The sequence below is a fragment of the Bos taurus genome, chromosome 18 (genome assembly GCF_002263795.3).
Source record: "Bos taurus isolate L1 Dominette 01449 registration number 42190680 breed Hereford chromosome 18, ARS-UCD2.0, whole genome shotgun sequence".
Classification (NCBI taxonomy): Eukaryota; Metazoa; Chordata; class Mammalia; order Artiodactyla; family Bovidae; genus Bos; species Bos taurus.
The window spans coordinates 58,919,448-59,063,626 of NC_037345.1; the positions used below are offsets into that span (position 1 = coordinate 58,919,448).

Genomic DNA, 144,179 nt, shown 5'->3' on the forward strand with positions numbered 1-144,179 from the left:
TCCCTCAGCCATTTCTGCTGTTTTCCTTGTGCTGCCATACACGTCAGGGTGTGTGGAATAGGTTGGTGGATTGGATCTTCTGTGCCTATTGCTTAGGAAAACTGTAAGGACAGCAGTTGAACAAAGGGAAAATGTGGGAATCTTGCAGGCTCTTAGCTTGGCATCTCTGGATGGACCAAATAGTCCCATCTCAAGGTCTTAGGATATGAGACCCCCACATGTCATAGTTTTCTGCTTTTGTACTGGTCTGTCTAGACTGGGAGTGTAGACTCTTCCTGACTTTGCTTTCTCCTTAGTTTGTATAATGTTTCCTTTTAAGTTTGATTTTGAAGTATGTGGCTCTAGGGTCTGAAGTCATGTCCAGTTTCTTTGCTGTGGTAATCCGCCTGTGTTTAAGGGGCAGCTCCTCATGGACTCTCTGTGGTGTGGGTTTACTGGGTAAGAGAAAATTTTTAAAGGAGAATACTTTCCCTTATTGGTTGTAATATTTCCGTGCTGCATACAGAATTACCACTTGAAGCTACTTAATATAGTGGTCAGCATGTTCTGTGATATGAGAAAGTATCTGAAGACCTTGACCTGTACATCTTTTTATGGCTTTGATTGATGTCAGAAAAGCCTGCATGAAGGGCACTGTGATAGTGTTGTTCACGTGTACTATCACCATGCCCTCTGAGCCTCACCAAGAGGTGTAGGAACTTCTCCTGCCAAGGGTATTGTCCAGGTTCATACCCTCATATTTATGAGACTGTTGACTAAACTGTTGCTGATGCTGCATGCTTGTCACCTGGGTGCTATTGATCATTCTTCCTCCACACTTAATTTTGTAGCAACTTAATGACAGAGCTTATGTCGTGGAGTGATAACTTCAGTGATGAACCATCATTTGTTTTTTTTTTTTCAAGGCATAGCTACTTTCCTTTTTTAATATTTTTATGCATTATAAAAGATTGTCTTTTATTTTTGTCATTAAGTTTCTATTTTATGTTACTCCTTGTATTTTATTTGCAACATGTGGGATGGTTGGTTAAGAAAGCTCTCCCACCCCTATGGTGGAATTGGTGATCAGTACTTTTTAGAGCTTTTTATGTATTCTTGATGTTAAACTATTATTGAATATATGATTGGCAATTTTTTTGTATTATACTGTACATGGTTTTTTCACTGCTGAGGATGGTTTACTGTACAATATTTGATAATTAGGATGTGTGCAATTTACCTCTTTTTATTTTGTTGGCGTGAGCTTTTGGTGTTGTATCTGATAAATCATTGGTGAATCCACTGTCAAGAATCATTTTTAGGTTATCTATACGAAATTATGGATGCTAGGCAAACTTATTGTGATAATCGTTTCACAGTATACTATCCGTTAATTTTTCTCTGTAGCTTAAACTTACACAATGATATTTGTCATTGTAAGAGTTGCTTATACAACCCCCTGTATGTCACTGTTTAAAGAGTTGGGTTTAGAAAGGGAAATAATTAAAACACGTTGGATAAAAGAAACAATAACGCAGTTTATAATCATTTAAAGTGTCTTGCTCTTAAAAGGCTGTGGTTAGTGACCCAAATGATCACATCCCTCAAGTCCTCCATCTCAGACACCCAGGTACTGATCCTGAGTTTGTTGAACTCAGCACTATGCTGTTTGCTGTTTTGTAGGGTGTGAGTAGGGAATAGCCCATTTCTCCCCAGGCAGAGTTTTGTATTTGTAATAAAGAGACTAGTCCCATTCTTGTTTGTTAAAACTGCCCAAGTTCCCAGATTCCTGAATTGCTTCAGCCTCACTAGCAGGATCTGAGCACACCATCCTGTGAAAAACAGCTTTTTATTGAGAATAAACCCTTTTAGTCTTAAGAGGAAGTATCTTGGGTTCCGACATAGCTTGAAGTTGTTACCTGGGCAGTGTTACAGACCATAACTTAATGTTGTCAAGGTAACAGGCCCCACCCCCCTCCGCGGCCCGCCCCACCCACAAACTCTGCGCACAGCCGGTGCTCGCCCCGCCCCTGGTCGGAAGCCGCGGCTCTAATACCAAAAGCCCTTTCACACAGAGCCGGAAGTTGGAGAGCGCGGAGCCGAGGTCCCCGAGCGGCGCCTAAGCTTCCTTCTAGAGTAAGTTTGCAGAGCTCGCCACCCCTCCAATCCCCACCTCCGCCCCCCTCACTCGTCCTCATGGTGTGGGAATTGCCAGCGACCTGAAAACCCTGGTACCCAGTACGCGGCCCCGAATAAACGCTGCCGCTGCCGTTGCGGCCCAGTTATTTTTTCGTTTGGGTTTTAAGTGTTACTGAGGCGGTTTCTGCCCTCGGTCCGCGTAGGCACCGCCTCTGACGACATTTTCCTGCTTAAAACCCTTTTTTAACCTTTGGCCTTGCGAAGTAAAGCCCTCTCTCGCGAGTTGGAGTCGCGCCCGCCGCGTCGTCTTCTCGACCGCTAGAGGCAGAGCCCAGATAGGCCGCGCGCCCTCTCCCCGGTCCCGGGATTCCGGAGAGCCCGCCCCGCTCCTGAGGCCCCTCCCTCCCAGCCCGTCTGTCCTCGAGTCTCCTGAGGCCGGCCCTTCTGCCCCGCAGCAGGCCCCTTTCCTGTCAGCCCGTCTCCTCACCCCGCGTAGGGTAGGTGACCTGGGCCAGCCATGTGACAGCCAGTGCTGTTCCATGCCCAATTCAGCTCGGTCGGAAAAGGTGATCTTCCGGTCCGGGGGCGTCTCGTTCTGTCGCCCACTCAGTAAATTCAGGAGGCAGGAGGATCAGGAGAAGCAGAGTCAGAAGGACTGAGAGAAATAACTGAAACTGAGGAGAAAAGCATCAGGGAGAACCAATAGGAAAACTGAGAATGGCTGCTGCTGCTCCTGCTCCTGCTAAGTCGCTTCAGTCCTGTCCAACCCTGTGCGACCCCATAGTCGGCAGCCCACCAGGCTCCCCCATCCCTGGGATTCTCCAGGCAAGAACACTGGAGTGGGTTGCCATTTCCTTCTCCAATGCATGAAAAGGGAAAGTGAAGTCGCTCAGTCGTGTCCGACTCTTAGCGACCCCATGGACTGTAGCCTACCAGGCTCCTCCGTCCATGGGATTTTCCAGGCAAGAGTACTAGAGTGGGTTGCCATTGCCTTCTCCGTGAGAATGGCTGAGGGATTTGCAAAGGGATAGTCAAGTCAAAGAGGTTAAGCCTTGAAAATAGCCAAGTGAGTAAAATAGAGAAGTATTAATAAATTAGAAAGCCAGATCTCCAGGGACTGGAAAACAGCATAGGGAGAACTGCCCTGTATCAGTGATGGGAGCAGGGAGGCGAAGGGCGATGAGGGACATCAGACGTGGAGAGTCCCTAACTGGGTTTTGGCCGGGTTTGAGTCCAGGCCTCTTGGGTTACAGTCCCGAGTTATGTTTTCACCGGTTCGAGTCCCGCCACAAGAGTTCTCGTCTCAATCTGAGGTGGCCAGTTTCATGGTGCGGGCAGAGAAAGAGGTAAGGAGCAGAGGAAGAAAGGGGCTGGAAGGAAGCATAGCCACATGGCCTACCAGAGAGTGGGGAGGAAGGGAGAGTCACAGCGAGAGAAGGGGAGTAATCTGGAGCGCAGAGAGGGAGCGGAAATGGGGGAAGAAAGAGGCAGACATAGGTATGGATTTTTGAAAGACTAAGGAAGGTTGGAGAGAGAGAGCGTTTCGAGGGGGAACGAATTGCAGCAGCCTGGAACAGGACACGTGTGAGGGAGGAAATAGGACAGGAACAACAGGAGAGCAGAGGGGGAGAAAAAGAGACACGGAGACCCAGATGAAATAGGGAGATCGGTGAACAGAGGGGTAAGCTCGATCCAGGTGTGGCCAGTTGTTTGGATACAGATGATTTTTTTAGTTATACAGAGGAGGCTGAGAATTTAAAAACTCCTGTCTATAAGGCTTGTGTCTTTTTTTATTACTTGTGGCAGATGACTTTCATTTGCAAACCCTGTTGAGCCTGGGGCAGTGGCTTGATTCACTGAGTTGTGAGTGACTCCCTTCCCTTGTCCTATCATGAGATAGAGGTCAGGGAAGAAGAGACCTGGGGCAAGAAATGACTCACTCTAGAGTGTCACTCTGTGGTAGTTTTTTTTTTTTTAATTAATTTTTTGGCTGTGCTGTCTTCAGTTCTGTGCCGTGGGCTCAGGAGTTGAGGCTCCCAGGTTCTAAAGCACAGGCTCAGTAGTTGTGCACAGGCTTAGTTGCTTGTACTTGTGGGATCTTCCTGAACCAGGGATAGAACCCATGTCCCCTGCATTGTCAGGCAGATTCTTATCTACTGTATCATTGTTGGGTAGCGTTTTTAAAGGAACCCTTTTTTTTTTTTTTTTTAAACGGATTCACATTTTCTCCTTTCTTTATGGTGCTTTTTGTAGCTTGGAATAGGTCTTAATTCATTCAGTTTCTGTAATCATTTTTAACTTCAGAAATAAGCTTTTTTAGTTTCCAGTATTCTACTCGTATCATCCTTTTCTAAATATGATTATTCTCCACATTTTTTTAAACTTTGACACCAGATTTTTAGATTAAAAATAATTCACAGTTTTTTGTTTCAACTATTTTTCAGATTCATTCCTTGCCTGAGTGCTTTCTTCCCTTCATCTCATAAATTTGAAATTTTCTTTGGTAAGTAGTAAATCATCTTAGACTATTTTGTGCCATACATAGCAAAAATGTCACCTCATTTATCAGTTCTAATGAGGTAGATGAACCTAGAGCCTATTATACAGAGTGAAATAAGTCAGGAAGAGAAAGAGAAATACTGTATATTAATGCATATATATGGAATTTAGAAAGATGGTACCAGTGACCCTACATGCAGGGCAACAAAGGGAGACACAGATGTAAAGAACAGACTTTTGGACTCAGTGGGAGAAGGTGAGGGTGGGATGATTTGAGAGAATAGCATTGAAACATGTAAATTACCATATGTAAAATAGAATGATCAGTGCAAGCTTGATGCACGAAGCAGGGCACCCAAAGCCAGTGCTCTGGAACAACCCAGAGAGATCTGGTAAGGAGGGAGGTGGAAGAGGGTTCAGAATGGGGGGCTGCTGCTGCTGCTAAGTCATGTCAGTCGTGTCCGATTCTGTGCAACCCCATAGACGGCAGCCCAATAGGCTCCTCTGACCTTGGGATTCTCCAGGCAAGAATACTGGAGTGGGTTGCTGTTTCCTTCTCCAATGCATGAAGGTGAAAAGGGAAAGTGAAGTCGCTCAGTCGTGTCCGACTCTTAGACTCTTAGCGACGCCATGGACTGCAGCCTACCAGGCTCCACCATCCATGTGATTTCCAGGCAAGAGTACTGGAGTGGGGTGCCATTATAGTCAGTAGCAGTCTGTTAATGAAGGAAAGGAATGTTTTAAAACTCAAAATGGCACCAGGCCCCTCGTCCATAGAATGCATTTTGGGATAATCTTGGCACCAGATGATTCATCCCAGGCCATAAAATGATTAACTTGAATCTTGTAGAAGGGCAGATTACCATAAAAATAGTTTTGTGTACATAGATTAGGGGAATAGTATCTGAGTACAACATACTGGTTTGTGAAGTAGGTTCTGAGCCATTAGGCAGAACCAACTTGAAGACAGTCTGGGGTAAATGCATAGTCCATTAACATAGCTTAAGACAAACATTTCCATAAGAAAAATGCATTGGTTAACTCAAGGTTTGAGAATAGTTAACTTCAGGTGAAACCAGGTGTCATTATGGCAACACAGTATTTTAAGAGAAACCTCCTTTTAAGTTTGTATAGAGAAGGAAAAAAATACCGCTAGTTTGTTTCCTCCTGCCACTTAAGAGAGATAAAAATGTCTGACACTTGCAGCCTATTTCCTACATTTGGAGACCCCTGGCCTTCCTGCCTGTTATCGTCTCATTGCCCCCTTTTCTTTTAGAAGAATTATGTTGCCTAGGGAAAAGGGGCATCGTTCTCATTCCATAACTGCTTTCGAGCTGACAAGGGGCATTGTCCCTAAATTGGTGAGGCAACATATTCTCCTAACCCTCATACCAAAGATGTTTGATCCAGGGGCCCCAAATAGTAGTTGGAAGAAGCTGCAGCAGTAGCACGAGTTTGAGCAACTATTGCAGGAAGGGGGACCCCTGCCAGGGCCCGAAACTGGGCTCTTGTCTAACACTCGGAAATGAATTGTCCGAGGAGACACGTGTGCTGATAAAGCAAGAGATTTTATTGGGAAAGGGCACCCGTGTGGAGACCAGTAGGGTAAGGGAACCCAGGAGAACGTCTGTACCATGTGGCTTGCAGTCTGGGGTTTTATGGTGATGAGATTAGTTTCCGGGTGGTCTTTAGCCAATCATTCTAATTCAGAGTCTTTCCTGGTGGCGCACACATCCCTCAGCCAAGATGAATGCTAGCGAGAGGGATTCTGTGAAGTGGACAGACACTCCATGTCTCCTTTCGACCTTTCCCGAACTCTTCAGGTTGGTGGTGGCTCATTAGTTCCATATTCCTTATCAGGATCTCCTGTCATAAAACAACTCATGCAAATGGTTACTATGGTGCCTGGCCAGGGTGGGCGGTTTCAATCAGTGTGCTTCCCCTAACACAACCATTTGTCACTTAAAAGCTTTCATGCAACTAGAAACAAATCCAGTTACACAGTTACAGATGCAGGGAGCAAACAGCAAAAACAAAACAATCAGAATTATTGTAAGTAAGATAGTTTTCCACCATGGGGCACTAGTTAACATCTCCCAAAATGAGGCAATTGAGGCTTCAGGAATATCCATAGCCCCAGTCATCTTGTTCATGTGTTTAGTAAAATGAGTAACATTAGTGCTCATATCAGGTATATATGTACAGCATTGGGTATGAATAATGGCACAAGTTCCTCCTTGCGCAGCTGTCAGAATATCTAAAGCCAATCTGTTTTGTAAAACCACCTTTCCAATTAGTGCTTGTTCAGCATTAAGAGCTGAAATAGCTTTTTGAGAATCTTATAATGCTTGTTGAGTAAAGTTAGTCAAAGCATCCACTCGTAGCATAACATCTGTAGTTCCCAAAGAGGGAACAAAGACTTCAGCCAAATAATCATACCAGTGAAATACAGACCTTGACCACCGAGTTTTAAGGTGGTGTAAATTAGCAGGCTTTTCTGGAAGCTCTGAAAATACAAAGCCGTGAGTAAAGGCTAGACCCAGGATGCATCACCCTATCCAACCAGGGGGAAGCCATGCCCATAGGTAAGAGCCACATATCCAATAGGTCAAGCCAGCTGACTGAGATATCCAGTCCCAATTAGTGCCTGGCCAGACAAAGGAAGGACCTGAATTGGGGTTGGAAAACACAGGAATGATTACATTGCATATTTCCTGAGGCAAAAATCCCAGTTGTTTCCAATCATTGTAATTAAGTTGTTGGCTAACTTTTGGGGATGGCTCTGTTTGTTCCCAGCATATAGGGGCAGTAGATACTAGACGTCCTTTTTCAGGAGTTAGCCATATAACCTCATCCCATATTTGATAAAAGTCAGGTAAAAAACCATTAGATCCAGACCCATTTACCTTATGTGTAGTGCAATAGTCATTAAACCGAGACAATGTATAATCAAAATTAAAAGTCACGTTATGTCCATAGTTAAAGTACAAAGTGTTGCACCAGTCCATTTTAGGGTTAGTAGATGTCATCAGATGAAGAAGAGGCATCACATATGATTGTTGTCAAAGGTATTCACAGACTTTGAGAAAGTCTTTTTCTTGAAGTGGAGATGTCCACCACAGGAAGCCTTTCACTGATGAAGAGGGGCGTGCTCTGCAGACCCAGCAGTTAGACCAATTGTGGAATGCAGCGTAGGGGTGAGCCCAGGACAGGAAGGCATTGTCTTGAGGATCAAACGGCACACTCAGGATTTTTGGAGTCAGCAGAAGTAGGCTCATATAGATTACAGGCCTATCTGAAAAGTACAAAGTCAGAGCATAGAAAGTAAAGACATAAAATGAAGTCACTTAGTTCTGGTCAGGGTGCCATCTCTTAACTCAAGTGTGATGTACCCACGAATCAATTCCTGGCACTTTGACAGCTGTGGGAGAAGAAAGAATAACCTGGTAAGGGCCTTCCCAGAGGGGCTCGAGGGATGGGCCCCCAGATCCCAATGTTTTTATGAGGACCTGGGTTCCTGGCTCAAATAGAGGCTTGCTTGACTCAGAGCCTGGGTCAGGAGTCGTCTCCCAGAGTTCTGTTAATGTCTATTGAAAAGCTGAGAGCTGAGTTACATAACTAGTTAATTCCAAGGCTTCAGGGTCTATAACGATGTCTGTGCACAAGAAAGGCCTTCCATAAATAGATTCAAAGGGGGACAGTCCCTCCTTTTTGGCGGCAGTTCGAGCCCTCACTAAAGCTATGGGTAGGACTTCAATCCAATTGTCCTGCATCTCTTGAGTTAATTTGCACAGATGTGTTTTGATAATGTCATTAGCTTTTTCAACCTTTCCTGAAGATTGGGGTCTCCCAATCTTCATTTATCAGTGTAAGTGATATTCTATTTCTAGAGCTTTAGATACCCCCTGAGGTACAGCAGCTTTAAATGCAGAGCCATTGTCACTCTGAAGGCTCCGTGGCAGCCCAAACCTGGGGATAATTTCATGGATTAAAATCAGTATAACTTCCTTAGCCTGCTCACTACGACAGCGAAAAGCCTCAGTCCATCCAGTAAAAGTATCTACCCAAACTTGTAAGCAAGAATATCAATTAGCTTTAGGCATAAGAGTGAAATCAATTTCCCAGCCCTCTCCAGGATACTTTCCACTTCGTTGTAATCCAGATATTGCTAGGTTCTCAGTCTTTGGGTTATTTTTCTGACAAACCTCACACGTTTTGATATGTTCTTTAAAGTTTTCATTACGTTTTTACTTTCAAACAAACGCAAAGCCATTTGGTAAGTACTCTCTGCACCCAAATGAAAACTCTGGTGTAAACCCTCAAGAATTTTCCATTGAGCATTTTCAGGAATTATTAATCGTCCATCCTCGGACTGTAACCATCCGTTATCTGTAATCTTAGTTCCTCTTTTCTCATATCTTTCTAATTCTTCCTCAGTATATTGTGGTTTTTCCTGTTCCATAGACCTGTCCAGATCAAAGACCTCTGCAGTGAAGGGGTTTCCTAAAGTGCTGCTTTTCTGGCTTGGCAGTCAGCCAGCTGATTACCTTCAGCTGCTTTACTCCCATCCCTGCTGTGCCCTTTGCAATGCATAACAGCTTCTTCTTTAGGACAATATATAGCAGTTAAAAGTCTCTGGATCTCTCTGAAGTGCATAATAGATTCTCCTGTTGCTGTTTTAAACTTTCTTTCCATACTGCAGCATGAGCATGTAAAGTCAAAGAAGCATACTTAGAATCCATGTAGATATTTACTCGCTACCCTTTGCTTAACTCTACAGCTCAGGTCAGAGCCACAAGCTCTGCTAACTGAGCACTGGTTCCCTGGGAGAGAGATTTTGTTTCTGAAACCTATTCAGCAGTCACCAAGGCATAACCTACTTTATGCTTTCCATCCCAAACAAAAGAGCTGCCATCTGTAAATATTTCCATGTCAGGATTGTCTAATGAGGTGTCCATTAGATCCTCCCAAGCTGCATAGTTTAAAGTTAGAAATTGGGAACAATCATGATCAGGTGTTTCATTTTCCTTCTCAGGAAGGAAAGTGGCAGGATTTAAATTTCCACAAACTTTCAGCTTAGTTACTGGTCCTTCTAACAACAATGACTGATATTTAAGAAGTCTACTGTCTGTCATCCAAATAGTAACCTTAGACTTTAAGATTCCACTCACATCATGAGAAGTCAGTACAGTAAGATTTTGTCCATTAATTATTTTTAAAGCTTCAGGTGCTAATAAAGCTGCTGCCCCAATTACTCTTAGGCAGTGGGGCCACCCACATAAAATTACATCTGATTTTCTGCTTAGATAAGCAATAGGTTGCTGGTGTGGGCCTCGGGCTTGTGTCAAAATTCCCAAGGCCATACCTTTTCTTTCAGTGACAAACAAATTAAATCCTGACCCTGTGGGAAAGCTCAAACCGGGAACTTGCAGGAGGGCAGTCTGAAGAACCTTAAAAGCCTTTTGAGTATCTGGAGACCAAACCAGTTTGTCTGTTGGGGCCTGCTGAGTTTCAGCTCTAAGTTTATATAAAGGTCGGGCAAGTTCCCCATAACCTGGAATCCAAATATGACAGTAGTCTGTGATTCCCAGAAATCTTCTCAATTGTCTTAAAGTCATAGGTAGGGGATGATTTAGTATGGGTTTAATTTTCTCAGGGTCTATGGCCCTAGTCCCTTCTGATATGATTAGGCCCAGATATGTAAGCGATTGTTGACAAAGCTGAGCCTTTTCTCGTGATACCTTATAACTGCAGCCTGCCAGAAAGTTTAAGAAATCTTCTGAGGCTCCTGAACAAGCTTCCTCTGTCTCAGCACAGAGCAAAATATCATCTACATATTGTAACACCACCACTTCGAAGCTATTAAAGTTTTGTAGATCCTGTGACAAACGTTGTCCAAATAAGTGAGGACTGTCACGAAATCAATGGGGCAAAACTGTCCAGGTTAATGGAGAAGCTGGCTGCATAGGGTCTTCAAAGGCAAATAAAAATTGACTTTTCTCTGCCAAAGGCACAGAATAGAAAGCATCTTTCAAATCAATTACTGAGAAATATTTGGCTCATTCAGGAATTTCAGACAATAGAGTATAAGGATTAGGCACCACGGGGTGTAAAGGAACTACAGCCTCATTTATTATTCATAAATCTTGAACTAGTCTCCATTTACCATTTGATTTCTTTATACCCCAAATAGGAGTGTTGCATGGACTGTTACAGGGAACTAATAGTCCCTGCTCCTTTAAATTTTCGATGATGGGTTTTAACCCTTCCTTCATTTCAGGTTTCAGTGGATACTGCTTCTTATGTGGAAATAAGTGTGGGTTTTTGAGCTTGACAACTACAGGAATAGCATTTTGTGCTCGACCCACAGATTTTCCATCAGCCCATACTCTAGGATTTATATTTTGTTCAACTAAAGGGAGAGAAAGGGAGGGCTCCATATTTATGAAAACAGAGGCATGGACCTTGTTCAGTATCAGTTCAGTTCAGTCGCTCAGTCGTATCCGACTCTTTGTGACCCCATGAATCGCAGCACGCCAGGCCTTCCTGTCCATCACAAACTCCTGGAGTTCACTCAGACTCATATCCATCGAGTCAGTGATGACATCCAGCCATCTCATCCTCTGTCGTCCCCTTCTCCTCCTGCCCCCAATCCCTCCCAGCATCAGAGTCTTTTCCAATGAGTCAACTCTTCGCATGAGGTGGCCAAAGTACTGGACTTTCAGCTTTAGCATCATTCTTTCCAAAGAAATCCCAGGGCTGATCTCCTTCAGAATGGACTGGTTGGATCTCCTTGCAGTCCAAGGCACTCTCAAGAGTCTTCTCCAACACCATAGTTCAAAAGCATCAATTCTTTGGCCCTCAGCCTTCTTCATAGTCCAACTCTCACATCCATACATGACCACTGGAAAAACCATAGCCTTGACTAGACAGACCTTTCTTGGCAAAGTAATGTCTCTGCTTTTGAATATGCTGTCTACGTTGGACATAACTTTCCTTCCAAGGAGTAAACGTCTTAATTTCATGGCTGCAGTCACCATCTGCAGTGATTTTGGAGCCCAAAAAAATAAAGTCCGACACTGTTTCCACTGTTTCCCCATCTATTTCCCATGAAGTGATGGGACCAGATACCATGATCTTCGTTTTCTCAATGTTGAGCTTTAAGCCAACTTTTTCACTCTCCACTTTAACTTTCATCAAGAGGCTTTTGAGTTCCTCTTCACTTTCTGCCATAAGGGTGGTGTCATCTGCATATCTGAGGTTATTGATACTTCTCCCAGCAATCTTGATTCCAGCTTGTGCTTCTTCCAGCCTAGCGTTTCTCATGATGTACTCTGCATATAAGTTAAATAAGCAAGGTGACAATATACAGCCTTGACGTACTCCTTTTCCTATTTGGAAACAGTCTGTTGTTCCATGTCCACTTCTAACTGTTGCTTCCTGACCTGCATACAGATTTCTTAAGAGGCAGGTCAGGTGGTCTGGTATTCCCATCTCTTTCAGAATTTTCCACAGTTTCTTGTGATCCACACAGTCAAAGGCTTTGGCGTAGTCAATAAAGCAGAAATAGATATTTTTCTGAAACTCTTGCTTTTTCGATGATCCAGCATATGTTGGCAATTTGATCTCTAGTTCCTCTGCCTTTTTTAAAACCAGCTTGAACATCAGGAAGTTCGCAGTTCACATATTGCTGAAGCCTGGATTGGAGAATTTTGAGCATTACTTTATTAGCATGTGAGATGAGTGCAATTGTGTGGTAGTTTGAGCATTCTTTTGCATTGTCTTTCTTTGGGATTGGAATGAAAACTGATCAGTATATTCCTCCCCAAAAGGGGTGACGGGGACTCTGGCACAATCAGAAACTCGTGTGAAAATAGCACAGAATCTCAGTTACAGCGTAAAGAATAACTGAAATAATACCCTTTGGCTCGTTGAGACAGTCCCATTATGGAAGCGAATCGGGAGGGAAGTGGGCCATGGGCTTCAGTAAGCACGGAGTAACTTGCCCCAGTATCTAAAAGGAAATCGACGGATTGGCCCCCCACAGTTATTAATACTTGGGGTTCCTCAGGTGTAATTAGAACAGGAGCTTGTGTGGGGACCCCTGGGCACCTTCAGTCCTGATTGTCTTGAGAGTCTGACCCCAGGTGTCATTATGACAACACAGTATTTTAAGAGAAACCTCCTTTTAAGTTTGTATAGAGAAGGAAAAGAATATCGCTAGTTTGTTTCCTCCTGCCACTTAAGAGAGATAAAAATGTCTGACACTTGCAGCCTATTTCCTCCCTTTGGAGACCCAGTTTGTTTTCCTCCTGCCGCTTAAAAGAGATAAAAATGTGTCACACTTGCAGCCTTTTTCCTCCATTTGGAGACCCCCTGGCCTTCCTGCCTGTTACCCTCTCAACATCGTGTAATAAAACAGACATATTTTCAACTGTGGTTTTACCAAAGACATGAAATATGTGTAAGTTGTTATGTTTGCACACACAAATGGATATTTCTGGTCTCAGCTCTTTACCAGAGAATAATGGAGGTATGACATTAGATTTTATGAAATTAAAGGCATTTCTTTGAGAAATGGGAAAATAAAAGAACATTTAACATGATAAAACTAACAAAATAAAATGCTTCTACCGGAGTCCAGCTCCAGCAGCCAGGGATTCAACCTGAAGGGGTGAGCGGTGTCAGCGCGAACCGAGACAGCCTCTCACTTTTCTTGGACTGCCTATTTATTTCAAGCTTATGCTTCTCTTTTATACTTTTAAAAAAATATTAGGTCAGGGGGTTGACATATTCAGTTCCCCCTGACCCAGATTTGTTATCTCCATAAATCATTGTTGCCCCTCAAAAGGAGTTCTTGCCTCAGCAATTCTCTTATTTACTTCTCTGGTGTCCTTGTGAATACTTTGTAACTCATGCTAATGTCTGGGCTGCATACCACATTCCTCAGTTTATTTCTTATCTTTCTAAGTCCTGTTTGCCCCTAGTATCCTTGCTCACTATTTCTTAGAAAGGGCTTCTAGCTATTAATATCTCTAAAGTCCCTAATCTCTATAATTTATAGTAGAATATGCTAAGATTACAACATTCCTTAAATCTTTAGCTCTAACTATTTTAAATATTCGTAAGCCCTAAATTCAGCAAACTCCTTTGCCAAAAACACTTTCCTTACAAATAGGCTTCAGATAGCAATCCCTCCCATGACCTCAAGCTGCGGCTTGTGTGCTCACCCTGGAACACTCGTAAAAGTCCTTGAACAAATGTCAGTGATTAACTTTATGAATTATTCGCTGAGCACAGCTGCAGAAGGCTTTGTGCCTTCTCATGCAGTACTCTTGCCTGGAAAATCCATGGACAGAGGAGCCTGGTAGGCTGCAGTCCATGGGGTCGCTAAGAGTCGGACATGACTGAGCGACGTCACTTTCACTTTCATGCATTGGAGAAGAAAATGGCAACCCACTCCAGTATTCTTGCCTGGAGAATCCCAGGGATGGCGGAGCCTGGTGGGCTGCCATCTATGGGGTTGCACAGAGTCAGACACGACTGAAGCGACTTAGCATTAGCATGCTCCTCTCAAGACCAGTAAGCACCTTAATGTTCTTTTCAGTCTACTCAGCCGAGGAAAGGAAAAAGCAAGTCAGAATCACAAAACCTAACCTCTTCATCCTGGTTCCGTGCCTGCGGGACAAAGAAAAGGGGTTGGGGCCGTGCCTCCATTTTGTCAGTAATGCCTAACGCGGCTCCCAACATGCTTCATTCTTTCCTTTCAAAAAAAGAAAAAAAAACACCTAGTTTAACTGGTTAGTCTAGTGGTCTGTTTTCTGCATTTTCTATGATCAGTGAAAAAAAAAAAGTGAGCTGTGTGATGATATGAAGATGTTTCCCTCGGGTCCCTTTTATACTTTTCTGTGCAAATGAGGAAGGATGGGCTGGATTGACCTGGAACCTTCCAACAGAGCCTCTCTATTCATAATGAAAAAGATTGCTCAGATCCTATTTCTAAGCTGACCCCTTACACTGTTTTTTGTACCAGTGGATATATATTTGCAATTCTGTATTTTTAAAATATTTTACTGCAGTCTTATAATAAAGAATTACCTGCTTGGTATCACTTTGACCCAATCTTGAAAGAAAAGTTTGCTTTGCTCAGATACGTGACAGATGTTCCTGGTCTTAAATGGGATGGGCAGTAAGGACTAACTTGGCCCCCTTGCCCTTCAGCCTCCCATTTCATTATTCAGTTATACCCAGTTGTCTTCACTCAGCTCAGACCTTCTCATAAACGGCTTATCTCTGGGCCTGAGGGAGCCCACTTGTAACATGGAGATGAGAGACTAGACTGGAAACTCTGAGCGTGAGCAACACTGACCCCTGAAATGATTAGCCAAATTGGCTGTGTGTCTGTGTGTGGCAGTTCTGGGTTGGAGGGAGTTTCTGGTGGTAATTAGAATTTTAAATAGATCCCAGTCTTCCCTCAATGAAAAACGAAAAGGAAAACTGTAGGATGGAGGCAGGATCACAGGCTCAGAATTAGATGACTTCTATGAATAAGGCTAAGTCTGAAGGGAGATTTTTTTTTTTTTTTTTGTACGTCCTGACATTCAGACCTCCACTGGCTTTCATTTGTTCTTGGGACAAAAGCTTACTCCTTGCTGTGGCTCCACAACCCTCTGTCACGCTCAGGGCCCTGTCAGTGTCTCCAGCCTCATCCTGGGAGCTGACCCTTTGCTCATGCTTCAGCCTGTCTTGGTCTCATTTACCTTTTCTCTGTTTCCAAATATCAAAACAATTTCTGTCTGACATCGTAGTTCCTTTTCTCACCTTCAGGTCACCCTGGCTCAGGCCCTTTGTCACCCTTCAAGTCTAGGCTCATAGAGGTCTCCCCATCCCCTGCTAACAGTCTCTCTCATGTTACTCAGGTTTATTGCCTCTGTATCAGTTGCCATCAGGAGAAATTAATGCCCTTCTTCAAAGGTTATTTTGAGTCCTTCCTCGTTCCCCTCTTTTTAGGGCTCATAGTTTTCCTCTTCTTCCCAGCGTGGCTGCAGTACCTGATACTGGAAATGTCTTTAGATGACTGGACTATGGGTTGGGCTGAATAATCCTCAGGGAAGACCGAGAGAACAGGGCAGGTGATGAAGATGTTTCCCATGTTCTGGACATTTCAGTTGTAATTGATCTTTACCCCATGTGATTACTTAATTACTCAAAAGAAGGGTCAAGAAATATAGGAAATTCTGAAAAGCCTGACAGAACTCGTGTCCTCAAGCAGTGAGCTAAGATATCCCCATGTTTAGTCTGCTGGGTTTAGTCCTCTGCAGCCCCCAGATCTAAGCTCTGTCCATCCAGGGACCAGTCACCATCGTGGACGGCAGCTTTGCCATCTAGGAGTTCATGTGCTCAGTGTCAGCGATTGTGATTCAGTGTGCTAAGGATGAACAGAAATCCAAAACCTAATGGGGCAGGAAGGAGACACTGCCCCCCCCCCCCTCCGCACCCCACAAGAGGTAGAATAATTTCCAAGTAGGTGTGGGTGGAGAAAACAGGAGATAATGAGACCTGGAGACCCTTGCTTTGAGACTTCCTCATCACAAATGCCTTTGTACGTGGACTCCATAATGTCCCCAGGTGGTGGCAGACTTTCCTAGGGGGACCAGTGTCTTGATTTTCATACTGCACGTGCAGTGTCCTTTGTGTGGTAGCTCGTGGGCATTCCTCTTGTGATCCCCTTTGCCAAGAAACCCTGGTGTGCTTTAGTCTTGCTTAGTCCAGTCATGCAGGGAGGAGAGGTAGACAAATGGGGAAAGCGGAGGGAGCCTAGTGGGGTCTGCAGGAGGCTTGTGGCAGTACTTGGGGCATCAAGGTGAGCCCAGTGAATGGAGCGTGCGCCCATCCCAAGTGTAGTTGCAGGGACAAGGCGGGTGTGGATCTGTTGGAAAAGAATGTCTCAGTTCAGGCTGGAGAACCTGGGAGCGGGTTTGTTGGAGAGCCCACATGGAATGGTTTGAGGTTCCAATGCTTAGCTCGTGTTCCCAGGACAGCAGTGCTGAGGCTGACACTTGGCTGCAGAGGTTTGATTTGACAACTCGTGACCACACATGAGCACCAATGAAGGATGTGGAATTCAGCCAAGAGAAGTCTTTTCCACTGTTAGAACTGTGGCCTGGGCTGAGCCCGCAGGCACCTGTGGGCGCAGGAGGATGGGAGCCTTGGGCTTGAGGGGCTGGGTCTAGCAGGTGCCCCCAGCATCCACTCCACTCCCTGGCTTTTATTGGCTCTTTTAGCAGGCAGGCACCATAGAGTAACAGGGAAAATCTCAGGTCATTTTTTGCATCAACTTTGTTATCATTGTGTACTTGGGGTTGCCGGTGAAGAAAGGTTCATGTGCATTTGGGAAGATACCAAGAGAATCTGGAGTGTTTCCTTGGAAGATGCTGAGGTCTCAGTAGGCCATGTGCATCATTGGAATGATCCGTCTTTTTCATAGTCTGGAGATTTCGGTGTTTGACCTGGATCACTCACTGTAAATGAAAATATGGTGTCTTGTGTCTGTGGATCCTTGGGTGTCCTCTTTTGTATTTTGCCTTATGCATGAGTTATCAGGGCTTGGAATGCTTTGTGTTTGTATAAGAGGGTTTGAGGCTCATTGTGGGCTCTGTGGACACTCTGTTGGATACCATGAAAGTTTGTAAGTTTGTTTGAGTCCTGCTGGGAAAATAGGATTACTAAGGTTAAGATCACAGAATGCTTGATATAAGGTGGTCCTGCTCGGTAGGGATCTCTGGGCCCAACCTGAGAAGAGTCATAAAGTCCTGTGATGTAGGGGAGGATGGCTCCAAAAAATCAGAGGTCAGCGATGCCACAGTGATCTGCAGCCTGGAGGCTTGTCCTCTAGAAGATGCAGCTGCAACTGTCTTGCTGCCAGGCTGCATTCTCTGTTATCCACTCCTGTCCCTCCCCAAATAAGCACACATACAGGCACAGTACAGGAAACACGGAATCTTAACTGCACTGTTGGTGGTAATGTAAATGGTACTGCTATGTGCGAAAATAAAATGGAAGTTCCTTAACAAATTAATATAGAACAGACCTACAGTCTGTCAAACCCATTTCTGACAGATATCCAAAGGAAAAGCAATCAGTTTTTCAGGGATATGTCCACAGTCCCATGAGTGTGACTGGATTTGCAGTAGCCAAGGCATAGACACAACCCAGATGTCTCTTGACAAAAGAATAGGTAATAAAAGTGTGGTATGGAAGTATTTATTATATACTGTATATTCATGAACTATTTTTTCTCTGTATATGAATATAAAAATCAAGGATCCTGAATTTATGCCAGAATGAATGAACCTAGGGAACATTATACCAAGTTAAATAAGCCCCACAAAGGAGGACAGACACTATGTAGAAACTAGAATTGTCAAACTCATAGAGCCATCGAGTAATAAGGCTGTTACCAGGAGCTGAGTGGAAGGCGAAATGGGGCACTAGTAGTCAAAGAGTAGAGATTTTCAGTTGTAAAATAAGTAAGTTCTGGGGATCTGAGGTACTGCATGCTGCCTGTAGTGTTTCTATATCCTTGAAATTCACCCAGAGAGAAATAATACAGTTTACTCATAGGTGGACGTGTAACTTACTCAAGTATAATAATTATTCAGTGTATAAGTCTATGACAGGATCACTTTGTACACAGTACATTTATACCATTTTTGTTAGTTACACCTTAGTAAGGCTGGGAAAGAAAAAGAGAGTTGGGGGGTGCTTTTCTCCTCTGAATTGTGGTCAGTCCAGGCTTCACGTTTCATTGATGACGCATTTTGCATACACATGTGCCGGAATCCAGCTCCAGCCGCCAGGGAATAAGCCTGAAGAGATGAGCAGTGTCGGCGGAGAATGATGCAGCCTCTGACTCAAGGTAGGGGACTGCATGTTTATTTCAAGCTTCAGGTTCTCTTTTATACTTTGACAAAAGCATTAGGTCAGAGGTTTGGCATTTTCAGTTTCCCCTCACCCAGATTTATTGTCTCCATAAAACATTGTTGCCCTTCAAACAGAGTTTCTGCTTCAGTGATTCTCTCAGAATCCTGTTTACTTTAACTTGTGATTACATTGTAACTCATGCTTATGTCTGGGCTGCATACCACATTCCTCAGTTTATTTCTTATTTTTGTAAAATCCTGTTTGCCCCTAGCATCCTAAGCTCACTATCTCCTGAAATGGCTTCTAGCTATTAATATCTCTGAAATTCCTAATCTCTATAAACTATAGTAAAATATGCTAGCACTACAACATTCCTTAAATTTTTAGCTTCTAACTATTCTTAATTATTCCTAAACCCTACATTCAGCAAACTTCCTTTGCCATAAACATTTCCCTCACAAATAGGTCTCAGATGACAATCCTTCCCATGGCCTCAAGCTGTGGCCTACGTGCTCATCCTGGAACACTCTTTGTAAAGATACTTGAGCAAATGTCAATGGTTAACTTTATGGCTTCTTCTCTGGGCACAACTGCAGAAGGCTTTGTGCCTTCTCATCCTCCTCTCAAGGACAATAAGCACCTTAACATTCTTTTCAGTCAACTTAACCGAGGAAATGAAAAAACAAGTCAGAATCACAAGACCTAACTCCTTCATCCCAGGTCCATGCCTGCTGGACAAGGAGAGAGCGTTGGGGCCTTACCTCCATTTTGTCAGTAATGCCTAATGTGGCTCCCGACGCACATGTTTTGTACCCTCTGACCAGAGATTCCCCTTCAGGTAGTTTGTGTTGGTCCACAGCTTGAGAATGTTTAAGATGCCCCAGTTGATTCCAGTCTAGATCCCTCACTGAGCATCAGGACTCTGAGTCCTCCCAGTCCTGAGGGCTGAGATCTGGGCTGAGGAGGGGATGCTCTGTTCTGAGTGGGGATGGATCAGGGCCTGCTGTGTGACCTGAAGGAGATTGCCTGGTCAGCGGAGGTGCCTCCTGCTGCTGTGTACATGAGGCCTCACCAGGAGGGGAGTGTGATCTGAGGGAAAGTGTGGGAAAGTCCCATGGTGGTCTCTCTGCGGGAGCTGACTATCCTGAGTCCCTCCTGAGACAGTGGCCACAGGGGACTGTCTGTTCTTCATGGAGAGGGCTTCGCTGTGTGTGTGGTTGGGGCTCAGGAAGGGGATGTGTTGACTCTAAGCATTAAACAGCATGTTTTAAACTTTCACGATAGACCTCTGAGGACTCGTGTTGCCTGAGGAAGCCCTGAAGTTAAGGAAGAGGAAAGAAAAGGAGTGAGGCATGGCTCTTTCTCAGGTAAGATCATATTTAGTGTGTCCTTCCTGAAATGCCCTTTTCTGGACTCGCTAATTGTGTCTGACTCTGGAGTGTCCTGTGTGACTCCTGTACACGCACACTCACCCAGGGCCTTCCCTCAGGCCCTGTGGTCTCCACTTAGATCCCGTCTCCCCATGACCCGGTGACCTGGCCCTTGTGAGGAGGCTCCCCTGGGCAGCATCCTGGGCAGGGCTTCTCACCCACGGGTTGGAGACGGGGTCTCAGTGCTGTTGGGCAGCAGGGATTGCTTAGGGCCTATCTGGATGTGCTGTCTGCTGTCAACCATGGTAAGGAAACTGCATGTGGAAGTCAAGTGTTAGTATGCACAATAGCCGGTCATATCTGGGAATCAGATCAATTGAGCCTGTCCTTTCCCTTTTGTGTATCTTGACATCCTTGTGAATATACTTTACATATACACAAAAAATTATGTCTAAGTACTGTGTTCTGTTCAGTTGGTTTATTTGTCTGTTTTTATACCAGTACCACATCACGTTGATTACCTTGTAATAAGTGTTGAAATACAAAGACCTCCATCTTCCTTCTTCAAGAGTTTTGCTGTTTGCTCTTTGAATAGTTCTATGACTTTCAGCATGTTTTATTCTGCTTCTATAAAGATTGTCATGGCAGTTTTGATAATGAATTAATTGGTTGATTGATCCTTTGTGTGGTTGTTAAAGAATCTTTTTTCATATAGCATGTTTGTTTTGTAATCTTTATGATTTTTACTGAATAAACTTTGTCTTGTGGGAAAGAAGATAAATTTACTTCTTTTTCAATTTGGGGACCTTTGAATTCTTTTTCTCATCTAATTGCTGTAAGGGTTTCAGTGCTTTGTTGAATTGTAGTGCAGGGTGTGCGTCCTTGCCTTCTTCTTGACCTCAGAGGAAAAGCTTTCATTCTTTCCCCATTGTTGTGTTCTTTTCGTAATGGCGTTTATTATGTTGATGTTGGTATAATGTATGGTTTGTAGTTTGTTGAGTGTTCCATCTTGAAAGGTTGTCAAAGTTTTGTCGAATGGTTTTTCCTGCATCGAGATGATCCTGTTTTTTTCCCCCTTTGATCTGTTAATGTAGTGTGTCATATTAATTGATTTTTGTATGTTGACTTCTCCTTGCCTTATATGAATAAAATCCATTTGGTTATGGTGTCAGATCTTTTTTAATTGAATTTTAATTGAAGGATAATTGCTTTACAGAAGTTGTTGTTTTATGCCAAATACCAACATGAATCAGCCATAGGTATACCTATGTCCCCTCCCTCCCATCTTCCTCCCTATCCCACCCCTGTAGGTTGTTGAAGAGCCCCTGTTTGAGTTCCCTGAGTCAGTCAACAAATTCGCATTGGCTCTCTACTTTATATATGATAATGTAAGTTTCCATGTTACTCTCTCCATACATCTCACCCTCTCCTTCCTCCCCTCCCCCCTCCGTCTGATCTCTGTGTCTGTTTCTCCAGATCTTTTTAATATGTGTTGAAGTTGGTTTGCAAGTATTTTAATTTTGCATCAGTATTCGTCAGGGGTAGTGGTTTCTAGTTTTCCTTTCTTGTGTCTTTGGGAAATCAGCAAACTATTAGAATCATGCTTGCTCCATAGAATTACAGGATTAGTGGTAATTCTTTTGTAAATGTTTGGTAGAATTTGGTCCTGTATTTTTCTTAGAGGTTTCTGACTACTTTTTAAATATCTCTAGTTATAATGGGCTTCCCTGGTGACTCAAATCATAAAGAAACTGCCTGCAGTGAGGGAGACCCAGGTTCTATCCCTGGGTCGGAAGATTCCCTGGAGAAAGGAATGGCTGTCTAGTCCAGTATTCTTGTCTGGAGAAAGTCCATGGACAGAGGAGCCTTGTGGGCTACAGTCCATGAGGTCACAAAGAGTCAGACACGACTGAGTGGCTAACACTTTCACTTTCAACACTTCTCAATTTTTTAATTTCTTAATAAGTAAAATAGTTTGTACGTTTCTGAGACTTTGCCAGTATCTCCTATATTCTGTCATTATAGGCATTATTGGTCATAGTACTTCCTTATCTTTAGAAACTTTCTTTAACCTCATTTGTATTCACTCCTGTTTAATATCTGTTCCTAGTTACTTGAATCTTTTTTTCTCTTTTCCTTAGTCTAGGTGGGGGTTTTCCTATACAGTTTTTTCAAAACATCAACTCTTGGTTTGTTGATTTTTATATTTTTCTACTTTCTGTTGTATCTCTGGTTTAATCTTTCTTATTTACATGTTTCCTTCTGCTAAACGAGTTTAGTTTGTTTTCTGTTTTCTGCTTCCTAGAGATCTAAAAATGGATTTCAGATTTCAGATCTTTTCTCTTTTTTACTGTAAGCATTTAACAGTTCAGACTTTCCTTTTAGTACAGTGTTCTCTGTGTTTTATAAATTTGTGATGTTGTCTTTTTGTTTTCATCCATGTATTTAAAAATTTGTGATTTTTTTCTTAGACCCATTTGTGGTGTAAGAATGAGCTGTTTAATGTCCACATTTGAGGAATTTTCTTTTCTTCTTGTGTTTATTTCGTTGTTGTTAGGGAAGATACTTTTCTGGTATCAGTCTCTTAAGATGGTTAATTTTGGCCTAACATGTGGTCTCTCATAGAGAATGCTTCATGTGTCCTTGAGATACATGTGTCTTATGTTTTTGTTGGGCCATGTGGTCTGTACATGCCTGTTCAATGTCTGCTTCATTTTTCTGAGATATCTAATGTTAGATGTATATGTATATTTTACTTGTTACAGCTTTTTGGTAAATTGACCATTTTATCATTATACAATATTTATCTCGTTGCAGTTTTTTTTTTTTTTTTCCAGTTTATTTTGTCTGATATAACAGTCTCCCCTGCTCTCTTTAGGATGGACTGTCTTTTTCCATCCTTTCACTTTTCACCTTTCCATGTCCTCACAAACGTGAGTACTACCTGTTTCACCTCTCTGACAAACTCTGTGTCTCTTGCCCTGGGATTTTCCTCCTGTTACTTCCGGTGGCCCCAGCTCATGTGCATCGTATTGTGGTGAAAGACAGGCCCCCTGGACTGCTCCTTTCATGCCGCTGTAATTTCAGAAGGAATGTATTGAATGTTTCCTTTCATCCCAATTCCTATCATGATGTTTCTTGAGATAGTCTTGCTTAATAACTATATTTTTTTCCATATTCTTTTTTGCCATGATTTTTAATTCTCCAAGAAGTTTTTTTACTTTGCTATTGTGATAATTTTTTTTGTCATAATCTAATTTGAAATCAGTTTTATTAATGGAAAAAAAAGCAAAGAAAGTCTTTGGCTTCTGTTAATGCCTTGCTATGTAAATTAAAATGGATAAAATTGTATTTGTATCTTTGTATATGGTAATTTTATTATGAATTGAGTTCAAGTATTCTTTTTTTTTTAATGTTTTTACCAGTTTTCTTTTGGTAGCCTAGTATAGAATCCTGTTGACAAACTCAGCTGAGTACAAAGGATACATTTTTATCATCTGAAAGATGTTGAAATACGTGTAAATAAAAGGATGATATAAAATTGTCCAAAACATCTGGCAAAAGACGAATCCTCTGGTGTCAGTAAATTTTTTATAGATAAGCATGCATGCATGTGCAAGTCTGTGGTTTAGAAAGAAGACATCATGATTTAAAAACTACATATCACCTTTTTTTTTTTCAGTTGAAATTATGTTATCAGTATAATCTGTGGCCTTGGAATTTTCTAAACAATCCTGTTAGTGTTTTAAGTAGTAAATTATTAACAGTTGTGTTTCTGTATCCACGTCTATAATGACCTTTCATGCTATTCCACATTGTTCACTTTGGACTTTTTTTTTTTTTTCATATTAATACAATATTTATTTGTTTTCCTTCTGTCAAACCCTGAGCCCACCACTTTCCCCAGGCTGCCTGAGGAGTTACAGGAAAGGGAACATACAGGGCAGACAAAGGAGAAAGAACTATGGGAGGTGGAAACAGCTCCTTCGTATTGTGAAGAAGATGAGCTAGACCACCATCAGGCAAAAGAGCCCCATGGCCTTTGAGGGCCAAGCCCATGGCGTAGAAGAGCTCCTGTTTGAGAGAAGGGTTCCTGGCATAACAGTGATGAAGCTCCCGAACACAGTCCCACTTCCAGCCCTGGAGCCAGCCACCCCTGCTGTGGCAGGGAACTTGGCTGCTGTGTCAGAGTCCTTTGAAATGGCACTGGTTTGGAAGCTGTGGCTAGGAATAAGTGAGATGGTCCGGCGACCTGGGGCTGCCAAGCTGCTGTGGCTCTCATCAGTCAGTGTCTCCAGTCCTTCACCACCACTGCAGACAGTGATCACTCAACAAGGGGGAGGTTCTCCCCATCAGGGAGAGGGTAGAGACTAATTTGGCACAGGTGTCCATTTTCAAGGGATGAAGGCCCAAGGCCCGAGAGCTGCTCCCCTTGCAGAGAAGACAGAGGGGCAGGGAGGAGGCTCACCTTGGACTTCTTTCAAGTTTTCTTTAGGAGCCCTCTGTCAAAGGACTTTTAATGTTCTCTGTATTACTTAACTGTTAGATGCTTAAGCTTCAGTTGCTGAGCCCAAGCTTCTGAGTTAAGCTGCTTCATGTAACATTTCTTACCTTCTTGATCTGAGTCGAGTTTCTCAGAGTGTCTGTGACACAGGTTTTCTTCTGTAAGGTGGGAACAGATCATTCTTTAATGAGCTATTAAATTGATGACAGGTTCTTGCCTGTAAAGTACTTCTTTAATGTTTAGAGTAATATTATAGTAATTTAGAGCAACAGGAAGCCTTTAGACACTTTTGGTCCTTGCTGCTGTTATCAACATCAAAACTGAAAATTTTGACCTTTCTATTAAAAGTGCCGTGGATTTCGGCATCTCTGAAGACACCACTCATGCTGTACCTCATCTAGGTAATGAATTGCACTCACTGGGTAGAACATAATATCTGACACTTCTGTATAGCCAAAACAGTGTTGAGCTATATGTTTATATATTTCATGGATTTTGAACAATGATGAAAAACCCATATTAATTGGAGGATCTCATAAGGTCTTAGGAAAAAGCATCAGATCAGATCAGTCACTCAGTCGTGTCCAACTCTTTTGAGATCCCATGAATTGCAGCATGCCAGGCCTCCCTGTCCACCACCAACTCCCGGAGTCACTCAGACTCATGTCCATCGAGCCAGTGATGCCATCCAGCCATCTCATCCTCTGTCGTCCCCTTCTCCTCCTGCCCCCAATCCCTCTCAGCATCAGAGTCTTTTCCAATGAGTCAACTCTTTGCATCAGGTGGCCAAAGTACTGGAGTTTTAGCTTTAGCATCATTCCTTCCAAAAAAATCCCAGGGCTGATCTCCTTTAGAATGGACTGGTTGGATCTCCTTGTAGTCCAAGGGACTCTCTCAAGAGTCTTCTCCAACACCACAGTTCAAAAGCATCAATTCTTGGGCACTCAGCTTTCTTCACAGTCCAACTCTCACATCCATACATGACCACAGGAAAAACCATAGCCTTGACTAGGAAAAAGCATAAGAAATTAAAATTAGAGATCCATAAGTTCTCCAGATACCCCTACATGGATCTGTTAGAACACATACTTCAACCAAGTCAATCCTTAGCCCTTACTACCCTTTCTCTTTTGCATGAAAATGAGAACTTTTCATGGCCCTTTTGGTGACATGTGGTTTCATTTCAGGAACGACTGACCTGTGAGGATGTGGCCATCGAATTCACTCAAGAGGAGTGGGAATTCCTGGACCCTGCTCAGAGGGCCTTGTACAGGGACGTGATGCTGGAGACCTACAGGAACCTGCTATCTGTGGGTGAGGATGACTTCCTTCCAGAGCTGCCCTTGGGTATCTGCATTTTCCCTGTGTGCCCCCTTGGGAGGCCCTGATGTCTTTCATCTGAGAGTTCTGGTGACTGGGGCATGACACAGCTTCACAGGGTTAAACTGACCCTCTTCAGATGCTGTGTCTGTTTCATGTCATATCTGAGGTTGTCCCAGAGCTTGATCATGTACAAAGCTCACTGGCAAATAAAAAAAATACCAAAAAATGGGATTTCCTATTTTCCACCTTTTGACTTTTGGCTCAGTGTTTTAAAAAATCCACAGCACTTTAGATTTCTTTCTTCTGATAATGCTGAATATCTATTTGTTTGTTTTTGCTTGGTTGTTTACTTTTTTTTTCTGCTGCACCATTCTGCATATGGTATCTTAGTTCCCTGACGAAGGATCAAACCTGCACCCCCTGCATTGGAAATGCAGAGTCTTAACCACTGGATCACCAGGGGAGTCCCAGAATTTCTGTTTCTGATCTGAATAGTATCTCCACATTGGAGCATGAGAAAAAGCTCTGGACAGTGGGGAGTGATGTAAAAGTAGACAAAAATACAATGTATAAAGAAAAACGAGTATCTCAAAAGGGCTGTTTTTTTCTGTTTAGGAGTGGGACAAGTTGGTGGATTGGATCCTCTGTGGTTGTTACTTAGGAAAATGTAAGGAGAGTGGGTAGAGAGATCGTCTTTTTGATCCTAGATCCTATGAGGGGAGCATATGTGAATCTCACAGGCTCTTAGCTTGCCATCTGTAGGTCGAGTGCATGGTCCCATATCCAGATCCTCTAATGTCTGACCTTCATGTTATATTAATTTTACTCTTGTGCTGCCCTACCCAGTCTGGGAATGTCAACTGTTCCTGATGTTACATTCTCCTTATTTTGTATCCTTTTACCTCTTAAATTTCTTTGAAATATATTCCTGAGGGTCTGAAATTTTATCTGGTTTCCTTGCTGTGATAATCCACCTATGTTTAATTGGCAGCCTCTGCTGAGTCTCTGTGGAGTGGATTTACTAGGTAACAGAAAACTGTGATGGAAACACTATTCCTAATGTTATTTTCTTGCTCTGTACAAAGTCACCACCTGAAGCTATCCAGTAGAGTGGTCAGTATGTTCTAGGATTATGAGAGAGAAAGTATCATGAGAGCCCGATACATCTTTCCAGGTTATTTTATGGCTTTGAAGACTCTGTCAAGGGCACCGTGACAGTGTTGTTCGTGTGTATCAAGGACCATATATTTTAGCCTCTGTAAATGGTATGGGAATTTATCCCAGGACAACTTTGTCCAAGGTCACATTCTCATATCTATGAGGCTATTGGCTGCACTGTTGTTCTGGGCATTGTAGGTATTTTTTATTTTATCATTGAGTTCAAATTTCTGTGTTACTCTTAGTGTTTCTGTTTTGTATTTGCAATGCGTTGGATGGTTGATTGGGGAATGGTCCCTATGGTGGAACTGGTGATCAGTCCCTCTTAAAATTCTTGATATATTCTTTGTACTCATTTACTATCAGATGTATGATTTCCACATATTTTCTCTTTTACTGTTGATTGTCTTTTCAAACTCACTGAACTTTAATGCACAGTAGTTTATAATTTTGATATAGTTCAATTTATTGATATCTGGTTTTATTTTGTGGCCTGTGCTTTTGGTGTTATATCTGGTAAATCATTTGTGGGTCCAGTTTCCAGAAACATTTCCTGCACGTTTACTTCTAGGAGTTTTTTACATTTGGGACTTAGGTTTAGGTCTTTGAACCATTTTGAGTTCATTTTTGTCTGTAGTGTAAGATAATGTTCCAAGTAAATTCTTTTGCTGGTGGGTATTCAGTTTTGTCAACATGTCTTGTTTCATAGACTGCTTCCCCCATTTAGTAGTTTTTACACCCTTGTGAAACATCTTTTGAACATCTGCACAAGAGGTGTTTTTGTTTTTGTTTTTGTTTTTACCATTCTTTTTAGGTATGATGCTGTTGCTGCTGCTAAGTTGCGTCAGTCGTGTGTGACTCTGTGCAACCCTACAGACAGCAGCCCACCAGGCTCCTCTGTCCCTGGGATTCTCCAGGCAAAAACACTGGCGTGGGTTGCCATTTCCTCCTCCAATGCATGCATGCATGTACACCAAGTCACTTCAGCCATGTCCGACTCTGTGCCACCCCATAGATGGTAGCCCACCAGGCTCCTCTGTCCCTGGGATTCTCCAGGCAAGAATACTGGAGTGGGTTGCCATTTCCTTCTCCACTTTTTAAGTATAGTTAATTTACAATGTTGTGTTTTAGGTATACAGCAGTTTACAAGATACTCAGTATAGTTCCTTGAGCCATTATATCGTATGTTCTTGCTGTGTATCTATTTTGTATATATATTGGTTTGTATATATTTAGACTCCTAATTTATCTCTCCCTTTCCTGCCTCCATAACCATCCTGTACTATCCCCTTTGGTAACCATAACTTTGTTTTTTATGCTGGTGAGTTTATTTTGTGAATAAGTTCATTTGTATCATTTATTTCAGTTCAGCATATAATATCCTATGATATTTGTCTTTCTCTGTCTGATTTCACTTAGAATAATCCCTAAGTCTGTCTATATTGCTGCAAAAGGCATTACTTCGTTGTGTTTTATGCGGTGGAGGTGGCAACCCACTCCAGTGTTCTTGCCTGGAGAATTTCATGGACAGGGGAGTCTGGCAGGCTGCAGGCCATGGGGTCTTAAAGAGTTGGACATGGCTGAGCTACTTTCACTTCACAATATTCCCTTGTATATATGTACCACATATTCTTTATCCCTTTGTCTGTCAGTGAACATTTAGGTTGCTGCCATGTTTTGGCTGGTATAAATAGTGCTGCTAAAACATTGGGGTGCATGTGTCATTTTGAATTAGTTTTCATCCTTTCTGGATATATGCCCAGGATTGGAATTGCTGGTTCATGTGATAGCTCTATTTTTAGTTCTTTATGGAACCTCCATGCTAGTCTCCAAAGTGGCAGTACCAATTTATGTTCCTTCCAACAGTGTAGGAGGGTTCTGTTTTCTCCACACCCTCTCAAGCATTTATTGTTTGTAGACTTTTTGATGGTGGTCATTCTGACCAGTGTGAGGTGATAGTTTTGTGGTTTTGATTTGCATTTCTCTCATAAGTAGAGACGTCAAACAGCTTTTCACATGACTGTTGGCCATCTGTTTGTCTCCTTTGGAGAAATACCTGTTTTGATCTTCTGCCCAGTTTTTGATTGGGTTGTTTGTTTGTTTTGATATTAAGCTGTATGAACTGTTTGTATATTTTGGAAATAAATCCCTTATAGGTAGCATTATTTGCATATATAGTCTCCTGGTCCAAAAGTTGAATTTTTGTTCTTTTTTTGGTTTCCTTTGCTTTGCAAAAAGGTTTTAAATTTAATTAGGTCTCATTTGTTTGATTTTGCTTTTATTACCATGACTCTACGAGATAGATCCAAAAAAAATTTGCTGACATTTATGTCAGTGTTTTGCATTTGTTTTCCACTATGAATTTTATAGTATCTGGTCTTGCATTTAGATGTTTAACACATTTTGAGTTTATTTTTGTATGTGGTGTTAGAGAATGTTGTAATTTCATTCTTTTTCATATAACTATCCATTTATCCCAGCATCACTTATTGAAGAGACTTCTTCATTCTATATTCTTTCCTCCTTTGTTATAGAATAATTGACTATAAATAAATTGGTTTATTTCTGGGTTTTCTATCCTGTTCTGCCGATCTGTGTTTCTGTTTTGTGCCACCATCATACCACTTTCCTAGTGGCTCAGACGGTAAAGCCATCTGTCTACAATGCAGGAGATCCAGGTCCAAGTTCAGTCCCTGGGTCAGGAAGATCTGCTGGAGAAGGAAATGGCAACCAACTTCACTATTCTTACCTGGAGAATCCCATGGACAGAGGAACCTGGTAGGCTACAGTCGATGGGATCACAAAGAGTTGCACACAACTGAGCGACTTCACTTTCACTTAGTTGACTGTCAGTTTGTAGTGTAGTCTGAACTCAGGGAACTTGATTCCTCCAGCTCTGTTCTTTGTCAAGATCATTTTAGATATCAGAGTCTTTTGTATTTTGGTACAAATTAAGTTTTTCTTTGTTTTATGAAATATGTCATTGTTAATTTGATAAGGGTTGCATTGAATATGTCGATTGCCTTGGATAGTATGGTCATTTTGACAGTGTTACTTCTTTCAATCCAAGAACATGGTATATGTTTGTGCCATCTGTTTGTGTCATCTGTTTGTGTCATCTTTGGTATCAGTCATCAGCATCTTATAGTTTTATGAGTACAGTTCTTTTGACTTTTTAGGTAGGTTTATTCCTTAGAATTTTATTCTTTTCTATGAGATCGTGAATGGGATTGTTTCATTAATTTCACTTATTGATATATCATTATTAGTGTATAGAAATGCAGCAGTTTTCTATATATTTTGTATCCAGCAAGTTGACTCTGTTCATTGATGAGGTCTAGTAGTCATCTGGTGGCATCTTTGGGATTTTCTGTCTGTAGCATCATAGTGACAGTTTTACTTCTTTTTAATTTTTTTTAACTTGAATTCCTTTTGTTTCTTTTTCTTTTCTGATTGTTGTGGCTAGGACTTCCAAAAATATGTTCAATAAAAGTGGCAGTAGTGAACATTCTTGTCTTATTCATGTTGTTAAGGGGAATGCTTTCAGTTTTTCCCTGTCGAGTATGATATTAGCTGTGTGTTGGACATATACAGTCTTAATTATGTTGAGGTAGGGTCCATCTGTGCTGACTTTCTGAAGGGTGTTTACCATAAATGGCACTTGAATTTTGTCAGAACCTTTTCTGCATTTATTGATGATCATATGGTTTGTAGTCTTCAACTGTTAATGTGGTGTATCATAGTGATTAACTTGTGGATATTGAGAAATCTTGCATCCCTGCAATAAATCCCACTTGATCATAGTATGATCCTTTTATGTCCTCTTATGTATTAGTAACTGTTTGAATCTGCTCTTTCGAACTCAGGGAAGGTCTAGGAGAATAAAGCCTTTTTCTATGAAAAAGAGTTGGATGCCTCAGAAAGGCTTTTGTAACTGGGAAGGTCTTCCAGAGTCAGTTTCAATCCCTCCTTTTCTTTGATACTCCTCGATCTTGAGATGAACATGTGTGGAAGAAGAAATTAAATGAATGTCCAATAGAGAGGTTAATCATACTTGACAGAGGAACCCAGGTTTAGATAGCCTTTTCCTGGATTTTCCTTCTGATTTCTGCTGATAAGATTCTTACACAATATCCTGGAATATTGTGTATGTTTTTCTTGAATATAAGCATGCCATTGTAACATACAAAATTCACAGTTGGATACATTACATTGTAGATAGTATAACAGGTACTATCCTGCTTTCTCCATATATCACAGTCACTTTTAAAATCTCTCTTGTTTCTGTCCCATACCCATAGTATAATGCCCATAAACTTGCTGAACCAATTCTTTTCTTTTAATGTCAGTATATTAGTTTGTGCTCTCAGTTATTTTCCCAAAGACATGCAGTCACAAGCTGATATCTGACATAAACCTGTGTACCCTATGCTCCACACAGGCCCTTTCTTCGTCCTGACCATTCCTTACATAGTACCCCGATATGGATGGAAACATTGTTCGTACCTATCACATCCCTCCACGATCTACATACTCTCACTGTAAAGATAATGTCTGGTCATTTATTGAATATGTTTCTCAGGACATGACCTAAATCACTCTGTGCATCCATGATGACTCACAACCCATTTTGAGATGGGATGGTTGAATAATAGTTAAACAGACTACTTCTGACTTGTGTCTTCCTTGACATTTTCTTTCTAAGTTCCTTGTGGGTTTTTTTTTTTTTTCTTTTGTAATATTTTCTAGTCTATTCATTTGGTGGGTGGTCATGTTTACAAATAAGTTTTCTCAGTCTGTAGGTTCAGATTCATATCCTGGTTCTCTTACCACTTTGTGCACCAACTGGGTGTATCCCCTGCTCTGATTAGAGAAAAACATGTTAATTTACCTCAAGCCTTTTAAAGCAAATTAGTGCTGTCAGTAGTACATGTTTTATAGTAAATACTCAAAATGTATTGTTTAAAAAAGGTAATATCTATATTCTGTCATGTTCTTTATGATACGACTTTATCTACATTATATCGTTTTAAATTTTTATTTATATTTTAATTGAAGGATAATGGCTTTACAGAATTTTGTTTTCTGTCAGACCTCAACTGCATTATATCTTGTATGCTTTTCACTTGCAACATTTTTCAGCAATATTGTGTCTGACCCTGGTCAATAAATACACAAAGAGCACTCTTTATTTATTATATTTTGGTGCCATTAAACTAGGTATTTAAGAATAGTGCATGGCTAGAGATTAGCCTTCCTTGATGCCTCAGTGGTAAAGAATTCACCTGCTAATGCAGAAGATGCAGGTTTGATCCCTGAGTCAGGAAGATCCCATGGAGAAGGAAATGGCAACCCACTCCATTATTCTTTTCTGAGAAATCCCATGGACAGAGGAGTGCGGTGAGCTACAGTCCACGGGTCGCAAAGAGTCAAACACGACTGAGCGACTGAACAACAACAACATAGGTAGGGATTGCTTTGTTTATTGGCTGTTAGAAAACCAGTGAATATTTTACGTCTTAATTTATGTATCATTTACAGATGATGGTCTTTTAGCATGTATTCTGCAATACAGCTGACACATGCTACTTGTTAACGTTGTAAAATGCCTTTTCTTTTTGGGTACGTAGTTCTATAGCAGATTTAGAAAACTACGTTGTTTCAAAAAAAAAAAAAAAAAAACTACGTTGTTTCCAAAAAATTGTTTTAGTCATATTCTTCATCTTCTCATTTGTTTTCAATTGTAAACAACCAATTATGAATAGTTATTAATTGGGTAAGCTTGGTTTTGGATTATTTACTGTTACAATATATAGTATTTTGTTTAGAATTTATTTATGTATAGTAAGTATGCAGAATACAGTGATAGTGTAATATTTTTCTTTTCAATTTGAGACAACTATTGATTGATACCTTCCTAAGGGTCCTGGTAGAAAAATATTCTGTTTTTGAGAGTTTGCATAAGATTGTCCAATGTGAGTGTGTTTGGCATATGGTTTTTAAAACTAGGCTACCTTAACGGTGAATTTATGTTATGCTTTCTTAAGTTAAGAATTCTATTCCTTTAGTGTTTCTAAAAACTTAAGGTCGTCATTGTGGTGTTTCATAACGTGGCATAAGTATTACTTTTGGTATAACATATATTCAACATGAAACATTTATTTTTGAATTATTGTGAGCAGGATACCTATGATTCTTTTTATCTTGTAGATATCTCTCCTACACATGTGATCAAGTATTTACAACCCGAAGCGAACAGTGATAAACTAGAAACATTCCAAACATCGATGCTGGGAAGACCTGAAAGCTGTGAAATCAAACATTTTCATCTTTGGGAAAGTCAGGAAAATATATGTGACTTTGAGTGTCAGGGGAGAGATGACAAAAGTAATTACAAAGGGACACCTGTAAACCTTAATCGAAATGTGCCTGATGGAAGAGATTCTCATAATATAAAGGATGCAGGAATCAAGCCCTTTGGAAACAGGCTTGGATTTAACTTTCAGGATAAACTGCAGATATTTCAAACTGGCGGGATAATTTCTGAATATTATGAAGTTGAAAGGTCTGTCAACAACAGTTTCTCATTTTCACCACTTCAAAGAATTCCTCCTTGTGTCCAAACCAGTGTTTCTAATATATATGGGAATGGTTTTATGAATCCTTCAGTAATAACACAAGAACTCAAAGCACACAAGGAAAAACCTTACAAATGTGATGAGTGTGGCAAGGCCTTTTGTGGAAAGTCAATCCTTTTAAGTCATCAGACAGTTCATACTGGAGAGAAACCTTACAAATGTGATGGGTGTGGCAAGGCGTTTACTCACAGCTCACAACTCAGGAGACATAAGAAAATTCATACAGGAAAGAAATTATTTAAATGTGATATATGTGACAAAGTCTTCAGCAAAAACTCAAACTTGGCTGGTCATCAGACAGTTCATACTGGAGAGAAGCCTTACAAATGTGATGAGTGTGGTAAGGCCTTTCGTGTAAAGTCAAACCTTTTAAAGCATCAGACAGTTCATACTGGAGAGAAACGTTACAAATGTGATGAGTGTGGCAAGGCCTTTACTCACAGCTCACACCTCAGGAGACATAAGAAAATTCATACAGGAAAGAAATTATTTAAATGTGATATATGTGAGAAAGTCTTCAAGCGAAATGCAAAGCTTGCTGGTCATCAGAGGGTTCATACTAGAGAGAAACGTTATAAATGTGGTGAGTGTGGCGAGGCCTTTCATTTAAAGTCAACCCTTTTAAGTCATCAGACAGTTCATACTGGAGAGAAACCTTACAAATGTGATGAGTGTGGCAAGGCGTTTACTCACAGCTCACAACTCAGGAGACATAAGAAAATTCATACAGGAAAGAAATTATTTAAATGTGATATATGTGACAAAGTCTTCAGCAAAAACTCAAACTTGGCTGGTCATCAGACAGTTCATACTGGAGAGAAGCCTTACAAATGTGATGAGTGTGGTAAGGCCTTTCGTGTAAAGTCAAACCTTTTAAAGCATCAGACAGTTCATACTGGAGAGAAACGTTACAAATGTGATGAGTGTGGCAAGGCCCTTACTCACAGCTCACACCTCAGGAGACATAAGAAAATTCATACAGGAAAGAAATTATTTAAATGTGATATATGTGAGAAAGTCTTCAAGCGAAATGCAAAGCTTGCTGGTCATCAGAGGGTTCATACTAGAGAGAAACGTTATAAATGTGGTGAGTGCGGCGAGGCCTTTCGTTTAAAGTCAACCCTTTTAAGTCATCAGACAGTTCATACTGGAGAGAAACCTTACAAATGTGATGAGTGTGGCAAGGTGTTTACTCACAGCTCACAACTCAGGAGACATAAGAAAATTCATACAGGAAAGAAATTATTTAAATGTGATATATGTGACAAAGTCTTCAGCAAAAACTCAAACTTGGCTGGTCATCAGACAGTTCATACTGGAGAGAAGCCTTACAAATGTGATGAGTGTGGTAAGGCCTTTCGTGTAAAGTCAAACCTTTTACAGCATCAGACAGTTCATACTGGAGAGAAACCTTACAAATGTGATGAGTGTGGCAAGGCTTTTAGTCACAGCTCACACCTCAGGAGACATAAGAAAATTCATACAGGAAAGAAATTATTTAAATGTGATATATGTGACAAAGTCTTCAGCAAAAACTCAAACTTGGCTGGTCATCAGACAGTTCATACTGGAGAGAAGCCTTACAAATGTGATGAGTGTGGTAAGGCCTTTCGTGTAAAGTCAAACCTTTTAAGTCATCAGACAGTTCATACTGGAGAGAAACCTTACAAATGTGGTGAGTGTGGCGAGGCCTTTCGTTTAAAGTCAACCCTTTTAAGTCATCAGACAGTTCATACTGGAGAGAAACCTTACAAATGTGAGTGTGGCGAGGCCTTTCGTTTAAAGTCAACCCTTTTAAGTCATCAGACAGTTCATACTGGAGAGAAACCTTACAAATGTGGTGAATGTGGCAAGGCGTTTACTCACAGCTCACAACTCAGGAGACATAAGAAGATTCATACAGGAAAGAAATTATTTAAATGTGATATATGTGACAAAGTCTTCAGCAGAAACTCAAACTTGGCTGGTCATCAGACAGTTCATACTGGAGAGAAGCCTTACAAATGTGATGAGTGTGGCAAGGCCTTTCGTGTAAAGTCAACCCTTTTAATGCATCAGGCAGTTCATACTGGTGAGAAACCTTACAAATGTGATGAGTGTGGCAAGGCCTTTGGTGTAAAGTCAAGCCTTTTACAGCATCAGACAGTTCATACTGGAGAGAAACCTTACAAATGTGATGAGTGTGGCACAGCCTTTTCTGCAAAGTCAACCCTTTTACGACATCAGACAGTTCATACTGGAGAGAAACCTTACAAATGTGATGAGTGTGGCAAGGCCTTTCGTTTAAAGTCATACGTTTTAAATCATCAGACAGTTCATACTGGAGAGAAACCTTACAAATGTGATGAGTGTGGCAAGGCCTTTTGTGTAAAGTCAAAGCTTTTAAGTCATCAGACACTTCATACTGGAGAGAAACCTTACAAATGTGATGAGTGTGGCGAGGCCTTTCGTGTAAAGTCAATCCTTTTAAGTCATCAGACAGTTCATACTGGTGAGAAACCTTACAAATGTGATGAGTGTGGAAAAGTCTTCGGTCAAAAACCACATCTTCGACTTCACTGGAGAATTCATACTGGAGAGAGGCCTTTCAGATGTGATGAGTGTGGCAAGTTCTTCAGTCGAAATTCACACCTTACGAGTCATCGGAGAATACATATAGAGAAACCTTTCAAATGTTTCGAGTGTGGAAAATCCTTTATTCAGGTCTCAACACTCACTAAACATCAGAAAATCCATACATGAGAGAAACTCATGTGAATGTGGTATATGTTAGAAGTCTACAAAATTCAAAGTTCAAAATTTACACCCTACTGTTGGTCAGAGAATTCACACTACTGAGAAACCATACAAATATCATGAGTCTGGCAACATCTTAGGCTTCATGAGAAAATTCATACTGGATAGAAGCCAGATATATATGTATTTATTAGTCAGGTCTTTAGAACATGAATTCATTCTAGAAAGATTCCTCACCAATTTCACAAATGTGGAAAAAAAAAAAAACAACCCTATCCTCACTGGTCACATCTCAACAGTAGTATCAGAGTATTTATCCTGGAGAAAACACACAGCAATGTAATTTGTGTGGCAAGGATCTTACCCAAAAGTCACAAGATAGGAACATAGTGGAGCCATACTTCCCAGATTCAGTGGTTGTGGCAAATCCTTTACCCTTTTCACTATATTTAGTCTCTGATGACTTTAGTTCATGTATTCAGCAATTGCAGTAAGTCCACATTTGAAGAGAAGCTATAGAGATCTTTTCGTGTAAAAGAAACCCGAATTCTAACTCAGCAAAGATGATTCTTTGGGACAGTAGCCCACCATCTTTTTGGTCTCCTGGCTTTCTGAATAAAGTCATTATTCCTTGCCCAACAAGTAGTCTCTCAGTTAATGGCCTGTTGTGTGGTGAGCTCTAAGATCTTCGCTTTGGTAATACACTGATCAAATGCATTTGCTACATGCATTTCATAATGGTCTCAGGGAAGGAATCAGTGAGATGAAGGGGCTGACTTCATTAGATACAATTCATTCACATCAGTGTTTCCTGGAAAAACACATAGCCTGAATTACGAAATTCAATAGTGTGTGTGAATTAGCAACAGGGAGGTCAGAAAATAATGTAAAACTAGGACATGACTCATCATGGTCAGTAGGATCAGGAAGCCCTTCCGTACATAGTCCAGCCTGTTATAAAACATAATTTTCTACCAACTGACCTTGAACAGAGTAGGCAAGATGTTAAAAGGACTGGGCTTTTCATAGGAGAGGGACAGTTACCAGGGACTGATGGTGTTCTAGGGAAAATGCATAGGAAAATGGCCATGTTCTCCATTGGATAGAAATAACTGTTGTATGTATGGTTAAAGAAGAGTTACTCTTATTTGTGGAAATGGAAGACAGCGCTGTCACAGTGTTTGTAGACCAGGACCTGGGGACTGGAGTCAATGAGAAGAAGGAAGCAGGGGACCCAAGTCTGTAGTGAAACAAGGGTGCTTTATTTGCAAAAAATGCATGTTTCTATATCTTCATACAAGGCAGCTTTAGGCAGTACAAAAATTGAGGAAAAACAAAGCCAAGCAGATAAAAATCTTGAAAGGGCCAGGAAAGCAATCCATATCCTGAGTAAGAGGGGCATAACTGAATAGATTACCTTCAAGTGAAAGGTCACTGAAGGGAGTCACTGAAAGGCATCCAAGCAGATGCTCTTTCTCATGACCTCAGTCCTGAGAACTCCGTGCAGCTCTGCTCGTTCCTGTTTCCCAGGAACTGATAAGGAATAGAGTCCTTGAGAAACACAAAAGAAGAAAATAATATATTGGATCCTTTAAAGTTGAATATCCCCTGACAGTTCTCTCTTTTTTATTTTTTCATAATTGGTGATGACTGTGGATACTTTTGTGAAAAAGGCCCTGACCAATTGAGTTTGTTTAGTTTGAACAATTTTAGTTGAAAGGCATGGGAATATTACAAATATAATCACCAGGATAATTATCAGCGTTATAGTTCCAGATCCAATACTATGTGTAATGCTTTGAAGCCATCTTCAAGGGTCTAGCGCAGATAATTGATCAGCTAGCTGTTCAGCTAAGGTTTCCAAACTGTTGGAAGAGGGTAGACTCTGAGAGAAGGTTTCAAGGATTTCCTTTTGCAACAATTGTACACGTTTCAGTTGAGTTCAGTTCAGTCGCTCAGTCGTGTCCGACTCTTTGCAACCCCGTGAATTGCAGCACTCCAGGCCTCCCTGTCCATCACCAACTCCTGGAGTTCACTCAGACTCATGTCCATCAAGTCGGTGATGCCATCCAGCCATTTCATCCTTTGTCGTCCCCTTCTCCTCCTGCCCCCAATCCCTCCTGGCATGAGGGTCTTTTCCAATGGGTCAGCTCTTCACATGAGGTTGCCAAAGTATTGGAGTTTCAGCTTTAGCTTCAGTCCTTCAATGAACACCCAGGACTGATCTCCTTTAGGATGGACTGGTTGGATCTTGCAGTCCAAGGGGCTCTCGAGTCTTCTCCAACACCACAGTTCAAAAACATCAATTCTTCGGCACTCAGCTTTCTTCACAGTCCAACTCTCACATCCATACATGACCACTGGTAAAACCATAGCCTTGATTAGAGGGAACTTTGTCGGCAAAGTATTATCTCTGCCTTTTAATATGCTATCTAGGTTGGTCATAACTTTCCTTCCAAGGAGTAAGCGTCTTTTTCTTTCATGGCTGCAGTCACCATCTGCAGTGATTTTGGAGCTCAAAAAAATAAAGTCTGACACTGTTTCCCCATCTATTTCCCATGAAGTGATGGGACAAGATGCCATGATCTTCGTTTTCTGAATGTTGAGCTTTAAGCCAACTTTTTCACTCCCCACTTTCACTTTCATCAAGAGGCTTTTTCGTTCCTCTTCACTTTCTGCCATAAGGGTGGTGTCATCTGCATATCTGAGATTATTGATATTTCTCCTGGCAATCTTGATTCCAGCTTGTGCTTCTTCCAGCCCAGCGTTTCTCATGATGTACTCTGCATATAAGTTAAATAAGCATGGTGACAATATACAGCCTTGACAGACTCCTTTTCCTATTTGTAACCAGTCTGTTGTTCATGTCAGTTCTAACTGTTGCTTCCTGACCTGCATACAGGTTTCTCAAGAGGCAGATCAGGTGCTCTGGTAGTCCCATCTCTTTCAGAGTTTTGCACAGTTTATTGTGATCCACACAGTCAAAGGCTTTGGCATAGTCAATAAAGCAGAAATAGATGCTTTTCTGGAACTCTCTTGCTTTTTCCATGATCCAGCGGATGTTGGCAATTTGATCTCTGGTTCCTCTGCCTTTTCTAAAACGAGCTTGAACATCTGAAAGTTCTCGGTTCACGTACTGCTGAAGCCTGGCTTGGAGAATTTTGAGCATTACTTTACTTGCGTGTGAGATGAGTGCAATTGTGTGGTAGTTTGAGCATTCTTTGGCATTGCCTTTCTTTGGGATTGGAATGAAAACCGACCTTTTCCAGTCCAGTGGCCACTGCTGAGTTTTCCAAATTTTCAGGCATATTGAATGCAGCACTTTCACAGCATCATCTTTCAGGATTTGAAATAGCTCAACTGGAATTCCATCACCTCCACTAGCTTTGTTCGTAGTGATGCTTTCAAAGGCCCACTTGATCACATTCCAGGATTTCTGGCTCTAGGTGAATGATTACCATCGTGATTATCTGGGTCATGAAGCTCTTTTTTTTACGGTTCTCCTGTGTATTCTTGCCACCTCTTAGTATCTTCTGCTTATGTTAGGTGCATTCCATTTCTGTCCTTTATCGAACCCATCTTTGCATGAAATGTTCCCCTGGTATCTCCAATTTTCTGAAGAGATCTCTAGTCTTTCCCTTTCTGTTGTTTTCCTCTATTTCTTTGCATTGATCGCTGAAGAAGGCTTTCTTATCTCTCCTTGCTATTCTTTGGAACTCTGCATTCAGATGCTTATATCTTTCCTTTTCTCCTTTGATTTTCACTCTTCTTTTCAGAGCTATTTGTAAGGCCTCAGACAGCCATTTTGCTTTTTTGCATTTCTTTTCCATGGGGATGGTCTTGATCTCTGTCTCCTGTACAGTGTCACGAACCTCCATCCATAGTTCATCAGGCACTCTATCAGATCTTGTCCATTAAATCTATTTCTCATGTCCACTGTATAATCATAAGGGATTTGATTTAGGTCATACCTGAATGGTCTTGTGGTTTTCCCTACTTTCTTCAATTTCAGTCTGAATTTGGCAATAAGGAGTTCATGATCTGAGCCACAGTCAGCTCCTGGTCTTTTTCTTTTTTTTTTTTGCTGACTGTATAGAGTTTCTCCATCTTTGGCTGCAAAGAATATAATCAATCTGATTTCAGTGTTGACCATCTGGTGATGTCCATGTGTAGAGTCTTCTCTTGTTGTTGGAAGAGGGTGTTTGCTATGACCAGTGTGTTCTCTTAGCAAAACTCTATCAGTCTTTACCCTGCTTCATTCCGTATTCCAAGGCCAAATTTGCCTGTTACTCCAGGTGTTTCTTAACTTCCTACTTTTGCATTCCAACCCCCTATAATGAAAAGGACATCTTTTTTGGGTGTTAGTTCTGAAAGGTCTTAGAGCTCTTCATAGAACCGTTCAACTTCAGCTTCTTCAGCCTTACTGGTTTGGGCATAGGCTTGGATTACCGTGATATTGAATGGTTTGCCTTGGAAACAAACAGAGATCATTCTGTCGTTTTTGAGATTGCATCCAAGTACTGCATTTCAGCCTCTTTTGTTTACCATGATGGCTACTCCAATTCTTCCAAGGAATTCCTACCCACAGTAGTAGATATAATGGTCATCTGAGTTAAATTCACTCATTCCAGTCCATTTTAGTTTGCTGATTCCTAGAATGTCGACATTCACTCTTGCCATCTCCTATTTGACCACTTCCAATTTGCCTTGATTCCTGGACCTGACATTCCAGGTTCCTATGCAATATTGCTCTGTACAGCATTGAACCTTGCTTCTATCACCAGTCACATCCACAGCTGGGTATTGTTTTTTCTTTGGCTCCATCCCTTTATTCTTTCTGGAGTTATTTCTCCACTGATCTCCAGTAGCATATTGGCCACCTACCAACCCAGGGAGATCCTCTTTCAGTATCCTATCATTTTGCCTTTTCATACTGTTCACGGGGTTCTCAAGGCAAGAATACTGAAGTGGTTTGCCATTCCCTTCTCCAGTGGACCACATTCTGTCAGACCTCTCCACCATGACCTGCCCATCTTGGGTGGCCCCACACAGCATGGTTTAGTTTCACTGAGTTAGACAAGGCTGTGGTCCGTGTGATTAGACTGGATAGTTGTCTGTAATTGTGGTTTCAGAGTGTCTGCCCTCTGATGCCCTCTCTCAGTGCCTACTGTCTTACTTGGGTTTCTCTTACCTTGGATGTGTAGTATCTCTTCATGACTGCTCCAGCAAAGCACAGCCGGTGCTCCTTACCTTGGATGAGGGGTATCTCCTCACGGCCACCCCTCCTGACCTTGAACAAGGAATAGCTCCTCTCGGCCCCCCTGCACCTGCTCAGCCACCACTCCTTGGCTGTAGGGTTGCTCATTTTGGCCACCGCCCTGACCTCGGGCATGGGGTAGCTCCTCTTGGCTGCCGCCCCTGACCTTGGATGTGTGGTAGCTCCTCTAGGCTGCTCCTGTGCTGTTGCAGCCTGGTGATGGAGCAGTTAGTTCCCCAACGTAGAGTCAAATCCATGCCCCCCCCACACACACCTTTTCCCCCCTTTTTCCTCTGTGCTTAGTTTCACTCACTCATAGAGAGTCACATGGTGAGGTTTCAAACGTTTCAGACCTCAAGCCAGAGTTCCTGGTGCAGAATGACTGCACAGATACCTCAATTCGGAGGGCGGTGTACAGATGTGCTGCACACGACACTCGATTCAAGATGGTGGTGGCAGGCTGTACATTTAAGGAAGCGTTATTATGTGTATCTTGCAAATGCAATTTGGTTTGTTCCCAATTGTAAGCACTATGGTTGAACACAAGAGGAGTGATACAAAATTGAGTACAATTCCAACTGCAATTTAATAATACTTGTTTTTGTAAATCTATTAATTGATCTCCAGTCCATTGGATGGCTCTTTTTAAATCCTGAATTTTATCTTGAACTTTTTCATCTATCTGAACCTGTGTCTCATATACTATAAGCATCTTTAGTCCAGTTTTGAATAAAGTTTTGTGTTTGAATTGAAGTTTGTAAAGCAATGTCTGCAATAGCAGCAATGGTGTAAATGGCTATTAAACCCCAAATGCCAAGAATCAATCATCCGATGAATCACTTAGATCGTCGGAATAATTTAGTGAGTAACTGAGAGGTAAGTCTTGCCATGGGACCCTCTTTTCTTTCCAGGGTCGTTGGAGATGTACTGGCAACCACAGACTATGTCGAGATCGAAGAATCAAAAGGGATTCGGTTTTTGGGTTTTTTTTGAGAAATAGAGGATTTAAGACAAGTAAACAATGTGCAATCTATACAAGTCACAGAACGTAAAGTCTTATTGAATTGTAAGTTTCCTATGGCAATAACAAAAGGAAGGGGAACACAAGCTTGTATAAAATATGAATGATTATAATGGGAGGAATAGTTACCATGACTATGACTGGTCCCTATGAACTATCCAGTCCAAGTTCCAAGTTTTTCAGTATTTGTAGCAAGTTTCCAGATGTCCCATTGTTCAGGCCCAATTCGTTTATTGAGGACAATTTGAGGGCGATGAGGTGCCATTCCGCCATCAAGCCAGCCAAGGAATTCTTTGTCCATTGAACTGTTGGTAATCTTCCATGTTACTTGAGTAACATAATCACACATAGTATTGTTAATGTCATCTGAGCAGTTAGATAACCACATACCATAGGGTCCCCAATCAACAATGGTGTAATTGGCCACAAACATTAATTTCCATGATTTAGCTTGACATCTATCTCAATAAATAGGAGTATATTTAAAATCCTTATAAGTAAACCCCTTACATTCCAACTTTTGTCCTTTTCCTAGAGTTTTGGTAGTATTGACATGGTTCTCATAAAAGGACAGGGCAGTAAACAGTCTAAACAATGTGCGGAAATTCTTTTTTGGAGGCAGGATGAAAGCCCACGTTTGTTGACTAACATTAATACATAATTCTGCTGGGCCCATGCATAAAGGAAGGATTTCATAGCCTAGAGAAATGTTAATTAATCTTTCTTCCTCAGGATGAGAGGGCCCCTCCAAGCTCCAAGGAGGAGCCATATGTACTAAGTCATTACTGGATACGACTGGTCCTATATCTGTCCATTCTACAACCTGCAATAAAGGAGGGTTAGGTATTTAAAGCCAATAAGTGTGATTAATCAAGTCAGTCTGAGCACGGGAAGGAAAAGCAAGCATAGCGACAAAAATGTTTTCAGGATTCCGAGACATTCCCTGTTGAGAAACCAGATTTTCAGCTTGATTAGTAAGGGTTTTTATCTGTCCCCAAGTAGGGAGATCATAAGATTGATGACCTCGAGTGCGGTGTGTCTTGGAAATTTTTCAAGTCGCCATGGCTTATACTGGAAACTCCTCCTCCTGGAGATTTCCCCGTTTCTTCTCTATTTTGAAATACGGTGGCTCCCCTGGGGTGGATCTTCCGAAGAGGGAGCCAACTGATTTTGTTGGGTCCATCTAGAGAAATAGAAGCATACCCCTTTTCCTGTAATATTGATTTTCCAGATTTCCATTGTTTAGTCAACCTGTCTTGATACCAAATGGGCAGAGGAAGGGAGGTATCTATCCTTCAATGCTTTGAAACGATTTTCTCTTTTGTCAAAATATCTCCTTGCGGTAAGTTTAAAAAATTTAAAACAAAGCTGTATTAACAATAGTTATAGGATTAAAGAATATATTGCATTGGAATCTAGTAAAGTCTGCTCTGGATAAGTGTCAGGGGACCTTCAACTTTAAGGGATCCAATATGTTGCATTTTCTTTCTTTGTGTGCCGTTTCTCAAGGACTCTGTTCCTTACCAGTGCCTGGAATACAGGATCGAGCAGCGCTGCATGCAGTTCTCAGGACTGAGATCATGGGAAAGACCACCTGCTTGGATTCCCTTCAGTGACTCTCTTCAGTGATGTTTTACTTACAGGACTATCCATTTTGTTGCAGCTGATGGAATTTCATTCTTAATGGCTGAGTAATCATTTTATTGAAGACATATAAGCATGCATTTCTGCAAATAAGGTACCCTTGTTTCACTGGAGACTTGGGTGCCTCGCATCTTTGTTTTCTTTGCCTTCTTTTCATAGACTCCAGTCCCCAGGTACCCGTCTGTAAAGACCATAACAAGTGGTGCCCTAACAGGGACCTGGAGAATGCCCTTGTGAAGCGGACGGAGTGACTGTGGACCTACAGAGGTTGGTAAGTGCGAGGATATGGGACAAACGGCTGGAAAGACCCACCACTTTTCTACTTCATCATTTATTTAAAGTTCAGGGACTTTTGGTTTCACATTAGCGAATAGAGGCTTATCTCCAAACAGTGGTTGAACATAATCCCTGGTTCCCTGATGAAGGCAATTTCAATTTAGAAATTTGGAACCAGATTAAAGAGAATGTTAAACGAGCTTCAAGACAGGGAAAAACTATTCCAATAGATTTCTGGCCCATATGGGCTCTTATTAAAGCTGTGATTCTGCCATTTCAAGGTAATTCTAGCCTCCCCCCGATATTTGACAACAGGCGGAACACTTGTTACATGAATATGAATTAGATGATGAAACTTTACAAAAGGCTCAATTAGAACAACATAAAATATTTCAAAATTTCCCCACCAACCCTGCCCCAAGTGCTCCTCGTTTAATACAAAGTAAATTGCAAAACAGTTTCTTGGTTGTATTAGACTTCACTTACCTCTAGAGTTTTTTATACTCCCTTCTCTCCATTCCCCGATGGGACTTCTTGCCCAAGAAGAACACCCGATAGAATGGATCTATACCCATTTTAGAAGGACAAGGTCACTTACGCCCTATCTTGATTTGATTGCTTTAATAATTATCAATGGGAGAAATAGAACTAAGACTAATTGGCTCCAATCCTCATAAAAATTGTAATACCTGTTAATAAATATCAATTCGAGAATGCACTACAAACTTCTACTGATTTCCAAATAGCCTTTCTGGAACATTTTAGAGAAATTTCATTTCATTATCCTTCTAAAAAACTCTGAAATTTCTTCAAAACTACTGAATCATCTCTCGCGTTGTCACATCACAACCTATACCTCAAACTGATGTTTTCTATACAGATGGGACCAAAAACACCAAAGCCTAATTCTGGCCTCTCAAAGAATATAAAGTCTTTTATACTAAATTTTTTGTGGGCTCCAAAATCACTGCAGATGGTGATTGCAGCCATGAAATTAAATGATGTTCACTCCTTGGAAGGAAAATTATGACCTACCTAGATAGCATATTAAAAAGCAGAGACATTACTTTGCCAACAAAGGTCATCTAGTCAAGGCTATGGTTTTTCTAGTGGTCATGTATGGATGTGAGAGTTGGACTGTGAAGAAAGCTGAGCGCTGAAGAATTGATTGTTTTGAACTGTGGTGTTGGAGAAGACTCTTGAGAGTCCCTTGGACTGCAAGGAGATCCAACCAGTCCATCCTAAAGGAGATCAGTCCTGGGTGTTCATTGAAGGACTGATGCTGAAGCTGAAACTCCAATACTTTGGCCACCTCATGCGAAGACTTGACTCATTGTAAAGATTCTGATGCTGGGAAGGATTGGGGGCAGGAAGAGAAGGGGACAACAAAGGATGAGATGGCTGGATGACATCACCAACTCGATGGACATGAGTTTGAGTGAACTCCAGGAGGTGGTGATGGACAGGGAGGCCTGTCGTGCTGCAGTTCATGTGATCGCAGTCAGACACGACTGAGCAACTCAACTGAACTAAATTTCATTCTGCTCAACAAAACGAATTATATACTCTTATTCAAGTTATTCACCTACATCCTTACCCAATTAATATAGTCTCTGACTCCCTATACTCAGTTTTTATATTTGGAAATATAGAAACCTCTATTATAAATTACAGTGAACCTATTATTCAACAACTTTTTCTCGAACTAGAGTCTCTTATTAGGGACTGCACTTCCCCCATTTATATTACCCATATTTGAACACATTCCTGCCTTCCCGGCCCTATGACTCATGGTAATGAACAAGCTGATAAACTTGTTTCTTTTGCTACTCCTGAGGAACAACATGCTCTATTGTACAATAATCCTGGCTCCTTAAACCAAATTTAGAAAAATCCCATACCGCCATGCTAAAGAAATCATTAATAATTACTATACTTATAGACCCCTACATCTTAGACCCATTGCACATGGTGTTAATCCTCGAGGATTACAAACCAATCAATTATGGCAAATGGATGTAACTCATTGCCCTGAACGTTCCCATCTTGTTTCCTACATGTCTGTATTGACACAAATTCTTCTTTTATATGGGACACATCTCTTTGAGTTGAGGCTGCACAGCACGTCATAACCCACCTATTAGCTTGTTTTGCAATAATAGGAACTCCTAACTCTATAAAAACAGACAATGGCCCTGCCTATACTTCTAGGCAATTCAAACAATTTTTACAATCATTTTCTATTAAACATATTACAGACATTCCTTACAATCCACAAGCACAGGGCATAGTTGAATAAGCACATCACACACTGAAACTACAAATAAAAAAAATTTTTTTAAGGGGGAATACACAGGAAATTTCTATCTTCCTTATCCAGAGCAGATTTTACTAGATCTCAACACTATATATTCTCTGATCCTATAACTATTGTTAATACAGCTTTGTTTTAAATTTTTTAAACTTACCGCAAGGAGATTTCTTGACACAAGCAGAAAAACATTTCAAGGAATTGAAGTATACCTGTCTTCTGAAACTCCAGTACTTTGGCCACCTCATGCGAAGAGTTGACTCATTGGAAAAGACTCTGATTAGGGGCAGGAGGAGAAGGGGACGACAGAGGATGAGATGGCTGGATGGCATCATTGACTCGATGGACGTGAGTCTGGGTGAACTCTGGGAGTTGGTGATGGACAGGGAGGCCTGGCGTGCTGTGATTCATGGGGTCGCAAAGAGTCGGACACGACTAAGCGACTGAACTGAACTGAACTGAACTGAAAGCAATGGAAATCTGGGAAAGGAATCTTTCAGGAAAAGGGGTATGCTTGTATTTCTCCAGATGGATCCAACGAACTCAACTGGCTTCCGCTTCGGAAGATCTGCCCCAGGGGAGCCTCCGGTGTTCAACATAAAGACGAAAAGACAAAACCCCAGGGATGAAAAAATTCCAACACAGGCCATGGCGGCTCTAAAAATCTCCAAGAAGCACCGCCCTCGACGTCATCGACCTCAAGATCTCCTTATTTGGGGACAAATAAAAACCCTTACTAATCAAGCTGAAAATCTGGTTTCTCAATAGGGAATGCCTTAGAATCCAGAAAATATTTTTGTTGCTATGCTTGCTTTGCTTGCCTTTGCCTCCCCTGCTCAAGTTGAATTAATTAATCATACTTACTGGGCCTATCATAAGAAACGCTGGACTGGAAGAAACATAAGCTGGAATCAAGAGTGCCAGGAGAAATATCAATAACCTCAGATATGCAGATGACACCATCCTTATGGCAGAAAGTGAAGAGGAACTAAAAAGCCTCTTGATGAAACTGAAAGTGGAGAGTGAAAAAGTTGGCTTAAAGCTCAACATTCACAAAACGAAGATCATGGCATCTGGTCCCATCACTTCATGGCAAATAGTTGGGGAAACAATGGAAACAGTGAGACACTATTTTTTGGGCTCCAGATCACTGAAGATGGTGACTGCAGCCATGAAATTAAGACACTTGCTCCTTGGAAGGAAAGTTATGACCAACCTAGATAGCATATTGAAAAGCAGAGACATTACTTTGCCAACAAAGGTTCGTCTATTCATGGCTATGGTTCTTCCAGTGGTCATGTATGGATGTGAGATTTGGACTGTGAGGAAGGCTGAGCGCCGAAGAATTGATGCTTTTGAACTGTGGTGTTGGAGAAGACTCTTGAGAGTCCCTTGGACTGCAAGGAGATCCAGCCAGTCCATTCTGAAGGAGATCAGCCCTGGGATTTCTTTGGAAGGAATGATGCTAAAGCTGAAACTCCAGTACTTTGGCCACCTCATGCGAAGAGTTGACTCATTGAAAAAGACTCTGATGCTGGGAGGGATTGGGGGCAAGAGGAGAAGGGGACGACAAAGGATGAGATGGCTGGATGGCATCACTGATTCGATGGAGGTGAGTCTCAGTGAACTCCGGGAGTTTGTGATGGACAGGGAGGCCTGGCATGCTGCGATTCATGGGGTCGCGAAGAGTTGGACACAAGTGAGCGACTGATCTGATCTGATCTGACTGGGCCTATATATACAACCCCCCTTTACTGCAGGTTGTAGAATGAACAGATAAAGAACCAATCTTATCCACCAGTGACTCAGTACATAGGCCTCCTCCTCAGAGCTTCGAGGGGCCCTTTCATCCTGAGGATGAAGGGAGACTAATTTTTCTCTCGAGTATGAAGTCCTTCCTCTATGCATGAGTCCAGCAGAATTATACATTAACGTTAGCCGACAAACATGGGCTTTCATTCTGCTTCCAAAGAAGAACTTTGCTTGGACTGTTTACTGCCCTTTCTCTCTATGAGAACCATGTCAACACTACTGAAACGCTAGGAAAAGGACAAAAATCATTATGCAAAGGGTTTACATATAAGAACTTTAAATACACTCCTGTTCATTGGGACAGATGTCAAGCTAAATCAGGGAAATTAATGTTTGGGGCCAATTACACCATTGTTGATTCGGGATCCCATGGTATGTGGTTGTCTAACTGCTCAGATGATATTAACAGCACTGTATGTGATTATGCTACTCAAGTAGCATAGAAGGTTATGCTACGATGGAACATTACCATGACAAAGGACTTCTTGGCTGGCTTGACGGTGGAATGGCACCCCCTCACCCTTGATTCGTCCTCAATAAACAGATTAGGCCTGAACAATGGGACATCTGGAAACTTGCCCTGAGCACCGAAGAACTTGGAACTTGGAGTGGATATTTCATGGGGACCAGCTGTAGTCATAGTAACTATTCCTTTTGTTATAATCTTTCATATTTCATACAAGCTTGTGTCCCCCTTCCTTTTGTTATAGCTATAGGGAACTTGCAGTTTAATAAGACTTTACGTCCTGTGACTTGTATAGATTGCAGATTGTATAATTGTCTTAATTCCTGTGTTTCTTTGAAAAACGTATCTCTTTTGATTCTTTGATCTCGACGTAATCTATGGTTGCCAGTAGATCTCCAACGACCGTGGGAAGAGGGTCCTATGGCAAGACTTGCCTCCCTGCTACTTACTAAATTACTTCAATGATCTAAACGATTCATTGGATGGTTAATTCTTGGCATTTGGGGATTAATAGCTATTTGCACTACTATCACTGTTGCAGACATTGCTTTACAAACCTGAATTCAAACACACACCTTTATTCAAAATTGGACCAAAGATGCTTATACTATGTGGACCACTCAGGCGCAGATAAATGAGGAAGTTCAAGATGAAATACAGGAAATAAAAACAGCCATCCAATGGGTCAGAGATCAATTAATAGATTTACAAAAACAAGTTATACTAAAATTTGACTGGAATTCTACTCAATTTTGTATTACCCCTATTTGGTTCAACTATAGTGCCTACTATTGGGAACAAATCAAATTTCATTTGCAAGATATACATGATAATCCTTCCTTAAATGTACAATTACTACAAAAGGAAATCTTTGAAACCTTCTCTAAGAGTCTACCCTCTTCCAACAGTTTGAAAACCTTAGCTGAACAGCTAGCTGATCAATTATCTGGGCTAGACCCTCGAGGATGGTTTCAAAGCATTACACATAGTATTGGATCTGGAACTGTAATGCTGACAATTATCCTGGTGATTATATTTGTAGTATACCAAAGCCTTTCAACTAAAATTGTTCAAACTAAACAAATTCAATTGGTCAGAGCCTTTTTCACAAAAGTATCCACAGTCACCCCCAATTATGAAAAAATAATAAAGGGGGGAATTGTTAGGGGATGTTCTACTTTAAGGAATCCAGTATGTTGTTTTTTCTTCCTTTGTGTGCCATTTCTCAAGGACTCTCTGTTCCTTATCAGTTCTGGGAAACAGGAACGAGCAGAGCTGCATGCAGTTCTCAGAACTGAGATCATGGGAAAGAGCACCTGCTTGGATTCCCTTTAGTGACTCCCTTCAGTGACTCTCTTCAGTGACCTTTTATTTACAGGACTATCCATTTTGTTGCAACTCATGGAATTTCATTCTTAATGGCTGAGTAATCATTTTATTGAAGATATATAAACACGCGTTTCTGCAAATAAAGTACGCTTGTTTCACTCGAGATTTGGGTGTCCCACATCCTTCTTTTCTTCGCCTTCTTTTCATCTACTCCAGTCCCCAGGTCCCGGTCTGTAAAGACCATAACAGATAAGGAAAATAGACATGTTCCTGTGTATTCCCCTTTTTAAAATTTTTTTTATTTGTAGTTTCAGTGTGTGATGTGCTCGTTCAACTATGCCCTGTGCTTGTGGATTATAAGGAATATCTGTAATATGTTTAATAGAAAATGATTGTAAAAATTGTTTGAATTGCCTAGAAATATAGGTAGGGCCATTGTCTGTTCTTATAGAACTAGGTGTTCCCATTATTGTAAAGCAAGTTACTGCCGCTGCTGCTGCTAAGTCACTTCAGTCGTGTCCGACTCTGTGTGGCCCCATAGACGGCAGCCCACCAGGCTCCCCCGTCCCTGAGATTCTCCAGGCAAGAACACTGGAGTGGCAAGTTAATAGGTTAGTAATAACATGTTGTGTAGTTTCACCTTGGGGAGGTGTGGCCCATATAAAAGAAAAACTCGTACCGATTGAGATATGTAAGAAGGAAGAGGAAGAAAGTTCAGGGCAATGAGTTACATCCATTTGCCATAGTTCATTGGGTTGTAATCCTCGAGGATTGATACTTTGTGCAATGGGTCGAAGATGTAAGGGCCTTCAAGTAGAGCAATTATTAATGATTTCTTTAGCATGTCGGTATGGAATTTTCCAAATTTGATGTAATGAGCCAGCATTATTGTGTAATAGAGCATGATGCTCTTCAGGAGTAGCAAGAGAGAGAAGTTTATCAGTTTGTCATTACCATGAGCCATAGGGCCAGGAAGACAAGAATGTGTTTGAATACAGGTAATATAAATAGGGGAAGTGTGGTTCTTAACAGTAGATTGTAGTTCAAGAAAAAGTGGTTGGATAATAGAATGATTAGAATTTATGGTAGAAGTTTCTATATTTCTTAATACAAAAACTGAATATAAGGAGTCAGAAACTATATTAATAGAATAAGTATGTATGTGAATAACGTGAATGAGAGCATATGATTCGATTTGTTGAGCAGAGTGAAATTTAGTATAAAAGACATTATATTCTTTGAGAGATCAGAATGAGGCTTTGGTGTTTTTAGTCCCATCTATATGCATTCTCAAATTGATATTTATTAATAGGTACTACAATTTTATGAGGATTGGGGCCAATTATAGCCTTAGCTCTATTTCTTCCATTGATAATGATTAGAGTGATCAAGATAGAGTGTAAGTGACCTTGTCCCTCTGAAATGGGTATAGATCCATTCTATTGGGTATGCTTGTTGGGTAAGAAGTCCTGTGGGAGAATGGGGAGAGGGGAGTATAAATAATTCTAGAGGTAAATCAAGTCTAATACGAGTAAGAAATTGTTTTTGCAATTTAGTTTGTATTAAACAGAGTTTTTCTTGTGCCTCTTGTTAAAGTGAACGAGGGCTATTTAAATCCGGATCTCTTTTTAAAGTGTTAAATAAATTAGTTAGTTGATAATTTGTAATGTCTAAAGAGGGTATAATCCAATTTATATCGCCTAAAAGTTTTTGAAAATCATTCAAGGTTGATAGTTTATTAACATAAATCTGTATTAGTTGGGGAGTAATATGTTGTCTATTAACAAATCTTACATAATAGTAAGGTGTAGATGTTTGAATCTTTTCAGGGGCTTTGATTAATTTAGAAGCTTTTAAGCATTGTTGAGCTATGTCAAACATCTGTTGAGTTTCTAAAATAGATGGAGCTGAAAACAATGTATCATCCATATAATGAATAACAAGAAAGTCAGGAAATTGTTTTCTCACAGGCAAGGGCTTTGGCTACATAATTTTGACACATGGTGGGAGAATTCATCATTCCTTGAAGCAACACAGTCCATTGATAACGTTTATGAGGCCCAATATGATTATGATAAGGAAGAAAGAAAGCAAATCTCTCGGTCTAGAGGGTGTAAAAGTATAGTAAAAAAGCAATCCAGTAAATCTATAATAATAATATTCCAGTTTTGAGGAGTAAGTGGTAAGTGATGGAATTCCTAGTTGTAATGCACCCATAGGTTTCATAGATGTATTAACTTTTCGAAGATCTGTTAAAAGACGCCATTTGCCAGATTTCTTTTTTATTACAAAAATGGGAGAATTCCAAGGGGAACAAGATTCCTCAATATGTTTTAATTTCAATTGTGTATCTATAAGTTCCTTAGCAGCCTCTTTGTCTTTTGCAAGGGGCCACTGCTCTGTCTAAATAGGCTTATCATTTTTCCAAGTTATTTTAATAATTGTATTGTTTGTTAAATGAGCGGTGGCCCAAAGGAAAAATGTGGAATGTATATTTGAGTTTGCCATTGCATAAGTAAATGTCTTCCTATTAAATTAAGGGGTGCATCCATCACATAAGGTCGTAATGTTGCAGGCTGGCCTTCTGGTCCCTCATATATAAACCTCTTGTATTTTGGTTTGAGAAATCCCTTCAATTTGCTGAGAAATTTCCTGTATAGGCCAAGATTTAGGCCACAAATGTTTGGAAATAATGGTAATATCAGATCCAGTATCAAGAAGACCAGAAAATCTTTTGCCATTAATTTTCATATTTATATTTGGTCGTGCACATTCAAATACTGTTGATGTCCATAAGGATTGCTTTTCATCTGTACTACCAAATCCACCTGTCCTTATACCATTAGAGAAGTTAATAGAAATGTAAGGTAAAAGAAGTAATTGGGCAATTTTGTCCCCCTTTTTGAATTGTCATAGTATCTGAGATGACATCATACTTTGAAATTTTTTTTTATAATCTGAATGAATTATTTCAGGGTGGATAGCCATTTCTTTAGAAGTCAGACTAGATTGGCCAAGTATAAGGCCAAAGGTTTGTGGGGGTAGGGGTCCATAAAGTCTGGTAGGTATTCTAGAAGGGACTGCTTGAGGAAAGAGAAGAAAATCATTTAGGGCTGGTATATTGATGGCAGCATTGCTGGATGTTGAAGGTTTGAGGGAAAAGATGGCGATTGCCCCTGGTTTTTGTTGATGGGGACCCACCCGGGGAGTCCCCATCTTTGAATTTCCTGAAATAGGGTTCTCTTCAACATCATACTTAGATCGATATTTTTAGCCCAATGTACCCCTTTATGACATTGAGGGCAGACTCCTGGAGGTTTTTTAGTAGTTTTAATTTTTTCTGTGTGTTTTTTTAGGGCAGTTCTTTTTTAAATGGCTCTTATCTCCACAAACAAAACATCCTTCATTCCCCTTTTTAAAGGCAGCAGCCATTGCTTCAGCTAACATTTGCATTGTCTGAGTTTCTGATCCTAAGTTGCGACAAGCCTTCGAATAATAACATTCCCGGTCTCACGAATCGGAGTGATGGCTCTTTAACACTCCTGATTCGCATTCTCATATGCAAGTAGTTTTTCTAATTGCACTCTTGTCTCTTCTCCGTCAACATTATGGGAGATAGCAAATTCCAGTCTACTTAAAAAATCACCATAGGCTTCATTCAGATCAGATCAGTCGCTCAGTTGTGTCCGACTCTTTGCGACCCCATGAATCACAGCACGCCAGGCCTCCCTATCCAACACCAACTCCCGGAGTTCAATGAGACTCACATCCATCGAGTCAGTGATGCCATCCAGCCATCTCATCCTCTGTCGTCCCCTTCTCCTCTTGCCCCCAATCCCTCCCAGCATCAGAGTCTTTTCCAATGAGTCAACTCTTCGCATGAGGTGGCCAAAGTACTGGAGTTTCAGCTTTAGCATCATTCCTTCCAAAGAAATCCCAGGGCTGATCTCCTTCAGAATGGACTGGTTGGATCTCCTTGCAGTCCAAGGGACTCTCAAGAGTCTTCTCCAACACCACAGTTCAAAAGCATCAATTCTTCGGCGCTCAGCCTTCTTCACAGTCCAACTCTCACATCCATACATGACCACAGGAAAAACCATAGCCTTGACTAGACGAACTTTTGTTTAGCAAAGTAATGTCTCTGCTTTTGAATATGCTATCTAGGTTGGTCATAACTTTCCTTCCAAGGAGTAAGCGTCTTTTTATTTCATGGCTACAGTCACCATCTGCAGTGATTTTGGAGCCCAGAAAAATAAAGTCTGACACTGTTTCCACTGTTTCCCCATCTATTTCCATGAAGTGATGGGACCGGATGCCATGATCTTCATTTTCTGAATGTTGAGCTTTAAGCCAACTTTTTCACTCTCCACGTTCACTTTCATCAAGAGGCTTTTTAGTTCCTCTTCACTTTCTGCCATAAGGGTGGTGTCATCTGCATATCTGAGGTTACTGATATTTCTCCTGGCAATCTTGATTCCAGCTTGTGTTTCTTCCAGCCCAGCGTTTCTCATGATATACTCTGCATATAAGTTAAATAAACAGGGTGACAGTATACAGCCTTGATGTACTCCTTTTCCTATTTGGAACCAGTCTGTTGTTCCATGTCCAGTTCTAACTGTTGCTTCCTGACCTGCATAAAAATTTCTCAAGAGGCATGTCAAGTGGTCTGGTATTCCCATCTCTTTCAGAATTTTCCACAGTTTCTTGTGATCCACACAGTCAAAGGCTTTGGCATAGTCAATAAAGCAGAAATAGATGTTTTTCTGGAACTCTCTTGCTTTTTCCATGATCCAGCGGATGGTGGCAATTTGATCTCTGGTTCCTCTGCCTTTTCTAAAACCAGCTTGAACATCAGGAAGTTCACGATTCACATATTGCTGAAGCCTGGCTTGGAGAATTTTGAGCATTACTTTACTAGCGTGAGATGAGTGCAATTGTGCGGTAGTTTGAGCATTCTTTGGCATTGCCTTTCTTTGGGATTGGAATGAAAACTGCCCTTTTCCAGTCCTGTGGCCACTGCTGAGTTTTCCAAATGTGCTGGCACATTGAGTGCAGCACTTTCACAGCATCATCTTTCAGGATTTGGAATAGCTCAACTGGAATTCTATCACCTCCACTAGCTTTGTTTGTAGTGATGCTTTCTAAGGCCCACTTGACTTCACATTCCAGGATGTCTGGCTCTAGGTCAGTGATCACACCATCGTGATTATCTGGGTCGTGAAGATCTTTTTTGTACAGTTTTTCTGTGTATTCTTGCCATCTCTTCTTAATATCTTCTGCTTCTGTTAGGCCTATACCATTTCTGTCCTTTATCGAGCCCATCTTTGCATGAAATATTCCTTTGGTATCTCTGATTTTCTTGAAGAGATCTCTAGTCTTCATTAGGCTTCATTAGGCCCTTGTAATATCTTTGTGTAGTTACTTTTAGGTCCCCCTTAAGGAGTAATTCGATCCCAGGCTTCAAGGGCAACTTCTTTCAATTGCTCATGCAACAAAGGAGGGCATTGTATCTGAGCTTTCACCAAATTAAATTGCCCCATACTGGTTAACATTTTAAAAATAATTTGGTTTTGGGGAGTGCCAGCTCGAGCGTTAGAATTGGCATGATCTCGGGTCACATCATGAAACCACATTATCCATTGAAGATATTTTTCTGGTTTAAGAAGAGCTTTTCTCAACATTCACCAATCATAAGGAATAAAATTTCCAATAGAAGATGCCATAGCATTTAGAAGTTCTTTTGTAAAAGGTGAATGAGGGCCGTACATAGTTACAGCCTTTTTCATCTGTTGCATGTGAAAAAAATCAATGCCTTCGTATTGTGGTGTTAGTTGCCCTTGAGCATAAACATTTCCTAACACAGGAAAGGCAAAAAGATCATCGGCCTCAGAGACTTGAGATTGCAAAGCCAGTAAACCAGAAAGCCTTTGTCGTGAAGGAGAATGAGTGGATCATCTGTTTTCATAAATATAAGTGTGTGTTAGGGACTATCATTGTCATCAAAAGAAGCATTGTTGGCTTTAGGGTCAAAGAGAGCATCAGAAGAATCATCGTCAGATTAATTTTGTCCTCTAATTGAGGGGACCTTCAGTTTCGTGCCCATTACAAGAGGAGGAGGAGGAGTGCTTGGGACAGCCAGAGCAGGGATTGTGGGAAAGTTTTGAAACATTTTATGTTTCTGTAATTGGGCCTTCTGTAAAGTCTTATCATCTAATTTATATTCGTATAATGAGCATTCCGCTTGTAGACAAATACCAGGGGGGCTAGAACTGCCTTGAAATGGCAAGATCACGGCTTTAATGAGGGCCCACAAGGGCCAGAAATTTATTGGAATATTTTCTCCCCGTCTTGCAGCTTGTTCAACATTTTCTTTAACCCAGTTCCAAATTTCTAAATTGAAACTGCCTTCATCAGGGAACCAGGGATTATATTTAACCACTGTTTGGAGATAAGGCTCTATCTGTTAACACAAAACTGAAAGTCCTTGAACCTTAAATAAATGATAAAGCAGAAAAGTGGTGGGGCTTTCCAGCCATTTGTCCTATAACCCTGCACTTACCGACCTCCATAGGTCCTAACAGTCACTCCATCCGCTTGCCTAGGGCATTCACTAGGTCCCTGTTCAGGCGCCACTTGTCACGGTCTTTGTAGACGGGGACCTGGGGACTGGAGTCAACGAGAAGAAGGACGCAGGGAACCCAGGTCTCGAGTGAAACAAGGGTGCTTTATTTGCAGAAACGTATGTTTCTATATCTTCATACAGGGCAGCTTTAGGCAGTAAAATAATTGAGGAAAAACAAAGCCAAGCAAATAACAATCTTCAAAGGGCCAGAAAGCATTCCATATCCTGAAGAAGAGGGGCATAACTGAATAGATTACCTTTAAGTAAAAGGTCACTGGAGGGAGTCACTGAAAGGAGTGCAAGCAGGTGCCCTTTCTCATGATCTCAGTCCTGAGAACTGCGTGAAGCTTTGCTCATTCCTAATTTCCAGGAACTGGTAAGGAATAAGAGTTCTTGAGAAACGGGACACACAAAAAGAAAACATATTGGATCCCTTAAAGTTGAACGTCCCCTGACACAGAGCAATTATTTTGAACATCAAATTTGATTGGAACCAGGATAATATGTGTATGTGTATGTGTATGAATCACATTTAACAGCTGTCATTACCATTTGCTACTGTTGTATTCAAAGAACTACATTGTGAATGTATCAAGGTTTCCTGTTTCCATGAATACAATATAAACACTTCTGAAACAGCCCTGGATGAATTGTGTTTATTCCATCAACAGTTTTATCTCACTTCAGTACTTTATAACAGCAGCTAAGAAGGCAGCATTAGGCTCTCAGGTTTAAATAAATATAGAACAATTTCTTGTCACTATGGAATCAAACAACATGAAATTTGGAGGTTACATAGTCAAAATTTTTAACTAAAGTTACTCTCTTTACACTCTATAGCAGAGCATTCATATGACTGTAATCCAAATAGCACAGCAGTGCATTTTAGACTGACTCCTATTAATGTGCAAAAATTGCATCAAATAAACTTGAAGGTTTAATTTGCTTTTTCTTTTTTTTTTTATTTTTGGCTGTGCTGTTGCTGCGTGTAAGCTTTCTCTAGTTGCTGTGAGTGTTGGCTTTTCTTGTTGGGGAGCACAGTCTCTAGATGCGAGGACTCAGTAGTTGCAGCTCACAGGCTCTAAAGCATGGACTCAGTAGCTGCAGCACATGCTGTTAATTGCCCTGTGGTATGTGGAATCTTCTCAGACCAAGGATGGAACCTGTATCCTCTGCATTGAAAGGCGGATTCTTAACCACTGAACCATTGGGGAAGTCCCTAATTAGCTTTATTGAATGATTGATGCATTGGGCAGAATTCAACCTGGTAAATGGGTGTACCAAGGAGCCTGACACAGTGGACAGTCTCAGGATGTTGAGGGTATTTTCATGTGCATTTTGATTATGTATCTATTACAGATTTTTGGCTTGTCCTTACTATGAAGTTTTTATTTAGATATGGGCTCTTGGTGTTTCTTAGACTTGGGTGACTGTTTCCTTTCCCAGGTTAGAGTGGTTTCAGCTGTTTTCTCCTCCTAAGATCTTTCCTGTCTTCTTCTGGGACTCCTACAGGGCAACTATTAATGGCTTCTTATCCCAGATATCTCTTTAAATGTCCTGCTTTTATTATTTTTTATTCTGTTCAGTAGTGGTGATTTTCAGTGCTTTTTCTTCTAGCTCACTGATGTGTTTTCTGCCTCATTTAGCCTGTTCTGATTCATTTTAGTTTCTGTTTTTTGGGTTTTTGTGTTTTTGTTTGTTTGTTTGTTTGTTTTCATTTACTATATTCCTCAGTTCTGTTTCGTTGGTTGTTATATTTTCTAAGTCTTCGCTAAAGACTTCTCATTTCTCAGGTCGTGCATTCTTCTCCCAAGTTCTTTGATCATGTTTACTACCATTACTCTGAACTCTTTCAGGTAGATTGTCTATCTCCACATTACTTAGTTCTTCTGGGGTTTTGTCTTGTTCTTCCCTCTGAAACATATCCCTCTGTCACCTCGTTTTGTGTAAATTTCTACTTGTACTTTAATCTATCTGGTAGTGTAGTTATGTTTCTTGACGTTGGAGAAGTGGCCCCCTGCAGAAGATATCCCAGGCATCCTTCTTCCGATCCAAGGGCCATAGGACATCTAATCCCAGGGTGGTGTCCACGTGTATTTGTGGACTCGGTTTTCAAGCTGTGGGACTCTACTTTTCTTTCTTTTGGTGGCCGCCCTCTAATGTGAAGAGCTGATTTATTGGAAAAGACCCTGATGCTGAGAAAGATTGAGGACAGGAAGATAAAGGGGCGACAGAGAACTAGAGGTTTGGATGACATCACCGACTCAATGGATATGAGTTTGAGCAAACTCCAGGAGATGTTGAAGGACAGGGAAGCCTGGCGTGCTGCAGTCCATCAGGTCACAAAGAGTCGAACACGACTGAGTGGCTGAACAACAACACTGCTGGGTGAGGCTGGTCTGGAGGCTTGTGCCTGCACAGTGGTGGTTAGAACTGGGTCTTCACACTTTTGTGGTTAGAGTTTGTCGAAAGGCATGTGTACAGGAAGCCTTTGGACATCCTGTCTGCTGATGGTTAGGGTCGCATCCTGGCCCTTTCATCCTTTGGCCTTAGGGGTCCCATTTCTGTAGCCTACAGGTTCTGAGTGGAGCCAGTGTCAGGCCAAGATGGAGACCTCACGCAGAGGAGTGCTCTCTCATAGTTCTGCCTTCAGGATCTGTGTCCCCTCGGTGAGCCACAGCCCACCCCCTACCCCCCGGGGATCCTTCAAGACCAGCAGGCAGCTCTCACCATCCAGGATCCTAGCAAAAGATTGTGTTTTGCCCTTCATCTCAGCTTCCCCTCAGTGTGCATGAGGCTTCGTCTGCACCTGTTAAGAGTGAAGTCTCTGTTTTCCCCATTCCTGTCAGACTCCTGCAGTCAGGGCCCACTGGTCTTCAGACGTAAATGTTAAAGATCTCTTTGGCCTTATTCATTGATTCATGGGTTGGTCAGCATCCCACCTGGTAAATAAACATGTGCTCCCAGAAGCTGTCCTCTTTACACCAAGGTATGTATGAATCAGTGGATTGTTTTCAAACTTTTGTGACCTGAATATGCTCATAAATGCCATGATGTGTACAAAGTAGATGCAGCATAAACACGAAGAAGCTGAGTTTCTTTAGGGGTGGGGTTCACTTCCATGAAAAAACTGAAATGGCAAAATGGCGAAATGAAATGTTTAATTTGGGAGTTGGCTGTGATCAGGTGCTTGAAAGTCAAGTGAGTAGAGTTGCACAAGCACACAGTGAAGGGAATGACTATGGATTCCAACTGTATTTTGTGACAGGGAACTAGTCTCCAGTGCCAGATGTCTGCAAGTCATCCTGCTGTTTCTCAGTGTTGTGTTCACATTCAGAGCGTGAAGATCTTGCAGAGAAAGTGAGATGTGTTCTTTGTTCCCAACTGAAAATACTTTCTTTGATAACTGGTGTTAAGTTGTACTCAAATTCACTTTTATATCACAGTTTGGAAGTCCCTGTTTTAATGCTTTATGCATGCAATCTTTTTGAATTTGAACTCCAAAATAAGTACTGATGTTCTTTCTCGTTTCCCAGATGAATGAACTTGAATGCAACAAAAATCACCCCATCCCAGGAAGTGACTGAATCGGAGCTTGAATCTACGTTGTCTTGCCTCAAAAATCTCTTCACCATGTTGTTACACTGAGGCCCAGGTTGTTGGCATGGCTACCATAATTCTTGTTGCAGTTGACAGGGCCGAGGTGCGGGCAGGCACAAAGCGTGGGACGAGTCACCTTGTCCCAGTTGTATTTCTGGGGGAACAGCTGAGGGGAGGCTCCCTGAGGTGGCACCTCAGGCAGCAGACCAAGTGCAGGTGGACTCTGCATATAGTAATTCTGAGACAGTAGGGCCATCCACCAGCTCTGTGCCCACAAAAATCAAACGATGCTGGTCAGTTAGGATGACCTCAGTGTATTTACAAAGATCTGTTGGAATAACAGAAAAACCTGAATAAACTGTTCGGTCAATCCAATAAATATCTGTGTCCAGTGGGCTGCCTCCCAGAAGAAAAAGACAAGGCATAAACATTTCATTAATGTATTTAGACTGTTTTTTTAAGACCTAATTCTGTTGCATAGTTTAGTCTGTAGAATAGTGAAAATGTAACTTTTATATGCACCATGTGTGTGTGTGTGCTAAGGCACTTCAGTTGTGCCTGACTCCTTGTGACCCTATGGACTGTAGCCCCCCCAGGCTCCTCTGTCCATCGGATTCTCCAGGCAAGAATACTGGAGTGGATTGCTATGCTCTCCTCAAGGGTATGTTGCTGACCTAGGGATCAAACTGTTCTTTACCACTAGCATCACCATGACCCAGTGATAAGTGCCTTGTTGTGGTAGTCCGGAAATGAACCCACAATATCTCCAGACCATGTCTATAGTTTTATTTCATCAGTGTTGCCAATGAATGTTTAAATAAGATGTAGGCACACTGATTACCATATAATCCCAGAAGAGAGATTATCCAAGGTGAAGTTGTATTTGTTTAGGCAAGAGTGGTTCATTCTGATTGATAGAGAAGACACATTTCCTTTTAGCCAAGAACAAGTGTAAATTGGTGCCAACTACTGAAATAATTGGACAAGATTGTGGTTGCTGAGGTTTAGAAGAGAAACATAAGAGATAAAACACTTTAGAGTAACAATAATGTACTATTAGAAATCATATCATTATTAATGGAGGACTAAAAGAGAAACTCTTGGCAGAACTCTATTAACTTTGCCCTGCTTCATTCCATACTCCAAGGCCAAATTTGCCTGTTACTCCAGGTGTTTCTTGACTTCCTACTTTTGCATTCCAGTCCCCTATAATGAAAAGGACATCTTTTTTGGGTGTTAGTTCTAGAAGGTCTTGTAGGTCTTCATGGAACTGTTCAACTTCAGCTTCTTCAGCCTTACTGGTTGGGGCATAGACTTGAATTACCGTGATATTGAATGGTTTGCCTTGGAAACGAACACAGATCATTCTGTCGTTTTTGAGATTGCATCCAATGGCTACTCCATTTCTTCTAAGGGATTCCTACCACATTAGTAGATATAATGGTCATCTGAGTTAAATTGACCCATTCCAGTCCATCTTAGTTCACTGACTCCTAGAATGTTGAGGTTCACTCTTGCCATCTCCTATTTGATCACTTCCAATTTGCCTTGATTCATGGACCTAACATTCCAGGTTCCTATGCAATATTGCTCTTTACAGCATTGAACCTTGCTTCTATCACCAGTCCCATCCACAACTGGGTATTGTTTTTTCTTTGGCTGCATCCCTTCATTCTTTCTGAAGTTATTTCTCCACTGATCTCCAGTAGCATATTGGGCACCTACCAACCCAGGGAGATCCTCTTTCAGTGTCTTATCTTCTTGCCTTTTCATACTGTTCATGGGGTTCTCAAGGCAAGAATACTGAAGTGGTTTGCCATTCCCTTCTCCAGTTGACCACATTCTGTCAGACCTCTCCACCATGACCCGCCCATCTTGGGTTGCCCCACATGGCATGGCTTAGTTTCATTGAGTTAGACAAGGCTGTGGTCCGTGTGATCAGACTGGATAGTTGTCTGTGATTGTGACTTCAGAGTGTCTGCCCTCTGATGCCCTCTCTCAGTGCCTACCATCTTTCTTGGGTTCCTCTTACCTTGGATTTAGGATATATCTTCACAGCTCCTCTAGCAAAGCGCAGCCAGTGCTCTTTACCTTGGATGTGGGGTAGCAGTTTAGGCAAAAAAAAAAAAAAAGAAAGAAACGTACCTCATGTTCTCAACAGTGACCTCAGCTCCGCAGTCATGGTTTCGGAACTTGCTGGAAACTTGCAGACCTGGGTAAAGAGGGAAGAGGAGCTGGGGGCTGGGCCTGAGCAGAAGGGTGGGGCCTGAGTAGAGGCCACTGAGAAGGGTGGGGTGTAGAGCACTCGCCAGCTTCCTGCTGAGAGGGGCAGGTGCACGTTCTTCCGTTTGGTTCCCAACATAGCTTGTCTGGGTTTAGAAACCCTTTATGGTCTTCCGTGTCTTGTTTTGCACTATTGATTCTTCCCTAGTTTAGGTAACTGTCACAGAACAATTTTAAAGTAAAAACTTGAAATTCTGTCGGATCATTACGCTGTAAATTAAGGTTTATTCTTAACAGGCGTCCTGCTGATGAGGCTGAAGGGATTCAGAGGTCTGCGAACCGAAACCTGGTGTGGTGGCGGGGCTGGGGGTTAATGTAGGGTGGTGGCTGGACCCAGAAATCCAGATATTCCTGCAATTAGAATGTAAGCAATCTAAGTAAACAACTGGATTTGTGTAGGGATGACAAACTAGAATGTGAAACATACAACTCTTACAACCAGCTACTTTCAACTAACATCTGTAAGGAGAAAAGTGTCTTGACATTCCAGTTCTTCAAGGATCAAGCTCGTTAGACACTACAGTGCCCCACCAACAGTGCAGAAAAACAGGCACCAGTCTGTGCTTTGGAGATACTGACCTTGGTACATCAGTAAGCGCCTCATGGGGCCATCCACCTCCTCAGCAAGTCCAGATAAGTTTGAGAGTCCCGTTAATACACTGCCAAGTAAAATTCAGGGTGATCAACAAATAACTGGGAGATCTGAAAACTAGGAGAAAAAGTGAAAGTGTCACACAGTCGTGTCCAACTCTTTGTGACCCTGCCAGGCTCCTCTGAGGGCTACAGTCCATGGGGTCACAAAGAGTTGGACACGACTGAGTGACTTTCATTTTTTCTCCTAGTGCCTAGTGGGCTACAGTAGGCTCACTGCCATAGCTATGAGAAGCCTGCACACAGCAACTACAGAGTAGCCCCCATTTGCTGGAACAAAAGAAAGCCCATGCAAGGCAAAAGATCCAGCACAGCAGAAAAACAAACAGTGAGTGATCTGTACTGACCAAGATAAGAAGCATCAGGACTCCAACCTCCAAGCAAACCTAAGCCAGCAGTATGGAATTTATACTTGGGGGTACTTAACTGGGTACTAAGGAAATTCTGCTTTAAAAATGGGAGCTGCTTTAAATTATGTCTGGCCAACATGGGAGCTCTTTTTGACATTCTAAAACTGGCTAGAGAAAGCCAGTTTTGTAAAACATCTTCTCAGAATTCACCCTAAAGGATTAAATCCTTCTAAGACGAACCTGCATTTCTTTCCTTGTACCTTTGTGATATCAATGTTCTACCCATCCTTTTAGGCATTTTGTTCTGAGAACTTGGTCTGGAAGGTACACACAGGGTTATATTTGGCAGCCAGTCGAATAGACTGGACCAGCTCTCAGGGGAATTTGTCATAAGGGGTCCCAGCCATTAATGGTCCCTGCCATTATTTTAACCTTCCTTTTGTCTGCTTGGACAAGGGCTTTCACTTTCTTAGACTATTTTGAAGGCTGCATTCTTTGCACCCTCTTGTGGTGACCTGTCTTGTGTCTTATCGCCTTGAGGGGCTGTTGGGCTATTACTACTCAATAGCCAGATGGTGGATCCTTTAAATAAGGAAACTTTTAAGCTGCGACACTTTTAGAACTCATTAGCAACAGCTTTCGGCTTCCCAGGAGGCACTAGTAGTAAAGAATCTGCCTGCTAGTGCAGGAGACAAAAGGGCAGAGGAGCCTGGGAAGCTACAGTCCTTAGCGTTGCAAAGAGTCAGACAGGACTGAAGTGACCTAGCATGCACGTGCACGCGCACACACAAACACACACACACAGAAAGAGCTTTCTTATAGTTTTATTTGTATCTCTGAAAAGATCAAATTAAAAGGTGAATACAAAGACATATAATGGTTAACATTAAGAACCCCCATAATTTAAAACAACCAATGAAACAAATGAACAAAAAATTCAGTCTGGGAGAATTTATTTGTGGTTTCAGCTTCCCCTCAGTGGATCTCACAGGTGCTTATACAAACATTAGATGAGAGACTTCGCTGTAGGCCCAATGGTTAGGAATCCACCTGCCAGGGAACACGGGTTAGCTCCCTGGTCCAGGAAGACATCATATATCACAAGGCAGCTAAGTCCGAGCATCACAACTACTGAGCCCACATGACCTAGATCCGTGCTCTGCAACAAGTCACCACAATGAGAGGTCTGAGCACCACTAGAGAGCAGCCCTGAGCCCAACAAATAAGACCTGGCACAGCCAAAAATAAACAAATGAATCATCCCCACATTAAACAGACCTTAGGAGATCCAACCGGTCCATTCTAAAGGAGATCAGTCCTGGGTGTTCTTTGGAAGGCCTGATACTGAAGCTGAAACTCCAATACTTTGGCCACCTCATGCGAAGAGCTGACTCATTGGAAAAGACCCTGATGCTGGGAGGGGTTGGGGGCAGGAGGAGAAGGGGACGACAGAGGATGAGATGGCTGGATGGCATCACCAACTCGATGGACCTGAGTTTGAGTGAACTCCGGGAGTTGGTGATGGACAGGGAGCCCTGCCGTGCTGCAGTTCATGGGGTTGCAAAGAGTCGGACACGACTGAGTGACTGAACTGACTGATGTAGCTTGCAGAATGTTAGTTCCCTGACCAGAGCTTGAACTCAGGCCCTCCGAGCAGTGAAAGCACAGAAATCAAACCATTGGTTCATCAGGGAGTTGCCTGGGTGATTTATTTATAACATCATTCAGATGAGTAATGCATTACTTGCACTCACACTGTATTTGGCAAAACTGGTGTCATGGCCTTGCCTTGCTGCACAGTGGCTGAGAAATTAAGAATACACATGGCTATGTTTGTGAAGTTATCATAAAAGTGAAGGAAGTCATTACATTGGAGTGATCTTTACTGAAAATTTGTATGTGGAAATAAAAAAGAAAAAAAATTGAAGACTGTAAGAAAAAACTGTTTCATGTCTTTCAAAACAAACCTAAAAGTTTATGTAATAAAAATGTAAAGTAATTTCCCAACTACAAGCCTTTATCTCTCACTTTCAGGTAGAGTGGTACAAATGACATTTCAAAAATGGGTATTTTTCATTTCCTTGCCTTGATGCTAGAATTAGAATATCTATCATTAAAATTTAAAGACTCACCTTGTTATTTGGGGCTTCCCAGCTGGCTCAGCAGTAAAGAGTCTACCTGTCAATGCAGGAGACGAAGGTTTGATTCCCAGGTCAAGAAGATCCTCTAGAGGAGGAAATGGCAACCCACTCCAGTATTCTTGCCTGGGAAATTCCACAGAGGAGACTGGCGGGATACAGTCTATGGGTCACAGAGTTGGACACGACTTCATGACTAAACAACTATATGCTTATTTTCTCTTTATGTCAAGCAATACAGAAAGAACATGAAGACACCTATTCATGGTGATGCATGGCAAGGTTCAGGCCATATTAAAAAGGAGACAGGCCCAAGGTGGAGCCACTGCCTCCAGGAGGGCAAACAACACTTCACTGCAGTGTCTGCCTGCTTAAAAATGTGACCAGGAGTCATTGACTGGAATTTCCAGGACAATAGTGCTGTAATCTGCAGGGCCAGACGCTGGCTACACCCTCCTCCTGCACACATCCCTGCATAGGACACCAGACCTGAAGCAATGTGTTTGCGAATAATTTTCTTGTCCTATTTAGTTTCTACCTATGGAAGCCTTCCATGTTGTACAGCTCCTTTGAGCACCTCTGAATGAACTAGGTAGGGTGCCGCCTGATTCATGAATCATTCAACTTCAATTAGATCTTTAAAATTTCTACATAGAAAACCCTAAAGACTCCACCAGAAAATCACTAGAACTAATCAATGATTATAGTAAAGTTGCAGGATATAAAATCAACACACAGAAATCCCTTGCATTCCTATACACTAATAATGAGAAAACAGAAAGAGAAATTAAGGAAACAATTCCATTCACCATTGCAACGGAAAGAATAAAATACTTAGGAATACATCTACCTAAAGAAACTAAAGACCTATATATAGAAAACTATAAAACACTGGTGAAAGAAATCAAAGAGGACACTAATAGATGGAGAAATATACCATGTTCATGGATTGGAAGAATCAATATAGTGAAAATGAGTATACTACCCAAAGCAATTTATAGATTCAATGCAATCCCTATCAAGCTACCAACAGTATTCTTCACAGAGCTAGAACGAATAATTTCACAATTTGTATGGAAATACAAAAAACCTCAAATAGCCAAAGCTATCTTGAGAAAGAAGAATGGAACTGGAGGAATCAACCTACCTGACTTCAGGCTCTATTACAAAGCCACAGTTATCAAGACAGTATGGTACTGGCACAAAGACAGAAATACTGATCAATGGAACAAAATAGAAAGCCCAGAGATAAATCCACGCACATATGGACACCTTATCTTTGACAAAGGAGGCAAGAATATACAATGGATTAAAGACAATCCCTTTAACAAGTGGTGCTGGGAAAACTGGTCAACCACTTGTAAAAGAATGAAACTAGAACACTTTCTAACACCATACACAAAAATAAACTCAAAATGGATTAAAGATCTCAACGTAAGACCAGAAACTATAAAACTCCTAGAGGAGAACATAGGCAAAACACTCTCCGACATACATCACAGCAGGATCCTCTATGACCCACCTCCCAGAATATTGGAAATAAAAGCAAAAATAAACAAATGGGACCTAATTAAACTTAAAAGCTTCTGCACAACAAAGGAAACGATAAACAAGGTGAAAAGACAGCCTTCAGAATGGGAGAAAATAATAGCAAATGAAGCAACTGACAAACAACTAATCTCAAAAATATACAAGCAACTCCTACAGCTCAACTCCAGAAAAATAAATGACCCAATCAAAAAATGGGCCAAAGAACTAAATAGACATTTCTCCAAAGAAGACATACAGATGGCTAACAAACACAGGAAAAGATGCTCAACATCACTCATTCTCAGAGAAATGCAAATCAAAACCACTATGAGGTACCATTTCACGCCAGTCAGAATGGCTGTGATCCAAAAGTCTACAAGCAATAAATGCTGGAGAGGGTGTGGAGAAAAGGGAACTCTCTTACACTGTTGGTGGGAATGCAAACTAGTACAGCCACTATGGAGAACAGTGTGGAGATTCCTTAAAAAACTGGAAATAGAATTGCCTTATGATCCAGCAATCCCACTGCTGGGCATACACACTGAGGAAACCTGAAGGGAAAGAGACACGTGTACCCCAATGTTCATCGCAGCACTGTTTATAATAGCCAGGACATGGAAGCAACCTAGATGCCCATCAGCAGATGAATGGATAAGAAAGCTATGATACATATACACAGTGGAGTATTACTCAGCCATTAAAAAGAATACATTTGAATCAGTTCTAATGAGGTGGATGAAACTGGAACCTATTATACAGAGTGAAGTAAGCCAGAAAGAAAAACACCAATACAGTATACTAACGCATATATATGGAATTTAGAAAGATGGTAACAATAACCCTGTGTACGAGACAGCAAAAGAGACACTGATGTATAGATCAGTCTTATGGACTCTGTGGGAGAGGGAGAGGGTGGAGAGATTTGGGAGAATGGCATTGAAACGTGTGTAATATCATGTATGAGACGAGTCGCCAGTCCAGGTTCGATGCACGATGCTGGATGCTTGGGGCTGGTGCACTGGGACGGCCCAGAGGGAAGGTATGGGGAGGGAGGAGGGAGGAGGGTTCAGGATGGGGAGCACGGGAATACCTGTGGCAGATTCATTTCAATGTTGGGCAAAACTAATACAATATTGTAAAGTTTAAAAATAAAATTTAAAAAATTTTTTCTAAGTTCAAATTTTTGTACTGTGTGTGTGTGTGTGTGTGTGTGTGTGTATGGCGGGGGGGCGTGGGGTGCCCTACCTGGCATCTTGCAGAATCTTACTTCCCTGACCATGAATCAAACCTGTGCCCTCTGCAGTGAAGTGTGGAGTTTGAACCACTGGACTGCTGGGGAAGTCCACAATTTTTCTATTTATATATATTTTGAGTCTGAAAATGCATGCTATGGTATTTTAATTACAGCTGTCTGAATGTTCTGAAGCAGAGTAACTCAAGTGCAAATTATGAATATGTAATTCCCAAATTGCGTGATCTCTGGTTCCACTGTGGAAAGCAATTCTCATAGATTATTTCAGCCCCAAGAGCCTAACACTGCATTGTTATTATATGTTACAAAATACTGAGGTCAGATAAAACCCTGTTGGTGGGAAGAACATGATTCATCTGGGGTTGTGGAGAAAGTGATTACATTTTATGAATCAAGAGGACATCCATGATACATTCGGAATAAAACAATAGCAAATGGTAATGGCAACAGTTAAATGTCAATCATACACATACTATTTGATTTCTTTTGATTAAATTTCCACTCAGATAACTGCTCTCTCGATGGTCAGATGGTATAGCACCCAGTCCTACAACACGCTGTGGTCTGTGTATGGAAGGGCGCCCTGAAAAAACATGATAAGTTATGGCACAGTTTTACATTATTCTCTGCCCTTATCTGATGCCAATTCACACACCAGTGAATTGAATAATGCAGTGTCCCTGTTTTCTCAGTAAAGATGGATATGAATGAACCACACTTAATCAGGTTAGGCTCTTCATCTTACTAACTCCTCTGCAGAGACCATCATTAAAGGCCTATAAGACAGCTGCAGAAGGTTTTCAAACTACTGCAGAAAAGTCATAGTGAAAGGCTGTTGCTGAACCACAAAAAGACGCCAGGATTCTTGGCCTCCGGAGGAGAAGAATTCAATCTGGGACCAGAGACAAGGCTTGATCGCTCAGAGCTTTTGTGTAATAAAGTTTTATTAAAGTATAAAGGAGACAGAGAAAGCTTCTGACATAGGCATCAGAAGGGGGCAGAAAGAGTACCCCCCTGGCTAGTCTTCAGCTGGATATATAGTCACTGCTGCTGCTAAGTCGCTTCAGTCGTGTCCAACTCTGTGCGACCCCATAGACGGCAGCCCACCAGGCTCCCCCATCCCTGGGATTCTCCAAGCAAGAACACTGGAGTGGGTTGCCATTTCCTTCTCCAATGCATGAAAGTGAAAAGTGAAAGTGAAGTTGTGTCTGACTCTTAGCGACCCCATGGATTGCAGCCCACCAGGCTCCTCTATCCATGGAATTTTACAGGTAAGAGTACTGGAGTGGGGTGCCATTGCCTTCGTATATAGTCACTGCTGCTGCTAAGTCGCTTCAATCATGTCCGACTCTGTGCGACCCCAGAGACAGCAGCCCACCAGGCTCTGCTGTCCCTGGGATTCTCCAGGCAAGAACACGAGTGGGTTGCCATTTCCTTCTCCAATGCATAAAAGTGAAAAGTGAAAGAGAAGTCGCTCAGTTGTGTCCGACTCTTAGTGACCCCATGGACTGCAGCCCACCAGACTTCTCCATCCATGGGATTTTCCAGGCAAGAGTACTGGAGTGGGCTGCCATTGTCACTAGCAGTCTGTTAATGAAAGAAAGGAATGTCTTAAAACTCAGAATGGCACCAGGCCCCTCATCCATAAAGTGTATTTTGGGATAATCTTGGCACCACATGATTCATCCCGGGCCATAAAAGGATTGACTTGAATCTTGTAGAAAGGGCAGAATACCATACAAATAGTTTTGTTTACATAGACTAGGGGAACAACATCTGAGTATAACATACTGGTTTGTCAAGTAGGTTCTGAGCCATTAGGCGGAACCGACTTGAAGACAGAGTCTGGGGTAAATGCACAGTACATTAACATAGCTTAAGACAAATATTTCCATAAGAAAAATGCATTGGTTAACTCAAGGTTTGAGAATAGTTAACTTCAGGTGAAACCAGGTGTCATTATGGCAACTCAGTATTTTAAGAGAAACCTCCTTTTAAATTTGTATAGAGAAGGAAAAAAGTATCGCTTGTTTATTTCCTCCTGCTGCTTAAAAGAGATAAAAATGTCTGACACTTGCAGCTTATTTCCTCCGTTTGGAGACCCCTGGCCTTCCTGCCTGTTACCCTCTCAATAGTAATATGGCCTTCTCAAGAAAACTCCACTAATTAAATACTTTACACACTGAAGATACTGGGCTATCTTCCTACATGTCCTTCAGTTTCAATATACACCTCATGTCATAAGTTTCAACATATTTAATGTAATTATGTTGCAATAGTATTTGTATGTATGTAATTATTCTGCAATAGTATTGGAGGTTAATGTTGGAGAACTAAAGATTTATTTATTCCTAATATGAATTGTCTGATATGTGGCCTGCTGTAAGAACTGGTCTAAAAACTTAGCAAATTCATTACATCTATAAAGATTCTCCCCAAATGAATTTCCTGGTGACTGTTGAAGACATATTGGCCTTCTTAGAAATATTTTCATATTCAGTATATCTGTTCAGTTTCTGATCTGCATAAATTACCTCATAATGCCCAAAGTGTGAATATCTGGTGAAAAAAAACTATACAACATTCATTACCTGTACAAGCTTGCTCTCCAATATAAATTCTTTCATGTTTCACAGATTTGAACTTCGGGTTAAAGTTTTACTGTGCACATTATATCTGTGTAGTTTCTCTGAAAGATGTGTAATTTGAGGTCTAGTGCACACGGAGCCTGGAGAAAGCCCGTGCCCACACATTTCCATGACTCCTCTTCAGTGTGGACTCTTGTTGTCAAATGCATCCAACTCAAGGTGAAACTTTTTCCACCCCCATTGCATTTGTAAACTACTGTTCCAGTATGTTCCCCACCTTACATTTGTAAGGTGTCTCTGCATTATGAATTCTCTGATGATGTGAATGATGAGACCTGTTACTGAAGATCCGGCCACACATTACATTTATATGGTTCCCTCCATAAGAGTTACCTTATGGTCACATGATTGACTGCACTCTAAATGTATGGCTTCTCTCCAGGATGAATTTTCTCTTGCTTTGTAAGAAATGAATGCCTTCCAAAACACCTGCCACATTCATGATGTGGGTAAAATCTCAGTTCAGAATTAATTGATGGTTACTTAAGTCTGAACATATAATCAAAGCTTTTCCACATGCAACACGTTTGTGTGGTTTTCCTCCAGTGTGACTTTTCTGAGGGTCAAACAGATGATATGCTTTACTGCATTCATTACATTTGTAAGTTTTCACTCTAGTATGAATTCTCAGAAGATCTGAAAAGTGATTCCTGTGACTGAAAGCTTTGCACATAAATTACATGTCTATGGTTTTTCTCCTGTATGAACTGCCTAATGGTCAGTTAAGGCTGAACATGCACTAAAGGCTTTGCCACTCATTACATTTGTGAGATTCTTCTCCAGTATGAATTCTCCAATTAATTCCAAGGTGTGCAATTTGATTAAGGCATACGTATCATATTTACATGGTTTCTCTTTTGTATGAACTCTCTGATTGACTGTAAGGACTAAACTCTGACTAAAGACTTTGCCACACTCAGGACATTTGTCAGGTTACTCTCCATTATGAATTATTTGATGAACTGAAAAGTCGGTCCTGTACCTGAAGGCTGTGTCACACAAATTACATTTATATGGTTTCTCTCCTCTGTGTATTGCTTGATGGTAAATAAAGGTTGAATGTGCACTATAAGCTTTGCCACACTCATCACATTTGTATGGTTTCTCTCCAGTATGAGTTCTGTGATGAACTGCAAAGGAAGCCCTGTACCTGAAGGCTTCGCCACATAAATTACATTTATATGGATTCTCTCCTGTGTGAACTGCTTGATGTTAAGTCTGGATGTGCACTAAAAGTTTTGCCACATTCATCACATTTATATGGTTTCTCTAAATTATGAATTCTCTGATGAGTTATAAGGCCTGAACTCTGACTGAACACTTTGCCACCCTCATTACATTTGTAAGGTTTCTCTCCAGTAGGAATTCTCCGATGATTCCTAAGATATGAATTTCGACTAAAACACTGGCCACATACATCACACTGATATGGTTTCTCTCCAGTATGAATTCTCCAATGGAGTGTAAAGTAAGACTTGAGACTGAAGGCTTTACCACATAAATTACATGTATATGGTTTCTCTCCTGTATGAAGTGCTTGATGTTTACTTAAGTCTGAATGTGCACTAAAAGCTTTTCTGCACTCATCACATTTATATGGTTTCTCTCTATGGACCCTTTGATATCCAGTGAGTTCTGAGTCCTGAACAAAAGTCATGGCACACTCAGTACATTTGTAAGGTCTTCCTGTGTGTGCTTCCTGGTCTTATGCCAGTACTGAAGGGTGCATAACAGCACTCTCACATATATTAGAAATGCTGGTGCAGAAACTAGTTCTCTGAAGTTGTAAATCTGAGGTGCTACTGTTGATACTCCTCACAACTTGAATACATTCAAATGTTTTCCCTTCAGGTTGAAGTATCTGCAGTTCATCTTGAAACCTTGATCCATGCCTATTTTCAACAGGCCTATTTCCCGCTGCAATTCTACTGTACCGATCACTTTCATTAGTGAGATTTTTGATCTGGGTTATAGACATTCCTTTGTAATTTCTTTCATCATCTCTCCCCTGACAATCAAATTCATGCAAATTTTTCTGGATCTCTCTGAGGAAAATATCTGTGATTTCATGGCTTTCAGGTCTTCCCAACATCACTGTGTGAAATATTTCTGCTTTATCACTGTTTGCTTTTGTTGGTGATTTCTGGCTTATATGTGTATGAGACATTAAAGAACCATAGGTATCCTATTAATTATAATTCATAAATAAATTCTTTCATGTTCAACACATGATCTTACACCAAAAGTAGTACTCATCCTGAACAGAATTATGAATCTTCCCAGTGATGATTTTCAAAATAAGAGAAACACTAAAGGAATACTGTTTAATAAAGAAAGAGTAATTGGGCTTCCCTGGTAGCTCAGTGGTAAAGAATCTGCCTGCCAGTGCAGGAAACATGGATTCAGTCCCTGACCTGGGAAGATCCCACATGCCATGGAGCAACTAAGCCCATGAGCTACAACTATTAAGCCTATGCTTGGGAGCCTAGGAGCTACAACTATTGAGCCCATATGCTACAACTACACAAGTCCACAACCTAGAGCCTGTGTTCCAAAATAAGAGAAGACAAGGCAATGACAGGCTCACACATCGCAACCATAGAGTAGCACCTGCTTTACACAAATAGAGAAAACCTTGTGCCGCAACAAAGACCCAGCACAGCCAAATAACTAAAATTTTTAAAAATTTAAAAAAAGTGATCACCTGTAATTCAAATTACTTTTACAGTAGGCTAGTTTCAAACACACAATGACAAAAACATTCACATAGTTCAAACCTATGTCAGCTCTCAAAGAAAAGGGTATTATGACACCATGACCCCAAAGCACACTCGAATTAGTAGTAAACATACTATTGTCTCATAATTGAGGAGGAAAAAAATACATTATACACAATATACACATATTTATACATAATTACATGCTAAAGAACAGACAGGGCTTCGCAAGTTTCTCAGTGGTAAATAATCTGCCTGCCACTACAGGAGATGCGAAAGACTAGAGTTCAGTCCCTGGATCTGGATGAATCTCTGGATACAGAAATGACAACCCACTCCAGTATTCTTGCCTGAAAGAAATTCCATGGACAGAGAAGCCTGGAAGGCTACAGTCCATGGGGTCAAAAGAGTCAGATACCTCTGAAAGACTGAGTATGCATGCAAAGACTAGACAATATATTGTTATAGTAAATAATCCAAAAGAAACTAAATAATGAATAATGTAAAAACTAAAGAGCAGTTTCTTAAAGAGATGGGAATACCCAACTTTATTGTCTCCTGAGAAATCTATATACAGGACAAGAACCAAAAGTTAGAACTGGACATGGAACAACTAACTGGTTCAAAACTGGGAAAGCAGTATGTCAAGGCTGTATATTGTCACCCTGCTTATTTAACTTATATGCAGAGTACATCACGTAAAATGCTGGGTTGGATTAAACACAAGCTGGAATCAAGATTGGCAGGAGAAATATCAACAATCTCAGATACGGACATGAATCCACTTTAATGAAAGAGATAAAAGAGGAATTAAACAGCCTCTTGATGGGGTGCAAGAGGACAGTAAAAAAAGCTGGCTTAAAACTCAACAATCAAAATACTAAGACCATGGCATCTGGTCCTATCACTTGATGGCAAGTAGATGGGGAAAAAAAGGAAACAGTGCCAGATTTTATGTTCTTGGGCTCAAAAATCACCATGGGTGATGACTGCAGCTATGAAATTAAAAGATGCTTACTCCTTGGAAGAAAAGCTATGACATACCTAGAGAGCATATTAAAAAGCAGAGACATCACTTTTGCCAACAAATGTCCATACAGTCAAAGCTATGGTTTTTCCAGTCATCATGTATGGATGTGAGAGTCGAACAATAAAGAAGGCTGATGCCAAAGAATTGATAATTTCGAACTGTGGTGCTGGGGAAGGCTCTTGAGAGTCCCTTGGACTGCAAGGAGATAAAACCAGTCAGTCCTGAAGGAAGTCAACCCTGAATATTCATTGGAAGGGATGATGCTGAAGCTGAAGCTCTAATACTTAAGACTTCTTGATTCAAAGAGCTGACTCACTGGAAAAGACCCTGATGCAGGGGAAGGTCAAGGGCAGAAGAAAAAGGGGGCAACAGAGGATGAGATGGTTGGATGGCATCACTGACTCAATGCAGATGAGTTTGAGCAAACTCAGGGAAATAGTGAAGCACAGGGAAGCCTGGCGTGCTGTAGTTCATGGGGTTGCAAAGTATCAAACATGACTTAGTGATGAACAAAAAAAAGAACAAAAGGGCAGTTTACAATTGCACAAGAAACACAGCATTAGGAAATAAAGGATTCATTTAAAACAATTTTTTTTTGTCATACCACATCCCTTGCGGGATTTTAATTCCACGACCAGGGATTGAACCTAGGCCCAAGCAGGTAAAAGTACTGAATTCTAGCCACTGGACTGCCAGGGAATTCCCTCATATGATTTAAAACCAAAACAAAACACACTTTTATAAACATCTGTTATAAATCTATCAGTTTACTGACGTATAGGCCATTTTATGACATTAACAAGTAGTTCATACCAGTTACATTGGATAATACATTCAGAAAGACCATCATCTCTAAATTTAAAAAATTAGTAAATGAAATATTCTCTACTTACACAATAGCCATTCAATACAGCAATTCCGTTTTCTATACAACTTATCCAGTTCACTGGCCCCAACATACATGTAAAGGAACATGCTTTGGGGTTCCCTGGTGGCTCAGGGGTAAAGAATGCACCTGCCAGTGCAGGGCACATAGGTTCAAGTGCTGGTCTGGGGAGATCACACATGCCTCGGAGCAGCTAAGCCTATGCTCTAGAGCCTGGCACCTGTAACTACTGAAGCCTGGGTACCTAGAGCCCACACACTGCAACAAGAGAAGGCACTGCAGTGAGAAGCCTGTGCACTGTAACCAGAGAGTAGACCCTGCTTGCCAGAAGTACAGAGAAGCCCGAATCACAACGAAGACCCAGCACAGCCAAAAATGAATAAAAAATAAATTATTTTAAAAATGTATTCTTATCACAAGAAAGGAATATTCTTTAAAAACTTATTACCTGGAGTCAGAGACAACACTGTCAGAAATAAAATGCAAATTAACAACATACATGATGTAATGTAGACAAAGGGACATGTCACAATAAGCATGACAAAAAGTTAATATATTTTTTACCCAAAAGTAATCTTTGAGGGAAATTCCCTGGTGCTCTAATGGCTAGGACTCTGTGCTTCCACTGTAGGGGGAGCAGATTCCATCCATGAATGGGGAACTAAGATGCAACTGCCTGTCGCATGCTGCAGCCAAAAAAAAAAAAAAATTCCTGATCTTTCCTGTAAAAGAGGCAATATTCTATACAACCTAACAGCACTAATATTCCAATTTTACAAATAAAGGCAGTAGACTCACAGAAATTATGTTTTCTCCAGAGTCTAAAGAATATCATGGCCATCCTGTATCAAAAAAGCTACTTTCTTTTGTATAGTCATGGCTAAAATTTCATGGCTAAATTACAGACCAAATAGTGCTCAAATTGACTGTGATAAGAGGGACAGATGGGCTGATAAGAATCTTAGATTGTCACTCTGTGGGGATGGGGGTATTGGTTTGATCAGAAGAATCTGAAGGGTAAAGAAACTTCCTACAATGGGGGCAGGAGTGGGGGAAGCTGGGCTCATCCTCCCCACTGAGAGACAGGGGAAGTTAGAAGGGGACCAGCTGATAGAGAGGGAGACAGAAGGGTTGGGAGGGGTGAAAGGCCACAAAAGGACAGAGAATGGAGAGAGAAAGGGCAGTAGGCGACACTATTGGAGCTGTGGGCTGGCTCAATAGAGAGCCGACTTAAAAAGTGAGGATTTGATCAGCTAAAATATAATTTGACATTGTAATGTGGACAATCATCCTCACTAATCACATAATTCTGTTTCCATTTGTAACTTCTCTTCAGACAATTTTAAGTTAGCTTTATGTACTTCACAGTAGGAGAGAAGAGGATCCAGCCTCTCATCCAGCAGGGCAGATTCTTATCCTTTCTCAAGGGGTGAGAGTCACAAACATTCAGTAACTTCTAAGGGTTCAGCCCACTGAATTTAAGGTCCCAATTCTCACATAATCCAGTGAATACATCCCATTTATTAGCTAATGAGTAAAGATGAACCTTCATCTCGGAATAAAAACTTCATCAATCTTAATCTCTTCTTTTCTTACAGAGTGGCATTTTGTCTCACAAATCCTACTCACAGCACCAATTAATGTTTTGCCAAAAGTTTTCACTTTCATCTTAGGGTTAAAGGATTTGTTAATAAAATAAGCCATGTGTGCTATACAAATGAAAAAAGTGAAAGTGAAGGTGTTCACTCGTGTCTGACTCTTAGTGACCCCACGGACTGTAGCCCACCAGGCTCAACTGGCCACAAGGTTATCAAGGCAAGAATACTGGAGTGGGTTGCCATTTCCTTCTACAGGGGATCTTCCCAACCCAGGGATCGAATACAGGTCTCCCACATTGCACACAGACTCTGCCATCTGAGAAACCAGGGAATCCCTATACAAATAAATAATACATAATACAGACAGAGAATTATCTAGCTGACTCTCAATACACTACCATTTAAAGCAAAGAGAAATAGAAACAGCAGAGGATATATCATCAAATTGGCTTCTGACCAACATCCAGACTCAAACAGCGCTGGCAAATCCCAGGACACAGCACATCTGGAGTCTCAATTGGGAAAACGTCCCAGGCAGTGTGTCCATTCCGTGGGTGAGACTTCAAAGATTGCAGTTCGAGGTTACTGCTTATAATCCCAGGACATGAACTGATATCATCATCAATCTGTGAGGAAACAGCAGCTCTGGTTTCATCTTAATGCTGTTTGTTTCATCTTATAAAACTTGGATGCTGCTAAGCCTGGGGCTTGGTTGGTCAGAGCCCCTTCCAAGGGCTGAACAAACTCAAGATTTGTCCCCTAACTTATTTATGGTGCCACAAGCCTTGCATTCACAGCAGGGAGTCAAGGCACTCACAGTCAGGGTGTGTCCAGACAGGTTAGAAGGAAGGTCAGAAGAATGCACTACTTTGTCTTGAAGCCTAAACAAGACTATTTATTTAATTTCCTTAACATCCTGGTGGCTCTATGCCTGCAAATACAGGAGGCATGGGTTCGATCCTTCACAAGTTTGAAATCAGCTTTATAAACACTCAAGCTCGGGAAAAGCTCCTTGTGTATCATACAGTGAGCAGGTCACCTGAAGAAAGGACAAGTTTGAACTCCCGATGCCAATCATGAAGCCTTACATGTGAGAGTCAACAAGGCTTTGATCTCAGTAAGAAAAACAGGGGCTCCCAAGAGACACAGAGGGAACATGCAGAGGTACCCCAAAGTATACCACCACTTCGGAAGGAAGTGATCCTCACCCACAGCAGGATCCTGAGGGTCTCCACCATCACGTCCTTGTACAAGGTCCTCTGGGCAGGGTCCAGACATTCCCACTCCTCGGGAGTGAAATCTATGAACACATCCTTGAAGGTTAACTGTGTTGGAAATGAAAACACATTTCACCAACAGGCCCTGAGGAGGGTTCTTATTTTCACAGAAAAGGACAAGTGAGACAGGTAAGGTCAATTCAGCTGAAGTAATATTCTGATAGATCCATGCAAATCTATTTGGAGCAAATTGGTGGTGTCTAATTTAATTTCCTGTTTTTTCATAAGATGATGATATCCTCCAATCAACATGAATTTGTCATATGTGTGGACAAGACAAGAAAAACAAATTACAATCAACAGTGGGTTGTCTATGCAGAAGTGTTACACTCAACACACTGAATGACATTCACTATCTAGATGAGTTACAGCAAGACTGGTGTCTTCAGAGACAACAAAGTCCACAGTGGCTTTAAAAGAACACACACTGTGATGAGGATGTCATCATCACACTGACCAGAGGTGTCTCAACACTTCATACACACTAAGCATTACTCTAAACACTTTACACATATGAACTTCTCATCAACATAGCAGCACGTTAGAGAAAGATCTGTGTCCACCTTACGGGAGAGAAAACTCTGTCACTCTAAGAAATTACTCAGGTTAAATAGTTAAGAAATGAAGCAACAGCACTTGAGTTCAGGTGGTTGGGAGAGACAACTGAACCGAAATAATTAAACAGTTAAGTAACAGTGTAAAAGACCATCCACAGAACGTTCCCAGAGAATACAGGAAACAAGTTCAAGGAAGCTGTAGTGCAATGGAACAGTAAAATGATCACTATACAGAATCACCCCCTCTCCCCGCCAATCCACACAATGTCAGTAATCTTACTACTATTTATATCATTCATGTGATGAGATAGAATAAACTTAAGGTCATGGAATACACTTAAGATACAAGTGCAACTGCTACAAAGCATAAAGCATATTTATGAGATGATGTTTTATAATAAAACCATGGAGTTACATATCCATGCACTCATGCATGCACATGTAAACAAACAGCTGATTGAAAAAAAAAAGAGTTGTCTTTTTTCTTTCATTCAATCAAAATTTAGTGAGCATCAACTCTGTGTCCCGAACTGGGAATACAGCGGTATACATGATGGAGCTTACAATCCAGGAGCCAGCTGGCCAATTACATCCATAATTTTAACATCACTATTGTTATATGTGCTCTGAAACAGGCCTGGTGCTAAGACAAGATTCAACAGAAAGTCTTGACCTACATCAAGAAATCAGACATCAGATGAGGTCTCCGTGAGGAAGAAACACTTAGGATTGGCAAGGTGGGAAATGGAAGAGTTTTGTAAGCAGAGAGAAGAGCCTGAGTGCCAGCTCTGAGGCAGGAAGATATTTAGTGAACAGAAAGTCAGCCAGTGTGACTGGGACACAGGGAACAAAGAGGGGTGATGCCAGGTAGAGGCTGATTTCTACAAGGTGTAGGATTTAGGACTTTATTCCAAAAGCTACTGGAAGTCACTGAAGAATCTGTAGGAAGAAAGTTAGAGGTTTAGATTTGGTTTTTCGAGCTCACTCTGTTGTGTGTGAAGGTCGTTGTTCAGCTGCTCAGTCATGTCAGACTATTTGTGACTCCATGGTAGCTTGCCAGGGTGGACATTTCGTACTCCAAAGAGTTGCCTTTTGACACATTCTGGGATGATACTCCCATTTTCTTTTACTTGTATATTTCAGCATCTTTGGGACATTAAAAATCAATCAGTTGTACGTCATTAAGTTTGTCAGCATTCTATGTCTTTTTTAAAGCTTATTTGGTTATGCTGGGCCTTCGTTGCTGTGAGCAGGCTTTCTCTAGTTGCAGCTGCAGTGCCTGGCTTCTCATTGCAGTGGCTTCGCTTGTTTTGGAGCACAGACTCTAGACAGTGCGGGCTTCAGGAGTTATGGCTCCTGGGCTCTAGAGTACAGGCTCAGTAGTTGTGGCACATGGGCTTAGTTGCTCTGAGGCATCTTCCTGGATCTGGGATAGAACCCATGCACCCTACATTGGCGGCCACATTCTTATCCACTGTACTACCAGGGAAGTCCTCAACATTATCTTATTGTAGTTCAAAAAAATAAAAGGATACTAGTTCAAAAAAATAAAAAGTAATACAAGCAGAACATAATATACAGAAGATTTATTCTAATGTGTATAAAATACCTGTGTTTAAAAATAATATCAAAGCTTCCCTGGTGGCTCAATGGTAAAGAACTCACTGACCAATGCAAGAGACATGGGTTGTTGCCTGGTCCGGTAAGATCCCACATGCTGAGGGGCAACTAGATCCCTGAGTCTCAATTCCTGAGCCAGAGCTCTAGAGCCCAGCAAGTGAAACTACTGAAGCCAGTGCACTCTAGAGCCTGTGCTGCAAAATGAGAGAAGCCAATGCAAGGAGGAGCCCCCACTGCAATGAGAGTGGCCACCACTTGCTGGAATGAGGGAAAAGCCATTGAAGCAATGAAGACCCAGTACAACAAATAAATACATTTTAAAAAAAGTGACTTTATCCTTAATTTGAGGTATGTAGTTATGTATGTGTATGAGTACATAATCAAAATTTTATTATTATAGTCCATTAATGAAATATTTAATTAAGATTAGGAAAGTTGCAGAATTCCCTGACGGTTCAGTGGTTAAGATCCCACACTTCCACTGCATGATTTTGGGTTCAATCCCTACTCACAGAACTATGACCACCCAAGCTCACCATGCAGCCAAAAAAAGAAAAAAAATTAGTAAACTTGATTTCACAGTTTAAATGAGGAAAGGTAATGAAACACTCTCTAGACCTGAAGCCTCTTTCTCAACTTTCCATTCCATTGCCAAACACTAAGATTTTTAAGAGATGCACATTTAATTTTATTTATTAGACTCTGATGCTGGGAGGGATTGGGGCAGGAGGAAAAGGAGACAGAAGATGAGATGGCTGGATGGCATCACCAACTCAACGGACGTGAGTTTGAGTGAACTCCAGGAGTTGGTGATGGACAGGGAGACCTGGCATGCTGCGATTCATGTGGTCGCAAAGAGTCGGACACGACTGAGCAACTGAACTGAACTGATTATTATTTTTTTTAAATTTATTTATTTTAATTGGAGGCTAATTACTTTACAATATTGTAGTGGTTTTGTCATACATTGACATGAATCAGCCATGGGTGTACATGTGTTCCCCATCCTGAACCCCCTTCCCACCTCCTTCCCCATGCCATCCCTCTGGGTCATCCCAGTGCACCAGCCCTGAGCACCCTGTCTCATGCATGAAACCTGGAGTGGCGATCTGTTTCACATATGATAATATACATGTTTCAGTGCTAGTCTCTCAAATCATCCCACCCTCGCCTTCTCCCACAGAGTCCAAAAGACTGTTCTATACATCTGCGTCTCTTTTGCTGTCTCGCATATAGAGTTATTGTTACCAACTTTCTAAATTTCATATATATGCGTTAGTATACTGTATTGGTGTTTTTCTTTCTGGCTTATTTCACTCTGTATACTAGGCTCCAGTTTCATCCACCTCATTAGAACTGATTCAAATGTATTCTTTTTAATGGCTGAGTAATATTCCATTGTGTATATGTACCACAGCTTTCTTATCCATTTGTCTGCTGATGGACATCTAGGTTGCTTCCATGTCCTGGCTATTATAAACAGTGCTGCAATGAACATTGGGGTACATGTATCTCTTTCAATTCTGGTTTCCTCGGTGTGTATGCCCAGCAGTGGGATTTCTGGGTCATATGGCAGTTCTACTTCCAATTTTTCAAGGAATCTCCACACTGTTCTCCATAGTGGCTGTACTAGTTTGCATTCCCACCAACAGTGTAAGAGGGTCCCCTTTTCTCCACACCCTCTCCAGCATTTATGTACTATAAAAAGTCAGATCTGATTCCCCCTCTTTTCCAGATTTTAACAAGTATTGTGCACACTAATACCTGACTTCCACATGCAGCTTCTTTACCCTCGTTGACAGAGAGCAGACAGCACATCCAGATGGGCCCTAAGCAATCCCTGCTGCCCAACAGCACTGAGACCCTGTCTCCAACCCGTGGGTATGAAGCCCTGCCTAGGACAGTGCCCAAGGGAGCCTCCTCACAAGGGCCGGGTCACTGGGTCATGGGGAGACGGGATCTAAGTGGAGATGATAGGCCCTGAGGGAAGGCCCCAGGTTGAGTGTGCATGTACAGGAGTCAGACAGGACACTTCAGAGTCAGACACAATAAGCAAGTCCAGAGAAGGGCATTTCAGAAAGGACAGGCTGAGAACCCACTGAGAATATGACCTTACCTGAGAAAGAGCAATTCCTGACACATTTTCTTTCATCTTCTTGGCTTCTTCCTCAGGCAACACAAGTCTTCAGAGGTCTATAATGAAAGTGGAAAGCATGCGTTTAATGCTTAGAGTCAACACACCCGCTTCCTGAGCCCCATCCCCAACACAGAGAAGCCCTCACCATGTGGAACAGACAATCCTCTGTGCCCACGGTCTCAGGAGGGACTCAGGATGGTCAACTCCCGCACGGAGTCCAACATGGAACTTTCCCACACTTTTATTCGGATCACCCTCCCCTCCTGGTGAGGCCTCATGCACACAGCAGCAGGGGGCACCTCCACTGACCCCATGATGCCCTTCAGGTCACACAGCAGGCCCTGGTCCAGCCCCACTCAGGGCAGAGCGCCCTCCCCTCCCCCAGGGCCTGACCTTAGTCTCAGAAGTGGAGGCTAAGAGCCCTGGTGCTCAATGCAGGATCCAAATCGGAATCATCTGCGACTCTGTGCACATTCCTGGGACAAGGCCCCACATGAGAACCTGAGGAGCGTGTCTGATGGGGGAGAATCGACTAACAAAAGGGGTATGTGTATACATACCATACACCATGTGACCATGTGACATGTGTACACCGTGAAATATTTATCACAATCCACGAACCAACACATCCATCACCTCCAAAATCCCATGTTTTGTGTGTGGTGAAAACACTGACGATGTACTCTCCTGACATATTCCCACTGTGCAGTAATAGAATAGGATTAACTACAGTCAGCATGCTGCACATACCTCCCCAGGACTTACTCACTTCACAACTCATAGTCTGTACTTTTTGACCAACATCTCCCACAACAACGCTTGTCTCTCTCACACACACACACACACCCATTCACTGGGTTCATCAAAAGGTCCACTCTTGCTCTCACAACCCTCCTGGAGACCTCAATGAAGCTTCCCTTCAGCTTCTCCCATTTTTCTACCTCTTCTCCGTGCATGGTTGAAAAAGAGCAGAGACCACTAGGCATGCATAGTGCAACAGAAATCTGCCCAAGCTGCAAATCCAAGGACACTGGGACTGAATATGGAGAAAAAGAACCTGGTCCTCTTGGGAAAACCTATCAGCGACTGTGGACATTATGTAGCTGAGAAATAGGCAGACTGAGTTCAATAAAGAAGTCACAAGATGAGAGAGCCCCCAGTCTCACTGGCTCATGTTCTCCCTGCTCACAGCTAAATGCAAGATAACCACAGTAAACTCAGCATCTGCTGCAATGGGCAGATGAGCTGCTGGAAGGCAAAGCTGCTGTCCAAGATGGAAACTGGCCCCTGGATGGACAGAGCTTAGAAGACCTGGGGGCTGCAGTGAGCAGTGACACTGCAGACTAAAATATGGGGATGCCTCAAGACACTCGGAGAAGGCAACTGCACCCCACTCCAGTACTCTTGCCTGGAAAATCCCATGGATGGAGGAGCCTGGTAGGCTGCAGTCCATGGGGTCTCGAAGAGTCGGACATGACTGAGCGACTTCACTTTCACTTTTCACTTTCATGCATTGGAGAAGGAAATGGCAACCCACTCCAGTGTTCTTGCCTGGAGAATCCCAGGGACAGGGGAGCCTGGTAGGCTGCCATCTATGGGGTCACACAGAGTCAGACACGACTGAAGTGACTTAGCATAGCATAGCATAGCATCAAGACACTAGATCTGTCAGGCTTCTTAGGACTCTCACATCTTTTTGCTTTGGGTAATAAGTCTCCACGTGGGGTAAGGATCAATTAGAGTTGAAATGTCCAGAACAGATATGGGAACCATCATCACCTACCCTGTAACCTCCATCTCCCCTGAGAATTCTTCAGCCAAACACACATTCATAGTCTGTGAGATGTTGTAAGAGATGTTGCACACATCCTGGAAGGAAGAAGAAAATGGGGCATCCTTCAATGAAGGGAAAAGAGGAAACATTCCAAATAATCAAAGAAGGCCATCTCTGATGAAGGTGATTAATATAGAGGCAGTAAATCTGGTTAACATGACAGCAAATATCAGAAGGAGATGGGGAGACCTTGCTGGCCTAGACCTGAAGGAAGAGAAAGAGCAAGGGCAACAATGATATAATGGCCAAAGGTAGATGTAGCAACTAAGATCAGAGACGGAGAAGGTTTTGGTTATATGAACAAGGACTAAGTGAATGTGACCAGGACAGACTGACCATGAGAAAGGGGTCAGCTCCCAGAATGAGGCTGGAGACACTGGCAGAGGCCTGAGGATAACAAAGGGCTGTGGAGCCACCTGAGGAGTCAGGATGCTGCCCTGAGGACACAGGGAAGCCAGCAGAGGTGGGAGTCCTCCCTTCACATTGACCTTTATTCACAGAAGACGGTTCATGATTCTCTTTCTGAGCCTATGCTCCCACCTCCATCCTACTATTGTCCTTTTTCATGTTGCAAGACTGGGATCCATTTCAAATTCTAATACTAACTGGGCAGTCCCTCCAAGAACTGCCACACACCCAATTTGGCCCATCATCTCAGAGGGTCACTGTTCCTCAGCTTCTGGACCTGAGGGAAACATCATCAGATCAACTCAGCTCACTACATGTGAGATCACATAAAAGAGAGGAAATTGGAGTATCAGACTAACTGCTTACATTACGTCGTGACTCTTAACCTCTACTCCACACCAGGAAAAGGGAAGGGGCTGACCCACCTCTGAGAGAATCAAGACACTGCCGCAGCTTAAACTTCTATAACCTCTGCACATGGATGTTATCTTTTAATACAGATAATTACAAAATGCACAAGCCTTACAGACAGAAGTTTTGCAATTCTCATTTTCATCTGTATAATTTAAAAAAGAATGTCTTAAACTTAGTAGATTTTAAAGCCAAAAATCAATGTATCACAACTTAATAATTCTTATACAATCGATTCAGCACTCGTCTGGATCTAGTCCCCTGCCACACCTGCACAATAGTTGTTTCCACTTCATCTGGTTTATCTGTTTCCCTACTTCTTTCTCCGTCTCCCTTTCTCTTCCCCTCTGCTCTCCTGCTGTGCCTGGCCTCCTCTCTACTTCTTCCCTGACTCCCATCCGGCCTCTCTCTGCCATTTGTTCCCCATCAAGATGCGTTCTCTCCATCCTCCCTGGTGATCCTCAATCTCCCGCCTTTCTTCCTCCATCTTTGCCCTCTCTTCCTCCCAACTCTCTGGCACCCTCAAGTGGCTGTGCTTCCTTTCAGCTTCCTTTCTCAGCTCCTCCAACCACTAGGAGCTCCCTTTCTCTCCCAGCAGGATATTGTTTGTAGGTCAAGGTCCCAAGTCTTGTATCCCCTTTGAGGGCTCTCAGTGTGAACTGCCTCTCCACTGTCGCCTTCTTTGGGGCCCCTGATTTACAACCCCTCTCCCCTGAAGACTATAGAAGGGGGCGGCAGAGGATGAGATGGTTAGATAGCATCCCTGACTCAACGGACACGAATCTGAGCAAACTCTGGGAGAAACAGAGTTCGAAAAGACTGGGACCGAACACCACCTCCCTATCTTGCTCACCTTTAACTCTCAGGAAATCCTGTTTTTCTCTAAACTTTTTTCCCTAACCTCTACCTTCAAGGCTCATTCTTTTTCATGCTGTTGTCTCTTCACAAGTTCCTCACAATCCTCTTCATTGCCATCGCTTCTTCTTCATGTTTCTCTTTATTTTCTATTTCTCTAGGAGTCGCTGTCCCTGCTTCTACTGACAACCCCTCGCCCACTATTTACAGGGATGGTGACTGATTAAGAAGCCCGGTTCCCGCAAAAGCCAACCAGCAACGGGTGGAATTTGGGACGGAACCTCGGGTGCCACGTGGCTGGCGCAGGTCACCTCCCCCCGACACCGGTCATGGCAACGTCACTATGAAGAGAAAGCCTACGGGGCAGAAACACCTGCCTGAGGAGACGCGAGGACAGACGGGTTGGGAGGGAAGGGGTCTCAGCAGCGGGGCGAGCTCTCCAGAATCCCAGGACCCGGGAGACAACGCGGCCTCTCCGGAAGCGGAGAGGTCGGGGCGGTCGGCGCGGCTAGGGGCCGCGGAGCTAATAAACCCACCTCGCCGAAGAGAATTGTATGCGGTGTAGGAAGGGCAGAGAGGTCAGTGAGGTCAGTAAATGGTTTCAAGTAGGAAACAGGTGCGAAACGCAGCGTCTCTGTGGACCAAAAGCTGGAAGCGGCTTCAGAGCGACTTTAAAGCAAAATGGCGGCGCCCCTTTGGCGCTCACCAAGACGTCTGGAGAAGGAAATGGCAACCCACTCCAGTGTTCTTGCCTGGAGAATCCCAGGGACGGAGGAGCCTGGTGGGCTGTCGTCTATGGGGTCGCACAGAGTCGGACAGGACTGAAGCGACTTAGCAGCAGCAGCAGCAAGACGTCTGAACTTGCTGGGGATGGTGGGACGGGCGCAGGGATTTAGAGTCACTAGCGAACCTGAGACTCGGGGTAACGAGGAAAGGAGACTGAAGGCGCAGGTTTGATCAGACAGAAAAACTCACGCTGAGCTGAGAGACCTCCATTTGCCGCGCTCCGCTTCCGGGTTTGCACGAATCTGCGCTCACGCGCAGTGAAAGGCGGAGCGGCCTGGGGGCGGGGACTCAGCGGAGCCAGGTCGTCGGAGGGCGGGGCGTTGAGCTAAGCCGAACACGCGTGGGGACATCGGGAGTGTGAGGAGGAGCTTCGAGGCGTTCTGGGACCGGCGTCCGGGCGCAGTGGGTAGAGCGGTGCGGGCGCGGCGCGGAGAAACAATTCATTACTGTAATCACCTCTGAAGCTGACTGCAGCCAGAATATTAAAACAGGCCTGCTCCTTGCAAGGAAAGTTATGATAAAACCAGAAAGTGTTAAAAAGAAATGGCATTACTATGCCAACAAGGGTCCCTATACTCAAAACTATGGTTCTTCCAGTAGTCAGATAGGGATGTGAGAGTTGGTCCATAAAGAAGGCTCAGCATAGAAGAACGGGTGCTTTTGGATTGTGGTGCTGGAGAAGAGTCTTGAGGGTCCCTTGGACTGCACGGAGATCAAACCAGTCAATCCTAAAGGAAATCAGTCCTGAATGTTCATTGGAAGGAGTGAGGCTGAAGCTGAAGCTCCAGTACTTTTGGCCACCTGATGGGAAAACCTGACTCAGAAAAGTCCCTGAGGCTGGAAAAGACTGAAGGCAGGAGGAGAAGGGGGACAACAGAGGACGAGATGGTTGGATGGCATCACCGACTGGATGGACAAGTTTCAGCACGCTCCAGGAGATGCAGGATGGGAAGCCTGGCTGCTTTAGTCCATGGGGTCGCCAAGAGCCGAACACGACTGAGGTACAGAACAATAACTGCTCCTCGCCCCACCCATCCCATATAATCATCTCAGGCTTCAGTCTAGCACTGGCAATCAACCTTAATGCACAACATGTAAAATTATCCCTCAAATGTCTTCACATTCTCCAATCTCTTAGGATCTTTCCCCACTATTACACAGCACTACCCACCACACTTGTCAGCAGTCCAAAATTCAGCCCTATCCCCACTGGGTTTCATTGGACTGGAAAACATCCAACAAAAACCCACTTCTTTAATTCAAAGAAAATTTTCTACACTAGTGTCAGACCATATGGGCTCCCCAGGTGGCTCAGTTGGGAATTTGCCGGCCAATGAAGGAGCTACAAGAGATGGGGCTTCAATCCCTGAGTCAAGGACCCCCAGGATTAGGACATGCAATCCACCCCAGTATTCTTGCTTGGAAAATCCCATGGACAACGGAGCCTGGTGGGCTACACTCCATGGGGTTTCAAAGAATCAGAGGTGACAGAGCACAGCGACCATTCTGTATTTCTCTTTGACTCCAGTGCTGATACAATGATTCTAGTGCTGATACAACTAACTAGCATCACTGAAAATAATCTCCTAAAATGAAGAGTGTTTGTAGTCAATTTATTACTCTGGTCATAAAAACTAGAAAAGGACAGTAATAAGCCTCCCTAACACGGGAGAAAAAACTCCAGCTCCATCACTAATCTCCAAAGTTGAAATTCTAATCTAGTTCATGAACACTTATTATAGGATATTTATAAAATTATTGTCATGTCTTAATTAAAATTACTTTTTCCCTATAAACTACTATATATTTCGTGCACTATTTGTGTCAGGATTTTACATGGAAAGGACTCAAACCCCAAGCCTCTAAGTCCACAACTGAATTTACTTGGGGTGGAGGAACGGGTGGATGAGTAGGAAAGTCTGGTGACCCAAGATCACAGATATGGAGCAGAGGCTCAGTTTAACAAGAAAAAAAGAACAAAAAACAGTACCACATGTTTCCAATGGTGACTACACCTACCATTTGCTGTGAACTTCGCTTCTGGGCATGAGGGGCGGGCCCAAGTGGGCCAGAGATGATACTGGCATGTTCCATCCTTTAGTTGCCAGGCCTTTTGTCAGTCTTTAGAAGTACCTGGTGCTTCACTGGTGGCTCAGATGGTAAAGGAATCCACCCAGAATGCAGGAGTCTGGGTTTGCTCCTTGGGATGGGAACATCCCCTTGAGGAGGGCATGGCAACCCACTCTAGTCTTCTTGCCTGGAGAACCCCATTGATAGAGGAACCTGGTGGGCTACAGTTCATGTGGACCCAAAGAGTTAACATGACTGAGGGACTAGGCACACACACAGTGTTTCACGTCTTGAGTTGCACCACTGATTCATCATTAGTTTAAGTAACTATCTGTAACAGTTTCAAAATAAAAGCTGGAATTCTGTGGGATAATAACTGTCAAAAGTAAGGTTTCCTGCTGATGAGGCTGAAGCGATTCAGAGGCCTGGGAACTAAAACCAGGCATGGCCACTGGGCTGGGGGTAGGTGGGAGTGGGGTGGGGATTAATGTAGGGCAGTGGCTGGACCCAGGAATATTCCAGGAATTAGAATTATTTAGCAGTTTAAGTAAATAAGAACTAGCTTTGTGTGGGAATTACAGGCTAAAACACACAACTCTTAGAATGCACTACTTCATACTAACAGTTCTAAGGTGACAAATGTCTTGACATTCCACTTCTTCAAGGACCAAGCTTATTAGTCACTGAAGTGGCCCAGCGACAGTGCACCCTGAGGGGAATGCAGGATGGAGAAAATCAGGCACCGTTCAATGCTTTGGAAATTCTGGCCTTGGTATTTCAGGAAGGGCTGCTTGGGCCCGTCCTCCTCCTCAGGAAGTCCAGATAAATTTGGGCCATTCTCTCCTGGTTTCAGATCACCCAGTTATTGGTTGAGGACACCAAACTTTATATGGCAATGTATTAACATACACAGGCCCCAGTGAAAAGATACACGAGGATCCTGGTTGAAAGATACTGGGGTTTTCTCAGTTGAAAGACACTTAGTGGTACCTCCCTGGTGGTCCAGTGGTAAAGAATCCACCTGCCAATGCATTGGACAAGGGTTTGATCCCTAGTCTGGGAGGATACCACGTGTCTTGGAGCAACAAGCCTATGCAACACAAGTACTGAGCCTGTGCTCTAAAGCTTGTGTTCTGCAACAAGAGTAGCTACAGCAATAAGCCTGCACACAGCAACTAGAGAGTAGCTCCTGCTCTCTGCTAACTAGAGAAAGACCATGTGCAGCAAAACCAAATCAGCACAGCAGGAAAAGAAAATACATTGAGTGCTGTGCACTGACCAAAACAAGGAGGGTCAGCACTCCTGTCTCCAAGCAAGCCCCAGCTAGGTTTATGTATTTTATGTACAGAATTCATAGCCCCTGGTCGCTGCAAAGAGAAAAAAGCCAGCGCAACAATGGAGACCTACAGGCAAAAGTAAATTTTAAAAATTGTTAAAGAGAGAAAAAATTTCCTGTAATGAAAACTGCATTCTTCTTTATAAAAAGTGTTTCTACTCTATGCTTGTGATGACTTAGCTTCAAATACGTTTGAGATAAACTTGTTTACATCAAAATATATAATACTTAAGTCTATACTTCCCAATGAAATGGAACGTCAAAATTACTAGATGATCATTTGATGGTTATTAGGCAGTTTATTTTTTGTTTCAAAATTTGAATGCATTTTCTTCCTTTTCTTTGTTGTTTCAGGAAGCTCTGTCAGATGTGGACAACAAAGCAGAATGTAAAATATAAAGTCTTCAGAAGACAGTTTATTTGCACCAAAATTATCAGCTTTGCACCACTTATATTTCCATATGTATTAATGTACAGAGCTCAAGTCCTAAAGGAAATTTCTTCATATTTTTAGGGCATTTATTATGTCCCCTCTCATTGTCTTATGTGCATTTTAATCTTACACATCTCAAAATAACCCACAAATGTATTTGATAGTGTAAGGCAGGGAAGAAATGTAAACTAGACACTAAGTCTAAGTCACATGTGGACCAAAAAAAAAAAAAAAGGTAAGGAAAACCTACTGAAAAAACAAAATAGGGTGGCACGATTTGAGAGAAAATCATTGAAACTTACATATTACCATATGTAAAATAGCCAATGGGAGTTTGATGTATGACAAGGCACCCAGACCTACTGCTCTCTGAAGACCTGGAGGGATAGGGTAGGTAGGGAAGTGGGTTCAGGAGGGAGGGAATATATGTATGCCTATAGCCTATTCATGTTGGTGTACTGCAGAAACCATCACAATATTGTTAAAAAAAAACAACAAATTTTACTACAGCTGACACTGAACCATGGAGCATATTACTTATTTCTATAATGTGACATCAACAGTTTAATATCCTCTGGAAAACAGAACTTCTTTTTAGTATTTAACCCAAGACATATTTCCAATCACGTAATGTTCATTCAGTTCAGTTCAGTCACTCAGTCGTGTCTGACTCTTTGTGACCCCATGGACTGCAGCACAGGAGGACTCCCTGCCATCCATCACCAACTCCCAGAGCTTATTCAAACTCAGGTCCATCGAGTTGTTGATGGCATTCAACCATCTCATCCTCTGTTGTCCCCTTCTACTCCCACCTTCAATCTTTCCCAGCATCAGGGTCTCTTCAAATGACTCGCTTCTTCGCCTCAGGTGGTCAAAGTATTGGAGTTTCAGCTTCAGCATCAGTCCTTCCAATGAATATTCAGGACTGAGTTCCTTTAGGATGGACTGGTTGGATCTCCTTGCAGTCCAAGGGACTCTCAAGAGTTTTCTCCAACACCACAGTTCAAAACAATCAATCCTTTGGCCCTCAGCTTTCTTTATATCCATATACGACTACTAGAGAAACCATACCTTTGACTAGACAAGGCTTTGTTGGCAAAGTAATGTCTCTGCTTTTTAATATGCTGTCTAGGTTGGTTATAGCTTTTCTTCCAATGAGCAAGCATCTTTTAATTTCATGCATGCAGTCACCATTTGCAGTGATCTGGAAGCCCTAGAAAATAAAGTCTTTCACTTGTTCCATTGTTTCCCTACCTACTTACCATGGATGCCATGGTCGTAGTTTTCTGAATGTTGAGTTTTAAGCCAACTTTTTCACTCTCATCTTTCACTTTCCTCAAGAGGCTCTTTAGTTCTTCACTTTCAGCCATAAGGGTGGTGTCATCTGCATATCTGAGGTTATTGACATTTTCTCCGGCAATCTCGATTCCAGCTTGGGCTTCCTCCAGCCCAGCATTTCTCTTAATGTATTCTGCATATACGTTAAATAAGCAGGGTGACAATATACAGTCTTCATGTAATCCTTACCCTATTTGGAACCAGTCTCTTGTTGATGTCCAGTTCTAACTGTTGCTTCCTGACCTGCACACAGATTTCTCAAGAGGCAGGTAAGTGGTCTGGTATTCCCATTTCTGGAAGAACTTTCCAGACTTTGTTGTGGTCCACACAATCAAAGGCTTTGGCATAGTCAATAAAGCAGAAGTAGATATTTTTTTTGAACTATCTTGCTTTTTCAATGATCCAATGGATGTGGGCAATTTGATCTCTGGTTCCTCTGCCTTTACTAAATCCAGCTCAAACATCTGGAAGTTCATGGTTCACAACCTGTTGAAGCCTGGGTTGGAGAATTTTGAGCAAGCATGTGAGATGAGTACAAATGTGAGGTAGTTTGAAGATTATTTGGCATTGCTTTTTTAGGGGGTTGGAATGAAAACTGACTTTTTGCAGTCTTATTGCCACCCCTGAGTTTTCCAAAATTGCTGGAATGTTGAGTGCAGCACTTTAAGGATTTGCAATACCTCAACTAAGTGAGTGATCACACCATCACAGTTATCTGGGTCATGAAGATCTTTTTTGTATAGATATGTAATGTTCATTAGGCTACTGTAAAAATACCTTAGGTAAAAGATCAGATCAGATCAGTCGCTCAGTCATGTCTGACTCTTTGCGACCCCATGAATCGCAGCACGCCAGGCCTCCCTGTCCATCACCAACTCCTGGAGTTCACTCAGACTCACGTCCATCGAGTCACTGATGCCATCCAGCCATCTCATCCTCTGTCGTCCCCTTCTCCTTCTGCCCCCAATCCCTCCCAGCATCAGAGTCTTTTCCAATGAGTCAACTCTTCGCATCAGGTGGCCAAAGTACTGGAGTTTCAGCTTTAGCATCATTCCTTCCAAAGAAATCCCAGGGCTGATCTCCTTCAGAATGGACTGGTTGGATCTCCTTGCAGTCCAAGGGACTCTCAAGAGTCTTCTCCAACACCACAGTTCAAAAGCATCAATTCTTTGGCGCTTAGCCTTCTTCACAGTCCAACTCTCACATCCATACATGACCACAGGAAAAACCATAGCCTTAACTAGACAAATCTTTGTTGGCAAAGTAATGTCTCTGCTTTTGAATATGCTATCTAGGTTGGTCATAACTTTCCTTCTAAGGAGTAAGCGTCTTTTAATTTCATGGCTGCAGTCACCATCTGTAGTGATTTTGGAGCCCAGAAAAATAAAGTCTGACACTGTTTCCACTGTTTCCCCATCTATTTCCCATGAAGTGGTGGGACCGGATGCCATGATCTTCGTTTAGTAGTTTATCCGTTTAGTAACATAGATAAATAGTAAGCTATGGCCGTCTTCAACCATATGAACAATGGAACATATGTGTACCATACAGGAATATTATAAATTCATAGCATGTGTAAACATTCATTGTTTTCTTAAACAGTCTCACTGTGGTTTTTCGATGTTTGACTACTGACTCCTTTAGACTTTAAAAACAACCACTTCCTGTGCTGCCTCTCTGGGCAGGCTGAGAAAAAAATTTAAGGCCTCCTTCCTTTGATACCAACTAGTAGTTCACCAGAGCAAAAACTCTCCCCTCCTTGCCATCCAGTAATCATCTTAACACTCCAAGAATGTCACCATTCCTTTTTAAGTATGCTTTTCCCAAAAGCATGGAAAAGAAACGATATACTATTTGAATGCAGAGTTCCCAAGAATAGCAAGGAGAGATGAGAAAGCCTTCCTCAGGATCAATGCAAAGACATAGAGGAACATAGAATGGGAAAGACTAGAGATCTCTTCAAGAAAATTAGAGATACCAAGGGAATATTTCATGCAAAGACAGGCACAATAAAGTACAGAAATGGTATGGGCCAAAAAGCAGCAGAAGGTATTAAGAAGAAGTGGTAAGAACACACAGAAGAACTATACACAAAAGATCTTCATGACCCAGATAAACACGATGGTGTGATCACCAACCTAGAGCCAGAAATTCTGGAATGGGAAGTCAAGTGGGCCTTAGGAAGCATTACTGTGAACAAAGCCAGTGGAAGTGATGGAATTCCAGTTGAGCTATTTCAAATCCTAAAAGATGCTGTGGATGTGCTGCACTCAATAGGCCAGCAAATTTGGAAAACTCAGCAGTGGCCACAGGACTGGAAAAGGTCCGTTTTCATTCCAATCTCAACGAAAGGCAATGCCAAAGAATGCTAAACTACTGCAGAGTCGCACTCATCTCACACACTAGTAAAGTAATGCTCAAAATTCTCCAAGCCAGGCTTCAACAGGATGTGAACCATGAACTTCCAGACCTTCAATCTGGATTTAGAAAAGGCAGAGGAACCACAGATCAAATTGCCCACATCAGTTGAATCATCAAAAAAGCAAGACAGTTCCAGAAAAGTATCTACTTCTGCTTTATCGACTATGCCAATGCCTTTGATTGTGTGGACCACAACAAACTCTAGAAAATTCTTCAGATGGGAATACCAGAACACCTGACCTGCCTCTTGAGAAATCTGTGTGCAGGTCAGGAAGCAAAAGTTAGAACTGGACATCAACAGACTGGTTCCAAATAGGGAAAGGGTTACATGAAGACTGTATATTGTCACCCTGCTTATTTAACTTACATGCAAAATACATTAAGAGAAATGCTGGGCTGAAAGAAGCACAAGCTGGAATCGAGATTTCCGGGAGAAATGTCAACAACCTCAGACATGCAGATGACACCACATTTATGGCAGAAAGTGAAGAACTAAAGAGCCTCTTGAGAAAAGTGAAAGACGAGAGTGAAAACGTTGGTTTGAAATCAACATTCAGAAAACTAAGATGATGGCATCTGGTCCCATCATTTCAAGGAAAATTAAAGGGGAAACAGTGAAAACAGTGGCAGACTATTTTCTTGGGCTCCCAAATCACTGCAGATCGTGACTGCATCCATGAAATTAAAAGACACTTCCTCCTTGGAAGAAAAGTTATGACCAATCTAGACAGCATATTAAAAAGCAGACATTATTTGCCAACAGAGATCTGTCTGATCAAACGTATGGTTTTTCCAGTATTCATGTATGGATTTGAGAGTTGGACTATAAAGAAAGCTGAGCGCCAAAGAACTGATTATTTTGAACCGTGGTGTTGGAGAATCTTGACAGTCCCTTGCACTGCAAGGAGATCCAACCAGTCTATCCTAAAGGAAATCAGTCCTAATATTCATTGGAAGGACTAATGCTGAAGCTGAAACTCTAATACTTTGGCCCCCTGATGAAAAGAACGGTCTCATTTGAAGAGGCCCTGGTGCTGGCAAAGATTGAGAGCAGGAGAAATGGACGGCAGACGATGAGATGGTTAGATCGTATCACTGACTCGATGGCCATGAGTTTGACAAGCTCCAGGAGTTGGTGATGAACAGGGAAGCCTGGCATGCTGCAGTCCATAAGATCGCAGAGTCGGACACGACTGAGCGACTGAACTGAACCGAACAGTTTGGCAGGCTACCATGCTTCCACTAGAAAGCTTCAGCAGTTAACATTCTCATAAGAGTTCAACATATGGCTTCATTTGTCTCAAAATCCAAACCAAACTTTGGGTTTCGTTGCATCTTGTTCTTTCAGTGACTGCAAAGTAACAAGATCCAACATATTGGGGACTGAATATATGAAATTTCTAGTTTATCAAACAAAAATATTCCCATAATATAGTGTGGACTCTAAACTATTTCTGGGTCTTCCCTGGTGCTCAGTGGTAAGGAATCCACCTGCCAAATAGAGACATGGGAGAGATCCCTGGTCTGGGAAATTCCTATATGCTTTGGAGATATCCTATAAGCCACAACTATATGACCAATAACAAATGAATAACAAAAAATAATTTATTTCAGGATCCTCCCAGCTCAAAAAGAGCTATCACCTTTAATCTTATTTTGAAAGTGTTTTATTTCCTAGTTTTTGTACATTTATTATTCATATTTTCACTTCATGTAAATTAGGCACATGCTATTAGTTTCATTTTGGCACAAGCGGACATCGGAAATACAATTGTTCCGTTATGGACAGAGTGTGCTGTAATAACTGAATTGCAAATTATAAGTATATAATCCCCAAATTGCTTATTGTTTGATGTCATCATGAAAAGAAATTCTACATTTTTTCTACCTGGAGTGCCTTTGGTGCATTCCTAGTTTCTGTTATGAAGTTGAGGTGGTGAAAAACTGTGTTGTTGGAAGAAACATGATCCATTCAGGGTTATGGGGAAAATGATACAAATTTTATTAGATTACAAGACTTAGGATACATTCTGAAGAAAACAGAAGTACAACACAAATTGCAGCAATCAGTGATGAAACAGATACACATGCATACTTTTCTGGTTCTTTGGATCCCATTTTCTTCAATTTCCAAGACGTTTCCATTAATCATTTATATGCAATGGCAACAGCCAGTTAAGGGAGAAAATGACCAGCATTTCCCTGCTATAATTTCTCCCACGTAATCAGTCTTCAGTAACCTGTCAACTCCCCTCCCATGAAAAGCCCAAGTCCCTTAATGTCCAGGTTGCTCTTTGCATAGGCAGATGGTACATCATTCAGTCCTATAATCACGGTGGCCTGTGTACAGAAGGGCATCCTGAACATAATGAGCATGCTGAGTCCTGTCATGGTTTGACATGGTTCTCTGTCCCTCGCTGATCCTAATTCACACACCACTGAATTTGATATTTTAGTGTCCCTGTTTACCCATGAAAGATGGATATTAACGAAGCACACCTAATGAAGTCTGCTCCTTCATCTTACTGATTTCTTTGCAGAAACCATCATGAAACTCCCTAAGAAAGCTATAAAAGCTGTCAAACCTTGCAGAAATGTCATTAAAAAATAACATCACCTTTTCAAGAAAACTCAAGGAATTAAATATACACTGAAGATTAGTGATCATTTCAAAAGGTCAGGAAGTTTCAACACACTTAACATAATTATACTGCCATAAAACAGGAGGTTAATTGTTGGAAAACTAAAGATTTAATCCTAAAATGAATCTTCTCATGTGATCTGTTGTAAGAACTGTCCCAAAATTTTATGAAAGTCATTACAATTCTAAGGATTCTCCCCGATATGAATCTTGGGGAGAATCTTGAGGAAATAAATTTTCTTAAATGTATTTCCAAATTCAGTTTATCTGTAGTTTCTGGCCTGCATAAATCACACCCAAGGTGTGAATATCTCATGAAAAAATTCATTACTTCTGTAAGCTTGCCCTCTCAGGTTCCATCATTTTGATCTTTGCCTTAAGGCTTTACTGAGCACATTACTTCTGTGTGGTTTCTCTGAAACATATATTCTGAAGCCTAGTGCACTCTGAAGCCTGCAGAAAGGCCTTTGCCATCCAATTCAAAGACTCCTCTTTACTATGGAGTCTTGTCTAATACTTCAACTCAAGCTGAAACTTTCTCCACCTCCATTGCATTTGTAAAGCACTGCTCCAGAATGTTTCCCAACTTTGATGTTTGGGTAAAATTCTTCCCAGATATTTTATTTGTGTGGTTTATCTATAGGATATATGTTCTTAGATACCTAAAGACTGAGCAGTAATTGTGACGACTGCCATAAAAGTTGCATTTCTAAGTATAAAGTATTTGCTGAACACTGAGATACAGGGAGCACCTAAAAGCCTTGCCACATATTCTGCACTAGTAAGCTTCTCTGTAGCATGGATGATTTGATAGTTGGTGAGATGTGACCCCTGAGTAAAGGTTTTACATACTCATGTCACTTCTAAACTTTCTCTGCAAAATGACTTCTTTAATGAAGCCTGAAGTTGGATTGTTGCCTAAAAACCCGACACACTTATTACATTGATACAGTTTGGGCTCAAGAAGCCTAAGGTGTAAACAAAAAGCCTGGCCACATTGATTATCTTTGGAAGTCCTCTTGAGTATGGGTCACCTGATGTCTTTTTAGGCCTGTATGCCACCTGAAGGATTTTCCACACTCATATTTGTAAGATTTCTTTGCATTATGAATTCTCTGATGATGGGAATGATCAGCCCATTATTGAAATCCTGGCTGCAGACATTTACATGATTTCCTCCACTGGAGGGATTGACTGTGCTCTGAATGTATGGAATCTTGACAGTAGGCATTTTCTCGTGTTTTGTAAAAAACTGAATGCCATGCAAAAGACTTACCACATGCACTATGTGGGCAAGATTTCAATTCAGAATTAATTACCTGAGGATTAGTTAGATCTGAATACAGAATCAAGCCTCTGCCACATCGACCACATTTGTGCAGTTTCCTCGTTTGACTTTTTGGAAGGTCAAAAACTTCACGTAGTTTACTGCAGTAGTTTACTACATTTACATACAAATGTAGTCATTTGTATGTTTTCACTGCAGTACTGATTCTCAGATGATCTGCAAAGCCATTCCTTGTGACTGCAGGCTTTGCCATATAAATCCCATTTATGTGGCTTCTCTCCTGTATGAACTGCCGAATGGTCAGTTAAGGCTGAACATGAACTAAAAGCTTTGCCACAATCATTTCATTTGTACACTTTCTATACAGTACAAATTCTCTGGTGAATCATAAGGCCTGAACTCAGATTAAACGCTCTGCCACACTCATCACAGTTGCACTAAAATGCTTCTCACAATTGTTCCATTTGTAACAGTTTTCTCCACTATGAATTATCTGATGCTTCCTATGACAGTCATTTCAAGTAAAAAACTGGCCACATACATTATATTTCCATGCTTTCTCTCCTATATGAACTACCTGATGGTGAGTTAAGGCTGACTGAGCACTAAAGTTTGTAACCATTGTTTCAATTGTAAGGTTTCTAATATGAATTCTCTGATGAACTACAAGGTTTGTGTTTAGATTACAAGCCTTGACACTGAGATCACATTTGTTTTCTCTCCAGTATTAATTCTCTGATGAATTCCATGTTGTGCACTTCAAGGAAAGGATCAGCTACACGCAACACATTTATATGGTTATTCTCTAGTATGAATTTTGGATACACTGCAAGCTTACCAATATGACTAAAGGCCTTGCCACAGACAACACATTCATATGCTTTCTCTCCAGTATGAATTCTCCGATGAATTGCAAGGTTTGCAGTTTGACTAAAGGGCTTGCCACAAACATCTCTCGAAAATGAGTTCTCCAATGAACTGCAAAGTAACAGCTGGAATTGAAGACTTTGCCCCATAGATACATTTCTGTGCTTTCTCTCCTGTATGAACTGCCTGATGGAGAGTTAAGGCTGATTTGAAACTAAAGACCTTGCCACATGCATCACATTGATATGCTTTCTATCCAGTATGAATTTTCTGATGAGATGTAAGGCTTCCTTTTACTCTAAAGGCCTTGCCACATATATCACATTTTTATGGTTTCTCTTCAGTATGAATTTTCCGATGCGTTCTAAGGCTTCTATTTACACTAAAGGCCTTGCCACATACATCACATTTATATGGCTTCTCTCCAGTATGAAGTCTCCAATGAATTGCAAGTTGTCTGCTTCGAGTATAGCCACGGCCACATACATCACATTTATATGGTTTCTCTCCAGTATGAAGGATCTGATGAACTGTGTGGCTTTCTTTGCGAGTAAAGGCCTGTTCACACAGATCACACTTATATGGCTTCTCTCCAGAATGAACTCTCTGATGAATTACAAGTTGTGCTTTTTGAGTATAGCCACGGCCACACACATCACATTTATATGGTTTCTCTCCAGTATGAAGGATCTGATGAACTGTGTGGCTTTCTTTGTAAGTAAAGGCCTGTCCACAGAGATCACACTTATATGGCTTCTCTCCAGTATGAACTCTCTGATGAATTCCAAGGCGTGACTTTCGAGTATACCCACAGCCACACACATCACATTTATATGGTTTCTCTCCAGTATGAAGGATCTGATGAACTGTGTAGCTTTCTTTGCGAGTAAAGGCCTGTCCACAGAGATCACACTTATATGGCTTCTCTCCAGTATGAACTCTCTGATGAATTCCAAGGTCTGATTTTCGAGTATAGCCACGGCCACACACATCACATGTATATGGCTTCTCTCCAGTATGAACTCTCTGATGAATTCCAAGGTCTGACTTTCTAGTATAGCCACGGCCACATATATCACATTTATATGGTTTCTCTCCAGTATGAAGGATCGGATGAAGTGCCTGACTTTCTTTGCAAGTAAAGGCTTTTGCACACACATCACATTTATATGGTTTCTCTCCAGTATGAGTTCTCCCATGGTTTTGAAGGTGTGCATTGTGCTTAAAGCAGTGACCAAATACATCACATTTATACGGTTTCTCTCCGGTATGATTTCTCTGATGAACTGCAAGCCTCACATTATCATTAAACGCCTTGCCACATACGTCAGCTTTATATGGTAATCTTCCTATATGGATTCTTTGATGTCTAGTGAGTTCTGAGTCCTGAAGCATGGTTATGCCACACTCATTACTTTTGTAAGATTTTTTCTTGTGTCCTTCTGGGTCTGGGGCCTGTTCTGAGGGATGCATAACAGCACACTCATTTTTATGAGAATTGCCTTTGTAGACACTATGAGTTCTCTGAATTGGCAAAACTGAAGCACTACTGTTCATATGCATCACGACTTGACTACATTCAAAAATTGTCCCTTCAGACTGAAGCATCTGCAATTCATCATGAAAGTTTGATTCGTGCCTTTCAACAGGCTTATCTCCTGCATCATTTCTACTCTGATGATCTCTTCCGTCAGTGAGATTTTTGTTATGGGATATAGATATTCCGTAGTCTCTTCTTTCATTATCTGTCCACAGACTCTCAAAACCATCCACAGTTTCCTGTATCTTCCCGAGGAAAAAATCTTTAATTTCAGAAGTTTCAGCTCTCCCAAATATCACTCTTTGAAAAATTTCTCCTTTTCCACTGTTTCCTTTTGCTTGTAATTTCATGGTCATATCTATACGAGACACATCTACAAGATATAAAGAACCATAGGTATCGTATTAATTACAATTCATAAATAAATTTTTTCCTGTTGAACACATCATATTATACCAAAAGTCATACCCATCCTGAACAGTATTTTGAATCTTCCCAATGATGAACTAAAAATATAAGGGACACTAAAGGAATAGAACTCCTTAAAAAAGAAAAGAGCAATCACACAGAATTCAAATTAATTTTAGGGTACCCAAGTTTGAAAGACACAATCAGGAAAACATTCATTTTATGCAAACCCATGTCAATTCTCAAAGGAAAAGATCTTTTCCCACCATGATCTCAAAGCTCATTCTACTTGGTAGAAACACACTTCTGTCTCATAATTGAGGATAAAAAAATAGTACAAATTCCACGGATGGGGAGATTGGCGGGCTACAGTCCATGACACCACAAAGTGTCAGAAAGGACTGAGCAACTAAGCAAGAAAGGATCAACAAGGCAATACACTGTAATGGTAAATAATCCACAGGAAGCATTCTAACGAAAACTGTAAAACATAAATGGCAGTTGACAACTGTTCAACAAACACTGCATAGTGAAAATAAAGAATTTATTAAAACAGCCCCCCTCCCTATGAGGGCTTATGAGATCTTAGTTCTCTAACCATGGATTAAACCCAGGATCACTGCAGTGAAAGTGCTCCTATCCACTGGACTGTCAGGGAATTCCCTAAAATACTTTTTACAAAAAAGAAAGAACACTTTTCTAAATACCTCTTATAAATCAATGACTAGACAGACATATGTCATTTTATAACAAGTGGTTCGTGTGAGTTATACTGTGTAAAACATACTGTCATCTTTAAATGACAAAGAATTAATAAATGAAACAATCTCTACTTAAATAACAGCCACTCAATATAGCAACTGCCTATCTATACAGTATCCTTCACTTACTCGGTTCATTGGCTCTAAGATACATGTAAAGGAACAAGCTTTGGGGCGTTCCTTATGGCTGAGAGGTAAAGAATACGCTATAAAAGAGGAATATTATTTGAAAACTTATTAACTAGAGTCAGAGACAAACTCTTCAGAACGAAATGTAAATTAACAATATACAGGATGTAATGCAGACAAAGAGATATGTCACAATAACAATGACATGAAGTAAATATGCATTTTAAGCAAAAGTAATCTTTGAGGCAAATTTCCTGATGGTCTAGTGGATAGCATTACATGATTACACTGTAGGGGGTACAGATTCCATCCCTGAGTGGAGTACTAAGATCCCGTCAGCCACATGCTTCAGGAAAAAAAAAAAAAAAAAGTAACTTCTGACCTTTTCAGTAAAATAGTCAAAATTCTATGACACCTAAAAGCATGAATTACCTCAATTTTTCAAATAAAAGTAGTAGATTCCCAGGGTTCATGAACATAATTCCATGGCACATGAAGTAATGAGCAAAGCAGGACTGAAACCCAGACCTACAGATTCATGCATGTTCTTAACCACCAGGGCCCACTTGGGCAGAACACATTACAAAAGGTTACAACAAACTTCAGGACTTTAAAAACATAAGGTCAAGTGAGACACAAGAACTGATCTGCGTAACAAACAGCCTTACTCAGCCATCTCACCTATAAATGGTTTCTCAAGTACCACTCCCCCACATATCAATCCATGTCCTGAAAATGTGGTTCAGTGGATGAGCACGGGTCATTTTGTACAGTATGAGCATGGACGGAAGGAACCTGGAGCATGATTCACATATGCAAGACTGGGGATGGAAGAGAAGATCTGAGTCCACCGTCCTTACAGGCTTCCTGAGTTACAATCACAGAAGATAAAAACCACATTCCTGTTACATATACCGCTGACTGCTACTGCTACTGCTAAGTCACTTCAGTTGTGTCCGACTCTGTGTGACCCCAGAGACGGCAGCCCACCAGGCTCCCCCGTCCCTGGGATTCTCCAGGCAAGAACACTGGAGTGGGTTACCATTTCCTTCTCCAATGCATGAAAGTGAAAAAGTGAAAGGGAAGTCGCTCAGTAGTGTCCAACTCCTAGCGACCCCATGGACTACAGCCTACCAGGCTCCTCTGTCCATGGGATTTGCCAGGCAAGAGTACTGGAGTGGGTTGCCATTGCCTTCTCCCAACGTACTGCTGAAGGTTGTGGCAAAAGCAGTAACAACTGGAATAGCTGAGGGTTCTGAACAGGAAGACAGGTTGAAGGCAGCTCTGTGTAGGATCCGAGATACCAAATGCAATCAAAGGTTGGCCATTCTCTTCCCTTCTTCCAATGAGGTCTCCCAAGTGCAGCAAATACGAAGAGAAGCAGGCTGGCTCCAGGGATTACAGCTCTGGAGGTGTTACTATTGCTCTACATGGACCAAAAAGTGGACATCCCACGGAATCCAGCACAGAAGGGGGACAGAGAGGAATTAGATCCCTTTGAAACACCTCATCACATGCTCCCCAAAATCAAGCAATAACATTGACAGGAGTCAAATGACACACTGCTACAGATCATAGAAAGACCTAACCTTTGACACCTCTTTTCTTGGGGTCCACTTTCCATAAACCTTTCTCTCCTTTTTTTTTTTTTAATTTTTTTTAATTTTTTAATTTTATTTTATTTTTAAACTTTACATAATTGTATTAGTTTTGCCAAATATCACAATGAATCCACCACAGGTATACATGTGTTCCCCATGCTGAACCCTCCTCCCTCCTCCCTCCCCATACCATCCCTCTGGGTCGTCCCAGTGCACTAGCCCCAAGCATCCAGTATTGTGCATCGAACCTGGACTGGCAACTCGTTTCTTACATGATATTTTACATGTTTCAATGTCATTCTCCCAAATCTTCCCACCCTCTCCCTCTCCCACAGAGTCCATAAGACTGTTCTATACATCAGTGTCTCTTTTACTGTCTCGTACACTGGGTTATTGTTACCATCTTTCTAAATTCCATATATATGCGTTAGTATACTGTATTTATGTTTTTCCTTCTGGCTTACTTCACTCTGTATAATAGGCTCCAGTTTCATCCACCTCATTAGAACTGATTCAAATGTATTCTTTTTAATGGCTGAGTAATACTCCATTGTGTATATGTACCGCAGCTTTCTTATCCATTCATCTGCTGATGGACATCTAGGTTGCTTCCATGTCCTGGCTATTATAAACAGTGCTGCGATGAACATAAACAGCCACCTGTAAGTCAGACTGAATTTCTTCTTCCTTAATAAAATGTAATTTTTACGTAGGAGACAGATGGGCTCCAGATTGGATATCTACAATCAGTCACCCTTCTCTCTGCATTCCCTGAGACAAGAGATAGCTGGGCTCCAGTTGAGGAATCTATAGCTAACAAATACAGGGTAAATAGCCAGTCTTTGTCTCTTACCTCAAGGGAATAATCACAGCAATGACAAAGAAAGGAAAAAACTCTATTAACGGAGACACTACACATGTGCAGAAAGGTCGCTTGAGGTCAAGTCAGAGGATAATTCAGGCCATAATGAGTCTTGCTTCTCCCAGAAGCCTTCACTTTGAGATACATCTTGGTTAGGGTGTGCGTTCACACCCCAGGGGGAGGTCCTGAGACAAATTAACCAGAGGGGACAAAGGAAGGTGACTAGCCCAAGGGGAGACGAAGACCTGGAAAACTGTACCTTTAAAAAGAATTGACATTTACCAAAGGTGGGGCGGTCTCTCTGATCTAGCCCATGCACCTTTCTGCATGTACTTTTCCTTTCAATAAACATTTTCCTTTACTCTTTACCTTGTGCTTCTTCATCTGAATTCTTTATTGACTAGGCAGGCAACACTAGGGACCTCAGCCCTAATTGTTGGCTGCTGTGGTCCAATGGTCAGGACTCTTGGCCTGGGAAATGAAGACCTTCCTTCCAGCTTCCACTCATTGCTATGAGCATCCAAACTCAATTTCATTTCTCACACCTTTCTCACTGAAAACACACATCTTACCTTCCTTAAGCAACCATGAACTGTGCTTTATATTGCATTTTCTAGATTAGTGAACATAAATACTACCATAACTTCTAAAAACATTTGCTTTCTTATAGAGAGCATCTCAGAGTAGCACCAAACATATTCATCAATAGTCCTAAATCTCTCAATGTAACACAACAGAATTATTACACAATGTGGATGACTCAAGATAAGTCTTAATTAGATGAGTAAACATTAATACTAGATATTTAATATTGAATATTTCCCAGTTCACATGAACCTGAAATTCATTTAGGTTAATTTCCCTTCTAACTGATTTGTATGCACTTACTGTTTTTTGTTTTTTTAATTCACTTATTATTTTTGGCTTCACTGGGTCATCATCACTGCTCTGTCTTTCTCTCATTATGTCAAGCGGGGACTACTCTCTAGTTGTGGTGAATGAGCTTCTCATTGTACCTACTTCTCTTGTGGACCATGAGCTCTAGAGAACGTGGGCTTCAGTAGTGGTGGTGTACGGGCTTAGCTGCTCTGCGGCATGTGTAGTCTCCCTGGACCAGGGATAGAACCTGTCCTTTGTACTGGCAGGTGGATTCTTTACCATTGAGCCACCAGGGAAGCCCAAGTGCTTCCTTTCTTTTAAAGCCAATTGAGTAAGAGTTCATTTAAAAATAAACCTCAGCGATATTATCCAAAATCAAAGACACACACTGAGACATGCATAAATCCAAACAGATTTAAAATGTCTCTCTGATTCTATTGGAGTTGGTATCCTCCTCCAGGGGATCTTCCCAAGCCAGCGATTGAACCCACATCTCCTGTGGGTTATCTCCAGTGTCTCCCACACTGGCAGGCAGCTTCTTTACCACTAGAGTCATCTGGGATCCCTGGTAAAGGTTAACTTCAAGCTTTTCTGTAGGCAGGGCTTTTTAAGAAGCTAGCTGTTTTTATTCCATATGCAAAAAGAAATGGTTTTTTAGTTTCAAAAGAAAAAAGAAAAAATCATTTTAACCAGTTTTCTCCAGAGTCTAAAGAATATCACAGCAATCCCTGTGTCAAAAAACTTATCTTCCCTTTCAATAGTCACAGTCTTATATCTAAAATACAGAGTAAACAGTGTTCAAATTGACTGTGATTAACTGGGGCAGATGGATGATAAAAATCATAGATTGTCCATCTTGGGAAATGGGGCTCTTCACTTGATCAGAAGAATCTGAAGGGGTAAAGACATTTGTTAGAGTGGGGGCAGGAGTGGGGGAAGCTGGGCTCCCCCTCCCCACTGACAGACAGGGGAAGTTAGAAGGGGACTAGCTGATGGAGAGAGAGACAGAGCAGTAGGAGGGGTGAAAGGCCACAACAGGACAAAGATAATGGAGACAGAAAGGCAGTGGGGGTCACTGTTAAGAGATGTGGGCCAGCACAGGAGAGAGCCCACTTAAAATGTGAGAATTTGATCAGCTAATATATAATTTGACATTGTAATATGGACAACCATTATCACCAATCGCATAATTCTGTTTCCAGTTGTAACTTCTCTTCAGACAATTTTAAGATCGCTTTATGTACCTCCTGTACTTCCCTGGTGGCTCAGCTGGTAGAGAATCCTCCAGCAATAAAGGGGAGACCTGGGTTCAATACCTGGGTTGGGAAGATCCCTTGAAGAAGGGAAAGGCTACTCACTGCAGAATTCTGGCCTGGAGAATTCCATGGACTCTATAGTCCATGGGGTCGCAAAGACTCCGACATGACTGGGTGAGTTTCCCTTTCATTTTATGTACCTCACAGTAGGAGAGAGAAGGATCCAGCCTCTCATCCAGCATGGCATTCTTATCCTTTCTCAATGGGTGAGAGTCACAAATATTCAGTAACTTCTAAGGGTACAGCCCTCTTTAAGGTTCCAATTTTCACACTATCCAGTGAAAACATCCCATGTATCAGCTAACTGCTACTGCTGCTGCTGCTAAGTCGCTTCAGTCGTGTCCAACTCTGTGCGACCCCATAGACAGCAGCCCACTAGGGTCCTCCGTCCCTGGGATTCTCCAGGCAAGAACACTGGAGTGGGTTGCCATTTCCTTCTCCAATGCATGAAAGTGAAAAGTGAAAGAGAAGTCGCTCAGTCGTGTCTGACTCTTAGTGACCCCATGGACTGCAGCCCACCAGGCTCCTCTGTCCATGGGATTTTCCAGGCTACAGTACTGGAGTGGGGTGCCATTGTCTTCTGCAGTATCAGCGAACTAGCAGTAATGCAGATCTTCCTATTAGGAAATAAAAACTTCATCAACCTTAACCGCTTTCTTCTTACAGAGTGGCATTTTGTCTCACAAATACTGCTCACAGGGCCAATTAAAGTTTTGCCAAATGTTGTCACTTTCACCTCAAGTTCAAAGATTTGTTAACAAAATAAGCCACTTGTTCTGTAGAAATAAGTAATACAAATACTTATTATAGAATTATCAAGCTGACTTTCAATATGCTAACAATAAAAGAAAAGCGAAGTAGAAACAGCAGAAGGTACACAACCAAATTGGGTTCTGACCAACATCCAGACTCAAACAGTGCTGGCAAGTATCGGGACACAGCCCATCTGGAGACCCAGTGGGGAAAAGGTCCCAGGCAGCATGTTACAGTCATGGGTGAGACTTCAAAGATTGCAGTTTTGGGTTCGCCCTTATAATCCCAGGACGGTAATTGATATCATCGGCAATCTGTGAGCAAATAGCAGCTTTGGTTGCATGTTAATACTATTTGTTTGTCTTACAAAACTTATAATGTTGCTAAGCCTACAGCTGAGTAGGCCAGGGCACCTCCAAGGGCTCAACAATCTCAAGAGTTGTCCCCTATCTATCTCTGGTGCTGCAAGCCTTGCACTCACAGCAAGCAGTCAGGGCACTCACAGTCAGGGCAATGTCCAGCCAGTTAGAAGCAAGCTCACAGGCCTGCTTTAAAGAGGACGTAGACCCTGTGCCTCCTGCATTGCCAGGTGTAGAATCCAACTTCTTTTGTCAGCCAAGAAGTGGTGGCCATTATAGACGGACAGAAAAACATTCACAAATTAATTTACTATCTGCATCCTTCTGAATGCACAGGAAACAGTATAATATACAGTATAATATGCAGATACCTGGGCTTCCTTGGGGCTCAAAGGTAAAGTATCCACCTGCCACGCAGGAGACATGGCTTCGACCCATGCGGGGGAAAAGCACCTGGACCAGGGCATGGGAACCTACTCCAGGACTCTTGCCGGGAGAGTCCCACGGATAGAGCAGCTTGGAGGGCTACGGTCTACTGGGTTGCAGAGTCAGACACAACTGTACCAACTGAGCACACAGGCATCCATGTATCTAGTTCTTTCCAAGAACTACTGAACCAAGAATACAAGGGTAGAAAACAGGGAATTGGATATTTCAAAGTTTGAAATCACCTTTATAAATACTTAAACTGTGTAGAAATTTGTGTATCACACAGTGGGCAGATCACCCAAAGAAAGGACAAGGCTATGAACTCAGTCAAGCAAAACAGGGGCTGCCAAGAGACACAGAGGGAAAACACAGAGATACCCCCAAACCGGAATCCAACTTCACAGGGAAGTGATCCTCACCCACAGACAGCAGGTTCTTGTAGGTCTCCACCATCACGTCCCGGTACAAGGCCCTCTGAGCAGGGTCCAGGCATTCCCACTCCTCTGGAGTGAACTTGATGTCCACATCCTCAATGGTCAACTGTGTCTGAAATGAAAGCATATTTTACTAACAGGCGCTGGGGAGGATTCTTATTTTTACACGAAATGAGAAGAGGTTAGAGGGGTAATGATCAATTCGGGTAATTTTCCTGTTGTTTCATAAGACTATGACATCTTCCAATAAACATGAATTTGTCACTCGTATGGACAATACATGCAGAATATACAAATAAATTCAACCAGTGAGTTCTTTATGCATAAGTGTTACACTATACACACCAAGGGACATTCAATATCTAGATGAGTTACAAGACTGGTGTCTTCAGAGATGACAAAGTCCACAGCGGCTTTAAAGAACACACATTGTTTTGATTATGACATCATCACACTGATGACAGGTGTCTCAACACTTCCTACACACTAAGCATTACTCTAAGACTTTACACAGATGAACTTATCATCAACATAACAGCACATTAGAGAAAGATCTGGGTCCATCTTACCATGAAAACTCTGTCATTCTAAGAATTTGCGCAGATCAAACAGTTAAGAAATGAGGCAACAGCACCTGAGGTCAGGTGGTTGGGACTGGCAACAGAAATACCAGAGCAGCAAAGTATATCCAGAGAGAGTTCCAAGAATACCTGAAACAAGTTCAAGAAAGCTGAAGTGCAATGGAGGTGTAGAATCCCAGATCTTTTGTTAGCCAAGGAAAGACAGACATGATAGATGGACAGAAAAATATTCACAAATTAATTTACTATCTACCTCCTTCTGAATGCACAGGGAACACTATAACATGCAGTATCATATGTAGGTATCTGGGTTGCCCTAAGGCTCAGCGGTAAAGAATCTGCCTGCAATGCAGGGGACATGGTGTTCATATCTCCAGGGGGAAGATCCCCCTGGAGGAGGGCATGGCAACCCACTCCCGTATTCTTGCCTGGAGAATTCCAGGGACAGAGGAGCCTGAAGGGTTATGTATGGCCCATTGGGTCACAAAGAGTCGGACACGATGATAGGATAAATGGTCACTGTACAGGGTCACCCGCTCTTCCCACCAACCACACAATGTCAATACTCTTACTACTGTTTACATCATTCATGTAATGAGATAGAAAAAACTTAAAGGAAAGGAAAACACTTAAGATACAATTTCAACTGCTACAAAGCATAAAACATGTTTATGAGATGATGTTCTGTAATAAAACCATGGGATTACAGATCCATGCACTCACACATGCAAATGTAAACACACAACTGGTTGAAACAAGGAAGACCTGCCTATTTTTTCTTTCAATCCAAATTTACAGAGTGTCAACGTGGTCCCCAAACTGGGAGTACAGCAGTGAACATAATGGAGCTTACAGTCTAGCAGCCAGCCACCCAATTACATCCATAATTTTAAAGTTACTATTGCAACATGTGCTCTGAAACAGGCCTGGTGCTAAGAGAAGATTTATCAGAAAGTCTTGACGTACATCAAGAAATCACACAAGGTCTCCATGAGGAGGAAACACTTAGGATTGGCAAGGTGGGAAATGGAAGAGTGTTGCAAGCAGAGAGAACAGCCTGAGTGCTGGCTCTGAGGCAGGAAGGTATTTAGTGAACAGAAAGTCAGTCAGTCTAACTGGGACACAGGGAACAAAGAGGGGTGATGCCAGGTAGAGGCCGCTTTCTACAAGGTCTTTGGATTTAGGACTTTATTCCAAAAGTAACTGGAAGTCACTGAAGAATCTGCAGGAGGTAAATCAGAGGTTTAGATTTGTTTTTGGGAGCTCACTCTGCTGTGTGTGGAGGTTGTTGTTGCTTTGTTGCTGTCGGGTCAGATCTTTGCGACCTCATGGTAGCCTGCCATGCTCCTCTGTTCATGGGATTTTCAGGCAAGAATACTGGAGTGAGTGGCCATCTCCTACTCCAAGGTGATGCCTTTTGACACATTCTGGGATGATACTCTCGTTTTCTTTTATTCACGTGTATTTCAGCATCTTTAGGACATTAAAAATGCATCAGTTTGTACTTCAGTAATTTGTCTGCATTCTATGTCTTTTTCAAGTTATTTACTTTGGTTTTGCTGAGTCTTTCTTGCTGTGAGGAGGCTTTCTGTATTTGCAGCTGCAGTGCACGGGCTTCTCATTACAGTGGCTTCTCTTGTTTTGGAGCATAGAGTGTGTGGGTTTCAGTAGTTATGGCGCCTGGGCGTCTTTGCTCTGAGGCATCTTCCTGGACCTGGGATGGGACCCATGCACCCTACATTGGCAGGCACATTCTTATCCACTGTACCACCAGGGAAGTCCTCAACATTATCTTATATTAGTTCAAAAAAATGAAAATACAAGCAGAAAGTAATATACAGAAGATTTATTCTAATCTGTATATAATAGCTATATTTAAAAATAATATGAGGGCTTTCCTGGAGGCTCAGTGGTAAAGAATCCACTGGGCAGTGCAAGAGACACAAGTTTGATACCTGGTCAATAAAGATTCCACATGCCAAAGGGCATCTAAGCCTGTGGGCCTCAATTTCTGAGCCAGAGCTCTAGAGCCCAGCAGGTGAAACTACTGAAGCCAGCATGCTCTAGAGCCTGGGCTGCAAGAAAAGAGAAGCCACCGTAATGAGGAGCCCACACACCACAACTAGAGAGTGGCCATCACTCGCCAGAACTGGATAAAGCCAGTGAAGCAATGAAGAGCCAGTACAGCAGAAAAAGTATATTTAAATATAGTAATATTATCTTATTCTTATTGTTAGGTATGTAGTTATTAACAAAATCCAAAGTTTATGTTTTCATTCCATGACCAAATATTGCATCATGATTAGGAAAGTTGGGGGAATTCCCTGTCAGTCCAGGGTTTAAGATCTTGCACTTACACCATAGCATTTCAGGTTCAAGTCCTCCTCAAGGAACTAAGACCCTGCAAGCTGCATCGTGTGGCCAAAAAGGAAGAATAAATAATTAGCAAAATATATTTCATAGTTTAAATTAGATGCTGTAATGAAACATTCTCTAGCCCTGAGGTCTCTTTCTGAACTTTTCATTTCACTCCCAAACATTTAAGATTTTCAAGGAGGTCCTCACTTAGTTTTAAATGTACTATAAAAAGTAGGACTGATTTCCCCTTATTGGACTCTTTTTCAGATTTTGGCATGTATTAAGCATTTTAATATCTCACATCTACATGCAGCTTCTTTACCCTGGTTGACAGAGAGCAGACAGGGCATCCAGATGGGCCCTAAGCAATCCCTGCTGCCCAACAGCACTGAGACCCTGTCTCCAACCCGTGGGTGAGAAGCCCTGCCCAACACGGTGCCCAGGGGAGCCTCCTCAAAAGGGCCAGGTCACGGGGTCATGGGGAGACAGGATCTAAGTGAGGACGACAAACCCTGAGGGAAAGCCCCGGGGTGAGTGTGAATGTACAGGAGTCAGACAAGGCACTGCAGAGTCAGACAAGATTAGCGAGTCCAAAAATGGATACTTCAGGCAGGACAGATTGAGAATCCACTGAGAATATGACCTTACCTGAGAAAGAGCCATTCCTGACACGTTTTCTTTCACCTTCCTCCTGTTCTGGGCTTATTCCTCAGCTAACGCAAGTCTTCAGAGGAGTGTCAAGAAGGTGGAAAACATGGTATTTAATGCTTAGGGTCAACACATCCGCTTCCTGAGCCCCAACCACACACACAGGGAAGCCTTCACCGTGTGAAACAAACAGTCCTCTGTGGCCACTGTCTCAGGAGGGACTCAGGACAGTCAACTGCAGCATAGAGTTCAACACGGGACTTTTCCACACTTTCCCTGGGATCACACTTCCTTCCTGGTGAGGCCTCATGCACACAGCAGCAGGGGGTACCTCCGCTGACCCCACGATGCCGTTCAGGTCACACAGCAGGCCCTGGTCCAGCCCCACTCAGAGCAGAGCACCCTCCCCTCCCCCAGGGCCTGATCTCAGTCTCAGAAGTGGAGGCTAAGAGCCCTGGTGCCCAATGCAGGATCCAGATCGGAATCATCTGTGGCTCTGTTCACATTCCTGGGGCGAGGCCCCACATGAGAACCTGAGGAGCGTGTCTGTTGGGGGAGGGGTACAATACATGCCCAGGCAAAATGCCTCATGATCTCATGTGAAGCCTGGGTTGAATACCACTCAAGGGGTCAAGTCTAGCCTACCTCCCACTTTCTTCTTTTCCAGCCTGACTGACATTGAATGGACTAACAAGAAGGGATGTGTACACATACCATGCACGATGTGACCATGTGACACATGTCTACACTGTGAAATATTTATAACAATCCACGAACCAACACATCCATCACCTCCAAATTCCCATGTTCCATGTGTGGTGACAACACTCATGACGTACTCTCCTGACAAATTCCCAGCATGCAGTAACAGAACAGCATTAACTACGGTCAGCATGCTGCACACACCTCCCCAGGACGCACTCATTTTACAACTCAAAAGTCTCTACCTTTTGACCAGCATCTCCCCATTTTCCCCACCTCCCAGCCCCAGATAACCACCATCCCACTGTCTGCTACTAGTGGTTTCAGATTTTTACATTCCACATATAAGCAAGCACATATAATCAGTCTTTTCCTACCTGCCTTAATTCACTTAGCATAATATTCTCTACATTCATCCAAGTGATCCCAAGTGACAAAAATCGCCATTTTTATGGGTGCATGTCATTATATACGTGTTTGTGTTTCTCTGAGTGTATGCTACCTACCAGGACTTTTCTGGTAGCTCAGACGTTAAAGAATCCGCTGCCAATGTTGGAGACCCGGGTTCGATCCCTCGGTTGGGAAGACGCCCTGGAGAAGAGAATGGCAGCTCACTCCAGTATTCCTGCCTGGAGAATTCTATGGAGAGGAGCCTGCAGGCTACAGGCCAAGGGGTTACAAGAGTCAGAAATGAGTGACCCCAGCCAGTCCCCAAACTGTTATCTCCAAACTCTAATAATAAAAGACAGATGTGTAGGCTGATGCACATATCTCAATGCAACTTCAATATCTTCCACAGAAACACTGCAAGTTTTGTTTTTTTTTTTAACTTCCAAATGCATCTGAAACTTTATGAGCAACTCAAAATAACAGAAATACCAAAGGTAACACACGAAGTGATCTCTGGGGTTTTACCCACAGTTATGCTATGGGTTGCATACTTAATTCTCGCCCCCCCTAAAGACCACAAAAAATCCAGTGTGGAGGGGGTGCTGTGAGGCACCTCCTGGATCCCGCCCCCCTTCTCTGGGACCACTGTCCCCATCCTCCTGCACCCAGACCTCCCTGTGGGCTCAGCTCAGCCCTTGCTTCTAACACACTGCAGGATAACATTCTTCTTCCCAATCCCACAGCCTTTCTTCCTCCACAGGTGTGATCACGAGATTCCCAATTAAACCCAGTCATGCAAACCTCAGTCACAGCATCTGTGTCCCCGGAAAACTGAGCCAAGACACTGGCACGCCCACCATTCCACACAGCCCACAATTAGCCATGAGCCCACGTCCAGGACCTCCAGCCAGAACTGAGACCCCCTTTGTCAACAGGTCCACATGCTCCGTGATCCCACAACTATGCTTGTCTCTCTCTCTCACACGCAAACACACCATTCATTGGGTTCATTAAAAGGTGCACTCCTGCTCCCACAACCCTCCTGGAAACCCCGACACGCTCCCCCTCACTTTCTCCTATTTTTCTACCCCTTCTCCGTGCACAGCTGAACAAGAACAGAGACCTCTAGGCGTGGGCATTGCAAAAGAAATGCACCCTAGCTGCAAATCCAAGGACACTGGACACTCAGTATGGAGACCAAGAAGCTGGTCCTCTTGGGGAAACCACTTAGCAAAAAGGACGTTATGTAGTTGAGGATGGTTGGACTGAGTTCAGTAAAGAAGTCACAAAGAGAGAGAGGCCCCAATCTCACCGGCTCCTGTTCTCCCTGCTCATGGCTAACTGGAAGATACCCCAGGTCATTAATGGGGGGAAGGTGGTTTGGGGATAGGGAGGTGTCGTCTCCTACATACTCCCCTAAGATACTGACCAGTCTAATCACAGGAAACTCAGCATCTGCCGCTGAGCAGATGAGCTGCTAGAAGGCAAAGCTGCTGTCCAAGATGGCAATTGGTCCCTGCATGGACAGAGCTTAGAAGACCTGGGGGCTGCAGTGAGCAGTGACACTGCAAACTAAAACATGGGGACACCTCAAGACACTGGATCTGCCAGGCTTTTTAGGACTCCAACATCCTTTTGCTTTTGAGTAATTAAGTCTCCACATGGGGTAAGGATCAATCAGAGTTGACATGTCCAGAACAAATACGGGAGCCGTCATCACCAAGCCTATAACCTCCATCATCCCTGAGGATTCTTCAGCCCAGCCCACAGTCCCAGTCCTCACCCCCAGAGTGAGATGCTGCAAGCATCCTGGGAGGAAGAGGAATACGGTGAACCCTTCAATGAAGGGAAAAGAGGAAAGACTCCAAATAATTAAAGGAGAAGGGCATATCTGATCAGGGTAATTAATACCGAAGCAATAAACCTGGTTAACATGACAGAGAATATCAGAAGGAGATGGGGAGACCTCTCTGGCCCAGACCTGAAGGAACAGAAAGCGCTAGGGCAACAGTGATATAATGACCAAAGGTAGGAGTAGAAACTAAGATCCGAGACAAGAAGGTTTTGGTGTTTATGAACAAGGACTAAGTGAATGTGACCAGGACAGACTGACCATGAGAACGGGGTCGGCTCCCAGGATGAGGCTGGAGACCCTGGCAAGAGGTGGGAGGCCTCCCTACAGACTGAGCTTTATTCACAGAAGATGGCTCATGACTTCCTCTCAGGGTCTGAGCTTATGTTCCCGCCTCCATCCTACTGTTGTCCTTTTTCATTTTCGAAGACTGGGACCTATTTCAAATTCTAATAACACGTGGGCTCTCCCTACAAGCAGAACTGCCACACACACAGTCACACACCCAATTTGGCCAATCATTTCAGGGGTCAGTGTTGCTCAGCTTCTGGACCTGAGGAAGCATCATCAGACCAAATCATAGCTCACTAGTTACTAGATCACATAAAAGAGAGGAAAATGGAGTATCAGACTAACTGCTTAAATTAGGTTGTGACTCTTAATATAAAAGATCACTGACACCCTTACCAAACATTCATCAAAATGGTCTATAACTATTTATTAGTTACCAAAAAATGTTTTCAAAATATAACATAAACAAGAAACAGCAAATGGGCCTCTAATAAATGTGAAACAAACCTAAAGTGAATCAGCTTATTAAAATTTTTTTCATTGAAGAATTCCGGTGTAAAGTTTAAAAAAAATTTCAGAATATAGAGTATTTAGAAAAGAATGACATGAATTAGTTACAGGAGTCCACCAAATCTTATTTCACAAATGAATAATTGTTTATAAGAAGGTGGGTATTCAATGAACTATTCAATGAACTAATTCAATTAACTAATCCAAGATACAAAATAATGAAATATAAAGAAAGGAGAAAGCAAAAAGTAAAACCATCACAAAGAATATTTTTACTGTGCCTGGAAAAGGCATCATGTAGTAAGAGAGTCAGTTCTTGTCCCATTTCTCCTCTCCATAACCTCTACTCTGCACCAGGAAAAGGGAAGGGGGTACCCCGACTCACCTCTAAGGGAATCAAGTCACTGCTGCAACCCCCACCTCTATAGCTTCTGCACGTGGATGTTATCTTTTAATACAGAAAATTACAACACGCACAAGCCTTACAGACAGAAGTTTTGCAATTCTCATTTTCATATGTATAATTTAAAAAAGAAAGTTTTAAACTTAGTAGATTCTAAAGCCAAAAATCAATGTACCACGAGTTAAAAATCCTGATCAAATCGATTCAGCACTCATCTAGATCTAATCCGCTCCCAAACCTGCACACTACTTGTTTCCACTTCATTTAGTTTATGTTTCCCTACTTTTTTCTCCGTCTCCCTTTCTCTTCCCCTCTGCGCTCCTGCTGTGCCTGTCCTCCTCTCTACTTCTTCCCTGACTCCCATCCGGCCTCTCTCTGCCATCTGTTCCCTGTAAAATGCTTCTAATCCAACCTCTTTGATGATCCTAAATCTCCAACAATCTCTGCCCTCCTTTCCTCCCCTCTCTGGCACCCCCAAGTGGCTATGCTTCCTCTCAGCTTCCTTTCTCAGCTCCTCCAATCACTGCTAAGTCGCTTCAGTCGTGTCCGACTCTGGGTGACTCCATAGACGGCAGCCCACGAGGCACCGCCGTCCCTGGGATTCTCCAGGCAGGAACACTGGAGTGGGTTGCCATTTCCTTCTCCAATCACTAGGAGTCCCCTTTGTCTCTCAGCAGGATATTGCTCTGTAAGCCAAGACCCCAACGCTTGTGTCCCCTTTGCGGGCTCTCTGTGTGAACTGCCTCTCCACTGTTGCCCTCTTTGGGACCTGTGATTTACAGCCCCTCTCCCTTGAAAGCTATAGAAGGGGGCGACAGAGGATGAGATGGTTAGATACCATCCCTGGACTCAACAGACATGAATCTGAGCAAACTCTGAGGAATAGAGGGGTCGTAAAGACTCGGAATGAACACCACTACCTCCCTATCTTGCTCACCTTTAATTCTCAGGAAATGCTGCTTTTCTCTAAACGTTTTACCTAACCGCTACCTTCAAGGCCGATTCTTTTTCATGCTGTTGTCTCTTCACAAGTTCCTCACCATTACTTTTCATTGCCATCGCTTATCCGTCATCCTTTTCTCAATTAAATATTTCTCTAGGAGTCGCTGTCTCTGCTGCTTCTAACCCCACCCACCCCCACCCCCACCCCCGCCCCGCCCCGGCCTCCTATTTGCAGGGATGGCGACTGAATAAGAAGCCCGGTTCCCTCAAGAGCCAAACCGCAACGGGTGGAATTTGGAACGGAAGAACCTCGGGTGTCACGTGACTGGCGCAGGTCGCCTCCCCGACACGGGACAGGGCAACGTCACTATGAAGGCATGGCCTGCGGGGCGGAAGGGCCGGCCTGAGGAGACTTGAGGTGAGAGGGACTGGGAGGGAAGCGGTCTCAGCAGCGGGGCTGGCTCTCCAAAATCCCAGGACCGGGGAGCGGGGTGGTCGTGGCGGTCGGCGCGGCCAGGGGCCGAGAGGACGAGGTTGGGGGCCGCGGAGCTAATAAACCCACCTAGCCGTAGAGAACTGTATGCGGTGTAAGAAGGGCAGAGGGGTCAGTGAGGTCAGTAAATGGTTTGAAGCACGAAAGAGGTGCGAAACGAAGCGTCGCTGTGGACCAAAAGCTGGAAGCGGCTTCAGAGCGACTTTAAAGCAAAATGGAGGAGCCCCTTTGCTGCTCACCAAGACGTCTGAACTTGCTGGGGATGGTGAGACGGGCGCAGGGATTGAGAGTCACTAGCGAACCTGAGGCTCCTGGTACCGAGGAAAGGAGGCAGCAGGCCGCAGGTTTAATTAGAAAGAGAGAAACTCACGCTGAGCTGAGAGACCTCCACTCGCCGCGCTCCGCTTCCTGGTTTGTGGGACGCTGCCCGCACGCGCCGTGAAAGGGCGGAGCGGCCTGGGGGCGGGGACTCAGCGGAGCCTGGTCGTCGAGGGGCGGGGCACTGAGCGAAGCCGAAGACGCGTGGGGACAGCGGAAGTGTTAGGAGGAGCTTCGGGGCGTGGGGGGCCGGGCCTCCGGGCGCAGTGGGCGGGGCGGGGCAGCGGGGATAAACAATTCATTACTGTAATCACCTCTGAAGGTGACTGTAGCCGGAATATTAAAACAGGTCTGTTCCTTGCAAGGAAATTTATGATAAACCCAGACATTGTATTGAAAAGGCATATATAATTCCAGAATACCTAAAGAGTGAAACGCAATTTTGAAAGCTATCATAGTCGTTGCATTTCTAAGTATAAAGTGGTGAACCATGAGTTTGAAGCAGTACCTGAAGGCCTTGCCACATTCTGTACACTAGCAAGGTTCTCGCTAGGACGGATCATCTGATGGTTGGTAAGGTGTGACCCTGAGGTAAAGGTTCTACACACTCAGGTCACATGTAAGCTTTCTATCCAGAATGAGTTCTTTACTGAATCCTGACGGCAGACTGTTGTCTAAAACCCCTGATGCACTCCTTTCAGTGATGTAGCTTCTACCTAGGGAATATTCTCAAGAAGCCGAAGGTGTAAACACCTGAAAAGCCTGGTTGCATATTGATTGCATTCGTATGGTCTCTGCAGTATGGATCACCTGATGTCTTTTCAGGCCTGAATGCCAACTGAAGGATTTGCACCCTCGTACACTTGTAAAGTCTCTCTATATTATGAATAATCTGATGATGGGAATGATCAGCCCATTACTGAAGCTCTGACCACACACATTATATTTATGATTCCCTCCAATCTAGACTGGAGGGATTGACTGCGTTCTAAATGTATGGCTTCTCACCAGTATGAATTTTGTAAAAACCAAATGGCTTCCGAAACACATAACACAGGCACTAGGTGAGTAAGACTTCAATTCTAATTAATTATCTGATGGTTAGTTACATCTGAACACAGAATCAAAGCTTTGCCACACCTAGCACATTTCATGTGGTTTTCCTCCAGTTTGACTTTTCTGAGAGTCAAAAAGTAGATATACTTTACTTCATTTACTACACTTGTAAGTTTTCATTGCCATATTGATTCTCAGATGATCTGCAAAGTCATTCCTTGTGACTGAAGAGTTTGTCACATAAATTACATTTATGTGGTTTCTCTCCTCTAGGAACTGCCAAAAGGTCAGTTAAGGCTGAGCAAGCACTAGAAGCTCTGCCAAATTTGAATGCTTTCTATACAGTGTGAATTCTCTGATGAATTATAAGGCCTGAACTCAGATAAAAGGCTCTGCCATACTCATTACATTTGCACTAAATGTGTCTCACAATTGTTCCATTCTTAACATTTTTCTCCACTATGAATTATCTATGATTTCTACATGGTCATTTCAAATATAGCACTGCCCATATACATCACATCTCTACGCTTTCTCTCCTACATGAACTGCATGGCAGTGAGTTAAAGCTGACTGTTCACTAATATGTTTGGCACAACTGTTACCTTTCTAAGGTTGCTCCCCAGTATGAATTCTACAATGAACTGCAAGGTTTGCATTTAGATTAAAGGACTTGCCACTGAGATCTCATTTATATGCTTTCTCTCCAGTATGACTTCCTCAATTAAACTACAAGTTTTCTAATATGACTAAAACCCTTGCAACAGATATCACATTTACATGGTTTCTCTCTGGTATGAATTCTCTGATGAAATGCAAAGTAAGAGCTGGAACTGAAGACTCCTCCACCAAATTACATTTCTATGCTTTCTCTCCTATAGGAACTGCCTGATGCGGAGTTAAGGATGACTGTGCAATAAAACATTTGTCACAATTGTTACGTTTGTCAGGTTTCTCTCCAGTATGAATTCTTCCATGAACTGCACAGCTTGAAGTTTGACTGAAGTCCTTTCCACACACACATTTACACAGTTTCTCCCCAGTATGATATCTCTGATGAACTGCAAGCTTTGCAGTTTGATTAAAGCCCTTGCCACACAGAACGCTGCTATGAGTGGGTTTTCTCCAGTTGAGGCTGCAGTGAACGGGCTTCTCACTGCAGTGCCTTCTCTTGTTTTGGAGCACAGGCTCTGGAGTGTGCAGGCTTTGGGAGTGATGGTCCCGGGCTCTAGAGCACAGACTCAGTAATTGTGCCGCATGGGCTTAGTTGTTTTGAGGGATCTTCCTGGACCTGGGGTGGAACCGTGTACCCTACATTGGCAGGCACATTCTTCTCCACTGTATCAGGAGGAGTCCTCAACATTATTTTATACTTGTTCAAAAAAATAAAAAGTAGTGTAAGCATAAAGTAACATACAAAAGACTTTAACTACAATCTCTATAAAATACCTATATTTAAAAATAATATGAGGGCTTCCCTGGTAGCAAAGTGGTAAAGGACCCATTGGTCAGTGCAAGAGACATGGCTTTGATCCCTGCTCTGGTACGATCCCATATGCCAAGGGTAACTAAACCCATGAGCCTCAATTTCTGAGCCAGGCTCTAGAGCCCAGAAGGTGAAACCACTGAATCCAGCCTCCTCTAGAGCCTATGCTGCAAGAAAAGAGAAGCCCCAACAATGCCCACACACTGCAACTAGAGAGTGGCCACCACACAGAACTAGATAAAAACCACTGCAGCAATGAAGAGCCAGTACAGCCAATAAAAATATTTAAAACACAGTAATATGATTTAATCCTTAATGTTAGGTATCCAGTTATTAACAAAAGCCAAAGTTTATCTTTTTATTCCATGAACAAAATATTGCATTGAAATTAGGAAAGCTGGGGAATTTCCTGGAAGTCAAGTGGTCAAGTACTCATATTTTATTGCAGGGTTTCAGGTGCAATTCCTACTCAGGGAACTAAGACTCCACTAGCTGCATCATGTGGCCAGAAAATAAAGTAAAAAAACAAAAACAAAAAATGTTGATTTCATAGTTTCAATTAGATGGTATAATGAAACATACCCTGGCCCTGAAGTCTCTTTCTGAATTTTCCATTCCATTCCAAAATCCTCAATTACTTTTAAATGTACTACACAAAGTCAGAACTGATTTCCCCTTAGTGGTCTCTATCCGTATTTTACAACATACTGTGCATGTTAATACCCTGACGTCCACCTGCAGCTTCCTTACCCTGGTTGACAGAGAGCAGACAGCACATCCAGATGGGCCCTAGCAATCCTTGCTGCCCAACAGCACTGAGACCCTGTCTCCAACCCGTGGGTGTGAAGCCCTGCCCAGGGTGGTGCCCAGGGGAGCCTCCTCACAAGGTCCAGGTCACAGGGTCATGGGGAGATGGGATCTAAGTGAGGATGACAGATCCTGACAGAAGGTGTCTGGTTGAATGTGCATGTAAAAGTGTGAGACAGGATACTCCAGAGTCAGACAAGATTAGCGAGTCCAAAGACAGGTATTTCAGGAAGGACAGACTGAGAATCAACTGAAAATACAGTAAGAAATACTTCTTATCTGAGAAATAGCCATTCCTGACTGTTTTTTCCTCTTCCTCCTTTTCTGGGCGTCCTGGGGCAACAGGAAGCTTCAGAGGGGTGTCAAGAAAGTGGAAAACATGCTGTTTAATGCTTAGAGTCAACACAGCCCCTTCCTGTGTCCCAACCACACACACAGGGAGGACCTCACCATGTGGAACAGACAGTTCTCTGCCACGCGATGTCTCAGGAGGGATGCAGGACAGTCAACTCTGGCACAGAGTCCAACACAGGCACTTTCCCACACTTTCCCTGGCATCACACTCCCCTCCTGGTGAGGCCTCATGTACACAGCAGCAGGGGGCACCTCAGCTGACCTGAAACCCTTTTCACTGCCTCTTCTCCAGTACAGCTGAACAAGAGGGCTAAAGAGCAGAGACTACTGGGCGTGGGCATCACAACAGAAACACACCCAAGCTGTAAATCCAAGAACACTGAGCATTCAGAATGGAGACCAAGAACCTGGTCCTCTTGGGAAAACCTGGCAGCAATGGCAAATGAGGGATGGTTGGTAAAGAAGTCACAGGAGAAAGGTCCCAGCTCACTGGCTCCTCTTCTCCGTGCTCACACCTCACTGCCAGATACTTCAGGTCATTAAGGGGGTGTGCGGTTGTTGGATGGGGAGATGTCTCCTTCATATGCATTTAACTTGCATACCTTCTGGCCACTCTAACCACAGTAGTAAACTCAGCATCCCCCGCTCTGAGTAGATGAACTGCTAGAAAGCAAAGCTGCTGTCCAAGATGGCAAATGGTCCCTGGATGGACAGAGATTAGAAGACCTGGGGGCTGCAGTGAGCAGACACAGCAGACTAAAACAAGGTGGCACTTCAAGACACTAGATCTATCGGGCTTTTCAGGATTCCTCACATCTTTTTTTTATTGAGTAATTAAGTGAACACATGGGGTAAGGATCAATTAGACTTGAAATGTCTAGAACAGATATAGCAACCATCATCACTTACCCTATCTCCTCTGTCTCCTCTGAGAATTCTTCAGCCGAACCCACATTCCCAGTCCTCACCCCCAGAGTGAGATGCTGCAAGCATGCTGCAAGGAAGAGGAATACAGGGCATCCTTCAGTGAAGGGAAAAGAGGAAAGATTACAAATAATTAAGGAAGAAGGGCGTCTCTGATGAATGTAATATAGAAGCAGTAAATCTGGTTAACGTGACAGCAACTATCAGAAGGAAATGGGGAGACCTCTCTGGCTTAGACCTGAAGGAACAGAAAGAGCAAGAGCCACAGTGATGTAATGACCAAGGGTAGAAGAAAAAAACTAAGATCTGAGACAGAGAAGGTTTTGTTGTCTATGAACAAGGATTAAGTGAATGTGACCAGGACAGACAGACAATGAAAACAGGGTCAGCTTCCAGGATGAGGCTGGAGACACTGGCAGAGACCTGAGGATGACAAAGGGCTGTAGAGCCACCTGAGGAGTCAGGATGCTGCCCTGAGGACACGGGGAAGCAAGTGGAGGTGGGAGGCATCGCTTCATATTGACCTTTATTCACAGAAGACAGCTCACGATTGTCTCTCTGACTCTGAGCCTATGTTCCTGCTTCCATCCTACTGTTGTCCTTGCTTCATTGTGGAAAACTGATGTATTTCAAATTCTAAGGACAAGTGGCAACTCCCTCCAAGAACTGCCACACACAGTCACACACCCGATTTGGCCATCATTTCAGGGGTCACTGCTGCTCACCTTCTGGACTTGAGGAAACAGCATCAGATCAACTCATAGCTCACTAGTCACCAGACCACATAAAAGAGAGGAAAATGGACCATCATACTGCCTGCTGAAATTAGGTCTTGATTCAATAAAAATCATCACTGACATCCTTACTAAGCACTCATCAAAATAGTCTATAACTATTTATTAGTTACCAAAAAACATTTCCAAAATATAACATAAAGAGAAGACAGCAAAACGGCCTCAAATAAACATGAAACAAACCTAAAGTTAATCAGCTTATTAAAAATTTTTCCTTGAATAATTCTGGTGCAAAGTGAAAAAACAACTGTTAATATAGCATATATTTAGAAAAGAATGATTCGAACTAATTATAGGAGACCACGAAATCTTATCAGAAGCAAATAGCTGTTGAAAAGAAAGTAGGTACCAAATGAACTAATTGTTAACCCAAGCTACAAAAAGAATTAAATGTAAACAAAGGAGAAAGCAAAAAGGAAAACCATCACTAAGAGCATGTTTAAAATTCCTTGAAAAGGTACCATGTAGTAACAGAGTCTGTCAATCCTTAGACCACTTTTCCTCTCCCACAACCTCTACTCCACACCAGGAAAAGGGAAGCGGGTGACCCACCTCTGAGAGTCAAGTCACTGCCTTAGCCCCCACCTCAACAGACTCTGCACATGGACGTTATCTTTCAATACAAGTAATTATAACACCCACAAGCCTTACAGAAAGTTTAGAAATTCTCATCCTCCTCTGTATAATTTAAAGGAAGAAGATTTAAATTTATTAGACTGTAAAGCTAAAAAATCAATGTATCACGTCTTAATTCTTTATCCAACCAATTCAGCACTCATCTGGATCTAGTCCCCTCCCCCACCTGCACACTAGTTGTTTCCACCTCATTTGGTTTATCTGATTCCCTATTTCTTTCTCTGTCTCCCTTCCTCTTCCCCTCTGCTCTCTGGCTGTGCCTGTCCTCCTCTCTACTTCTTCCCTGACTCCCATCCTGCCTCTCTCTGCCATTTGTTCCCCATAAAGATGCTTACTCTCCAACCTCCCTGATAATCCAAAATCTCCCTGTATTTCTGCCTTTCTTCCTCCATCTCTGCCCTCCCTTCCTCCGAACTCTCTGGTACCTCCAAGTGCAATGCTTCATTTCAGCTCAATTTCTTTCTCAGCTCCTCGAATCATTCAGTTCAGTTCAATTGCTCAGTCGTGTTGGACTCTTTGTGACCCCATGGACTGCAGCATGCCAGACTTCCCTGTCCATCATTAACTCCCTGGGCTTCCCTGGTGGCTCAGAGGGTTAAGCGTCTGCCTGCAATGCAGGAGACCCAAGTTCGATTCCTGGGTCAGGAAGATCCCCTGGAGAAGGAAATGGCAACCCACTCCAGTACCCTTGTTTGGAAAATCCCATGGATGGAGAAGCCTGGTAGGCTACAGTCCGTGGGGTCACAAAGAGTCGGATACTTCTGAGCGGCTTCACTTCACCAACTTCCGCAGTCTGCTCAAACTCACATGCACCCCAACTCGGTGATGCCATCCAACCATCGCATCCTCTGTCATCCCCTTCTCCTCCCGCCTTCAGTCTTTCCCAGCATCAGGGTCTTTTCTAAAGACTCAACTCTTTGCAACAACTGGCTAAAGTATTGGAGCTTCAGCTTCAGCATCAATTCTTCAAATGAATATTCAGGACTGATCTCCATTAGGATTAAGTGGTTTTATCTCCTTGCAGTCCAAGGGACTCTCAAGACTCTTCTCCAACACCAGACTTCAAAAGCATCAGTTCTTTGGTGCTCAGCTTTCTTCACAGTCCAACTCTCACATCCATACATAACTACTGGAAAAATCATAGCTTTGACTATATAAACCTTCGTCTGCAAATTAATATCTCTACGTTTTAATATGCTGTCTAGGTTGGTCATAGCTTTTCTTTCAAGGAGCAAGTGTCTTTTAGTTTCATGGCTGCAGTCACCGTCTGCAGTGATTTTGGAGCCCAGGAATATAAAGTGCATCGCTGATTCCATTCACTAGTAGTCCCCTTTCTCTGCCAGCAGGATATTGTCTGTAGGTCAAGGTTCCAAATCTTGTATCCCCTTTGCGGGGTCTCTGTGTGAACTGCCTCTCCACTGTCGCCCTCTTTGGGACCGCTGATTTACAGCCCTTCTCCCTATAGAAGGCTATAGAAGAGGGCGGCAGAGGATGAGATGGTTAGACAGCATCCCTGGACTCAACACCCGGAGAAGGCAATGGCGACCCACTCCAGTACTGTTGCCTGGAGAATCCCATGGACGGAGGAGCCTGGTAGGCTACAGTCCATGGGGTCGCTAAGGGTCGGACTCGACTGAGCGACTTCACTTTCACTTTTCAGTTTCATGCATTGGAGAAGGAAATGGCAACCCACTCCAATATTCTTGCCTGGAGAATCCCAGGGACAGAGGAGCCTGGTGGGCTGCCGTCTATGGGGTCGCACAGAGTCAGACATGACTGACGCGGCTTAGCAGTAGCAGCAGCAGACTCAACACTACCTCCCTATGTTGCACACCTTTAACTAAACGGAGACCCTGCTGTTCTCTAAGCTTCTCTCCTTTACCCACCGTTACTTTCAAGGCTTATGCTCTATCTTGTTGCTATCTCTTCCCAAGTTCCTCACCAATCCGCTTTGCTGCCATCGTTTCTCCATCATGTTTTCTTCAATTTCTAATTCTCTCGGAGTCGCTCTCCCTGCTTCTCCTAACCCTCCTGGCCTCCTATTTGCAGGGATGGCGACTGATTAAGAAGCCCCCATCCGCAAGAGACACATTCCAGCGGGTAGTATTTGGGACACAGAACCATAGGTGTCACATGGCTGGCCCAGGCCACCTCCCCCCACACGGAGTCGGGGTAACGCTCTAAGGAATGACTGAGGGGCAGAATTACCGGCCTGATGAGACGCGACGACTGAACGGCTGGGAGCCTGTGGGGCTCATGAGCGCGACGGGCTCTCCAGAATCCCAGGACCGGGGAAAGAACCCGGCCTCTCCGGGAGCGGGGGCCGGCGCGGCCTCCAGGGGTCCAGAGAGCGAGCCTGGGGACAGCGGAGTGAATAAACTCACGTCGCCCAAAAGAATTTCACGTGGTGCAGGAAGGGTAGAGGGGTCACTGAACTCAGAAATTGGTTTTAAGCAGGAAAGAGGTGGGAAACGAAGCGTCTCAGACCAAACGCAGGCATCCGTTTCAGAGCGAGTATAAAGCAAAATGGGGTCGCCTCTTCGCCACACAGGGACATCTGAATTTGCTTGGGGACGGCCGCGGGAATTTAGGTTCAGTAGCGACCCTCAACTCACATTACAGAGGAAAGCTAACAACCAGAAGAAAATTTGAAAGGAAAGACAGAAACTCAATTTTGGCTGAGACCTCCGCTCTCTCCTCTCAGACTACACGTGTGTGACGCTGTGCGCACGCGCAGTGACAAGCCGTAGCGGCCTGGAGGCGGGGCCCGAGCGGAGCCAGCGCTCAGGGGCGCGGGCTGGAGAGAAATCAGGCCTGCGTGAAGACAGTGGGAGGGTGAGGCGGCCGGGGTCTCGCTGCAGTCAGTAAATGAAAAGAGGGCCTGCTCCTTGAGAGGAAAGGTATCATAAAAGTAGACAGTGTATTTTAAAGCAAAGGCATCACTTTGCAAACGAGGGTCCCTGATGTCAAAGCTATTGTTTTTCCAGTAGCAGGTACAGATGTGAGAGTCGGTCCATAAACAAAGAAGAGCAAAGAATTGGTGCTTTTAGATTGTGGGGATAGAGAAGAATTTTGACAGTCCCTTGGACTGCGAGGAGTTTAGTACTGGGTGTTCATTGGAAGGACTGATGTTGAAGCTGAAACTCCCAATACTTTGGCCACCTGATGCAAAGAGCTGACTCATTTGAAAAGACCCTGATGCTGGGAAAGATTGAGGACAGGAGGAGAAGGGGACGACAGAGGATGAGATGGTTGGATGGCATCACCGACTCATAGACATCAGTTTGGGTAGACTCCGGGAGTTGGTGATGGAAAGGGAGGCCTTGCAAGCTGCGGTTCCTGGGGTCACAAAGAGTCGGACATGACTGAGCGACTGAACCGAACTGTTGGATCATTGGAAAAGCAAAAGAGTTCCAGAAAAATATCTACTTCTGCTTTATTGACTATGCCAAAGCCTTTGATTGTGTGGATCACAACAATCTCAGGAAAATTCTTCAAGAGATGGGAATACCAGACCACCTGACCTGCCTCTTGAGAAACTTGTATGCAGGTCAGGAAGCAACAATTAGAACTGGATATGGAACACCAGACTGATCGCAAATAGGGAAAGGAGTACGCAAAGACTGTATTTTATCACCCTGCTTACTTAACTTATATGAAGACTACATCATGAGAAATCCTGGACTGCATGAAGCACAAGATGGAATCAAGATTGCCGGGAGCTGCTGCTGCTGCTAAGTTGCTTCAGTCCTGTCTGACTCTGTGTGACCCTACAGATGGCAGCCCACCAGGCTCCACCGTCCCTGGGATTCTCCAGGCAAGAACACTGGAGTGGGTAGCCATTTCCTTCTCCAATGTGTGAAAGTGAAAAGTGAAAGTGAAGTCACTCAGTCATGTTCAGCTCTTAGTGACCCCATGGACTGCAGCCTCCCAGGCTCCTCTGTCCATAGGATTTTCGAGCCAAGAGTACTTGAGTGCATTGCCACTGCCTTCTCCGATTGCCAGGAGAAATGTCAATAATCTCAGATATGCAGATGACACCAGCCTTATGTCAGAAAGTGAAGAACTGAAGAGCCTTTTAATGAAAGAGGAGAGTGAAAAAGTTGGCTTAAACTCAACATTCCGAAAACTAAGATCATGGCATCTGGTCCCATCACTTCATGGCAAATAGATGGGGAAACATTGCAAACAGTAGCAGACTTTATTTTCCTGGTCTCCAAAATCACTGCAGATGGTGACTGCAGCCATGAAATTAAAAGACGCTTGCTTCCTAGAAGAAAAGTTATGACTAGCCTAAACAGCACATTAAAAAGCAGAGACATTTCTTTGCCAACAAAGATCTGTCTAGTCAAAGCTATGGTTTTTCCAGTAGTCATGTATTGATGTGAGATTTGGACTATAAAGAACACTGAGTACCAAAGAATTGATGCTTTTGAACCGTGGTGTTGAAGAAGACTCTTGTGAGTCCCTTGGAATGCAAGGAGATCCAAAGAGTCCATCCTAAAGGAAATCAGACCTGAATATTCATTGGAAGGATTGATGCTGAAGCTGAAACTCCAATACTGTGGCTACCTGATGAGAAGAACTGACTCATTTGAAGAGACTCTGATGCTGGGAACGATCGAAGGCAGGAGGAGGAGGGGATGTCAGAGGATGAGATGGTTGGATGGCACCACCGACTTGATGGCCATGAGTGTGACAAGCTCCAAGAGTTGATGATGGACAGGGAAGCCTGGCATGCTGCAGTCCATGGGGTCGGAAAGAGTCGGACACTACTGAGTGACTAAACTGAACAACTTGGAAGTCTACCATGATTCAACTAGAAAGCTTCAGCAGTTAAACATTTTCATAAGACTTCAGCGTATGGCTTCATCTGTCTCAACATCCAAAGCAAACTTTGGGTGTGGTTCCACCCTCTTTTTTCAGTGACTGCAAAGTAACAAGAACCAACATGTTGGGAACTGAATATATGAAATTTCTAGTTAACAAAGAATATTCCCATCATATAGTGTGGATTGTGAAGTATTTCTGGATCTTCCCTGGTGCTCAGTGGTAAGGAATCTGCCTGCCAAGGAGGAAACATGGGACAAATCCCTGGTCTGAAAAATTCCTACATGTTTTGTAGATATCCCACGAGCCACAACTATATGACCAATAACAAGTGAATAATAAAAAATATTTCAGAATGCTCCCAGCTCACTTTTAACCTTATTGCCAAAGTTTTTTATTTCCTAATTTTTGCACAGTTATTAATCCTATTTTCACTTCATGTAAATTAGGCACACGCCATTAGTTTCATTTTGGCACAAGAGGACTCAGGAAATATAACTGCACTGTTATGTACAGAGTGTGGAAAGAATAACTCAAGTGAAAATTATTAGACTATAATCCCAAAATTGGCTATTGTTTGATTTAATCATGAAAAGAAATTCTTCTACGTTCTTTCAACCTTGAGAGCCTTTGGTGCGTTGCTACTTTCTGTTACGAAGTACTGAGATGGTGAAAACTGTGTTGTTGGAAGAAACAGGATCCATTCAGGGTTATGGGGAAAATTACACAAATTTTATTAGAGCACAAGACTTATGACACATTCTGAAGAAAACAACGGTACAACAGAAATGGCAGCTATCAATGATGAAATAGATACACACGCATACTTTTCTGGTTCTTTTGACTCAAGTTTCTTCACAATAGCTTTCCACAAATATTGTATTAGTGGTTTATCTCCAGGGTATATGTTCTTAGATACCTAAAGAGTGAGCAGTAATTACCACAACTGCCATAAAATTTGCATTTCTAAGTATAAAATATTTGGTGAAAACCGAGACACAGAGAGTACCTAAAAGCCTTGCCACATATTCTACACTGGTAAGGTTCTCTCTAGTATGGATAAACTGATGAATGGTGAGATGTGATCCCTAGTTAAGGTTTACATACTCATGTCACTTGTCAGCGTTCTCTACAAAATTAGTTCTTTTCTGAAACCTGACTTCAGATTGTTGCCTAAAATCCCTGACACATTTATTATTACATTGATACAGTTTTTATCTAGTGTGAATAGTCTCAAGAAGCTTAAGGTGTAAACAAAAAGCCTGGCCACACTGATAACATTTGGAAGGTCTCTCGAGTATGCATCACCTGATATCTTTAGGCCTGAATGGCACCTGAAGGAATAATGAATTTTCCTGATGAAGGGAATGATCCGCCCATTACTGAAATCCTGGCCACAGACATATGATTTCCTCCACTGGAGGGATTGATTGTGCTCTGAATGTACGGATTCTTGTCAGTAGGTATTTTCTCGTGTTTTGTAAAAAACTGAACACCTTCCAAAAGACTTACCACATGCACTATGTGCGTAAGATTTCAATTCACATTAATTACCTGAGGATCAGTTAGGTCTGAATACAAAATCAAAACTTTACCACATCTACCACATTCATGCAGTTTTCCTCCAGTCTGACTTTTCTGAAGGCCTAAAACTTCATATACTTTACTTCATTCACTACATTTGTAAGTTTTCACCGCACTACTGACTCTCAGATGATCTGCAAAGTCATTCCTTGTGACTGCAGGCTTTGTCATATAAATCCCATTTATGTGGCTTCTCTCCCGTATGAACGGCCGAATGGTCAGTTATGGCTGAACGTGAACTAGAAACTTTGCCATATTCATTTTTATGCTTTCAATATAGTATGAATTCTCTGATGAATTATAAGGCCTGAACTAAGATTAAAGGCTTTGCCATACTCATTACATTTGCACTAAAATGTTTCTCACAATTGTTCCATTTGTAACAGTTTTCTCCACTATGAATTATCTGATGCTTCTTATGATGGTCATTTCAAGTAAAGCACATACATCACATTTCTATGCTTTCTCTCCTGTACGAACAGCCTGATGGTGAGACTGACTGTCCATTAAAACGTTTGTCACCATTGTTTCAATTTTAAGGTTTCTCTCCAACATGAATTTTCTGATGAACCGTAAGGTTTGCATTTAGATTACAAGCCTTGACCTTGAGATCATATTTATGTGTTTTCTCTCCAGTATGAATTCATCTCCAGATGAATCCCAAGTTGTGCACATCAAGTAAAGCATCAGCCACAAACATTTATATGGTTTCTCTCCAGTATGAATTTTGGATAAACTTCAAGCTTACCAATATGACTAAAGGCCTTGACACAGACAACACATTCATATGCTTTCTCTCCAATATGAATTCCCCGATGAATTGCAAGGTTTGCAGTTTGGCTAAAGGCCTTGCCACATACATCACATTTATATGGTTTCTCTCAAATATTAGTTCTCCAATGAACAGCAAAGTAACAGCTGGAATTGAAGAGTCTGCCCCATAGATACATTTCTATGCTTTTCTCTTGTATGAACTGCCTGATGAAGAGATAAGGATGACTGTGCACTAAAAGCTCTGTCACCATTGCTAATTCGTAATGTTTCTCTGCAATATGAATTCTTTGATGAAATGCAAGGGCTGATTTGAAACTAAAGACCTTGCCACATACATCACATTTATATGCTTTCTATCCAGTATGAATTTTCTGATGAGATGTAAGGCTTCCTTTTAACTCTAAAGGCCTTGCCACATATATCACATTTGTATGGTTTCTCGTCTGAATGAATTTTCTGATATGTGAGGCTTCCATTTAAACTAAAGGTCTTGCCACATATATCACATTTATATGGTTTCTCTCCAGAATGAATTTTCCAATGAGTTGCAAGGCTTCCATTTATAGTAAAGGCCTTACCACATACAACACATTTATATGGTTTCTCTCCAGTATGAATTTTCTGATGCGATGTAAGGGTTCCATTTACTTTAAAGGCCTTGCCACATACATCGCATTTATACGGTTTCTCTCCAGTATGAATTTTCTGATGCAATGTAAGGGTTCTGTTTACTCTAAAGGCCTTGCCACATACATCACACTTACATGGTTTCTCTCGGCAATGAATTTTCTGATGAGATGTAAGGCTGCCGTTTACTCTAAAGGCCTTGCCACATACATCACATTTATAGTGTTTCTCTCCAGTATGAACCTTCTGATGAACTGCAAGTTGCGTGCTTCGCGTATAGCCACAGCCACATATATCACATTTATATGGTTTCTCTCCAGTATAAAGGATCTGATGAACTGCATGGTTTTCTTTGCGAGTAAACACCTGTCCACACACGTCACATTTGTTTAGTTTCTCTCCAGTATGAGTTCTCTGATGAACTGCAAGGTAACACCTGGAACTGAAGACTTTGCCACATAAAGTACATTTCCGTGCTTTCTCATCTAAATGAACTGCTGCTGCTAAGTCGCTTCAGTCATGTCCGACTCTGTGCGACCCCACAGATGGCAGCCCACCAGGCTCCTCCGTCCCTGGGATTCTCCAGGCAAGAACACTGGAGTGGGTTGCCATTTCCTTCCCCAATGCATGAAAAGGAAAAGGGAAAATGACATGACTCTTGATGACCTCATGGACTGCAGCCTACTAGACTCCTCCGTCCATGGGATTTTCCAGGCAAGAGTACTGGAGTGGGGTGCCCGTGCCTTCTCCGTGTATGAATGACTTCATGTATTTTTAAGGACGCCCGAGTGAAAAAACGTTTGTCACAGCTGTTATATTTGAAAGGTTTCACTTCAGTATGAATTCTCCGATGAATTCCAAGTTGTCTGTTTCCGGTTAAGCCACAGCCACATACATCACATGTATACGAATTCTCTCCAGTATGAATTCTCTGATGAATTCCAGGCTTTGACTTTCAAATATAGCCATGGCCACATACATCACATTTTTATGGTTTCTCTCCAGTATGAAGGATCTGATGAAGTACACAGCTTTCTTTGCGAGTAAAGGCCTTTCCACACACATCACATTTATATGGCTTCTCTCCAGTATGAACTCTCTGATGAATTTCAAGTTGTGACTTTCGAGTATAGCCATGGCCACATACATTCCATTTATATTGTTTCTCTCCAGTATGAAGGATCTGATGAAGTACACAGCTTTCTTTGTGAGTAAAGGCCTTTCCACACACATCACATTTATATGGTTTCTCTCCAGTATGAGTTCTCTGATGAACTGCTAGACAACACTTGGAACTGATCATTTTGGCACACAAATTACATTTACATGCTTTCTTATCTGATTGAACTGCCTGATGTTTATTAATGATGGCATTGCAAAAAAAAAAGTTTGCCACAGCTGTTACACTTGTAAGATTTCACTTCAGTATGAATTCTCTGATGATTTCTAAGTTGTCTCCATCCGGTAAAGTCACAGCCACATACATCACATTTATATGGCTTCTCTCCAGTATGAACTTTCTGATGAATTCCAAGTTGTGACTTTCGAGTATAGCCACAGCCACACACATCACATTTATATGGTTTCTCTCCAGTATGTGATGTGATGCTAAATAACACCTGGAACTGAACATTTTGCCACACAAATTACATTTACATGCTTTCTCATCTGTTTGAACTGCCTGATTTTTATTTAAGGATGACAGTGCAAAAAAACGTTTGCCACGGCTATCACATTTGTAAGATTTCACTTCACTATGACTTCTCCGATGAATTCTACGTTGTCTCTTTCCAGTCACATCACAGCCACATACACCACATTTATAAGGGTTCTCTCCAGTATGCACTCCGTGATGAATTGCAAGTCATGACTTTCAAGTATATCTATGGCCACACATATCACATTTATACGGTTTCTCTCCAGTATGAAGGATCTGATGAAGTGAATGGCTTTGTTTGCAAATAAAGGCCTTTCTAGCATCTGAGGCCAGGGGCGACGGCCGGGAGGGGCAACCCCATGTCCAAGGAGCGGTGGCTGCGCGGGCGCAGGAGGGCCTAGAGGAGATATTCCACGTTCAAGGTCAGGGGGGGTGGCGGTGAGGAGATACCCCTCGTCCAAGGTAGGAGCAGCGGCTGTGCTTTGCTGGAGCAGCCGTGAAGAGATACCCCATGTCCAAAGTAAGAGAAACCCAAGTAAGACAGTAGGTTTTGCAACAGGGCATCAGAGGGCAGACACACTGAAACCTTACTCCAGAAACTAGTCACTCTAATCACACTAGGACCACAGCCTTGTCTAACTCAATGAAACTAAGCCATGCCTGTGGGGCAACCCAAGACGGGCGGGTCATGGTGGAGAGGTCTGACAGAAGGTGCTCCACTGGAGAAGGGAATGGCAAACCACTTCAGTATTCTTGCCTTGAGAACCCTATGAACAGTATGAATAGGCAAAATGATAGGATACTGAAAGAGGAACTCCGCAGGTCGGTAGGTGCCCAATATGCTACTGGAGATAAGTGGAGAAATAACTCCAGAAAGAATGAAGGGATGGAGCCAAAGCAAAAACAACACCCAGTTGTGGATGTGACTGGTAATAGAAGCAAGGTCTGATGCTGTAAAGAGCAATATTGCATAGGAACCTAGAATGTCAGGTCCATGAATCAAGGCAAATTGGAAGTGGTCAAACAAGAGATGGCAAGAGTGAACGTCAACATTCTAGGAATCAGAGAACTAAAATGGACTGGAATGGGTGAATTTAACTCAGATGACCATTATATCTATTACTGCGGGCAGGAATCTCTCAGATGAAATGGAGTAGCCATCATGGTCAATAAGAGTCCGAAATGCAGTACTTTGATGCAATCTCAAAATGACAGAATGATCTCTGTTCGTTTCCAAGGCAAACCATTCAATATCACAGTAATCCAAGTCTATGCCCCAAACAGTAACGCTGAAGAAGCTGAACGGTTCTATGAAGACCTATAAGACCTTTTAGATCAGATCAGATCAGGTCAGATCAGTCGCTGAGTCGCGTCCGACTCTTCGCGACCCCATGAATCGCAGCAGGCCAGGCCTCCCTGTCCATCACCAACTCCCAGAGTTCACCCAGACTCACGTCCATCGAGTCAGTGATGCCATCCAGCCATCTCATCCTCTGTCATCCCCTTCTCCTCCTGCCCCCAATCCCTCCCAGCATCAGAGTCTTTTCCAATGAGTCAACTCTTCGCATGAGGTGGCCAAAGTACTGGAGTTTCAGCTTTAGCATCATTCCTTCCAAAGAAATCCCAGGGCTGATCTCCTTTAGAATGGACTGGTTGGATCTCCTTGCAGTCCAAGGGACTCTCAAGAGTCTTCTCCAACACCACAGTTCAAAAGTATCAATTCTTTGGCGCTCAGCCTTCTTCACAGTCCAACTCTCACATCCACACGTGACCACAGGAAAAACCATAGCCTTGACTAGACGAACCTTTGTTGGCAAAGTAATGTCTCTGCTTTTGAACATGCTATCTAGGTTGGACATAACTTTCCTTCCAAGGAGTAAGCGTCTTTTTCTTTCATGGCTGCAGTCACCATCTGCAGTGATTTTGGAGCCCCCCAAAAATAAAGTCTGACACTGTTTCCACTGTTTCCCCACCTATTTCCCATGAAGTGATGGGACCAGATGTCATGATCTTAGTTTTCTGAATGTTGAGCTTTAAGCCAACTTTTTCAATCTCCTCTTTCACCTTCATCAAGAGGCTTTTGAGTTCCTCTTTACTTTTTGCCATAAGGGTGGTGTCATCTGCATATCTGAGGCTATTGATATTTCTCCTGGCAATCTTGATTCCAGCTTGTGCTTTTTCCAGCCCAGCATTTCTCATGATGTACTGAAAGCCCTGTTTAATTTATGGTTCCAATTCTCACACAATCCAGAGAAGATGTCCCATGTATTAGCTAATGAGTAATAAGGTGAATCTTACCATGTGGGAATGAAAATGTCATCAACCTTAATCTCTTGAATCCTAAAGAGTGGCGTTTTGTCTCACAAATCCTGCTCACAGCGCCAATTAATGCCTTGCCAAAAGTTTTCACTTTTGTCTCAGGTTCCAAGAATTTGTTAAGAAAATATGCCACTCGTTCTATACAAATAAATATTCCAATATTTATTAGAGAATTATCTAGCTGACTTTCAATATACTAATCCAACCAGTCCATCCTAAAGGAGATCAGTCCTGGGTGTTCATTGGAAGGACTGATGTTGAAGCTGAAGCTCCAGTACTTTGGCCACCTGATGTGAAGAGCTGACTCATTTGAAAAGACCCTGATGCTGGGGAAGATTGAGGGCAGGAGGAGAAGGTGAGGACAGAGGATGGGATGGTTGGATGGAATCACCGACTCAATGGACATGAGTTTGGGTAAACTCTGGAAGTTGGTGATGGACAGGGTGGCCTGGAGTGCTGCGGTTCATGAGGTCACAAAGAGTTGGACATGACTGAGCAACTGAACTGAACTGAAAAGACAAGGAAATAGAAACAGCAGAGGATACATCACCTGCGGGAGTCCAGCTCCAGCAGCCAGGGATTCAACCTGAAGGGAGGGGCAGTGTCAGCGAGTAACGACACAGCCTCACAATTTTCTTGGACTGCGTAACTTTATTTCAAGCTTAAGATTCTTTTTATACTTTAACAAAAGCATTAGGTCAGGGGTTTGACATTTTCAATTTCCCCTCACCCAGATTTATTGTCTCCATAAATCATTGTTGCCCTTCAAACAGAGTTTCTGCTCCAGCGGTTCTCTCAGAATAGTGTTTGCTTTAACTCGTGATTACATTGTAACTCGTGCTTAAGTCTGGGCTGCATACCACAAATCTCAGCTTATTTCTTATCTTTCTAAGTCCTGTTTGCCCCTAGTATCCTGAGCTCACTATCTCTTAAAAAGGGCTTCTAGCTATTAATATCTCTAAAGTTTCTAACCTCTATAAGCTATAGTAAAATATGCTAACATTACAACATTCCTTAAATCTTTAACTTCCAACTATTTTAATTATTCCTAAGCCCTAAATTCAGCAAACTCCTTTGCCATAAACATTTTCTTCACAAATAGGCTTCAAATAGCAATCCCTCCTATGGCTGTGGACTATTCTGGAACACTCTTTTGTAAAAGTCCTTGATACAAATGTCAATGATTAACTTTATGAATTATTCTCTGAGCACAGCTGCAGAAGGCTTTAGGCCTTCTCATGCTCCTCTCAAGAAAAATAAGCACCTTAATATTCTTCTCAGTCAACTCAGTCGAGGAGAGGAAAAAACAAGTCAGAATCACAAGGCCTAACTCCTTCATCCCAGCTCCGTGCCTGCAGGACAAAGAGAGGAGGTTGGGGCTGTGCCTCCATTTTGTCAGTAATGCCTAACACAACTCCTGACAATCACCAAATTGGCTTCTGACCAACATCCAGACTGGAACAGCCCTGAGAAGTACCAGGACACAGCACATCTGGAGTCTCAACTGAATAAAGGTCCCAGGCAGCCTGTCCACTCCATGGGTGAGGCTCTAACATTGCAGTTCAGGGTTTCTGCTTATCATCCCAGGATGCAAACCGATATCATCAATCTGTGAGCAAACAGCAGCTCTGGTTTCATCTTAATGCTGTTTGTTTTGTCTTATGAAACTTGGATTTTCCTAAGCCTGGGGCTGGGTTGGTCAGAGCCTCTTTGAACAATCTCAAGGGTGAACAATCTCAAGATTTGTGTCCTAATTTATCTATGTTGCTGCAAGCCTTGAACTCACAGCAGGCAGTCATGGTACTCACAGTCAGGGTGTGTCCAGGGAGGATGGAGGCAAGCACAAAGGGATGCACTTCTTTGTCTTGAATCCTAAACAGGACTATTTATTTAATTTCCCTAACACTCTGGTGGCCGCATGGTAATAAGTTAGCTTGCCGATGTGGGAGACATGGGTTCAATCCTTGTTCTGGGAAGATCTCACATGCCAAGGAGCAACTAAGCTGATGAAGGACAGATACTGAGCCTGTGTAGCAAAACTACTGAAGTGTGTGTGCCTAGAGCCGGTGCTCCACAACAAAAGAAGCCACTGCAATGAGAAGCCATGCACCCTGCAAGCAGAGAGTAGCCCCCACTTGTCTCAAATAGAGAAATGGCCATACGGGAAATAGACCCAGTACAGCCAAAAACAAAACCAAACAAAACCAAAAGGCCTTGTCTTTGTCTCTGTGGGCACCACTGTAAAGCACCACTGGAGGGTGATGTACATTTCACACATCAAAGAACACAGCAGGAAGTTGAAGAGAAGAAAAATCTCATGTGAGAGTTCATAAACACTAAATATCTGTTTTCTCATAGAACTCTAGCACTTCAAGAGTTTCCCAAACACGATGAATTGTGTGGCTTCCTCTCTGTCCTTGTGACAGCTGACCTGAAATCACACTGTTCATCCTTTCCCATTAATCTGGTTTTCTGCTATTAGCACCTCATTCTCCACAATCCAGGGATCTTTCTCGTGCTACAAAAATAGAGTTATGATTCAGGTCAGAATCAGAAATTCCTGCTCAGAAGAAATGTCATATACTTGGCTTTTTCCAGAATCCAAACTTTCTTTTTTAAAAATAAATGCATTTGCTATCTTTAATAATTTTGTTTATTCATTTATTTTGGTTCCAGTGAGTGATCCTTGCTGCTTGGACTTTTCCCAAGTTGGGCAAGTAGGGGTTACTCTCCAGTTGCAGTGTTTGGGCTTCTCATTTGCTTTGGCTTCTCCTGAGTCCATGGGCTTCAGTAGTTCTCCAATGTGGGCTCAGTAATTGCAGCTTCCAGGTCTATAATGCTGCTTTAGTAGTTCTGGCCCACAGGCTTAGCTGCTCTGTGACGTGGGATCTTCCAGACCAGGCATCGAACCTGTGTCTCCTGCATTGGCAGGTGGAAAATCCCAGATCTTTTGTCAGTCAAGAAGTGAGGACAAAAAAAGAGAAACAAACAAACAAACAAAAAAGAAGTGAGGACATTATGATGGACAGAAAATATTTCACAAATTACTTTACTATTTGCCTCCTTCTGAATGCACAGGAACAGTACAATATACAGTATAGTATATATCAGGTATCTAGTTCCTTTCCAAGAGTTACTGGACCAAGAATACAGGGGTATAAAAAGGCATCTGGATATTTCAAAGTTTGAAATCAGCTTTATAAACACTCAAGCTCTGGAAAAACTCCTTGTGTATCACACAGTGGGCAGGTCATCAGAAGGAAAGACAAGTTTGAACTCCCGATGCCAATCACGAAGCCTTACATGTCTGAGTGAACAAGGTTTTCAGCTCAGTCAAGAAAAACAGGGCTCCCAAGACACAGTGAGGGAAAATGCAGAGATACCCCAAAGTAGATCCCTACTTCAGAGGGAAGTCATCCTCACCCACAGATAGCAGGTTCCTGAGGGTCTCCACCATCATGTCCTTGTACAAGGTCCTCTGGGCAGGGTCCAGACAGTCCCACTCCTCGGGAGTGAAATCTATGAAAACATCCTTGGAGGTCAACTGTGCCTGAAATGAAAACACATGTCACCAACGGGCCCTGAGGAGGGTTATTATTTTCACAGAAAAGGAGAAGAGGTGAGACAAGTGAGGTCAATTCAGCTGAAGTAATATTCTGATAGATCCATGCAAATCTATATGGAGCAAATTGTTGCTCTCTAATTTAGTTTCCTGTTTTTTCTAAGATGATGATATCCTCCAATCAACATGAATTCATCATGAGTGTGGACAAGACATGAAAAATATACAGATTACAATCAACAGTGGGTCATTGATGCAGAAGTGTTATGTTCAACACACTGAGTGACATTCACTATCTAGATGAGTTACAGCAAGACTGCTGTCTTCAGAGAGGACAAAGTCCACAGTGGCTTTAAAAGAACACAGACTGTGATGAGGATGTCATCATCACACTCACGAGAGGTGTCTCAACACTTCATACACACTAAGCATTAGCCTAAAGACTTTACCCATATGAACTTGTCATCAACATAACAGCAACAGTAGAGAAAGATCTGTGTCCATCTTACTGGGGAGAAGACTCTGTCACTCTAATAAATAGCTCTGATCAAACAGTTAAGAAATGAGGCAACAGCACCTGAGCTCAGGTGGTTGGGAGAGACAACTGAACCTAAGGAATCAAAGAGTTAAGTAACAGTATAAAAGACCATCCCCAGAGAGTCCCCTGAGAATACCTGAAACAAGTTCAGGGGAGCTGAAGGGCAATGGAACAGCATGAATAGTCACTGTACAGGATCACCCCCTCTACCCCACAACCCACACAATGTCAATAATCTGACCACTATTGACATTACTCATGTGATGAGGTAGAAACTATTAAAGGCCATGGAATACACACTTAAGATACAACTGCAACTGCTCTAAGCATAAACCGTATTTATGAGATGGTTTTGTAATAAAATCATGGAGTTACACATCCATGCACTCATGCATGCACATGGAAACACACAATTGATTGAAACAAGAAACGTTGTCTTTATTTTTTTCCTTCGTTCAATCAAAACTTAGTGAGTATCAACTCTGTGTCCCTAACTGGGAGTACAGCAGTGAACACGACAGAGCTTACCATCCAGCAGCCAGCCAGCCAATTACATCCATAGTTTTAACATCACTATTTTTTTATGTGCTCTGAAACAGGCCTGGTGCCAATAGAAGATTCAGCAGAAAGTCTTGACCTACATCGAGAAGTCAGACAAGGTCTCTGTGAAGAAGAAACACTTAGGATTGGCAAGGTGGGAAATGGAAGAGTCTTGTAAGCAGAGAGAAGACCTGAGTGCTCTGACACGGGAAGATATTTACTGAACAGAAAACCAGCCAGTGTGACTGCAACGTGGGAATGAAGACGGGGTAATGCCAGGTAGAGGCTGATTTCTGCAAGGCATATAAATTGAAGACGTTATTTCAAAAGCAACTGGACATAACTTAAGAATCTGCAGGAGGAAAGTTAGAGGTTTAGGTTTGTTTTTCAGCACTCACTCTGCTATGTGAGGAGGTTGTTGTTCAGTTGGCTCAGTCATGTCAGAGTCTATGGGACTCCATGGACTGTAGCCTGCCAGGCTCCTCTGTCCATGGGATTCTCCAGGCAAGAAAACTGGAGTGGGTGGCCATTCCCTTCTCCTACATTTTGGCATCTTTGGCACATTAAAAGTGAGTCAAATGTAAGTTTGATTCAGTAAGTTTGTTAACATTCTATTTCCTTTTTACAGCTTATCTGGTTTGGTTATGCTGGGCCTTCGTTGCTGTGACCCAGCTGTCTCTACTTGTGGCTGCACTGCATGGAGTTGTGGCTGCAGTGCCCAGGCTCTCATTGCAGTGGCTTCTCTTGTTTCAGAAGACAAGCTCAAGCATGTGGGCTTCAGTAGTTAAGGATTCCAGGCTCCAGAGCACAGCCACAGCAGTTGTTGGGCATGGGCTTAGTTGCTCTGCAGCATCTTCCAGGAATTGGGATGGAACCCGTGTCCCCTACATTGGCAGACACATTGCTATCCACTGTATCACCAGGGAAGTCCTCAACATTATCTTTTACTATTAAAAACATAAAAAGTAGTACAAGCAGAAATAATACAGAAAATACTTTAACGCCAATCTGTATAAAATACCTGTATTTAAAAACAATATGATGGCATCCCTGGTGGCTCAGTTATAAAGAGTCCACTGACCAATGTAAGAAACACAGGTTGTTGCCTGGCCCATTAAGATCCCACATGCTGAGGGGCAACTAAGCCCGTGAGTCTCAATTCCTGAGCCAGAGCTGTAGAGCCCTGGAGGTGAAACTACTGAAGCCAGCACGCTCTAGAGCCTGGGCTGCAAGACAAGAGAAGCCACCACAATGGGAAGTGTGCACACCGCTACCAGAGTGGTCACCGCTCTCCAGAACTAGGGAAAAGACACTGAAGCAAGGAAGTCAGAGTACAGGAAATAAATATATTTTTAAAATAATAATGTGATTTTTATCATTAATTTTAGGTATGTACTTATTAACAAACTCCAAAATTTATGATTTTATTCCACTAAGAAAATACTGAATCAAGATTAGTAAAGTTGGAGAATTCCCTCATGGTCCAGTGCTTAAGATCTCTCACTTCCACTGCAGGGTTTCAGGTTTGATCCCTACTCAGCGAACTATGACCCTGGAAGCTGAATCATGTGGTCAAAAAAGAAAGAAAAAAAAATTAGTAAGCCCGATTTCACAGTTTAAATTAGATGATGTAACGAAACACTCCCAAGCCCTGACATTTCTTTCTGAATCTTCCATTCCATTCCCAAACACTTAAGTTTTCAAGGAGGTGCTCATTTAATTTTAAATGTACTATAAAAAGTCAGAACTGATTTCCCCTCATTGGCCTCTTTGGCAGATTTTACCATGTACTGTACATGTTAATACCTGAGGTCCACCTACAGCTTCTTTACCCTGATTGACAGAGAGCAGACAGCGTATCCACATGGGCCTTAAGCAACCCCTGCTGCTCAACAGCACTGAGACCCCGTCTCCAACCCATGAGTGAGAAGCTCTGCCCAGGACGGCACTCAGGGGAGCCTCCTCACAAGGTCCAGGTCACCGGGTCATGGGGAGATGGGATCTAAGTGGAGACACCAGGCCCTGAGGGAAGGCCCTGGGTGAGTGTTCATGTACAGGAGTCAGACAGGATACTTCGGAGTCAGACATGATTAGCGAGTCCAGAGAAGGCCATTTCAGGAAGGCAGTGTGAGAATCCACTGAGAATATGACCTTACCAGAGAAAGAGCCATGCCTGACTCCTGTTTTTTCCTCTTCTGGACTTCTTCATCCGTGAGTCTTCACAGTTCTATCATGAAAGTGGAAAACATGCTGTTTAGTGCTTAGGGTCAACACATTCCCTTCCTGAGCCCCAACCGCACATACAGGGAAGCCCTCACACTGTGGAACAGACAGTCCTCTGTGCCCACTGTCTCAGGAGGGACGCAGGACGGTCAACTCCCACAGAGAGACCAACACGGGAATTTCCCACACTTTCCCTCGGATCACACCCCCCTCCTGGTGAGGCCTTATGTACACAGAAGCAGAGGACACCTCCACTCAACCCACAATCCCCTTCAGGTCACACAGCAGGCCCTGGTCCAGCCGCACTCAGAGCAGAGTGCCCTTCCCTCCCCCAGGGCTTGATCTCAGTCTCAGAAGTGGAGGCTAAGAGCCCTGGTGCTCAAAGCAGGATCCAGATCGGAATCATCCGCAGCCTGTGAACATTCCTGGGGTGAGACCCCACACGAGATCTTGAGGAGTGTGTTTTTTGAGGGAGGGGTACAAAACATGCCTGGGCAAAATGCCTCATGATCTCATGTGAAGCCTGGGTTGATCACTAGT

The 144,179-nt window shown here is 42.4% G+C and overlaps 2 protein-coding genes, 3 long non-coding RNA genes and 1 pseudogene across 11 annotated transcripts; 2 read left to right on the forward strand and 4 right to left on the reverse strand.

Annotated features, from left to right (window-relative positions):
* The first annotated feature begins 2,058 nt into the window (after nucleotides 1–2,058).
* On the forward strand, nucleotides 2,059–60,986 carry LOC100847180 (zinc finger protein 665). The gene is made up of 7 exons (XM_059877172.1): nucleotides 2,059–2,115; nucleotides 4,563–4,621; nucleotides 18,464–18,535; nucleotides 19,825–19,907; nucleotides 25,602–25,728; nucleotides 33,106–51,383; nucleotides 60,544–60,986. The coding sequence occupies exons 4-6, from the start codon at nucleotides 19,893–19,895 to the stop codon at nucleotides 36,273–36,275; spliced, it is 3,312 nt and encodes a 1,103-aa protein (XP_059733155.1). The 5' UTR covers nucleotides 2,059–2,115; nucleotides 4,563–4,621; nucleotides 18,464–18,535; nucleotides 19,825–19,892; the 3' UTR covers nucleotides 36,276–51,383; nucleotides 60,544–60,986.
* On the reverse strand, nucleotides 23,918–24,394 carry LOC132342896 (ATP synthase F(0) complex subunit C2, mitochondrial-like; annotated as a pseudogene).
* LOC100126043 (uncharacterized) lies at nucleotides 50,533–87,819 on the reverse strand. Of its 4 annotated transcripts, XR_009491217.1 has the most exons (6): nucleotides 87,765–87,819; nucleotides 85,065–85,150; nucleotides 83,261–83,337; nucleotides 63,470–63,549; nucleotides 51,065–62,819; nucleotides 50,533–50,616 (listed from the first exon to the last, which is right to left on the reverse strand). It is a non-coding gene; the product is annotated as an uncharacterized lncRNA (long non-coding RNA). The 4 variants fall into 4 exon arrangements; XR_009491215.1 differs by having other exon boundaries at nucleotides 51,065–63,549; XR_009491216.1 differs by lacking the exon at nucleotides 85,065–85,150 and having other exon boundaries at nucleotides 51,065–63,549.
* LOC132342728 (uncharacterized) lies at nucleotides 64,700–78,983 on the reverse strand. Its single transcript, XR_009491220.1, has 2 exons — nucleotides 78,899–78,983; nucleotides 64,700–78,729 (listed from the first exon to the last, which is right to left on the reverse strand). It is a non-coding gene; the product is annotated as an uncharacterized lncRNA (long non-coding RNA).
* A 9,119-nt stretch (nucleotides 87,820–96,938) lies between the features above and the next one.
* Nucleotides 96,939–119,027, reverse strand: LOC100336734 (zinc finger protein 665). Of its 4 annotated transcripts, XM_059877176.1 has the most exons (7): nucleotides 118,981–119,027; nucleotides 114,236–114,320; nucleotides 113,028–113,103; nucleotides 112,379–112,429; nucleotides 111,290–111,494; nucleotides 109,426–109,552; nucleotides 96,940–101,882 (listed from the first exon to the last, which is right to left on the reverse strand). In XM_059877176.1, exons 6-7 carry the CDS (start codon nucleotides 109,457–109,459, stop codon nucleotides 100,297–100,299), a joined length of 1,620 nt encoding a protein of 539 aa, XP_059733159.1. In that variant the 5' UTR covers nucleotides 109,460–109,552; nucleotides 111,290–111,494; nucleotides 112,379–112,429; nucleotides 113,028–113,103; nucleotides 114,236–114,320; nucleotides 118,981–119,027; the 3' UTR covers nucleotides 96,940–100,296. The 4 variants fall into 4 exon arrangements, with proteins under 4 accessions (XP_059733156.1, XP_059733157.1, XP_059733159.1 ...); XM_059877175.1 differs by lacking the exon at nucleotides 111,290–111,494; XM_059877173.1 differs by lacking the exons at nucleotides 111,290–111,494; nucleotides 112,379–112,429 and having other exon boundaries at nucleotides 96,939–101,882.
* On the forward strand, nucleotides 118,352–120,920 carry LOC132342727 (uncharacterized). The gene is made up of 3 exons (XR_009491219.1): nucleotides 118,352–118,535; nucleotides 119,896–119,992; nucleotides 120,866–120,920. It is a non-coding gene; the product is annotated as an uncharacterized lncRNA (long non-coding RNA).
* The last annotated feature ends 23,259 nt before the right edge of the window (nucleotides 120,921–144,179 follow it).

What these genes read in the sequence shown, in the direction of transcription:
- LOC100847180 (XM_059877172.1), top strand. An exon ending in CAGGAACCTGCTATCTGTGG is followed by an intron (nt 25,729 to 33,105) that starts GTGAGGATGACT and finishes TTTATCTTGTAG; the next exon opens with ATATCTCTCCTACACATGTG.
- LOC100336734 (XM_059877173.1), bottom strand. An exon ending in CAAGAACCTGCTGTCTGTGG is followed by an intron (nt 101,883 to 109,425) that starts GTGAGGATCACT and finishes TATATCTTGTAG; the next exon opens with ATGTGTCTCGTATAGATATG.